This window comes from Rhipicephalus sanguineus, chromosome 9 (assembly GCF_013339695.2).
Source record: "Rhipicephalus sanguineus isolate Rsan-2018 chromosome 9, BIME_Rsan_1.4, whole genome shotgun sequence".
Classification (NCBI taxonomy): Eukaryota; Metazoa; Arthropoda; class Arachnida; order Ixodida; family Ixodidae; genus Rhipicephalus; species Rhipicephalus sanguineus.
The window spans coordinates 72,746,669-72,870,896 of NC_051184.2; the positions used below are offsets into that span (position 1 = coordinate 72,746,669).

The 124,228-nt window shown below is 47.3% G+C and overlaps 2 protein-coding genes across 2 annotated transcripts; both read right to left on the minus strand.

Moving 5' to 3' along the window:
* Positions 1-39,269: 39,269 nt before the first annotated feature.
* On the minus strand, positions 39,270-83,957 carry LOC119405315 (RNA exonuclease 1 homolog). The gene is made up of 16 exons (XM_037672145.2): positions 83,748-83,957; positions 74,175-74,301; positions 72,766-72,947; positions 69,603-71,176; positions 65,515-65,607; positions 64,277-64,378; positions 61,316-61,465; positions 60,394-60,528; positions 58,096-58,393; positions 56,201-56,344; positions 54,590-54,703; positions 49,261-49,334; positions 47,139-47,255; positions 45,395-45,510; positions 41,036-41,295; positions 39,270-40,486 (listed from the first exon to the last, which is right to left on the minus strand). The coding sequence occupies exons 1-16, from the start codon at positions 83,845-83,847 to the stop codon at positions 40,395-40,397; spliced, it is 3,678 nt and encodes a 1,225-aa protein (XP_037528073.1). The 5' UTR covers positions 83,848-83,957; the 3' UTR covers positions 39,270-40,394.
* A 2,707-nt stretch (positions 83,958-86,664) lies between these two features.
* On the minus strand, positions 86,665-121,108 carry LOC119405316 (probable ATP-dependent RNA helicase vasa-like; the record flags this gene model as incomplete). Its single annotated transcript, XM_037672147.2, is given in 12 exon segments — positions 86,665-86,946; positions 93,195-93,266; positions 99,692-100,372; positions 102,162-102,449; positions 107,213-107,514; positions 108,250-108,513; positions 110,515-110,592; positions 111,614-111,691; positions 114,315-114,401; positions 119,344-119,433; positions 120,111-120,194; positions 121,028-121,108. Coding segments are annotated over 12 exon segments (2,207 nt in total), but the record flags the coding sequence as incomplete, so codon positions are not given.
* Between the last annotated feature and the right edge of the window lie 3,120 nt (positions 121,109-124,228).

Genomic DNA, 124,228 nt, shown 5'->3' on the forward strand with positions numbered 1-124,228 from the left:
CACAGTACGAGGTGTAATATGGCAGTAATATTGCGTGGTACAAGCATACGTTGCCATCGGGCGTCACACCACGTCAATATCATAACGACTTGGTGGTTTAAAGACAACCACCCATTACAAAAGGCACACACATTACTGCGCGTATTATCTTAAGACCACGTAGTGGGTGCATCGCAGCTTCGAAAAAGGTTCTCGCGCATAATTGCTCCTGGTTTAAAGCATGCTACCCATTACATAAGGTACACACCTTATTGCGCGCATTCTGTTAAACACTCGTAGTGTTCGAAGTGCGCACTAGGGGCAGGATATTGCTATCGCGTTCAACTCTTAAAGGCGAAGCTTAAGCGTCCCCCAATTTTTTTTAGTTGTAATGCCTAATACTAAAGCTTTAGCGCAAAACGAGCACGGCGGACAAAGAAACGACGAAGACAGGCGCTAACTTCCAACTATTGTTTATTAAAGCAACACACACATATATACTTGTCACATGTGATTACACAGATATCAGTCAACGCAAAAAAGGGGACATTTTTATAAAAAGCAGCAAAACTACGCAGGACCTACACGTGCGGGTGAATTTAAGTAATCTAGTTCCTTTTTTGTTAGTGCGATGGATGGCTTGCTGATGCAACTTCCATTAGCAATCGCTGCCGCCTCAATGATGAGCCTGATGCTATCCTTAGGGTGAGATGCCAACACTGATGTACTGTCAAATAAAGGCACGCATTTACATTCTGCGCAATGGGCCGCCAAGAAACCATCACTGCCTTTTTTCATTTTCTGATTGTGCTCGAGCAATCTCACATTCAGGCATCTGCCTGTCTGTCCGACGTAACTTTGACCACAAGACAAAGGGATGTGGTACACTACGCCCTTCACACATTCGACAAATTTGTTTCGGTGCCTAATTTTGCAGCTATTGGAAGGCCTTCCTACCGGACTGGTTCTGGCACATAACTGCGACAACTTATTAGGCGCTGAAAACACAACTGATATCCCCGCTCTTTGACCAATCTTTTTCAGATTGTGGGATATACCATGCAGGTATGGAATGACAGCCACCTTCTTACGCACTGCTGCCTGCGAATTAGTGCACGGGTCACTGCTCTTCGAACACTTTCGGAGCTTCTCTGAAACAGATACCAGCAGGTGACGTGGATAACCAGCTGCCTTCAAGCGAGCAATCTGCCCGCAGAAGCTTTCTTGCATCGAATGGTAGCAGGACTTGGTCAAAGCGTTGTGTAGACAGGCACGAGCAATTCCGCGCTTGACAAGCTTGCTGTGTGCAGAGGCAAAAGGCAACAAGGGTTTTTTCGCACGAGGCTCATATCTCCAACATATGTGGTTACTCGAAAAGGAAAGCCTAAGGTCCAAGAATCTTAGGGATCCGTTCTCAGGAATCTCGTACGTGAGAGTTTGCGGCTTTAGGCAATCCTTGAACAGTGCCAATGCTTGCTGCAGGGAAGTATTAAAGGCTCTATCGTCACACTCAAACCAAATTAAATAGTCATCAACAAAACGGAATCATTTCCTAACATTAGTTTCCTGTAAGCGTTCTTGAACCTTTCTATCCATGTGCGCCAAGAACAGGTCACTAAGCACTGGGGCTATACAGGAACCAATGCAGACGCCACTTTTTTGCAAAAAGACACTTCCGTTCCAGTCGGCATAGGTAGAAGTGAGATAAAGTTTGAGCAAATCAAGGAAATCGGAAACTGCGACACCGCACTCATTCTGGAATGCTACCGCACCAAATTCAAATATCGCTTCTTCTATGACACCACAAAGAGCTTGATGAGGGATCGAGTAATATAAGTCTTTTATATCGATAGAGATAGCCTTGTGAGGAAGCCTGGAAAGTTCATTCAGGTGCGTGATAATCAGCGAAGAATTCTTGACTAAAAAGGGGTCATTGACGCATAGCAACTTTAAGTAACTTTGTAGCCATAAGGCAATTGACTTTTGCCACGTGCCTTTTTCGGAAATAATCACACGAAAAGGTGTCCCAACCTTGTGAGTCTTAGCGGAGAAAAACATCTCCAGGGCCATCTTATCTGTCTTGTCAAGAGACTGGGCAAGTGCACTGAGGCTCAGCTTTGTTAATAAGTCTTTTGCTTTGCGCTTGACATCCTTCAATTTGACATCCGGGCATCGGTTGAACACAGATTCAATGGCAGATTGAGCTTTACCTAAGAACGTCCCATGGTGTACAACACAGAACCCACCTTCTTTGTCAGAGTTCAAAACACAAAGGCCATTGCTCTTGAGGTAGGACGCCACTCGTCCAACTGGAACGACTCTTTCTTGGTGGGATTGTCGGCGAAGAACATCAACACCCTCAGAAATGCAGCGGTCACCTTCACTTTCGGGAGCGCGTTTGGAGACGTCATGCACCAACGACAGCAGTTCTGCCGGTGATTGCCTCCTTTCAACGGCGAACTTGGGACCAAGCGAGATGGTTCTACTGACGTGGTCTGGCAGGTGAACACCATCTTCAGTGTGAACTTGTCCCGAAAGCTGCCGCTCGCGGGGATGGCTGTGACACCGTAGAAGGAAAAGTTCCTGTTTCCATCTGCTTTCTCAACCAGAGCAGCAAACTGACGCCGCTTTTTCAATTTGACAGAGCGGCTCCCAGGACCACGATCCACTTGAACTTGAAGGGACTCTCGGTAAAGTCTTGCTTGCCGCAATGCCTCTGAGCGCAGGATCCTGCACACACGTTTTGCATGTCCAACTGACGGAGCAAAGCCACCGAAGGCGGCCAGGACATCCGTTGGCTGCTGGCCGACTCGAATGCAGTAAGCCAAGGTGCGTGCGCGACATACGGATAGCGCAATCAAGGTGACTAGTAGTAGAGGGGGAAGGTTAACACAATTAACAGAGCCCGATGAACTAGAAATATACTGAAGCAAGGTGATGGAGCGGGCTAGTTGATATTCCATAATACTAAAGCTTTAGCGCAAAACGAGCACGGCGGACAAAGAAACGACGAAGACAGGCGCTAACTTCCAACTATCGTTTATTAAAGCAACACACACATATATACTTGTCACATGTGATTACACAGATATCAGTCAACGCAAAAAAGGGGACATTTTTATAAAAAGCAGCAAAACTACGCAGGACCTACACGTGCAGGTGAATTTAAGTAATCTAGTTCCTTTTTTGTTAGTGCGATGGATGGCTTGCTGATGCAACTTCCATTAGCAATCGCTGCCGCCTCAATGATGAGTCTGATGCTATCCTACACCGTAGAAGGAACTGCTGCTACACCGTAGAAGGAACTTTTCCTTCTACGGTGTCACAGCCATCCCCGCGAGCGGCAGCCTTCGGGACAAGTTCACACTGAAGATGGTGTTCACCTGCCAGACCACGTCAGTAGAACCATCTCGCTTGGTCACAAGTTCGCCGTTGAAAGGAGGCAATCACCGGCAGAACTGCTGTCGTTGGTGCATGACGTCTCCAAACGCGCTCCCGAAAGTGAAGGTGACCGCTGCATTTCTGAGGGTGTTGATGTTCTTCGCCGACAATCCCACCAAGAAAGAGTCGTTCCAGTTGGACGAGTGGCGTCCTACCTCAAGAGCAATGGCCTTTGTGTTTTGAACTCTGACAAAGAAGGTGGGTTCTGTGTTGTACGCCATGGGACGTTCTTAGGTAAAGCTCAATCTGCCATTGAATCTGTGTTCAACCGATGCCCGGATGTCAAATTGAAGGATGTCAAGCGCAAAGCAAAAGACTTATTAACAAAGCTGAGCCTCAGTGCACTTGCCCAGTCTCTTGACAAGACAGATAAGATGGCCCTGGAGATGTTTTTCTCCGCTAAGACTCACAAGGTTGGAACACCTTTTCGTGTGATTATTTCCGAAAAAGGCACGTGGCAAAAGTCAATTGCCTTATGGCTACAAAGTTACTTAAAGTTGCTATGCGTCAATGACCCCTTTTTAGTCAAGAATTCTTCGCTGATTATCACGCACCTGAATGAACTTTCCAGGCTTCCTCACAAGGCTATCTCTATCGATATAAAAGACTTATATTACTCGATCCCTCATCAAGCTCTTTGTGGTGTCATAGAAGAAGCGATATTTGAATTTGGTGCGGTAGCATTCCAGAATGAGTGCGGTGTCGCAGTTTCCGATTTCCTTGATTTGCTCAAACTTTATCTCACTTCTACCTATGCCGACTGGAACGGAAGTGTCTTTTTGCAAAAAAGTGGCGTCTGCATTGGTTCCTGTATAGCCCCAGTGCTTAGTGACCTGTTCTTGGCGCACATGGATAGAAAGGTTCAAGAACGCTTACAGGAAACTAATGTTAGGAAATGATTCCGTTTTGTTGATGACTATTTAATTTGGTTTGAGTGTGACGATAGAGCCTTTAATACTTCCCTGCAGCAAGCATTGGCACTGTTCAAGGATTGCCTAAAGCCGCAAACTCTCACGTACGAGATTCCTGAGAACGGATCCCTAAGATTCTTGGACCTTAGGCTTTCCTTTTCGAGTAACCACATATGTTGGAGATATGAGCCTCGTGCGAAAAAACCCTTGTTGCCTTTTGCCTCTGCACACAGCAAGCTTGTCAAGCGCGGAATTGCTCGTGCCTGTCTACACAACGCTTTGACCAAGTCCTGCTACCATTCGATGCAAGAAAGCTTCTGCGGGCAGATTGCTCGCTTGAAGGCAGCTGGTTATCCACGTCACCTGCTGGTATCTGTTTCAGAGAAGCTCCGAAAGTGTTCGAAGAGCAGTGACCCGTGCACTAATTCGCAGGCAGCAGTGCGTAAGAAGGTGGCTGTCATTCCATACCTGCATGGTATATCCCACAATCTGAAAAAGATTGGTCAAAGAGCGGGGATATCAGTTGTGTTTTCAGCGCCTAATAAGTTGTCGCAGTTATGTGCCAGAACCAGTCCGGTAGGAAGGCCTTCCAATAGCTGCAAAATTAGGCACCGAAACAAATTTGTCGAATGTGTGAAGGGCGTAGTGTACCACATCCCTTTGTCTTGTGGTCAAAGTTACGTCGGACAGACAGGCAGATGCCTGAATGTGAGATTGCTCGAGCACAATCAGAAAATGAAAAAAGGCAGTGATGGTTTCTTGGCGGCCCATTGCGCAGAATGTAAATGCGTGCCTTTATTTGACAGTACATCAGTGTTGGCATCTCACCCTAAGGATAGCATCAGGCTCATCATTGAGGCGGCAGCGATTGCTAATGGAAGTTGCATCAGCAAGCCATCCATCGCACTAACAAAAAAGGAACTAGATTACTTAAATTCACCCGCACGTGTAGGTCCTGCGTAGTTTTGCTGCTTTTTATAAAAATGTCCCCTTTTTTGCGTTGACTGATATCTGTGTAATCACATGTGACAAGTATATATGTGTGTGTTGCTTTAATAAACAATAGTTGGAAGTTAGCGCCTGTCTTCGTCGTTTCTTTGTCCGCCGTGCTCGTTTTGCGCTAAAGCTTTAGTATTATGGAATACCAACTAGCCCGCTCTCACACCTTGCTTCTGTAATGCCTAGTTGCTATTTTACATAAAATTTTCAGAGCCTTGGAGCGCTCGAAAACGACCATTCGATGTACTCACAACTTCCAAAGGGGACAACTAGGCTTGTGTCTTCATGTTTTAAAGCGAAAGCTTTACTGGCCCAGTCGAGCGAGTTCCGCTGTGCATCTCCGCGTGGCCTTGGAGTGAAGAACGGATACCCCGTGACAAGACGCGCGATATTTAGTTGATGCGTTGCAGTTGTGCACGAGCCTAGAGCGAACGCTTTCGTTGGTGAGCAGGATAAAAAGGAGGAGGGGAATGCCATCAGCTGTGGTGTTTCGTCAGCTGGCCCACTTTTTAAACCTTCTTGGTGTGACACGCGTGTTCCGCACCGGTACTGCGGCGATGACCCTCCAAAGCACGGTCTAGACAAGGGGGGATGCATAAGTCCCGTTCGCTTCAACTCGCGGATGGGCCGAAGTTGGCTGCTTCTGCTCGCTAGGCCAGGGGTTCTTGTGCTGCTGTAGGGTTTCGAGAATTCCATTGCACAGTGTTTATATTAGAGCTGTGCACGGACCGTATTTCCGAGCCCGAGCCCGGCCCGGGCCCGCTGACTTTGTCGAAGGCCCGCCCGAGCCCGACGGCAAAGGGCTGCGAGCCCGCCCGGCCCGGCCCGACGTACGAAAACACAGTCCCGGGCCCGGCCCGGCCCGGCTTTTTGAAGGTTCGCTGTGAAAACAAAACATCGTTTTCCGGTAATCTGGGATTTTATTGAGCATATAAAATATGATCAAACGACACACGACTAACAGTCTCTATTGCACAGATTACAAATTGTCGTGCAAAAACAGCAAGCGGTCCACCGATTCCGGCTTCAACGATGTGCGGCGCTTTTCCATTATGTAGCCCGCCGAGCTGAAGTTACGTGCGCTGCTTGCACTCGTCGCCGGAATTGCTAATATCTTTTTTGCCAGCCTGGCAAGTTTGGCATATCTCTGCTGCTTGTTTTTTCCAGAAGACTAAAACTTCAGATGGACAGGAGGGCGATTTCATAGAGAGATAATCGGAGAGCTCATCTTTTGTAACTGCTACGTTCTCACCACTGTCGTTCCACTCGCTGAACAACTGCAGTGGAAAGGAAAAGCTGAAAAGGCGCTGTATGCGTGCTGGAATACAATTCCCGCTCATTCTCTATGTTTCGGGCTTGAGTCGGGCTTTGCGCCGGGCCCCAGCCCGGCCCGATAAAACTCCAAGTAGCCCGAGCCCGGCCCAGGCCCGAGGTGAAAATACGTCGGCCCGCCCGAGCCCGGCCCGCGGGCCGGGCCGGGCTCGGGCTTTTGGGCTACCCGGAGCCCGTGCACACCTCTAGTTTATATGTCGCTGCGTGGGCTCAGAGCTTCATTCCACATCGCTACGAATCCAAGATGAAAGCATCCCTCGCAAGTTTTTGCTGGAATTCATTAGCATCTCGAACGGCGCAGTTCGCTATACCTTGCCTCGATGTGCTGCGCAGTTAGGCTTAGAAAACGTCGATCACTGTGGCAGTGCCTCACTTGAACAATTACGTTCAGGCGCGTTGACAAAAACTCCGCTCACAAAGTGCGTGTAGCCGGTCGCTTGAAAATTGCACGAGCGAACGCTCACGAAAATTGAGAAGAGGCCAATTGTACCACACAAAGACTTGCTTGATAACAACCTTTGCACCTGCGTGTTCGTGAAGGAAGAGTGGCGCGCGTGGAAAACCGTCGCATGTTCACAGGAAGAGCAGTGTACTCAAGCTTCACCCGTCTTGTATTATTCGAGTCGAATGTGCCAAAGAAGACGCGGCACGCGTGTGCATTGTCCGTAGGCACCTTTGCGTCTGTTTTAAGCGCGTTAAGGCTTGTCGTCCATCTGTAAATCTTATGTGGCGTCATCACGCTCAAAATGAAGTGGTATATGAAAGCCTATATATATATATATATATATATATATATATATATATATATATATATATATATATATATATATATATATATATATATATATATATATATATATATATATATATAGCAGGAGTAACCAAGAAGTAATTGCGATAATTAACCTTAAATCACTAAAAACGCTTCGGAAACGTGCGGCTAACACCCGCACCACGGAAGAGAGGAATCCAGCGCCTCGCAATGCGCGCGATTGCTCCTCCCACCAGCGCTTCTCAAGCGCTAAATTTGGAGGGGGAAACAACCTGAAGGAACTTGCTGCAGACGACACGTATCTCAACTGCCGTAACAAGCAGGAAGTAGAGCACTGCACGGGCTCGGGCCTACCCGAAAACCCGGGCCCGGCCCGGCCCGTGGGCCGGGCCGGGCCGGGTAAAGTAGCTTTCACGGCGGGCCCGGGCCGGGCTCGGGCCTGAAGCTCCGGGCTTAGGGCCGGGCCCGGGTTTGAGGTGGCGGGCTTGGGTCGGGCCGAGCTTGGACTTTGCTCCGTTCTTAAACGGTCCCTAAAGTGAAACATTGAATCGGTTTAGACCGATAGAGAATCCGAACGTCATTAATTTCACCATCAATGAGTCTATTAATGAAGGAGAGAATCAAGGTCAAAGTTCCATATTGAAATTTCGCGCTGAAATCTCCGCACGTGACGTGATGGATTTTAAAATGTATTCGTCCTATTTTGGGGGACCTTGGCTCAACGAAATTTACAGAAACTTGGTATATCAATTCTGTTAAGGCCCCTCAGAGGTCAATGTACTTCATTTTTACCCACTATAAGCTACGTAGGGCCTAGTAGATGCCGTCAGAATCTATGACGTCGCGGCGCTTGGTGCGTAAATTTCAAGTTGGCGTCGTTACTTGCATTTTCCTGCGAGTTTTCTCTCTTACCAAGAGTCTTGTCGCGGCGAGCGTGGTGCTTTTGGATTGGTAAAAGAGTAATTTACTGACAATAGAAAAATCGTTTTGTGCTTACATATAAGCCCCACATTTTATCTCGAAAAAACGCTTTTTCTATGTGAGGTAACCTCTTTGAAGAAGTTTTATGAGGGATAACTACTGAACTACTTTTTCTTCTTGCATATGAGCTACTTGATTTATCTGAAACGGGCGAACTAAAAGTAAACAGACCAGCCGCTTATATGTAACATCTCGCTATTCCGTGCTTTATTTGCTTTCGTTATTATTTTATTTCCCAAATGTTACTCTGTAATCGCAGTAATAAATATAATATAATAAAATTATACTTATGGGATGTCATCGCAAGAGCGATCACAGAGCTACAAAACGGGGAAACGTTGTTGAAAGTTAGAGCCCCCCTCTAAAACGAAAGGGCTGCACGGAGTCTCTCTCCGTGCACATAGAATCCCTCTGCACATAGAATCCCTCTAAAGACACATTCTTTTTCTGTGACTCTGTGACGGCTCCCAGTGGTCATGTGGCGCGAGATGGACATGCACAACCTGCTTTTTGTGGCCACATTGTTCATGTCTGAGCTTTCGTCTTGTTCCGCCATATCAGGTGTCTCAAACTCACCTCAGCTAACGGGCCGCATTCACGAAAATTCACTCCCGCAAGGGCTAGGGCAATGACGACGGTAGGAGCGTGGGAGGGGGAACAGGTTTTAAAACTACCGTCATTTTACAGCAGACCTTTCCCGTATCTCACATACGGGATCATTTCCGAAGAGGATTTGGCGGCAGGAGTCCCACAACATAGCGATACCCATTGTTGCAAAATAGTGCGGAACGGAGCAGCTTGGAGCGTGCCAGACTCTATCGAAGAAGAGGAAACCGAGGGACATCGAGGGCACGTGCACGTGGTCGGCGCAGCAGTTCGCCTTTAGTACTGCCATTAAACGGACGTCTCTCTTTCACGTCTGGGGAACCAGTCGTGAAGAACCAGTCATTTCGTATCACCCATAATGACTAAAATCTGGACGCCGATTCTGAAATATAGCTCTTGTTTCACGGTTATGTATCAACACACGGTGACCGCAGGAGGCGCCTCACGAAAAATATCCTTTCGATCTGTGATGCCTGTGTATCTCAAGAACATACTTATAAAGAAAAAAAATGGGATCAAGGCAGTCATGTGCGGGCGGCGGGCCGTTAGCGATAGGTCCGCGAGCCGCGTGTTTGAGGCCCTATATAGTGCGCTATATTGTGCGAGAGCTACGAGATACTGCCGCAACAGCGTTGGAATGTGCAACAACAGAATAGGTCCATTAAACAAGGTGTGGGGTGAAGTATATTTGCTTGACAAAATATCTGGCTTGAAAAAGGACAATGACAGATTTCGTGCCGGATGATGTCCCTTTACCTCGAACCATATGCATCTAATGAGTTAGCTTCGAGAAGCTGAGTCGCGCCTTTATTATCAAACTCGAACGAACCCCGAAAATACATCGAAATCGCTTCGTCCACTTCCTGCCAGTCCTGCGTAGTCCAATGGCCACCTTCTACCGGTACAACATCGCTGGGAAGGCATAAGCCATTATAATATGAAGAAAAAAAACGAGCACGGTGCAAACCGTGCATAACATGCACTGCTGAAAATTGCAAGGAGAAGCCCTCAAAGAGGAGGTTTATGGATGACATTGAAGAGTGGCACGACGTTCGGGAACGAGAGAAGTGAAGGGATGAGCTACAAGCCATATTCATTCTACAGAGCTCCACAAAGACATCCTAGATTTGCTCCAGTGGTGGAAGTTAAGAACAACGACTGCCGACGCCTTCGCAATTGGCAAGGCAGATGTGGTGCGCCCGTGCGGCCAGCGCGAGCAGTGCAAGAAGCTTTAGCGCGGCAGGATATGTGATGCAACATGGCATGACGTGCTTAAAGCAGGAATATCTTGATACTTTGATTTTTCGCACAATGATATGTGAAGAAGTAAACTATAAAGTATGCCATAAGAAACTTATAGACTGTATATACTAGCAGTGGTGTGGTGTATGAAAATAATGCTATAAGAAAGTTTTTCTTTCTTCCTTTCGGCTGCTTATACGCATACACGTGGTGCACGCGGTTCCATACCTTTACCTAGATTAGTGTATTTGCAACAACGGTCACAAATTTGGTTTTTTCCTTCTCTTTCTCTTGCTGTGGCAAGGCGCTACAATGGTGAAAACAGGTGGTGCATATCGAGAAGGGTGCACGATTGGCTTTGTGGTTACAGCATGCTATAAATTTCAATAGGCTATAGTGCAATAAAAACAAAGTGAAGTGAGCGTTTTGTTCTCTGCCAGACTACTCTAGAACACATGCTCTGGCGGTGCTCCGTGTTACGTGGCGGCGAAGTCATCACGCGGTCCAAATAGGAGGCTTCTATTACCAGCTCCGCGCTAGAACAGCTATATGGGCTGTCCAACGGGCCTGCGACGCAGCAGAGAGACTCGGTCTTTCTGTTCCTATGTCGGAGCGGCCCGCAACGTGCTAGAGCACGTTCCGATGGACCACAAAAAGTTTATCCATCCATCAATCCATCCTTTGTTGTTATTGCGCTCCCTATCAAAAGTGAACTCGTGCTGCAAATCACTTTCGTTGCTACAATGTCTGCTACAAAACGCCCTTCATGATCCCCAGTGTATTTGCAGAAAAAATGGGTTCGGTATACCACTGCCGAACAAACAATCATTGTATCCAATATGTCCACTCAACTGTTTGCACCGTGAGCCCCTTTTTACCAGAAATTACCGTATGGTAAAGTATAATTGTTAGCGAAACTTACGCCAACAAAGCGTAGATATTTGCCACTTAAAACACCTTGCTGTCGATTCCATGTTCGGGCAACACCACCTAGATTACTGGGTCGGGCCTCAGTCGGGCCTGATCTGTGGTCGGGCCGGGCCGGGCCGGGTAGGCGAAATTTTTTCTCGGGTTCGGGCCGGGCCCGGGTATCATTTTGAGTCACCGGGCCGGGTTCGGGCGGGTAAATTTGAACGAGTTCCGGGCCCGGGCCGGGCCCGGGCCGAGAATTACGGCCCGTGCAGTGCTCTAGCAGGAAGTCGATAAAGCGCAGCGAAACGTAGCGCGCATGTCGCGCATTGAGTTTGCGAATCTCCCTAACAAGATTCTACTCGTGCTGGGGAAAGCATACATGCTTACCTCAAAGACAGACGTCATCGACGGTTCGGTAAACGGAGCAGTGGATACCCTACGAACGGGAACCGCTGGGTGCCCGCGCAACGCACTTCCTCGGGTTTCACAGCAGTGGAACTGCATTTAGCGCTGGATTTGTCACTACTCCAATCGCCACGCATTTGTTTAACACGAAAGTATCTTATGCCGGGGTACACCACGGCTCCACTGTCGCATTTCCGTCATGGATATGACGTTGTAAAATATAAAGCCTACCATATGCACAAGAAAAAACTAAAAGAAAAAGTTCCGCCACTGGGAGTCGAACTTACGAACCCTCGATCCCCAACGCGCAGCCCGAAGCGATTCCGCCAAAGACGGCACGTTATTCGTCATACTTACGGCGTGCTATTTATATACACCATTTGCCGGTGGCGGTACTCAGAGATCGGTGGTACATAAGCGTGTTTTCGTTATCACTAGCGAGATGGCGAGAAGGGCCCTAAGGACGCGCTTTAAAGGTTGTCGCCCTCAAGGAGGTTCTTGGTCGCCCCACGCGTTGAGATGAGCGTTCGCCGCTACTGGGCGTGGTCGCTCGAGCGCGCGGGCTCATCTGTGATGGCGGTGGTTTGTACGTCTTGCACTCTCACTGCAAGCTTGCGTTGAAGTTACAGAGAGCACCAAGGTCACTTCGCTCACTGCAGCGGCCGCTTTTGCGAAAGGAGCGCGCTGCTAACAAACAAATAAGGTACAACTGTCACAGTTCGCGCTCATCCTGTGTATACTTGTGCGTTCGTTTCGTGCGTCCTCCTTTGTATTTGACCAGCTCGCTTTAAAGGGCCCCTAAACGACCCAGAGGTCGAAATCTAGTTGTGGCGTTGCAGTTATACACAAGTCTATAGCGAACGCTGGCTGAGTTGCATGTGTTTTCTCGTTTCGCTCTTTCCTTCGCTAGGCTGCGTTCGTAGGCTCGTCTGTCCACCTATCCGAATGCCCTTCCTCGGCGTCCGAGGTGGAAACGCAAGAAGCGCGTGCGTCTGCTAGTAGAAAACAGGCTCGTGTAAAAAGCCCACTGACAGCGTCTGTTGCTTGCGACGTCACCTAACCCTACAGGTGACGTCATGACGGCTGTTCTCGATAGAGGGAAGGCACGGAGAGGTGCACTTGAGGGTCTGTTGGTGGTTTAGAGGTCCTTGAATTGTCGAGCTGTGACAGTTCGCGTTCGTTCCTTGCGTCCTTTCTGCATCTTGAATGAATAAAACGCGCAAAGAACGAGGATGAACAGAAGAATCAACAGACCACGGCGCCGTGGTCTGTTGTTTCTTCTCTTCGTCTTCGTTCTTTGCGCGTTTTATTCAAAATGTAATCACACCAACTTGCCCAAGTTAAACGTTCTAACGTCCTTTTGCTTGAGCAGCACGTGGCAAGTTTCGAGCTGGAACTACAATAGGAAGTTTGTAATTAATTATTTATTAGCACCTGAAAAGCCGCATCAATCATTTGTGCAAGTCTCAGGAAACATGGAATAACTAGGATGGACGGATGGATACCACTTTATTTAAAACAATCGCATAAATGAGGTTGGGCCCCTAGACGTCCGGGAGCCCCCTGGCCGACATCTCTAGGCAGGCCGGTGACTCCGATTGGACTTCGAATTGCACGTTGGTGAATTATTAGATGAAAGGAGATTAAATCCAGCGTACTGTGTGCAATTACATAACGGCATAGCGTTTGAAGTGTGCTTCTAGATATGTTTAGAAAAAGTTTATTTCACCACAGGACGCTACTAACAGTTGGGTACAGCGTCGTAATCAAAGACAGTAACATATACAAACGTCTAAGCGCTATATACATGAAACATTTTTACACAGAAGTCCAAGTCCACAGGACGTCTTCAACACATGCTACTGTGGGCTAACATACACTTACAACAATCTTATTTTCACATAATATACATGACTTCGTGAACATACAAGCACATATGTACAACAGATGTTATGGTGTAGGCAATGTACAGATTGAATAATGTTAGCATGAAATGTATATATACAAGAACCCACGCGGATACGGGAACATGCACACACAAAAATAATAAATAAATACATGTTATATACATTCATCAAGCTCTGTCTGATGACCTGGCTACAAGAACCAGGCTAGATTGAAAACCAGCCGCGCACGCCCATCAACCACCGACAGGAAACGGCATGACCACTGCCGTAGGAATTCCTCTTCCCCAAGGAAGAACAATTCCTCCGACAAAAAGGACATGAATTCGGAGTACAACCGTTCCAGAATTGGAAACAGAGTTCGGCGACGGTGACCCGCTGCAACAGCCTCACACCTGTTACGCCACAAACAAAAAGTCCCCGCAGCAATTAGAAGGCGTGCAAAGCGACTACGCGAGCAGCGGCCAGATGTGACGAAACGATTAACTCCTAGGCCACGGAAACCAGTGTTAACGGCTCGCCAAAATACCCTTGCAATTACACACTGCTGCAGCACATGCTGGTTGGACTCTTGTAGCAGACAGTTAGGACAAGTAGAAGATGGGACCATGCCCCACCTCTCCAGCCTGTCTCGTGTTGGGAGTACTCTCCATCCCAAACGCCACATGAAGTCACGGAGATGACCAGGTAGAAAGGATGCCGTTATCGCGCTCCACGAGACACGACTCGAACGTGCTAGACGGGCTGGAGGAACCAGAGGGAGCAGCAGGGCTGCCGTTGTATCTACAACCCGGTTTTCTAGAATGTCCACATCAGGGCAAACCTGCTGTGCATGCCGATAAAATGCTACTGCCGTGGAGTAAAATGCAGGCACGTTAAGTACTTGCGGCGCGGAGTTAAGCCGTGCTCCCGGTAACAAATAGCGTAACTTTGTGCCTAAGAAATAGCAGGCGAGATCACGCGCTGGACACTGGTCACCGTTTAGCAAGCGAAGCAAGAATCGCAGCGCAAGCAGCCGGCAGCGAACAGACACAGATGGGAACGCGAATCCACCTCTGTTGCGTGGTTGCCCAAGCGCAGCATGCACGGCAAACCAGCTCAGTTCCACCTGACCAGAAAAACGAGCCAAGAAGGGATTGCAACGACCTAGTTATTCGCAGGGGGGGTTGCACAACATGAGAAATGTACCATGCACGGCCGCAAAATACTGTCTGTGCTAAGTACCGTCTTTCCAACAGCGGTAAATCGTACTCTTGCGCTTCCCGGACGCGTCGTCTTACATCTTCGAGTACTGAAACCCACACAGAGGATGATATGCCGTAGTAGGTATAATCAAGCCCCAGAATACGCAGACAGCCGCTTTTTTGAAGGCGGAAGAAGGGACTCAGGCAGATGTCTGGGGAACCAATACACAAATATGTAATACACAATACACAAATATGTGCTTCTAGATATAAAATACAGGTAGCTGAAAGACAGTGCCGATAGAGCCAATGCTGCAGGAACTTCTCCACACTCTTCCTTTGTTTAAGCAGCAACTGTAGCCCCAGCTTCTTTCTCAACTTCTTGGGAAATATACGCTTTTAAGTGAAAGATATTTCCAACTATTACAAACAACCAGGCTTCTTTCACATGAAACATCAAACCTTATTACAAGCTCTTGACTATGGCAAGAAAACCCTGGTTTGGGTCAGTTGGTTCACCGCTGAAAACATTGACGAGTAGCGCTAAGAACGAGGACAGCTTATACACAAGAACACAGGGCAGGCGCACATAACAACCAGTCATAACACAAGGCTAATTGTGCCACGAGTGTGTGGTTTAATGCTTCCCACCCACTGCAAAGTGCTCAGGCATAATTCATCGATATCATCCACATGTAGCATCAACAATGTATACATATTACCTTACAGATGTGTAGCGTGCAGAGCACTGCACGGGCCGTGATTCTCAGCCCGGGCCCGGCCCTGGCCCGCCGTTCTTTCAAGTTTACCCGTCTGAACACGGCCTGGTGACTCAAAGCGAGACCCGGGCCCGGCCCGCCTAGAGTTACTGTATATGCTACCTTTAGGTAGCAGAGTTGCGCATCTGTCTTCCAACGCCGCTAGCAACCATGCATTGCGGAGAAGCTGCCGCCTGGGCCAATTTTTTTTATTTCTCGACGCCGCCGCTGCAGCGAACTGAATTAACACTAGCCATCGACAGCCAATGTTTATCGCCGGTCTTCGACACGCCAGACAGGTTAATCGGCGACATGGTAGGCATGTCGCCTGCAAAAACGAAGTGCGACTTCACCGCATAGCTGTGGTTGCTAGCCGGACCTATGCGCAACTCTGCTACCTAAAGGTAGCATATACAGTAACTCTAGGCCCGCCGGGCCCGGCTCACCTACCCGGGGACACCTACCCGGCCCGGCCCGGTCCGACCGCCGTCGGGCCCGAGCCAGTAATCTAGGTGGTGTTGCCCGAACATGCAATCGACAGCAAGGCGTTTTAAGTAGCAAATATATACGTTTTGCTGGTGCATGCTTCGTTAACCTGGGGCTTAAAGTCTGCCCTCACCGGAGGGAAAAGCCTTCATAAAGTGGTGAATCCATAACGTTGACAGTTATTGCGTGTAAAAAACTGCTTCATAACGAGAGGAAGGCACAAGTTTGTCATCGAGTCGCATGTAGGCCTGCCGTCGTTGAGAATGAAGCTTTGCTCTAGGTTGTAAGTTTTGTCTGTCTGTTTTCAGTGTAACGAATAAAGCGTTGTTAACTATCTGAATACCATGCGTGAAGTGTAGGATGGTTGGGAGGAGGCTTTAGCGCGCGACACGGCTAGGCACAGCGATGACTTTAAGAAAGTGCTGTTGACCCATTTCAAAGCGGACATGTGCTCGTAAATAGCATGAGACGCCAAGAATATTCGCTTTCACATTGTCGCTTTCGGGGCCTACTGGCGCCTTATGATTTCAACCCGTTTCCGCAAGGCAGTTTTGCGTCGCCGGCTGAACGCTTGCGAAACCATCTGAGCGCGTCACCAACGGTAGCGCACCCACGGTCGAGTGTCACATATTTGCCGGAACAGCATTTATTTTTTTTTTAATTTCGTACGAAAAGTACCACACACAAGCATCTCTTAACATTTCATAGCACACAGTAGTGGATGCAGGGTTTTTTCAAAGGGGGTGTTATGCCAGGGCTCCCAACCCAAACTTCCTTGCTTCGACAAGGCATTCAAGCTGGTAGAACGTCTGACGCAACCAGCGTCAACATGGATAGACTGTCTGATGCAACCAGCGTCAACACCAGCTGATGCAACGAGGCGGGAGTCTTACGCAATCCCCGGCAACTCCGGCGATGCGTCTGACGCAACCGACGGAAATTTCTCACGCAACGTGCGGCAAGCCCTCTCCCCCGCGGATCCTGTTCGAGCCAGCGACCAACGGCGGTTCCCGATTGGAAGCTTCGAACTACTGGCTGATGCAAGGGGTCGGCCAGGGCTATAAAAGAACCAAGCTGCGCGGAGAGAGACAGCGAGCGAAGAAATCCCGGCTCGTCGTCGCACCTCTGTGCGAGCCCGATAAGCTGTCGGCCCCAGCGCCGAATATGTAAGGCCTCTGTTTATATGTATATAAATTTGCCTTAACTCACCGTCGCCTTGATCGCTCCGTCTATCAGCTGTCTATCAGTTGTAATGCTTAGTTGCTATTTTACATAAAATTTTCAGAGCCTACGGAGCCCTCGAAATCGATCATTCGATGTACCATTATACACAGCTCCCAACGGAGAGAGAGAGAGAGGGAAAAACAGCTTTGTTTATCCCGTTTTAAGGGAAAGGAGCTGCTAGAAGGCAAGGGAGACTATTCGCGGGAGCGCTCCTCTACCACCTCAGCCCACCTCAGCACAGCCTCCTGAAGTGCGGAGTTGTAGCTGCGCATAGCAGCCACCCACAGCTCGTGACTACCTAATTGTCTACGAAGGCTCGGGACAGGGGAGTGATTTTTAAGGCGAAAGCCTTTAATGTCTCATACTCGCGGTGCCCGTCCGTCCGATAGAGCTCTGGCACGGTGCAAGCTGTGACCTCTCCCCCCTCACACTCTCTCAGCAACCATGTGATGGCACAGCGGCGCAAAGCAAGTTTCGCGTTGCTCATTCCAACACGCACGTTGCGCAACTGTCGCGCAACGCGGCTGCGGCGCCCAGCAGCGGCGTCCGTCGGCGGAGCCGAATGGCCACAGGCTTTCACCGAACACACTTTGGAATTTACAAAGTGCTCTTCAATTTTGTAGCTTTAGCTACCCTGACCTGGCCTAGCCTAGGCAGTTTCGCGTGGCTCCTCAAGAGCCGTGCTGCGCATGCGCGAGGATCAGTGATGTGACACAGCTGGCGCATCGGAGCCGGCACCTCCCGGGCACTCCGCCGCTGCCGAGCGCGACTCGCTGGATTCAGAGCCTGAATGTCCAACGAGACGGAATGTACAACGAGACGGAATGTCCAATGGGTCACGTGACCGGCGAGACTGAATGTCCAACGAGACGGAATGTCCAACCGAGACGGAATGTCCAACGAGACTAAATGTCCAACGAGTCTGAATGTCCAACCGAGACGGAATGTCCAACGAGACTGAATGTCCAACGAGTCTGAATGTCCAACCTAGACAAAATGTCCAACGAGACGGAATGTTCTATTTAGAAGAGAAGAACTTGTCCTAGTTCAAAATTTGCCAGAAAACTGATTCATTGCGTTAAGATAGCCGAACGGAAGATCGCATTTTCTTTGTGTTTTGTAAATGTTCACTGTGGCGCCGGGCATATCGTATTTTTCATTGTTTAAACAGCGCAAAAAGACGAAGATACGAGAAGGGGGACTACACAGGACAGGCGCTGACTGACAACTGTTGGGTTTATTGAGCAGGAAGGAATAAATACACGTAATCCGACTGCGCGCGCATCATCGCATTACAGATAATTGTCACATCTTTCAAGCAGGGAAAATTCGCAGTCATGCAGACAGATAGATGGGGTGGAAATGCAAACATCATTGTTGTACTTAATGTGAAAGGCTTCTGTGATTTCACGAGAGCTTTGGTCAACGTGCCTGAAGATGATATGCGTGCGATTAAACAACGGTTTACAGCCAAAAGAACGACAATGAGCAGACAAATGTGAAGTAGGCGTGCCTTTTAAAGTGTTATTGTGCTGGCGTAGTCCATCGTTAAGACAGGCACCCGTCTGTCCAATATATTTCTTTCCACAAGTTAGCGGGATGTCATAAGAAGTAACTCACGGCTTTGTGTTCAACGAGAATGCGTACTCGGCACCACAGCGGCAAATTCGTGCGAAAGACACTACACCACATGCACATGATACAAAACGGGTGCGATGATTGATGGAGCACAAATTTCTCCGTGACTGGCCATTCTTCTTCCTGTCTATCGCAGCACATGCTTTTCCAACCTTACCACGAGCAGAAAAAACAACATTTACGTCATAGCCCTTAGCAATCTTTTTGAGCCTATGCGAGAGCCCATGGACATATGGGATCACGGCAACATTCTTTGGCTTTTTGGTGGCGTTGGTGCGCTGACCCGTTCGAGAGGCGGACAGTTTTAATGATTTTAGCAACCTCAGCGAAATGGACGATAGGGTTGAGACAGGAAAGCCAGCATCGTATTCTTGTTCCCTTATTAATTTTCTTTACTGCATTTATCATAACTTCAACTTTTGTTTCATTTATTTTTCTTTCCTATATCTAGTTTTCAGATGTATATTTCATATGTTATTTTATTTCGTTTAAATAAACCACCACATGCTGCATCACGTCTGCCGGAACGAAGCCCTCGCTATGAAAGTGCGAAATAAGGGGAATTGTTCGAGGGGCTCCATTCTTTGTTAAAAAAAAAACAACAGCCAATAAGTCAAACAAAAGCGAAGCAGAGGAACATTATTTGTTGTCTGTAACTCTACTCTAATGATACTATAACCCAAATTGAAGGCAATAAAATGGACGAAAGAACACCCTTTCCGTCAGTGGGATCCAAACTCGCAGCCTTACAAATACGGCTACGAGTTGCGCTGGCTAACACTCCGAGGGATGAAACGCACATAAATACCCAACGGTGTGGACGAGGGAGCGTCCTCCGTCATAGCTCAATTTTTAGAGCGTCAGACGCGTAATTTGAAAGTGTGCGTTTGGATCCCACCGACGAAAAGGGTGGCACCACTAAATAAATGCTAGAATAGAGCGCTCAACAGAAGGCTGGTGTCGCAAAGTATGCAAACTCGTTGCCTACAATATTGTGGCTACTTTGCCGGCTTACATGTAATCTATTACGTACAATTTCGGTTCCTCCGAGTGGCGACTCATTTCGCTTGCGGCCTGAATGTCCAACGAGACGGAATGTCCAGCGAGACGAAATGTCCAACCGAGACGGAATGTCCAACGAGACGAAATGTCCAACGAGACTGAATGTCCACTATTGGACATTCCGCCTCGCTGGACATTCCGTCTCGTTGGACATTCAGGCCGCAAGCGAAATGAGTCGCCACTCGGAGGAACCGAAATTGTACGTAATAGATTACATGTAAGCCGGCAAAGTAGCCACAATATTGTAGGCAACGAGTTTGCATACTTTGCGACACCAGCCTTCTGTTGAGCGCTCTATTCTAGCATTTATTTAGTGGTGCCACCCTTTTCGTCGGTGGGATCCAAACGCACACTTTCAAATTACGCGTCTGACGCTCTAAAAATTGAGCTATGACGGAGGACGCTCCCTCGTCCACACCGTTGGGTATTTATGTGCGTTTCATCCCTCGGAGTGTTAGCCAGCGCAACTCGTAGCCGTATTTGTAAGGCTGCGAGTTTGGATCCCACTGACGGAAAGGGTGTTCTTTCGTCCATTTTATTGCCTTCAATTTGGGTTATAGTATCATTAGAGTAGAGTTACAGACAACAAATAATGTTCCTCTGCTTCGCTTTTGTTTGACTTATTGGCTGTTGTTTTTTTTTTAACAAAGAATGGAGCCCCTCGAACAATTCCCCTTATTTCGCACTTTCATAGCGAGGGCTTCGTTCCGGCAGACGTGATGCAGCATGTGGTGGTTTATTTAAACGAAATAAAATAACATATGAAATATACATCTGAAAACTAGATATAGGAAAGAAAAATAAATGAAACAAAAGTTGAAGTTATGATAAATGCAGTAAAGAAAATTAATAAGGGAACAAGAATACGATGCTGGCTTTCCTGTCTCAACCCTATCGTCCATTTCGCTGAGGTTGCTAAAATCATTAAAACTGTCCGCCTCTCGAACGGGTCAGCGCACCAACGCCACCAAAAAGCCGGCAGATCCCACGCATTGTGGGAATCGATGTAATGCGAAGCAGCCAGCAAAGAGCTGCATACATCGTCTTGTATGTCATTGAGGAAAATGCGTGTCATGGTTTTCATGTTAACTCCTATTATTTATGTTCGTCACACGGTCACGTCGCAAGATACCAATTTTGGTGTGTATCAATCTAGCGAAACGGCCGCCAGCGCCCCATGAGCGTGGCACGGAAGTCATGCTGTACATGACATGCGTATCATGATTTTCATGATAACTCGCGTTATTTATGTTCGTCACACGGTCACGTCGCAAGATACCAATTTTGGTGTATATGAAGCTAGCGAAACGGCCGCCAGCGCACCATGAGCGTGGCACGTAAGTCATGCTGTACATGACATGCGTGTCATGATTTTCATGATAACTCGTGTTATTTATGTTCGTCACACGGTCACGTCGCAAGATACCAATTTTGGTGTATATCAATCTAGCGAAAACGGCGGCCAGCGCCCCATGAGCGTGGCACGTAAGTCATGCTGTACATGACATGTGTGTCATGATTTTCATGATAACTCGTGCTATTTATGTTCGTCACACGGTCACGTCGTAAGAGACCAATATTGGTGTATATCAAGCTAGCGAAACGGCCGCCAGCGCCCCGTGAGCGTGGCACGTAAGTCATGCTGTACATGACATGCGTGTCATGATTTTCATGATAACTCGTGTTATTTATGTTCGTCACACAGTCACGTCGTAAGAGACCAATATTGGTGTATATCAAGCTAGCGAAACGGCCGCCAGCGCACCATGAGCGTGGCACGTAAGTCATGCTGTACATGACATGCGTGTCATGATTTTCATGATAACTCGTGTTATTTATGTTCGTCACACGGTCACGTCGGAAGAGACCAATATTGGTGTATATCAAGCTAGCGAAACGGCCGCCAGCGCCCCATGAGCGTGGCACGTAAGTCATGCTGTACATGACATGCGTGTCATGATTTTCATGATAACTCGTGGTATTTATGTTCGTCACATGGTCACGTCACAAGATACCAATTTCGGTGCATATCAATCTAGCGAAACGGCCGCCAGCGCCCCATGAGCGTGGCACGTAAGTCATGCTGTACATGACATGCGTGTCATGATTTTCATGATAACTCGTGTTATTTATGTTTTTCACACGGTCACGTCACAAGATACCAATTTCGGTGCATATCAATCTAGCGAAACGGCCGCCAGCGCCCCATGAGCGTGGCACGTAAGTCATGCTGTACATGACATGCGTGTCATGATTTTCATGATAACTCGTGTTATTTATGTTTTTCACATGGTCACGTCACAAGATACCAATTTCGGTGCATATCAATCTAGCGAAACGGCCGCCAGCGCCCCATGAGCGTGGCACGTAAGTCATGCTGTACATGACATGCGTGTCATGATTTTCATGATAACTCGCGTTATTTATGTTCGTCATACGGTCACGTCGCAAGATACCAATTTTGGTGTATATAAAGCTAGCGAAACGGCGGCCAGCGCACCATGAGCGTAGCATGTAAATCATGCTGTACATGACATTAGTGTCATGATTTTCATGTTATGACTTGTCATTTATGTTCGTCATACAGTCATGTTACGTCATACCAATTTTGGTGCACATTCGATTAACCAAGCGACCAGGAGAGCACAAAGTCGTAGGCGGCTAGATAGATAGATAGATAGATAGATAGATAGATAGATAGATAGATAGATAGATAGATAGATAGATAGACAGATAGACAGATAGATAGATAGATAGATAGATAGATAGATAGATAGATAGATAGATAGATAGATAGATAGATAGATAGATAGATAGATAGATAGATACGGTCAAAGTCGCAGAAGTTCGCTAAGAAATGCTTCGCATTTAAAAAGCCAAAGAATGTTGCCGTGATCCCATATGTCCATGGGCTCTCGCATAGGCTCAAAAAGATTGCTAAGGGCTATGACTAAATGTTGTTTTTTCTGCTCGTGGTAAGGTTGGAAAAGCATGTGCTGCGATAAACAGGAAGAAGAATGGCCAGTCACGGGGAAATTTGTGCTCCGTCAATCATCGCACCCGTTTTGCATCATGTGCATGTGGTGTACAGTGGCGGATCCAGAGGGGGGGCGGTAGGGGCGATCGCCCCCCCCAAAGCATGTGTCAGTCTTCCCCCCCCCGCCTGCCTGCAGTGCCTGTCTCTCCTCCTCCCTACCCTACCCCCCCCCCCCCGCTCAGATGAAGGAACCGCCCCCCCCCCCCAAATTTGGCACCTGGATCCGCCCCTGGTGGTGCAGTGTATGACATCCCGCTCACTTGTGGAAATAAATATATTGGACAGACGGGTGTCTGCCTTAACGATAGACTACGCCAGCACAATAACACTTTAAAAGGCACGCCTACTTCACATTTGTCTGCTCATTGTCGTTATTTTGGCTGTAAACCGTTGTTTAATCGCACGCATGTCATCTTCAGGCACGTTGACCAAAGCTCTCGTGAAATCACATAAGCTTTTCACGTTAGGTACAACCATGATGTTTGCATTTCCACCCCATCTATCTGCCTTCATGATTGCGAATTTAGCCTGCTTGAAAGAAGTGACAATTCTCTGTAATGCGATGATGCGCGCGCAGTCGGATTACGTGTATATATTCCTTCCTGCTCAATAAACCCAACAGTTGTCAGTCAGCGCCTGTCCTGTGTAGTCCCCCTTCTCGTATCTTCGTCTTTTTGCGCTGTTTAAACAATGAAGAATACGATGCCCGGCGCCACAGTGAACATTTACAAAACACAAAGAAAATGCGATCTTCCGTTCGGCTATCTTAACGCAATGAATCAGTTTTCTGGCAAATTTCGAACTAGGACAAGTTCTTCTCTTCTAAAATCGAACATTCCGTCTCGTTCGACATTCCGTCTCGGTTGGACATTCAGACTCGTTGGACATTCAGTCTCGTTGGACATTCCGTCTCGGTTGGACATTCAGACTCGTTGGACATTTAGTCTCGTTGGACATTCCGTCTCGGTTGGACATTCCGTCTCGTTGGACATTCAGTCTCGCCGGTCACGTGACCCATTGGACATTCCGTCTCGTTGGACATTCAGGCTCTGAATCGACTCATTTTAATTTTCCGACCGAGACCGAATGTCCAACGAGACGGAATGTCCAATCGAGACGAAATGTCCAACGAGACGGAATGTCCAACGAGACGAAATGTCCAACCGAGAGGGAATGTCCAACGAGACGACTTGTCCAACGAGCCTGAATGTCCACTATTGGACATTCCGTCTCGCTGGACATTCCGTCTCGTTGGACATTCAGGCCGCAAGCGGACTCGCTGCCGCCGGTCTGCGCTTTCCAGAGGAGTGACGACGTAGCCGAGGTAGACGCACTGGCGCCGGCGCGCGCTGCTATTCGCCTTCGCTGTGCAGTCGGCCTCTGACACTGCGCTGGAGCCGCTTGATAGCGCCTCTGACTGGCGTTCAGGGGCGTAGCCAGGGGGGTGGTTGGGGGGGTTCAGACCCCCCCCCCGAAATTTTTCAGTTTTGCTTGCGCATATATACACACACATAAAAACGCACGTAAAGTATGGTTGAACCCCCCCCCCCCCCCGAAAAAAATTTCTGGCTACGCCCCTGCTGGCGTTTGCCAGTGTGGTTTAGCCATGGAGAAGGGAGCACAAATGCTGCTCAACAGCGCAGAAGAGCGGAGAAGCTTAACTCTAGAAGGATTGAAAGCTAGGCTAGTTGGTGACCGTACTTGAAGATTCTTCAAACAGCGCACCGACGACGAAGACAAACAGACACGAATAGCGCTTTGGTTTGTGGTTCTTGTCTCTTTGTCTTCGTCGTCGTTGCACTGCTTGAAGAATGTTCAAGAAGCTTAACTCATCGGATCCCGAAGTAGTTGCCTGGCAAAATAAATATACATGTGCCACATAATAAGTATACCGTGTGTGTGTCATTGGAGCAGCAGTAAGCATGATAATCAAGCTAATCCTAGACATTCAGGAAAGCTAAGAACAGTTAGCTGAACCTTTCCTAACGCTACGTTATCCTCGCATAGCCGAGCTAAGCCGCTGCAACATTTTTTTACACTGCCACATAATGTGGTTTAGGTCCGCTCTCCAAACAGCACAAAACTTGCAGTCCGAATTAGGGTACCCTCCCGGGTAAACTTTGTGGCGTAAGGCAGGGGAGAGAAAAGCGTGGGCTTGTGGTTTATGCCATAAAACCTCGCGTCTGCTTGAGGACCGACGCAGTAAAGGTGCGAGGGTTTGGCGACCTAGGCGGTAATGCCCGCAAATATCGTGGTATGTAAGCAATCATTCCTTAGCGCTAAGTACTGGAGGGAGATTAAAGGGACACTCAAGAGCAAAACGATTTTTCTCATATTAGTAAAGTACTCTTTCACGATACCAAAAACACCACGCTTGCTGCGAGAAGACGCTTAGTAAGCGAGAAAACGCGCAAAAACAAAATGTGGGTGGCGACGCCACCTTGAAGTTTACGCACCATTCGTCGTGACGTCACATGTTTTGACGGTGTCTACTGAGGACTACGTAGTTCCTAATCGGTAAATATGAAGTAAATTGTCCTCTGTGGGGGCCATGGACTTAACATACCAAGTTTGGGGTAATTTTGTTGAGCCAATGGTGCCAAAATACGATACACATTCAAATCCATGACGTCACGCGGGGAGATTTCGGCGCGAAATTTACAAACGAAACTTTGAACTTTATTTTCTTCTATATTAATAAACCTATGATGGCGAAATTAACGACATTAGAGTTCTCAGAGCACAATTTATCGATCAAAACCGATTCGTTGTTCCTCTTTAGTGTCCCTTTAATAAATTTTGAAGCGTCCCCCAGTATAGCCTGCACTCAGATCGTGAAAGGTCGAGCACTTGCATGAGCCGTTTCATTAACAATTAGGCCCAGAGTAATGTAACAAGTTGGGTGGCGGATTATGGGAGTGAATGGCTAGGGCTGTCCTACAAACGCTACCCACTCCGAAATTGTATATGGCAGTTTTTGAGTCACTTACAATGACAAACGAATTATAGCCATTGTTGCGGCGAATGCCACCACCGCCTCCTCCGAAGACGAGGCTCGAATGGGCGCTGCCGTCGCAACACTTCCAGTGGAGTTAACAAATGATAAGGCGAATTTATGCCCACAGGAATACTCTGCGGCATCGACATAGACCACATCATTGCAGTTAAAGAAAATTATCTGAAGCCGATTTAGCTCGTTGTTGTCTTCACAGCTTATGGTGAACAGGATGCAAAGTTTTAGAGAGAGAAGGGATATCAAAGTTCTCATGAATCTGGTGGGGAATATTAAATTTCTCATTGGTCATCGGTGCTGGGATAATGATTTTGCGTGTTCTCTTTTTGTTTTGTTTTTTTACAACGGAGCTGATTAGGCTTGTGTTCCAGCCGTCGCCGGCGACCGCTCAAAACTCAGCGCAGCTGTGCAAAGCGCAGTGGAAGCATAGCATAGCCATGTATAGTATAGCAAGGGATGGGAAAGGGAAGTGAGCATGAGGAGAAGTGATGTGAGGGCGAGGAGGATGGAAGGGAGAGGGTATGGCATAGTCATTTGTAGTATAGTATCGTAAGGTATGAGCAAGAGAAGTGAGGCGGAGTGATGTGAGGATGAGAAGGATGAAAAGGAAAAGGGTACGTGAGAGGGTCTATTTTCCTTAATGTCCGTCTGTGGTTCATTACTGTGACTATATTCCGCGATGACAACGTGCAAGGACTTATGAGGGCGCAAAAGGAAGGTTGTAGTTAATTAACAGCTGCTGAAAGGCAGCATCAGTCATTTCTGCACTTCTGAAAAAACACACGCAAAAAATTGGCCGCCATCCTGCTCTGTGAACGTGAATGTCCAGGAAGCTGTATCAAACACCACAAATGCTGATGACAGAAGGGGGGGGGGGGGAAGTGTTAGGTTTTAGGATTACTTTAGAGTAATGGTAGTGATAATCCCTTTGTGGTCGTTGTGGTAGACCGTGATTGGTTCCACGACCATATTCAGCAAGTCGAATTTGTGCCGTTCGTCGAGCATTTGTATCCATACTGTTCTTCTGGTGTCTTTAATTCGCGTGGTCTACCCATGGCAGTCTTAGAATGAACTGAAATAGTGGCTTGACGGGTCTCCCTTTTATATATGAAAGCGGAAAACTAACGCGGGGAGAAGGAAGGGCCTTCTGACGTCATTCGAAGCCCTCGCGTGAAGTGCAAAGCAGCTGCAAACTAATTTTCACCGGGAACACGTGGTAGGGGATTCCCATTTCTCACAGCCTCCTTATCATCCATCATGCGGTTCTGATGCTTGTTTCGTGGTTTTCTTTATTGAAACGAATACTGATCTCTGTGCTGATAGCCAAGAAAAATACGATGTTTGCCTTCAATATTTTAAAGGGCCCCTAAACCACCCAGAAGTAGAAATTTAGTTTTGGCGTTGCAGTTGTGCACGAGCCTACAGCGAACGCGTTCGTCGGCTCGTCTGTCCACCTCTCTGAATTCCCTTCCTCGGCGTCTGAGGTGAAAACGCAAGAGGAGGTAGCAATAGCGCTTGCCGCCTCGGACACGAACTCGAGGGTGATCATCACAGATTCGCGCAGAGCCTGTGAAAACTACCTGGCGGGCGAGGTCTCACCTTTAGCCTACGAAATTCTAAAGCGAGCCGCGAGGGATTCGGACCCCTCACCTAAACGCATCATTTGGACTCCGGGCCACCAGGGCCTTCGAGGTAACGAGGCTGCGGACGCGGCCGCCCGCGCGCTTATCCCCCGGGCACCTCACCCAGGCTTTTCCGGCTCAGAGATGCAACCGCTTCTGCGATTCAAAGAAATTCTGGCTCACTATTGCGAACGCCATGGGCTTTTCCCGGTCCCTGCTAAGGGCCTGAGTAAAGCCGATGAACGAACCTTAAGGCGCCTGCAGACCATAGGTCGGCAAAAAATGTGGAGCTCACTCAGACTCACTCACGAAACATATCTTACCTTTAGGGCTCACGCGGACTCAGATTCACCAAACTTTTCCTCATCCGGACTCACTCGGACTCAGACTCACTATAATTTTTCTCAACCGGACTCACTCGGACTCAGACTCACCAAAATATAATTCACTCGAACTCACTCAGACTCAGACTCACGGCTCGATCTGAGTCTGAGTGAGTCTGAGTGAGTCGACTCATGAGTCCTTTAGCCTATAATTAGCCTTTTTCTACCGTGATGTCAATGCCCGTTAACGCCAATATCTCGCATAATCGGTGCGCTACTTAGCATCTTTTGATCTCGTACCTTCAAATAGGAGTTATCTGAGTTTGCAGTTCAGTAAGGACCTTTTTATTGAAAGAGATGACTCACATGATATATTTTTATCAGTAACTTCCCGTGAAAAAGTTTGCGGGGGGAGGTCAAGGCACTTCCTCCCCCTCTCCCTCCTCAACTCACGCCTCTGATCAATAAATATTGAGCTGACGTATGAACGGTAGCGCGTTGAAGTATGTGGGACTATACGTGAGTATAAACATGAGCCGACATAAGACTTATAGTAATGCTGAAGTAGAGTAGGTAGGACCATAGGTCGGCAAAAAATGTGGAGCTCACTCAGGCTCACTCATGCAACATATTTTGCCCTTAGGGCTCACTCGGACTCAGGCTCACCAAAATTTTCCTCAACCGGACTCACTCAGACTCAGACTCACCAAAATTTTTCCCAACCGAACTCACTCGGACTCAGACTCACAAAAGCTTCACTCACCCGGACTCACTCAGACTCAGACTCACGTCTCGATATGAGTCTGAGTGAGTCTGAGTGAGTCGACTCATGAGTGAGTTTGCCGACCTATGCTGCAGACCAACACCTTGTTGTGTCCTGCAATAGTAAAACATTTTGACCCGAAAGTTGATGGGCGGTGCCCTCACTGTGGGGAAGTCTCCGATAACTTTCACATGGTTTGGGCATGTCAGTTGAATCCTTCCATTCCCCCTAACCCTCCCCTACTAGAGAGGCATGGGAGGCAGCCCTACTCAATTGCTCAGGCCTGGAGTCTCAACGGGCTCTAGTCCAACGGGCGCGGGTAGCGGCGTTGTCCAGCGGAGTCCCGGAATAAGGACTCCCCCTATGTAAAGGGTCCTTTTGGGCCTGCAAACTCTCATTTTATTGAATAAAAGTTCTTCACACACACACACATCTTTTAGCAGTGGAGTACGCGAGCGTCTGTTGGTGGTTTAGCGCCCTGTAACCTGGCGTATTGTATTTACGCCACGAAATTTTCCGACCATCGAGAGATATACTGATTCACTGTATTAGTAAATCCGACTGGACCGCAATGGTTAGTCGAACAGGCCGAGCCGGGGGCTGACACCTTTGGGAACCAGGACGAAGAACTGCACGCTGGTGAATTAATAGATGAAAGGAGACTAAATTTATCGCACTGTATAGCGGAATAGCTTCTGAAATGTCCACAAAGGAAAGTTTATTGAACCGGTACACGCAAGCGCTAGAGGCGCTTATAAACTAAATACTTAAAAATTGCGTCAGTGTAACTTACACAAACGCTAGACGCAATTTTACGCAGACTGCTGTTATGTATTCTACGCTACCAAGCAACTATGCAAGAAAAAAGATGTGAACTAAAGCAGCTTACTCATAGGCTTACTTCTCAAGGAAATGGGGAAAAATGAAATCATCACGGATACACGATCGCTGCTGATGGAGCCGGTAAGACAGGAGCTCCACCTTATTGTTTCTTTGTTTAAGCCGCAACTGTAGCCCAAGCTTCTGCGAAAAACTTCTTGCAGAATATATGCGTTTAAATGAAAGATGTTTCCCCCTATTACAAGAAACGAGGTCTTTTTTCACATGAAACGCCGAACTTTATTTCAAGTTCTTGACTACGGCAACAAAAATCTGGTTTGGGTCAGTTGGTTCACCGCTGAAAACATTAAAGCGTAGCGCAAATAACGAGGACAGCGAAGACACGAGAACACAGGAAAGGCGCACACCACATACAAAAAACATACAGGGTCCCTTGCGCATTCACATAAGACTGCTCGAAGGTGAAAGCCACGTTCTTCGGCTTCTCAGTCCATGTATCGATCCTGCTATGATGTCATGTGATAACGCAATCATGTGGCGCTACGTCGCGTGACGCCACGCCAGATGTTGTGCCGTCATAATGACGTCACAAAATTTTGCTATCTGTAAGGTCATGATGACGTCATATAGTAACGTCATCACGTGATGTTTTTTTTTTGTTTTTTGCATAACTCGTGCTGTGCCCGACGCCGCGGGAAGCCGACGCCGAAGGTCAATTTTCGCGTTTTATGAGGCATCTAAAGTTTTCGTCTTAAATGTGAAATCGACTGGCCTGGAACGATTAGCCGACCTGGTCGAGGCGGGAGCTGGTACCTTTGGGAACAAGGAGTACAGGTTGCACGTTAGTGTTCTTGTGCTTACACTGTCCTTGTTCTCTGCGCTACTCGTCAGTGTTTTCATTGACTGCGACGGGAACCCGCCTGTATCATTATAAACAGCAATATCACTACAATCTAGAAAGGCCAACAGCATGCGCCCGTGCCATGTGGCCGCACAGGAGACAAGAGACCTGGGCCACGGAAACCGAAGGTGGGGTTTAGCTGCAGAATAATAAAGTGTCTTTGAGGCTTGCCCGCCTTGGGTTCTTTCTGGAAACCTCAGCCCTGCGACGGCTCTGAAGCGAAGTGCACTTAAAGGGGTCAAGCAACACTTTTCCAAGTAACCATCGAATTGCTTCGCAAAAGGAGTTTATTGCCTCGCGAATGGACCACCGCAAAAAGTTTTAGAATCCGTCAAGTACGAGCGGTGCTGCAGGGATTTGTCGCACGCTGTAATTTCTTTCTCTCTTCTCTCGTCCAGACGAGAGCGCTCGCAGAGAGGGATGGCACGGGGGAAAGATTTAAGTCACGCGCTCGCCATGACCTTGAGAACTTTTTCTTTTTTTCGACCGCGCGGTTTCCTTCCAGTGTGATCGCGAGCGCGGGAACGTGACGTTCAAATCAGCCAATGGCCTTGAATTTGGGTAAATGGCGCGGTCATTTGGGTATATGGCATCATTTGTAGAAAGAAGGCGGAACGATTTCTATCTGACTTTGAGAATTAATTGTAAATTCTAGTCCACGCGCTGCGCTATAATGTTTGGCTCGCGTGCTCTCAGAAGCCTGGGCTACCGATCGGCAGCGTTTTCTATCCATGCTGAAAAAGTGTTGCAGGACTCCTTTAAGGCGGGGCCAACAGGTGGTTTTCAGAGTTCGGCGCGAGAGGCTACTTTTTTCTAAGCACATTTTTCGTGCGATTCCGTGCAATTTGGCAGTGGACACTAGCGCTTCCTAGATGTTTCGACGTTAGGTTACCCTTCGCTTACGCTGCTGCTTGCGTACCATCGTTTGCCTGTCTTACTTTCCGGCTTCGCTATTACCGTTTTCCACAAAGATGCTTAGTTAGGAACCAAATACAATTTCGGAGTTTTGTGACGAATCGCGTTGCGGAGCTCACCCCGTGACGGAAGTCAGTGAGTGAATGGACGAGACCCGTGTTGTTTGTTTGTTTGTTTGTTTGTTTGTTTGTTTGTTTGTTTGTTTGTTTGTTTGTTTGTTTGTTTGTTTGTTTGTTTGTTTGTTTGTTTGTTTGTTTGTTTGTTTGTTTGTTTGTTTGTTTGTTTGTTTGTTTGTTTGTTTGTTTGTTTGTTTGTTTGTTGACATGATGTAAGGAGATGCTGGCGCACAAATACGGCACCGGCTATTCTTTAGTTCTTTGAGCTGTCGAACATAGAGCATATAGGGTCCAAATTTCCAAACATAAATCCGCAGCACGTACAATATACAACTTGGAGAACACCACGACACTATGACTCCTCATAAATACAAGGAATAATGTCCCCTCATATGAGGTTATGAAATCATACATCATGTAGATGAATTATCACGTAAAAACATAGCATAACAGTCAAGGCAACATAGTCAACAATCACACATATATTGTTTGCCCAGAGGATGGTGAAATGGTTTAGAGACTGGCTTTATACGCGAGATGTTGTGTAACATCTATAATGCCGCTGTCCTTTATGCAATGTTCGCTTTATGCTTGTAAATTCGGTCGCTCAGAATTTGCGTTTTTATCCTCACACGGGTTCCGCCCCACATGTTGGTACTGGCAACATGCAATGGATGTACACTTCTGACATGACACATAACAAAGAAACTCGAGAAGTTAAGAACGACGCTCCTGTCGACGAAACGGGAAATGATAGGCATAGCATTAATAGACAGGAAGAGATCAGTGTGGATTAGAGAACAAACAGGGGTAGGCGACATTTTAGCTAACATTAAGAAAAAATTACACCATCTCCCGCTAAAGGGAACCATGTGTGGATGCGAAGCAGCGGGGAGATGGTTCGCTTGAGCGAGAGATGGTGTAATTTTAGGGGCGAAGCTCCTTAAGGCGGCACCCGTTCGTCCCTCGTAGTCGTAGCGGTCGTAGTAGTGCGTAACCAGTCGTAACGCTAGTACCAGATCTTGACCTCCAAGGTGGTGCCGGTGGGAGATTTTTCCTGTGCATTGTTGAACAATAAAATATTCTCAGCGTGCGCGTTAACTAAAAGCCGAATTCTTCTGTCTCTCATTCCCCATTAGCAGCCATTGGCATGTTCCAGTAGGAAACGTTAGTAGAAGTAGAAGTGTAAGTGTTAGCTAAAAGCCGACTTCTTCTGTCTCTCATTCCCATTAGCAGCCATTGTTTACCTCCAAGGTAGTGCCTGGTGAGATTTCTCCTGTGCGTGATTAAACAATAAAAATTTTGTTTAAAACGCCGTTGATTGATGAAATAAACCAACGAAAGACGCCCGATGTTTTATAAAAGCAAAACGAAAGAACGCCAGATGTTTCTAAAGCAAAACGAAAAGACGCCAGCTGCTTAACGAAAGACGCCAGATGTTTTCTAAAGCAATGATTTTCTAAACAATGAAAATTCACAGCGTACATGTAAAATTAAAGTGAGCTGCAAGTCGTCATAACTCATCGAACCTTTAGTATAAACGCGCCCGATCTCACGTCGGCGATGATGTAGTGGGCAGAATTCACGGAAGATTCACGGTTTACCGATGAACCTCCGCAGCTTCGCCCACTCATCATCATTCACTCCGTGGACATGCTGTGATTTTGTAGGAGCTGGCTCGCCAGGTTCTTAAGCTGGGGAGAAGTCCCGCGCCGTAAGCTGCATCCATCCATTCAAAGCGTCGTGGAACGCGAAGAGGAACGCTACGCGCGTCGTGTCTTCCCTCTAGCCTGGCCGTTAATTTTCACAGGGGGGGGGGGGGGGGAGGTGATTCTTAAAAGGAAGAAGGAAATGAAAATGGAAATTGGGTGTGGAGTGCACGATAACTGTCTCTCAAGTGAGGACACCTCAACCGATACACTCACGGGGGATTAGGGATTAAAGGGACAGTGAGAGTGAAAAGAGTATGGTAAAAGAAGAAAAAGAAAGGTATGAATGGGAAAAAAAACAGTGAGGGGGTGGGGGGGGCAGGAGAACGGGCGTCCGAGTCACCGTGGTGAGCGGCTAGAAAATTCGTTCGACTAGGCCGGCATCCTCGAGAAAAGCGAGTAGGGCCGCAAGGGCTGATCGGCGACGGTGCACGTGGCCGGTGGGATGGAGCAAGTCCTGTAGGGTCGCACACGGCAGTCCGACGAGGCGGAACGCGGTCGACAGGCGCGCGAGAAGGGGGAGCGTAGGAGAGGAGAGAGAGGGGGAGGGGACGCGCATGCGCTGGCGCTCATCGCGGCGTTGCGCAGCAAGGAATGAGGCGCGAGAAATGGGGGGAGCGCATGAGGGCGCTCATCGCGGCGTTGCACTAGAGTCACTAGAAAAATTCCAGAGTAACGCATCTGTTTTCCGCGCGCCGCCGCTGACTCGATTGGCTTACTTGCATCACGTGACCTCTCGCCGCCATATCCCTTCCAAGCGCTTTGGGTGCAGGCGCGTTGAATGCAGAGCGCGGCGGGACATTTAGCAGTACCACGGTCCCTAGAAGTATTTCGTCGCTTTTTTAAACGCGTCATGCAGATGCCAGAGAGTAGTTCACCAGTGACCGAACGTTGCTGGTGAGCTACTCCGGGAATTTCGTATATTTTTGCATTCCGTGTGGAAAACATTAACGTCAAAGAGCGTCGTTGTACGTGGCTGCATAGTTGGCCGCGGAATGAATTCGCCCCCTCGAAGAACACTCCTTTCTACAGTGAACTACACAAACTTTGCTGGAAAAGCTCTCATGCAACAGGATACTTCACCTTTTCGGTTCGCTATGTTCAGCGATATTGAAAACTACATACTACATACATTTCTATTTGCTCGGCTGTTTATATCTCGATCTGTTGAACAGATTGTGCATGCATTTCGAGTTATAAGCGTGTCACGCACGAGAGCGAAATCGAAGACTTATTAAAATAATAACTGTTTACTGTATACCTTGAAGGCAATAGTCGCATGATCATTTGCCACTGCGCAAAGCTGAAGCGTGAAACTCTGTTGATAAACTTGGTATAAGGCAGTGTTATTAAGCGTATTTTATTTTTTTCAAAAAAAAAAAATCACGCCATATCCACGAAGTGAATGACGATGAGTGGGCGAAGCTCCGGAGGTAATCTGGTAAACCACCAATCCCCGTAAATTTTGCCCACTCGATCATCATACAAAGACCTGACACACAAACGCGGGGGTCCTCATATATGACGTTAAGCTCAGGGGAACGTTTATTGTCGATGTTGCCGTGTTGCTTTTCGAGGGCGAGAGCGCGTTCACGATTGTTTTCATCCATGGCAGAAAGAGAATGTGTGGTCTGCAACACGCTTATACTTCATGGTCATAAGCGTCCTCGTTATCACGTGTAGTGGGTACATTCCATTATACTGGAACGCGCTTATTCTTCATGTTCATCAGTCGTCATCGTCATGGAACGCGCTTATACTTCATGGTCATCAGCGTCATCGCCATCGTTATCACGTGTAGTGGGTGCATTCCACTATACTGGAACGCGCTTATTCTTCATGGTCATCAGTGGTCATCGTCATCTTTATCACATGGAGTGGATACATCCCACTATGCGTGACTACATACTACATACTACAAAGGAGGGACAGGCTCACACCCTGAGGAGCTTCGCCCCTAAAATGTTGCTAATGCTGCATTGCGCCGAGCGTACCCTTACAATACTGTTTAGTGGGGGAGAAATGGTCACAGCAAAAAAAAAAAAAAAATCGGCTTATCCTTTCACGCATTGAGGGAATCGATTTCATGCGAGCCCTAGATCTATATACATACTGTGTTGCAGTAGCATGCGCGTTAAAAATTTTCGGGATGTACTATTTCTGATCAAAATAACATAAATCACTGCGCCGAGGAAGTTTTAACAAGAGTGGATTACGAAAAAAAAAGTTGAAATTAAAAGCAGTGCAGAAAGCGAACCCCAGCTGTTTACGCGCTGGCAATGCCAAAAAAAAAAAAACTTTGTCGGAACACAGCAAAATATTTGCAAATGCACTGCAACGTTGGGAATACTAAGGAGACAAAAAATAGGAAATGAAACAACTGAGTAGTGACGTCAATCGTTTTTGATGGCCTATTTTCTACGTATCTGTTAGGAAATGACAACGTATTCGCAAAATAAGATGCACCTTACCTACCGCACGCCGATTCGCCTGTGCGTTCGGCTGCTGGCGTTCCGAACCGAGACAAATACTTCACGCACAACTTCTACTTATTGTACACACACCGCATCTATTACAGATAACACCCAGCTGAACAGCAAGCATGGCGCGCAAGTAAGGTATGCGTCAGCGATCAGTCGAAGGCTGCAATGCTGAATGCTCGATGTTCCATAATGTTCTCGAATGCGCTGTGAAGTGAACCTGAACACCGACTGCAAAGCTAGCGCAGACAGTCCACATTCGCCAAGTGTCGAAGTAAATGGCATCTCGCACGGTCATTACGCTAATGCAACTATAGAGCTCCGGACCTTGCGAACACACCCGGCCATGAAATGAAAAGAGACCGGTGAAGCCACGAAGAGAGTTCGCGAGCACATGGCAACATTCGCCGCACGTTTCATTAGCTACACCGCTTACCGCGCAGTCGATTCATGACTGTCGATGACTCGAAATCACTTCTGATATCCTTTTGAAGAAACACACACATATTGCAGTTACGCCGAGCGTAACACGGCATCGAGGCGAAAATATCGGTCACTTCTCAACACACGCTACCAACGCGCCGGACGGTCCGGAAGGGAAATGGCCGCCGCCGCCCAATGTTGCCCACTTGCAGCCTACCTTTGCGGTACTCTGAAATTTTCCAGTGACTCTACGTTGCACAGGAGAGAATGAGGCGCACAAGAGAGGGGGAGCGTAGGAGAGTAGAGAAGAGAGAGCAGGAGCATGCGCAGTGGAGTGCCGACGCCACCGCCGGACACAGCCCCGAGCAAGAGCTGCTTCGCATCTAAAAATCGATTAGGAGCTCTTCCCCTATCGGGAAAACGGGGGCAAGCGAAGCTTGGCGTGTGCTTTCTTTCTTTCTTTTCTTTCTTTCTGTCGCATTGCGCAATGCTCCATCCTAACTGTTTCCAACCTCCATGCCGGGAGTCGAACATTCACCCGCGTGCTTAGCAGCGCTATACACTTCACTTGCTACAGGCAACAACGGTGGTCATGCATTCATGTCCGGGTAACTATGAAATGTGGCAACGTGAAACGACAAGTGACCTCGATAGAAGGTCACGTTGCCGTATCAGATACAGCTGATCGCCGACAAGCCCGCGATTGAGACCGCATCAATTATTGGAAAACGTGTGTGACCGGCGCACCTTCCAGTGGGGGGGAGGTCTTGGGGCGGCGGGCCCCTAGCCCCCCCCCCCCTCCCCCTGGCTACGAGCCTGAGTGACATAAAGTGACAAAGAGTTGACAAAGCTCGGTCTTAAGTTCCATAATGTGTACGTTGAAGTCGCCGACTAGGGGTTCGTGCTTGTAGGTGTTTTATATTGTTCTGTCACAATTATGATTGATATTAGGCTATTGTTAAACCTTTTTTAGGGGATTTTACACGGTGCTGTGCCGTGAGCACGGACACCACACAACGGACAAGCCTAGACCCTAAGATGCTTCGCCCCTAAAAAGTCAGACTACCAGAAGTTTGGCCCAAAGGGGACCGTTTGTTCCTTTCTTGGAACGCCGTTTACGTTTGAGTCAGTGTAGAACATTGATCACGGCAACCTGTTTTATTTGTCTTAACCTTCGCTTAGGCAAGTCTTTTTAGTGACAGCGTCTATAAATTTTTGAACCAACAATGCGACTCTCCCAATCTTTAGATTTAATTACAGAAGGCAATGCAATCGCACCCTGGGAGAGGGTCGGCTTCGTGGCATTAGGCATGTCACCGCGGTGGTGCACTCTTTACAGGGTGACTTAGAGAGAAGCCTCTCAATGGGGGCACATTTCTTCGACAAAATACGTTATTCCTAAACAAGGAAGAAGAGGGGCAGGAGCTTTAATTAATTTTATTTGTTTTTGTAGCGTTAGCTACACTTGCCTAGCCGGAGCCGATTTCGCGTGGAGGGTCATGAGCCATGCTGCGCATGCGCGAGGATCAGTGATGTCACACAGCTAGGTCACCGGAGCTGGCATCTCAGGCGCTCTCCGACACCGCCGCGCGCGGCTCGCCGCTGCTAGTCTGCGCGTTCGGGAGGAGTGGCGTCGTAGGCGCGCAAGACATGCTGGCGCCGGCGCGCGCAGACCACGCGGTTTGTAGTGCGACGCTATAATTTTACCAGAATGTTCAAATAAGTCTCTGCTGTATAGAACCGGGTGTCCTTTTTGGTAACAAGCTTTTCCCGTCAGATATGATTTTTTTTCGCCTATTTCCCATTCAGTTAAAGCAGGCCACCACTGTCACCGACGAGAGATCCTGGTCATGGTTGCGGCCATCCTCCACTCCCTGTCCGCCAGGCTCAATTGTTGACTGTTGCGTCTCGTCTCACTCTGATTTATCGAGAGAAATGCTATAGCTCTGAGACTCGCAGTTATCAGCTTTTACTTCAGCAGCAAGAAGCGTTGCCAGCAAGTCCCAACCGTGAACAAATCTCTACCATATTACCACTTGTAACCAGCCAGAGAGCTGGAGCATTTCTTCGGGCGCAAATTACAACCAAATGACACGCGAATTTTAACAATACCGCCAAATGTGAAAGCATCCTTAATAGTACCACACAATGTCTTCAAACGTGCTGGCAGCAACGTTGTCATTACAGTAGCAAACATTTTTAGTGGCATGAGCACCCAGTGACACTCTTTGCTATCTTCCAGAACACCCCATGAAGCGCCGATGCGAGTTGTCCGAAAACCCTGATGAAAATAAAAATACCCATAAAAAGGATGGAATGGGTTCAGCTAATGATTGTATATGACAGAGTGGACATTAAGGTACGTCATAAATAAAATCGAAGTCATATTACTAGTATAATTAAGTATAAGCAGCAAATACACCTCAGAACCCCATAAAATGGGGCTCGCTACGCTAAAGGACTGCGAACATCTGGCGTACTGATGTGAAATCCTTACCCAAGTTTACCCATGAACCGCTGCAGTTAATTGCCGCTTAAGTGAACTTATGCTCCAATATCGCATGTATCCAACATAACTCTTGAACCAGACCACCAAGTTTTGCATTATGGATACTATTCTTTTTTTCTTAAGAGAGAACTCTACGACACGAATGTCGGTGACGTGTCATTCTCCGACCAAATCTTCTTAAATTAGAATACTTCAAGTGACAAAGGTAAGCCCTCCAAGCATTCCTCAGTGTGACAGAAGAAGGGGTGCCAAAAGACATGCTGGAAGAGCTTAGTACGAATGCACAGCAGCAGCTGACAAGTGTTACAGGAGAGAGGGATGTGAACGAAATGTACACAGCAGCATCTGCACATTCTCTGGCCACTTGGTCAAACAATTTATTGGCACCTCCAAAGGGCTAATGTGAACCAGAGTTCAGGCAGCATGGTAAGGAAGTTCTCAAGAGAAAAAAAAGTTGGAGGCAACCCTAATCCTTGGCTAGGGTGTCTGGTAGTCGCACTTGCACCTCAGCATTCGTGTGCCCTGGTGTATTCCTTGGGTTAACATTGCATTTTGTCACGCTGCCGAAGCAGATCTCAGAGGCCATGTAGAAAGTAACGTGTGGTTGAGATCTGCTCCGCCAGGTGCCTCCACCGTTTGTTCCTTGACCCACTCTGCTCTCTTCTTGTCCCTTAAGGTTACACACATCGTTTTACTTTCCATTGCTCGATGCATCATCCTCAATTTAAGTTGAACCCTCTTTGTAAGCATGTGAGTGATTTGGGCCAAACAGACGAGACAGGTAACTTCGAAACAACACGTTTATTGGATGTGGTTCACCTTGTATTGCTCATTAAGGAGAAGGGAAACAAGCGCAAGAACAGGCAACAGTGTATGGGCTATATATATATACATAAATATAGGTTACAGCTCCCCGTCATGGGCACGACCCTAGCCGTGCTAACAATGGGACGTGGGTGCTGCGGTCAGCGGCGTGCATTCCATAGGCGACCAGCACTGGCAATGCACGCCACCTAGGAGAAGCGGGGAGCATATCCAAGTATAATGAAGGTGCGCACCGCAGTACTTCGCATGCTCACAAAGTGAAGAAGCCGTGCTTGGCAAATGAGAGATGGGGTGATTTCTTTCCCTCGCGATATGGTTGAAACGGAACTCACTCTTTCCTTTTTTATATATCTCTAATTCTGTAGAAGATATAACTTTTTTTTTTATCATAACAATCTGAGACTGTGCCTTACTGAAATCCGAACACTTGGGACCTTTGAGAGCCCGGCAAGGAAGGCATTCAAACATGAGTTCTACATAACAAATACGAATCGAATTTAAAGCCACTGCGAATCTTTATTTTTTTGGCTTTGTGTGACAGCTTTCTTAAATATCTCAGGCAAAGCTAGAAGAGTACTCGCGCTTAGTTTTTCCTCACATCAAAATGCGTGTCGACGAACAATCTTTTTTTGGCAAACCCTTCTGGCAAGCTCCCATGTCACTAAAAACTAATGAATTTGTTCGAACAGTATCATTTCTCAATCAGTGCAGCGTTTTTAATGCAAGAGCAGCCACCTTAAGTGTTACACACCTGAAGCGTTGTTTAAACATAGCCAATACCCGTGGTCTCTTCGGGGTGTGCCTCAAGCTCGGCTGTAAGAGCTGCTAGCGAACCTTGAGGCAGGTTCCCAGATCACAATGAATCCAGGGCAATCCGAAGCCGCTACGGGCTTCGATTATCCTGGCACTCCTAAATTTGTTCTTTGTGAGCGGCACGTGAAAAGCCATCCCTGCCAAGTGTGCGGGCTTTCTGGAACTCCAGTGGACAAGGCAGATCCCTCTCTTCCCTGCCCGGGCAAAGCGGGCCAGGGTGCCTTTCTTTCTGGCGGCCATGTTTGGTATTGCTGGAGACGTCCAAGCTATCATCGCACACCTTTCTTGAGGTCGTCACGCACTTTCCACAGCATCAGCTCCATGCAGGCAGCTGCGTCTTCCTGGCTGTCATGACCGTCCACTGCGCACGATGAAAAGCATTGTGTCGCCACTTCACAGAGAAAATGCAGCCCTCCCTAAGCACGTGTTATGAAAGTAGCTAAAGAATTACTACAGTCGGTTACCACCTAAAAAGAAATGGCAGCTCTGCCTGCAGAAAGACGGTGCACCTGTCGTTCACGTGTGAGACAGTTGTGCTAGCTGGTTTCCGCTTGAACTATAAGTACTTTTTCGCAGCTACTGTAAATACTACGCATGCTAAGAATTAAAGGTTCATTGTTATAACCTAAAACGTTAAGTTTGGCTGAGCAGCAATGTCAGGATCCCAAACAAAACTTACAGGGATGTCCGAGTTTCCATGTAAAACCAGACACATAATGTGTGTCTGTATGGTAACGTCAACTATCTGAAACACTCGAGAAGTGCTTGAGGTCACCAAAATGAGTAAGGACTTCCGGATGGAGCATTTATGCAATTTCTCTGTGGGAGGGACTGCACTGGCTGTGGGCAGAGCTGACATTTTTTTCTGGGGTTGTAACCGAGTACATCAGCCTCAAAAGTTGTCACTCACCTCCGTTCTGGATGATCTTGCTCAGGTGTTCGGCCATGAGGGTGCGCAGGGCCCGTTTGTAAGGGAGTCCCCGGCGATGGGGGAACACGGCAGCCGTGTCGACGACGGTCCCGTGAATCAATCGAAGGGCTCGCAAGTCCGAGTCGAGGCTGTGCCCCATGAGGATGGTGTCGGCCGAAAAGCGAGCCAGCAGGGCGGCCTGGACGTCCCGCAGGTTCGTCTTCACGCCCACCATGTCCTCTTCCGACAGGCCGCTGAATCTGTGGCACACCCGAGTGACAGAGCAGCATAGTGCAATGCAGTCAGCATACCTACCAAACTGTGAACTCTCCAAGTTCATAAAAATCACTGCAGCAACAACAATGCAGGAAAAACAGAAGGTTGTGGGGTCTCGAAATGTGCCGCTCTCGGAACCAACGCACATGGCAGACGCTGTCGAGCAACAAACGAACGTGTGGACATTAATTAACTGCTTTTACAATGGCGAGCTCGCCAGCCGTATCTAAATAATTGGCAACATGACAAATAATCCGATATAATGACGATACAACACACAGAGGACATAACACGCACAAAACAACATAACACATCCAATGTACCATGAATGCGCCATCGCCGACGTCCGGCTCACCACGAGGGCCTGCGGGAACAAGCTTCAGTATCACACCCACAGACCCTCCCAGCAGCCGACCATCGCCAACCATGCCAAATCCCTGATGAGAGAAAGCGCCTTTCCTCAAGCGCCAGCGTAACCTTACTTCCCACCAAGCGGCATCCCTGCGCAACCACAGCACCATCTCTCGCTCGGCGGCGAAACTAACCACGCTAAGTACGACTAATCCGCTGGACGCACGTGCACCATGTGGTGAAAACAACTTTACTGCAGTGTTTTTTTACTGGACATTTCGAGACCCCACAACTTTTATGTCATGCATAAGCATTATTTTACAACACTTGGACCGCTTGAAATAGCATACGCGCACCAGCTAACTTGGAAAACAGAAACTTACAAGCAACATGCTGCTTATCGAAAAAGTATTACCAATTAGCGATACTTTTTCAAGAAGACTTTTTTTCATGAAGCATATGAAAACCCACATAACGAAATGGTAAACCTACAGGAATCTCTGGAGTGCTGGAAGGTTGACTAGAAGAAAAAAATGATTGCAGACTACTGTAAAGCTTTGTTCATTTGACCCTTGTTAATTCGGAAAATCGTATTGTTCAAGCTTGTCCTTTTGTTTCAGCAAGCATATGCAATACTTATTGGCATCAAATGCTCCCCAGTTCAGATATATTTGGCTACACCCCAGCTCATTCAGATGATCGTCAAAGCATGCCGACTGTAAACCACAGCAAACATGCAACACAGGTGAGGTAAAACAGAACTAGCACCAAACTGAAGCAAAGCAGCAACATCTGCATTGTCTTTTAGTCCGACATCAGAATGTTATGCTAGAAAAATGGGCTGCAGTGTACGTCACTGTCTTGGCAGTGCACGTGCTTTCAGAACTGTGTCGTCAGTATCCCATGATTGCAATCTCAGTAACCCCAGAGCGGTTGCAGTGAATGGAAGTTTTGTTTTGACACAGTGCATGTAGGCCACTCACATGCCTTCAGAACTGGGCGAATGCTATCTGTGAATCCATCAATAATAACCACTGTTTCACTCATCCGCAACAACTGTGGCAAACAGCAGTTTCATTTTGGCTCAGTGTGCGCCTTGAGAAATGTGCAGTCATCACCCATGATCGCGGCGCCCACAGAACTGCAGCAATCGGCAGTTTCAGTTTCATTCCGACTTGTTGCAAATCGCTTCTGAACTGTGCAAACGCTACGACCAAGTTGACAGCGACCATCGTTTCGTTTGCAAAGGATTCAGTGCACAGCAGTGTCAGTGCAACGAGTGCGCAATGTCACAAGCATGGCGGAAGCAGTTGAAAATGACGAGCAATTGTGCTACCGCTCGCACTTTGTCGTTATCAAAGACATCAGCAGCATCCCGATGGATGGTACATTTGTTGCCAGCCAACGCACCGGTTAAAAAATTAATTGTCGTTATGAGCACATGGTAGTAGTTATAGTGACAGAGGGTGAAAAATACATCTTGGAGGAGGGCATGGGTCCAAGAAACACAGCTACTTTGTGAGTAAAGTCACCAGATGACAAGAATGGCAGCTTTAACCCTTTGAGGGTCGAATTTTTTCGCGAAATCCAGTCCAAAAATGTGTAATTTTTTTATTGCTGAAATAAATTCTTCAGACGATTCTATTTAAGAAAAAAATTATCTAAAATTTTTTTCCTTGACCGTAAAGTGACAAAAAAATCAGTTTTGTTGTTACATACATATGGTTTATTCGTAGTAAAATCAAGCAGAATCCTAAAAAAAAAGCTTCACAGTTTTTTATGAATAAAAATTATGCATTGTATTACACATAGCTCACAGACATACAAAAATAAGCGCACCAGAGTTCTTTTCCGGTTAAAAATGTTCGTGTTGTAACACTAAAAACTTTTCAGCGTGTGATAAGTCTTTGAAGCATGGCTCACCGCGCACGCTTTTCAGATGTCGCGCCTCGATCGTCATCGGAGTCTGAACTCGTCAAAAAATCCTGGTCTAACAAACTGAAATCCAATGAATCAGATCCTGATTCGGCACTTGGGGAATAGTCCGCATTGGAAGAGAGAGAGAGATAATTTATTTGAAGGGCAAAGAGAATCGCTGCTCGACTCACCAGCAGCAGAGCAATCGGCGCGCGCTTCCATAGCGTAAGCGAACTGCGTCAGTGAGCGCACGGAAAAAGACTCTATGGTTGTGCACCCGTCCGGAAAGCAAAACGAGTGAAAAAGCTACAGTAATCCTTCGTCTTATCGCCAACAAGACGTAGTTAGTTTTTCCGAGACCCCAAAACAGGAAACGCAATCACGGCGGCGTCGTTTGTGTAATTTAGCGCCGCACGGAAACAGATGTAATCGCGCGCCGGGGTGCAATAAACGAGAGAGTAACAAGCGGTCACCCTTTAAGCGATTAGAAACCAAACAGCCATCAGCTTTGCGGGCGCAAGAAGCGAAAACCACCCGAAGGACGAAACCGAAACCAGCCGGACCGCGTGCGCGCGTTCTGATGCGAGACTACAAGCCGCCGCGCTTCTTTGGAAAGAAAAAAAAAAAGACAGAGAGACATTGGCGCATTAAAAAAATTACATGTATTCCCGAAGCGTGGCAGCACATTCCAAGCAAGAGAAATGGGAGAAGGCATGCGTTTGAAACCAAACCGCGTCGCGGGCGCTCTCGGTCGCGCAATCGATAGCCGGCGCGCGGCGCGCCATTTTGCGAAGCATAAGAAAAGCAACAACGGAGAGACATCGGCGCATGAAAAAAATTCCACGTATTCCCGAAGCGTGGCAGCACATGCCAAGCAAGAGAAATCATCGAAAAAGGCGCGCACTTTAAACCAGCTGCACCGCGAACGCGCTCGGATGGGCAAGCGATAGGCGGCGCGCCGTTTTGGGAAGCGAAAAAAAAAAATACAACGGAGAGACATCGGCGCATGAAAAAAATTCCACGTATTCCCGAAGTGTGGCAGCACAGGCCAAACGAGAAATGATCGAAAAAGGCGCGCGTTTTAAAAATAAACGCTATGCCGTACATGTACGACGAAAACCCTTTGGTACCAGGAAGCTTCTGCCGTACATGTACAGCGAAAACCCTGAAGGGGTTAATGCAGTTCCACAATAAGAACAGGAAGATTTGCCAATTCATTCAGTAGACAAGTGCATGTGTAGTAAGCACTCATTTGTTTTCTTGATGCCCTCAATAATAAGAAATTCCGTTCATTCAGACATCTTTTTCGAATCCTGTGAAAATCTACGTTACCAAGGTTTTATCGTATTGCCACGCGTGTTTTATTTTGATTTCACCCGCAAAGACTGTTAGCAACGCTCGGCGCAGACCGCACTACAATGTTTGAGAAGCTTCACAATTGTTCGAGATCATTCTGTTAAGATGACACGCAGGACACGTATTCGTATAATCTAGTTTATTTGGCTGCTTACGCGGCCACCAGCGATACGCCGGAATCTTCTACAGCACACGTATAACAGCCGACGCGCTTTACCGCTTGGCAGATTACTCAACAGTTTTCGCTGCTGTCAGTGTACAGCGTGAATTGCTTGTACCCCGACTTTTCATTTTCCGAGCACAAGTTCGCCCAAATAAACAGTTTCCTCTTCAATAGACAGAGTGCCGTCTTCTTCACCATCACGACGACGTGACAGTATGCACATCATGCACAACCAACAGGTCGAATGGGTGGCTCAGGTCACCAATAGTGAGCTCTGCTTACAACGACTCACTCACCGCGTGTTGTAGTCCAGAATCTGTCCCCGTGGCTTGACGAGCGTCTCGTACACGGGCCTCAGGTCCCAGCCAACCACCGTGACTCGTGTGAGCTCCACTCCTTCCGACGTGTAGCACTGCGCGGCACGAAAAAAAAATTTCCCAGATGCAATCTCATGCAGTGGCACTTTATGCCTCCAGGACTGTTAGGTGGTTGAATGTAATGCAGTAGAACATGGGTACAGTGGTATCTCGTTGATACGTTTTTCATGGGAACCGGAAAATCGTATTAACGCAAAAATCGTACTAACCAAAGAGGTTTAAAAAATGGAGGAAAATATGCATAATCCATCAGCAACTCATTTTTATTGCACAATGCTGAAGCAGCCGGTCAATTTGCGCTGCACTTTCTTCTTTTTGCGGCGAAAAGATCGCCTTGGCAGCAATCCTTTCGCCACAAAACCAACACTGCTGCAGCCTCAGCGGCTCTGAAAGTGCAGAGTGTGGCTTGTTTGAACGCAGTTTGAGCTAGTATACCGAAGAATAAACACGGGATTTCTGATATATCAGTCAAGGTCCACATTCTAGGTTGCATTATCCCATCTTGGCCAAAAATGTGATCGTAGTAAATGCATGAAAATTCATTACTTTCCAGGGATGTTACAGGACTTGATGCCACAATGACTGCATCACAAACACACAGTCCACGGCCATTGGCTGATTTGAGCATCATGAGCTGCGTAGTTATCGTGGCCGCCACGGGATGCCGCGACATGCCCGCGGGTTCATTCGCGATCACACTAAAATGAAGGCATGCATTCGGAAAAAAGAAAAAGTGCTGAAGGTTACGACGCGTGCTGACGAACGGACGCGTCTTCTTCGCCCCCTTGTCACCACCCCCCCCCTCCCTGCGTAGCTTTCAGCGCTCACAATCGTACAAAAGGAGAGAGAAAGCGCTTGAAGCGTGTGACAAATCCCTGTAACTTCGCTCGTACTCGGGGATTCTAAAAAGTCTCACGGCAATTGATTCATGAGGCAACAATAGTCTTCAATGAAATCATTCGATCTTTACATGGAAAAGTGTTGCAGAGCTCCTTTAAAATGTTTCACTGCTGTGTTGCTGTGGAGCTTGCTAAGCCAAATCTGAAGTTACAGAGGAAGAATAAGACCCTTGCTGCACGAGTTTTTCCTCCACATCATGAAATTGCCTTAAGATTCAACGCCTTGTATGACAACATTTGCCAATACAGGGCCACCTTAACAACAGTGGCTCTTTTCCGGTGCTCTTAGAGCCAGAACATTTCTGACGACAGATGTAGCTTCAAAACTGGAACGAGTAAGCCAGTGGTACAGAAGAACTTGAACCTCAATGCGATAAAAGGATGGTAATAAAGTACAGTTAATTCAAGCTCAAGGGCCTCTCCTGCCTCACTAGAGACATGATTGAGGGTAACATTTGAATACAGTTACTCTTGTAGACACAGGTGTCTTCAGTGCCGATTGTATTCTGTCAGCACATAATTCAGCGGCACACCCACATTTCTCCCAGCTTCATCTGCTGCCGTGGCACCGGAAATCGTCCACTGCACAACATCAGCACTGACGATCCCAACAGTGCAGAGAGTTCAGGAACTGTGCGTGAACTTTGCCTGCCGTTTTTTTTCTTCAAGATGAATGGCACCAGCAGAGGGTAATACACTAACACTACTGAAACAAACTTAAGTGCAGCAGTGCTTAAACTAACAAGTGAAGGTGAAGCCCTTACCATTTCACAGTCAAGTGCATATACTCCAGGGCAACCTCCTCCAGGCGGTGGACTCTTGGCCAGCGTTGACACGAAGCCTGTCAGCTGACTGGGCTCGGGGCCTTCGTGCACGTGACCCTGCAACAGGTCAACATAGGCAACATTGAGACAATCGTGCAATTTGGGCACTACTTCCTGCAAACTGATGGCATGTGTATCCCGCACACTCTCGTGCATGCCCACAAGCAAAAGCATGGCCTTCGAGATCTGTATTCGCAATGCAAAGATGGTACCTACGATACACGTAGTTAGCAAAAGTAAGGCTTTTGAGATGTGTGTCTGCTGCCCAGAGCTGTTGGGTTGGTTGGGCTCATCATTGGAGGTGCTTCCAATGCATGCTTCCCACTGTCTGACTGCAATGCTTTTGTGTTTCTTGGATTCGTGAATAGCCATTGTAATGTGCTACGTCACAAACGAGAGCCAAAAGACTTCTGAGAAAGTCAATGCGTGCTCTAATTTTTTTTCTGGCAGGAAAACTTTGCCCCCACCATCTTGAATTTTGGTGCCATACTGGAAAACCCCCCACCCTCCACTTTACCACTATAATTTCAAGTTGCTGAGGGGGGGTGCTCGCTTGAAATTTTACGGTAGCTTAATTAGTACATAAATAATGGGTGACATTGACATCAGCTCGCATGTGGTACCACTGCTATGTGAAATGAGTCAGCTCATACGCCGAATACTAATGTCCGTCTCCAGCACTATTGATTATTTCAGCAATACTGCAATTCCAGTAGCAGGGCTGCAGGATCAATTAGTTAGCGACTTTGCAAGATTTTGCTGACTTTTGGCCAAAGTTTGCTGCCATACCCAACGAGGTCAGTGACTCATCAATGTGAGAGCCGCCTTAGGATCATTCATGTCATTTCTTTTCATATTCCATTTCTCAAACATTTTGTTACAGGGCCACAGAAGGTTTCTTTCACAAGGAATAGAAGAATCCTCTGACGCAGACCAATACGAGAAACCTCATGCATGTCAACAGCAAATGCATGATGAACCACACAGCGCGAGTAAACAACGGGGACACAGGAAGGGAACACACACAGCGCGTATCAGCGCTGTGTGTGTTCCCTTCCTGTGTCCCCGTTGTTTACTCGCGCTGTGTGGTTCATCATGCTTAACCAACACGCCCAAGTTCACTCTATAGCAAATGCATCACACCTGGTACTTTCAAGTTACAGCCGGTACACCCGGTACTGTGCACCCGATACTTTCACGCTACAAATGGCATGCCCACTATCAGTGTGACAAGTAGGGATGGGCGAATAGCAAATTTGAGGTTCGGAGCGAATCCAAAGCGAATAGTGATTTGGTCGAATAATTTCGAATCGAATAGTTCGAATGGTATATAGCGCATATTATTATGAAAAATGAGCGTTTTTCTCATGACCCTTGCACAATATTTTTAAGAATTGGAACTAGGTATGAGCGAATGTCACTTTTTTGGTTTGAAATGAAGTGGAAGCAACCTTGAATAGTATCAAGATTTGAAAAGCAGTAGGGTGCAAGTTAGAAGTGGTACAATATGTTACAATTTAAAAATTACTATACTTAGCACATATAAGCCAATATAACACACTTTTAAACTTTAAAAAAATGTACACTTAACCTTGAAGTGTGGCTTCGCGGCAGTGCAGATTTCTCCTGTAAAGGTGGTTTCACGGTACAGCAACCCGACGCTGCAGTGAAACTACCTTTACAGGGGATTATGTGCGGTCAAACATGCATATATTCGTTCATTTCGAATACTTCGAAATTTCGAATAATATAAATTCGTATCGAAGCGAATTCGAATACTGTAGTATTCGTTCGAATGTTCGAAACACCCGAATATTCGCCCATACCTAGTGACAAGGCATTTTTGGTGGGAAAGTGGTGAGCACGAGCCTTCGAGACGGGAAACGCAACAGAGCAAGACAACGGTTATTGTTGTGAAGCAAAAAAAAGAAAAAAGACTCCTCAAAGGGTTAAAAATCGTTTTGGAGTGTCGCAGTCCTTCAGCAAAGTGCAACTTTGAGGTTGGTGAGGCTCTTTATTTGGGGGGGGGGGGGTGCACACTACTGCTCACACTACTGCTCACCTTGGCCACACAGCAGCCATCCGACTCTCCGTCACCCTCACAACAGCTGTAGCGACTCTCCAGGGCTCCCGCAACTGCGCGAAAAAGCCAGTGTCACGTGAAACTTCACCACATGAAAATGCAATAAACTGCACCACATGAAACAGTGTCGCGTGAAAATGTGTCACATAAAACTTAGCCACATGAAACTGTGCGAAAGAAGGCTAATTGTTCGAGGGGCTTGTTTTTTTTTTGTTTTTTTTTTGTTAGACACAGCGAATTAAACCAACCGACAATTAAGCCATGGAAAGCAGAGGGGATATTATGTGCTGTTGTTTTTAACCGAAGTGTAATGCTCTTGACCTAAATTGAAAGGAATGAAAGTGGACAAAAAATCACCTGTTCCGTCGTTGGGATCTGAATCCACACCTTTCGTATTATGCGTCCCATTCTCAGGCAACTGAGCTAAGACAGAGGGCGCTCCCTCGTCCACTTTGTAGGGTATTTATACGCATTTAATCCCTGGAAGTGTTAGCCATCGCCACTTGGAGCCAAGGTAGCAAGTGTGGAACACTTTCATTCCTTTCAATTTAGGTCAAAATCATTACACTTTAGCCAAAAAAACAGCAAATAATGCCCCCCCATGCTTTCCCTGACTTGTCTGTTTGTTTCATTAGTCACATGAAACTGTGCCACATAAAACTGTGCCACAAGTAACACGATGAGAACGGCACCTGGCAAAAGCAATGTTCCACATTCGCTGCCATGCTGGCTAACATTTCCAGTGCAAAAATACCCGGAGCACCACAGCAGCACAACTGGTAGTGCAAGCGTAATGCAAAGGTTGTCGGTTGACACCCACCAACGACAAGGTCTTTTTCCATTCGCTTTCACTTTCCTTCACCACATAATTACCATGGTTCAATTAAAAACCACGAACAACGGCCACTACGCTTTCCTTCGCTTCTGTTGGCTTCATTGGGTAGCGCCTAACAGAGGAACACGCACCTCGATACAGTCCCTTTCTTTTGTCTATGCACAGCATCAGGTCCTTTATCGACTGTTTACACTGATGTAAGCCTTAGGCAGCTCAGCTCGAACTACTGTAGAAGGGTACGCATTTGGGCTGGTTGGTTCATGATTACGGGTGAGAAACAGCGCTAAAAAGACGGGACAAGAAAGGACACGAGACGACGGCGCTGTCGTCTCGTGTCCTTTCTTGTCCCGTCTTTTTAGCGCTGTTTCTCACCCGTAATCGAACTACTGGTTGCAGTTTGTTCTGGACATTTTGCTCTGAGGCTAAGCAGACATTAGCAGGAAGGAAAAAAACGTAACAATCACTTCGCTAAATAACCTAACTATCTTAACTGCTCACTTTAGTCAATGTGCAAAATGTGAAATTAAAGCTGAAAAGTCGTCAAGTTATGTCTACCAAGTAGAAATCGCATGACTAGCACCACTTTCCAAGACACAATCCTTACCATTTTAAAACAGCTTCGGCGTTAAAGTCAAAATCCTTCAAGCTGTTCCAAGGCATGCTTTCAACAAACTAGTAACTGGATCATGAATGTATTTCACTTTAAGCACATTTGAAGGCACCGTACCTCGAAAGCGGTGCTAGTCTTGAAATTTCTGGTAAGTGGATGCGACTTCATTACTACTCAGCTAATTATGTGTGCCTGAAAGTGGGCCATTAACACTTCTTAGTTAATTAGGAAAATTAGCATTAACTTATTTTATTTCTGCAAGTATGCACAGCCAAATAGCCTATAAGAGAAAACAACGGGAACTAGATATGACTTTTTTTAAGAGTCATGCAATAAAAAAAAATGCTCGGTATACTAACAGACACTTCTACAATCCTTCGAATGTATTCTTTATTTTTTGGAGCTTCCAGAGGTTCACCCTACTGTCATGGTCATGGCACTTATACTCACGCAAACATGACACTGTGGAAGCATGATTTTGAACACTGACTAAAGACGTTACGGGCCATTTCCATCAAAAGGCGCCAACGGGTGATGTGTATGTGGGTGGGTTGTTTTGAACTGGTCCCTTTCTGTTGGCGACCTGCTTAGGGCTAGTTCACACAGCCGTCAAACGCTTCGTCACGTCAACGTCACGGCGCCAATTTCCGTCAGGGGAAAGGGTTTCTGAGACATTTTCTCCGGAAAAAACGGTTGACGGTGTCGTAGAGCAGTGCTCTACGTTTCCGTCGCCGGCACGGGGACGGAGCCCCGCCTCTAGAAAACGGACCAATCAGAAGTTTACGTTTGGAGTTCCGAGTTCTGAGAAGAGCCACGCGTATAGCATACGGCCCCCGGGTCCGTGGCCTTGAAACACTGAATGCGCGCCTGACTGAATGGGCCATAAAACGGGGGGACAAGTGGTTGCTTTTGTGTGTGTGTGTGTGTGTGTGTGTGTGTGTGTGTGTGTGTGTGTGTGTGTGTGTGTGTGTGTGTGTGTGTGTGTGTGTGTGCGCGCGCGTGCGTGCGTGCGTGTGTGTGCGTGCGTGCGTGTGTGTGTGTGTGTGTGTGCGCGCGCGCGTGTGTGTGTGTGTGTGTGTGTGTGGTACGAGGAGGAGCGCCCAGCGGAGTCGGGAGAGCGCCAGCGAAGCATTTGAGCTGCGTGGACAATTCCTATTTTGGTGCATCAGTCGGTCAACACTGCACAAAAACGTGCTGCTGTCGATGCTGCAACCGCCGACGTCTGTTCGTACACTGCTACGTCGCGTCTGCTGTACGTTTTTTTGACGTGACGGTGACGTGACGGAGCGTTTGACGCCTGTGTGAACGAGCCCTTAGTGTAAGCATGTAGCATGTATGCTACACTATGTTCACTACGCAGCACACTATGCAACACTATGTATGCTATGCACATATGCAGCGAGTTGAGCAAGGTCAGACCCATGAGGTGCAACATCACCAGAATAAAAATTCAGGGCCCTTCCGCTACAGCAAAGTTGAAAGCCATGAAGCTGTGACAATGGTGGTTCTGGTATAATGATTACTGATATAGTGAATTTATATATTATCCCTATGACTACACTGAGCGAATAAAGAGACACACACTCAAAGATCCCAGTGCTTCTCTTGCGCATGACGTGTATTATCTCATCAATGGCAGTTTCAAAATGAAATCCTGTGGTACGTAAGAAACCCCGTTGTTTCGAAAGTTACAAAAGTGGTGTGACGGTCGTTTCTTATGCAAGTGGTCTTGTCTTTGAGGCGAAACTGTTCGCGTCATTCTGCCATGTCAAAAAACCATACAGCTTTATTTTTACTCTTATGCCCTGTCCATTTTGTCGACGTGAAAATGCTGGATTATTCCAGTTCATTATTTTGCCGAAAATTGTTCTTCTACGCGTCTTTTGTCAACGGGCGCGATCCACCAATGCTTAACCATACACAGCTTCGATGGGAGAACTTAAAGGGACACTAAAGAAAAAACCGATTTTTCTCATATTAGTAAATTACTCTTTTGCAATACCAAAATCACCAAGCTTGCCGTGAGAAGGCGTGTGGTAAGCGAGAAAACATGAAAGAAAGAAAATGCGGGCGGCGCCGCCACCTCCAAATTCCTGCACCAATCGCCATGACGTCATAGATTTTGATGGCGTCTACCAAGGCCTACGTAGTTCCTAAACGGTAAAAATGAAGTACATTGTCCTCTGAGGTGATGAGTGACTTAATGTACCAAGTTTCAGGAAATTTCATTGAGCCATCACCAAAGTACGAATGATATACATTTCGAAATCTGTGACGTCACGCACAGAGCGTTAGGCGCGAAATTTAAAAATGATACTTTGTCCTTGATTTCCTCCTACAGTCGAATCCCGCTATAACGAATACCGCTACAACGAAATTTCCGCCACAACGAATAATTTTCGATTCCCCGTCAGCCACCCATAGAAAACAATGCGAAAAATGTCTCGTCACAACGAATACTTTTTCTGGATATTTCCGCTTGAACGAAGTTTTCGCAAGTGCCACCACATAAGGAAAAGGAGCTTGCCTAGGACTGCCGCGAAATTCCTCTAGAAACTCGACCATTTTTCGTTGCCAGAGCCGTGCGGCCGCATCGCAAGACCCGTGTCTTCATCGGAGACATGCTTTCTGCCACCTCACGCACATCCCGGTAAATTTTTCGCCATTGAGATGCTCGGCGACAGATCGTCCATCCGCCATGATGCTGACGGCGGGTTTGATGCGTGTGCGGGCCGCGGAAGAATCGCTGATGACTCCCGCCATTGTTTTGACGTAGCACTCAATACAAAACTGCTGCTCGTCGTCACAAGCCCTGCGATCGTGAATGACATTCATGGCGTTTTGAAAGCGCACGCGCCGCCAGCGCGCACCTAGTCCAAGCGTAACTGCATTCTGCCGCAACCGCTGTGAATACAAATGCGGTCGTGTCGACGCGATCACGGGCGACCACGAAAGTACGCGCGCATCCATCGAACGTACGCGCACCGACTCAATGCAATGCTGCGGCCAAAACCACGGTAGACGCGATCACAGATAGCAACGACGCAGTTCTGAAGGCACACGCACGGCCAGCGCGCACAGATTGAAAACGGAACTATCGTCGCTACCGTTTGCCGGAAGCGCTGCGCAGAAAACCGCGGCAGAGACCGCGGTCGCTATCGTCGCGATTATCGATAGCGAATATGCTGAAGTACGCAGCCAACACACCGGAAAAAAGATTAAAGGCAACAAAGTCGTAAAACGGCACGAAGCGTTTCGACTTTCCTTTCTCTTGCTTATGACTGTGGTAGTGCGGAGCTTCGGCACTTCGTTTTCACTTAGCCTCTACCGAACTTTGGCACGCTCCTTCGCGGCGCTACGCACTCGGCACGCTTCGTATAACCCACGTGTATAACTCGCCTATTGACGCAAAGCCGCCTTCATTGCGTTGCCGTGAAGCCAACTTGCGCAACGAAGTTCGCGTATAACCCGCACCCCAAGTTTAGCGCTAAATTTTCTGTATATTTTGTGCGTATTATACGCGAGAAAATACATTCACACGGTGTGCAGCCAAGTGCGTCCGAGTTAGCGACAGTTAAATGCAAAGGACAATGCATGCGCTTGCTGGGACCAAAGGACGAGTCATGATCATCAAATATTCCTAACTTTTGTGGTATATAGATGAAATTTCGCTGCAACGAAATTCCGCGACAACGAACTTTTTCGCGCGTCCCGTCAATTTCGTTGTAGCGGGATTTGACTGTATATTATTAAAGCTATGGTGGTGAAATCAACTACACTAGAGTTTTCAGAGTGAAATTTATCAATCTAAACCGATTCATTGTTTCACTTTTAGTGTCCCTTTACAGGGTGACGAAACTCACTCCGCTTCTTCCAGAGGCGACCCCAGTGGTGGACACACTCTTCAGGGCGCACATAGTCACCGTCTTCTGTCAGCGAGAAAGTGGCACCGCATCGGCTGCACCGCAATACCGTGCCTGCACACAGACAAACACGAGGAGCAGTTCAGAAAGGCATTTAAGAACTGCACTCGAGACACCGTTTAAGCAGTCAGGTCACTGGCGAGTGCACATTGCAAATGAGTCATCCACTGTGACAAATTAGTGATTAGTATCAAATGAACACCAACCACATGGGTGTGCACGGGGGTCCACATCAGGGGGGTGCACCAGCACCTGACAGCCACTTACTTCATCCTCACCCCCATTGGCATCCATCACAAAAAAACAAAAAAATGCTCACTAGGTACTCAAACTGAGATGAACGAAATGACAAAATAAAAGTAGCAAAGTCGAATGTTGACCCCTCCCCCCCTTCCCCACTGTCTCTCTTATTAAAGGCCAACTCCGGCGATTTTTCGAGGTCGATGGATCTCAATGAAATTCGCTGCGTACGTTCCTTTGCATGTTTCCGTCATTTATGCCAAATTACAGGCTTGAGACATGCGCAGATTGTTTGCAAATGAATTTTAAAGATTGTCTGCAAACGCCCTCCTGGCTTCCCACAATTATTGGCAACATTGCGTCTGTGACGTCAGTATTGGGAAGGCGGCGGAAGTGACTCAGCCGAGGGCACCGCTAACTTCGGCGCTTCGGCCGCTACAGCGAGCGTCTGCTGTGCACAAGGCGACAGACAGCATTGGTTTGGCCGGCGCTTCGCTGGTCGTCCCGGCTGTCACAGTTTTCATACTCCGCGCCGGAGTGACCGGCATGCCTTGCACGGCTTCCGGTTCGTTCTTAACAACGTCTACGTCATACGTAGACAGTACACTCGGTTGGGTTTCGGTTTCGGTGTTGCGCTTTTTTGCTTATTTAAAATTATTCTCCAATTTGCCGAGTATTTCTGCTATTGGGCCCGTAACAGGAGCGTCTCAGGAACATAAAAGCACCATTACTTTGACATTGCCGAAAAATCGCCGGAGTTGGCCTTTAAGGGGGGCCCCTCTGGACCCTCCAGTGTCCACATGTGTGGCAAATGTGACAGAATTTGAAGTGTTACTCGAAGAGCCTGAATTCACAGTGTCAATACAGGACAGCTCCCCCCTCCCCCCCTTCAAGATTTTAGATTTGAAATGCGAGCAGATAAGTCCCAAAGGGATCAGAGAGGTACAATTTATGACAATGAAAGTGGGCATTTTAAGGACAAGGATGGTGCTTAAAAGTAATCTTTGTTTGGCAGTTTTCACAAAAATATTCAGCATGTAATGGTAACAAATGGCTTCTTTTTTATGAGTTTTCAGCTGGACATGGTTGACCGAGTAATATTTACATGTTACGATTAATTTCAAGAGCTTATAATTAGCAATGACCCTGTACAGGTGATCAGATACAGGGCTTGTACTGCTCCAAAGCAACAATGCCCCTGCCCCAATTGTCACATTGTACTGTTTCTCAGAACAATAATGAAGGAGACGTAATTGAAGATCTCTCTAAACAGCATGCGCAAATAGACAAGGACACGTGCAACCAACTCACCATTTGATTTTGAGTACTGACGCCCGTCAGTTCCGGCAAACACCGCACGGCCTGGCTCCGCCGGATGTGGTCGCGGGTAGTTGTACTCTACAAGCTGCTCAGGGGTCATCCGGTACACCTCCAACAGCTCGTAGAAACGTTTCTCTGCATCCAACCCCGAGTACATGTAGTCATCAGTAGCTGGCATCACTGCAGTGCCCTTTCGTACCATCACAGTGCCCCTCTGAAGCATCACCAAAGTGCCTTATAGTAGCATCACCAACAAAGTGCCCTTTAGCAGCATAACTGAAGCGGCCTTTGGTAGCATCACCGAAGCAGTCCTCAGCAGTGTCCTTTAGTAGCGTCAGCAAATTTGCCCTTAGTAGTGTCACCGAAGTGCTCTTTAGTAGTGTCACCAAAGTGCTCTTCAGTAGTGTTATCAAAGTGCTCTTTAGTAGTGTCACCAAAGTGCTCTTCAGTAGTGTCACCAAAGTGCTCTTCAGTAGTGTCACCAAAGTGCTCTTCAGTAGTGTTACCAAAGTGCTCTTTAGTAGTATCACTGAAGTGCTCCTTAGTAGCATCACTAAAGTGCCCTTTGGTAATGCCACCAAAGTGCCCTTTAGTAGTGTCAGCAAATTTTCCCTTAGTAGTGTCAACGAAGTGCTCTTTAGTAGTGTCACCGATGTGCTCTCTAGCAGCATCACCAAAATGCCCTTTAGTAGCGTCACCGAAGAGCTCCTTAGTAGCAACAAAAGTGCACTTTAGTAGCATCACCGAAGTGCCCTTTGGCAGCAAAGTATTGTACATTTGCCAACCTATCATAGACTCAAGCTGAAAATGCTACAGAAGTAAAAAAATATGAAAAATGGCAAGCAGTACCAATTGCTTCTGAACCGAACACACCGAAATTTCAGACTTTCTTGCAAAAAGGTAATGCACAACAAGGCACCATAAGCTGTATTTGGAGCTTCAATTATCTGCAGCACAGGCAGACGGAAGTACAGTGTTTGTTGACGAAGCATTTATGTAACAGTGCTCCATCTTTCAGGTGCACCCATTGTACACTGTTGTTCTTTGGTGAGCCTCGAGGTGGCATGGCAGAATCATTAAGTTGTTCCTAAAAACAGGCTCCGAAAACTGACTTGATAACCGTATTGTAATCTTTAAAGGGGTACCGACACCAATTTTCGAAGCTGAGTTTAGTCTGCGATACAAATTTCCTGTTACAGAGGTGGCTCTGAGCAAGTGTGAAGTTCAGGAAATGCCGGTAAGATATTTTATTTTGACGTTGAAGCCAATTTTCGCATGGCGCACCTACTGACATTGATGACACTATCATGACTTTGGACTACAGTATCAATTCAGGTGACTTTACGCGCCATTATGGCTAGTTGTGATGACATCAGGTACCAATACAAACAAATGGCCACTTCTGCGTCTCCAACAGAACCACTGAGTGCTGCAGCCATAGAAACGGCACGATATCTTGCACGAGCACGTGATGAGAAGCTCATACCTTTTTGTGACATCAGGGCACAGTAGGAACAGAAACTAGCATTTAAAAACATGTTGTAATTCATTTTTTTTTCAGGCCGCACTCACGCTTACAGTACATTTTCTAGGCTCTTGAGGGCTTGGCCTTCCATTTGTCAGAAAAAAACAACTGAAAAAAGATGTTTGTGTCAGAACTCCCTATAAAAATAAGTTTTATGCTGAACTCTACTCAAAAAAACTTAAGATGTCAAATTTTTAGCATCAGTACGGCAATCGTAAACAGGCTAAAATGCCAGGCATTTCAAATCAATGTTTTAGAAGCTCGTAGGCACGATGTCGCCTTGTGGAGGCCTTCCCATCGAGTCCTCCTCTGGCCAGAGGAGGACTTAGTGGGGGAGGGTCTTGTGAAGTGTCGCGCTCACCCGTCAGTTCCGGAGGCGGCTTGCGGTAGCGGTTCTTCTCGATGCTGAAGCTCGTGCGTGCTGCCCGAGCACCCTGCAGCACCATCTCGTGCGAGACCACTCTGTTGGTGGGTTGGACCGGCGCTGCCGCGGGAGCAGCGGTGCCAGTGCCACATCCGGAAGAGCCAGAGCCAGCAGAGGACGCGCCCCCGTCTTGGGCCGCCTCTCGGCGCAGCCGCTTGAGCGTGTTCACGGCCACATTCAGGTAGACGGTCTTGCCTGAGCTCCGGTCGTAGGTCTGCTTCTCCTCGGACAACGCCTGCATTTGGAACAACCACGGGTCAGCAAAAAAATGTAAAGCTCACTCAGACTCACTCAAGAAATATATTTTGCACTTAGGGCTCATTCGGACTCTTGACTCGCTGAAATTTCTGTCAACCGGGCTCACTCAGACTCAAGTTTCACCAAAATTTTTCTCAACCGTACTCACTCGGACTCAAACTCCACAAAACATTACTCACCCGGACTCGCTAAGACTCAGACTCGCAGCTCGATCTGAGTCTGAGTGAGTTGACCAATGGGAACAACGCAGGTCAACTCACTGAGTGAGTTTGTCGACCTATGGGAACACATCGTCTGTAGACCCAGCAGGTCAAGGGGCTTGATTACTTTTGGGGAGAACACGTTTACTGCACATTCACTGGCAAGGATTCGTGGTGAAGAAAGGGAGGTGCAAAAACTAGGGGTGTGCGAATATTCGAAATTTCGAATATTTTTCGAATAGTGTTTGCTATTCGATTCGATTCGCACTGGAATTTTACTATTCGAACTATTCGAACTTCCCAAAGACAAATGCAGTCAACGTCCGATTGAACGTGACCCCTTCAGATTTTCAATATGCTTCACCTCATTACACTCTCGCATTGCGCAAAGCTGCCTTTCACGCTCCGTTACGGTCGAAATTAGCCAAGAGACGAAGTCCGGTTGAAAGTGGTCCCTAGATTTTCAATATGCTTCACCTCATCACACCCCCGTATTGCGGCAAAGCTGCCTTTCAAGCTCAGTTACGGTCGAACTTGGGCAAGAGACAGTCAACGTCTGACTGGAAGTGGTCCCTAGATTTTCAATATGCTTCACCTCATCACACTCCCGTATTGCGGCAAAGCTGCCTTTCAAGCTCCGCTACGGTCGCAAATGTATTAACTCAAGAAAACGCTGGTTCCAATATGGAGATGAAAGATGTGGCAGAGTTGGGGGCTCAATTAATGCTGTTTTGGACCTGAAATTTGGGCAGGAAGTCCGAAAAATTGGACGCTGAAGCTTTTTAGCATCCAAAATTTCAGATGTTCTTATATATCGATGTCTACGAGGCAGATTTGGAACTCCGGACTTGAAGAGAGCACACCCCTGTCCGCCACATCAGTTGGGCTTCCACAGAAGTTGAAAGAAAAGGAGAGGCTGAGGAAATGGCATCTCTGCCTATCACGTGTAAAGTGTTGTCGGCAACACTTTGGTTGCACCAAATCATGTACATAAATACAATTCGGCCTCTACATTGCCTCATTCTTGATAAGAAAGGCAACTTTGAAACATGACCCCACCAGCGCTTCATCAACCTAGCGAAAAGAAACACTTTCATGTCGCTATCTCACAAGAACATACTTAGGGATTCTCTGCAACTTTTTCTGTAAATTCACTTCGAATTATTCGAAAAATGTTTGAGAAATATTCGAAAATTATTCGAAATTATTCGATTCGATTCGCACTCAATCTTTATTATTCGAATTCGCTTCGCACCCAAAATTTTGCTATTCGCACAGCTCTAGCAAAAACACAAACTACCGCATTTTCTCACACATTACCTGCACAAAAAATACAGAATATTTGGAGCTAAAGTGGCCAGGGCGCAAGTTATTCTGCTATGCGTATTGCTTTATATATGTTATATTGTTCAAACTGCTGCTCATCCTTGCATTATTTATATGTAACCTACACCGAGGGTCCCGTTGCAGTCTAGTACTTTGGGACCTTCGTGTGTATATTTTATGCCTTGTAATTAACAGATGATGTAATAATAAAAGTGATTAATTGAATTCAATATATGAGAATTTCGGTGAGCAAGGTGGCTTCAAGGCAGCGCTTCACGGTGATACATAAAAATCAACGGCTCATGTCTTATTAATCACGTCAGACAGTAATCACGTCTTATACAATGAAAATCAGGGCATGACAATGCACCTTTAGACACAGTTTGACGGAAACTAAATTGCAATGAATGATGGGAAAGCATCCGAGGAAATGGCGCCAAAGATGGCACACCTTCTGGATGGCTTCGTCTTCGGTGCTGCAGCACTTGGCACACTCGTCCAGGAAAAGGTTGAGGTAGCGCTGACGCACAGCCGTCGGAACTCGGCTGCCGTACTCGGCCGGGATGGTGGGACGCTTGGACAGGACCTGCACAACCCACGTGGACAACACTGTCTTAATATCAATGTGACATTTTAAATGTGAAGCATTTTCTTAGCTTACCTAAGGTGCTTTGAGCATTTCTACCTGCCCGCCCGCCCGTCCGCCCGCCCGCTTGCCCATCTACCTACCTACCTACCTACCTACCTACCAAGTCACCTACATCTGTGTGCTCTTGTGATCGCCTCCTTAACTTGGTGTAAACCAAAATTGGCATGGGATGGTAAGAGGGCTTGACGAATATGACTGTCTGGTCATGACATGAATAACGTGAAAATCCTGTCGCGTACTTCATCAAACCCTTTCCCTCCAGACATTAACATTAAGTAAGGGGCATTAAGTAAGGCATTAGGTCTCAAGGCATTAAGTAAGGGGGGCAATGCAACACTAAACAAGTGAGAACAATCGAAACTAAGTCAACTCAAATACAATGAGTCTAATACAAAAATTAGAAAATGTCGTACAGCATTACCTAAAGAAATCATGCAAATCAAGTGAGGTGCACAGATAGACAATCACAGAATGTTTCACTATCAATTATCAAAGGAATTCCACCTAAATAAGACAGCAAGGGAGGAATAAAAGGGGACCTCCCTTTTCTGAGCAAAAATTGTGGAGTAGAATTCTTGTTATCTTGAACAAACTCATCAAAACTGCTTTCAAAAAGAACTTGTACAAACTACGGCATGAGGTTTTCCTTTCAGGCAATACTGCAAGTAACCTCAAGAGTACCAGAGAAGGAACACGAAGCACGACACGGAAAGGACGCACTCACCAAGGCTGGGACGTGGGCCACCCGTGGTTGTCCCTTGGGCTGGGTGGCCACCACGTGGGCTGCAGTGCGCGTTCCCTGGGGTAGCTGGGCTAGGGCAGAGCGGCGCGCCGCCGCCAGCAGCGGTGCATTCGCCACCGGTGCCACTCGGCCCTGTAAAACACATGGCAGGAACGTTTTACTGCACGTACTGGCGCGTTTCAGCCCATTGCAGATCATCAAATCGTCTTTCAGTAACGCTGTTATTATGCCGAAACATAAAGACAAAAGGGCACGTGAACTCGCCGAAGCGTTCTTTATCAAAAACGAGGGAAATGATTGTATATCTGAAACGCCTGTTTGTCTACTAGATAGCGAGGTACACAAGCTCAATCATTTCTTTGACGTCACCTAAATTTTCCTAAATTTTCGCACGCATGTGTTGGTTTTCGTGGTCTTCATTTTTTGTTTCATTAAACTTCAGCTGTTAGATAACGCTCGTACTGTGTCCTTCTATTCTTGTGTTCCGTCTTGTTTACACCGACTTTTTACAATATGTATTGGCACAGTACATCACTGAATGAGCAGCCACCTACCAATGAATTCAGAAATTAAAAAAAGACAAACAGTGCAAATGTGGGAGGCCTGTTTTAACAAAATGCCTTGCTGAGTGAGTTGTTTCATAGTCTTGAATAGATTTGAGTGCAAAAAAAAACCGGACACAGGTCGCCTTGTATTTTTGTGTCCCGTTTTTTCGCGCTCAAATCTATTGCAGGCCTGTTTTAAATGGAAAAATCCAGTACTCCCTCAGGGGGAGTGCTTTCCTTTCGTGTCCAATATGCACGCCCAGTCACATATTTTAACGCCCCCTCATACTTCACACCACACCAATCATGCCTCCAAAGTTAACCAGGGCGGAAACGGGACAAAAATTTACCTTTGAAGGGAAACTAAAGGGAAAAACGATTTTTCTCATATCAATAAATTACTCCTTCACAATTCCAAAGTCACCATGCTTGCCGTGGGAACACACTTGGTAAGCGAGAAAGCGCACAGAAAGAAAATGCGGGTGGCGACGCCACCTTCAAATTCCCGCACTAAACGTCATGACGTCATAAATTTTAATGGCACCTACTAGGTCCTATGCAGCTCCTAATAAATACAAATGAAGTACATTGTCCTCTGAGGGGTTCATGCCCTTAACATGCCAAGTCTCAGAAAATTTCGTTGAGCCAATGTCGCCAAAATACGGAAAATACACATTCAAATCCGTGACGTCACGTGCAGCAAATGCGGTGCAAAATTTAAAAATTCAACTTTGACCTTGGTTTTCTCCTCTATTATTAACCTATGGTGGTGAAATCAACAACATTGGAGTTCTCAGAGTACAATTCATCAACCGATTCATTGTTTCACTTTAGTGTCCATTTAACCTTACTGAAACGAAGAACGGCATGAGTTACCCTCCGGAACTGCCACAATAACAGTTTTCTTTATTTAGTTCATCCAGCATCGGTAACATATCTTGACTGCTACCACTTCAGTAATGAAATTTTTCTCTCCCTGAGCACTTACGTCCATCCACTACTTTGCGCTTTGGTAAGGATATTCAAACTGTTGCTATGTTTCACAACTTGTTGTAACGAAGTACTATATTAACCACCTGCAACGCTTGTGTAAATTCTCTTGCTTTATGAGCCCCAATGTAATGACCCTAGTGGGCCCTTAGGGTATATGAATATGCTCATGTGCACGTGCAACATAAGCGCACACGGCCGATAAATAGTAGGCCCACTAATGTGAATAGCATTTTAGTGTGTAAACATGTTACCCTTATTGGAATACAGGTCTAACAGAGACATTTACGTGGGTTGGGGGAAATCACACAGGACAGAGTGATTACTGTGGTGGCCCAAGCTGCTGGTCCAAGGTACCATCAACAACAGAATATGAATAACTCGTACTCAATTACGTCTCTAACGCGTTGCAGTTGTACAAATTGTTACTAGATGTAGCTACAAGCATCGTTACTGTCATCTTTGTCTCTGGTAGCCTGGTATTCGAGAAAGGGCACAACACTTTAGATAGACAGGCTAAAACTCTGCTGTTAATGGATGAGATTTCAAACCAAAGGGTGAAAATGTGACACCCAAAAGGGTGGTTTTCAAGGCGTTTTCAGGGACTATGTGCAAATTTGTGGATGCTGAGACAGTGAAAGCATTAATCAAGATTAAAATTTTTGAATAGTGTCACATATACATTTCAAAACACTTGTGCTTGTGCCATGTGGGAATTGCCACCGATAAACCTCTCGCCCCCAATGGCTACGACACGAGGCGTGATCCGACGGCACTGCACATGTTCCACGCGTCAGGAAGAACATATAAGGGACCGTGGGCAGCCATGGGGGAGTGGCCGCCAGAATGTCGCGAGAAGTGTTAGTGCACGTGGCATGCACCCCACCTGGGCCAAGGTTAGGGGCCAGAAGTTGTGGTCTCATTTTGCCTAACAGTTCCAAGTTTGTTTTAATTAATAAATGCAATTATAGTTCCCCAGCAGTCTTTGACGGCACTCCTCGGGGCAGACGGCCCGAACCCCTACAACCTGTAATGAAGCCTTCAACAATATGCATAAGGGGTCTTGGTAAAACAGGTACCCTAAGCAAAAAGGGCCTACTAAGAGCATCTTGCTGCCATACAGTAATTATCACCTGGCTTGCCTGTGTTTCCTTTCTCAAAAACTGCGCTCTCATCACCTTTTTTTTTTTATTAGGAAAGCTACGTCACGCAGATAGGCCCATGCCTTTCATGACCGGGAACGACTGGGTGCGCGGCAATAACGCAAGGAAAAACCTGTGAGACAGACGACGATTACTGTCGTGACGACCACCCCAGCTAATCTGACTTCAGTGACCATTGACGACAAACTTGTAGCATGACCTCCGGTGCGAGTCACCGGTGAGAATTATACCAAAAGGTCACTCACCTGTCCTGCTGCCTGGAAACGTTGGTGCAGCTGGGCGAAACGGTTGTGCATGGCTTGCGCAGCAGACACGTGCGCCAACAGGCCTTGCGGGGCTGATGGGCGCTGCACACGTGAGTAAACCCCGTGATCAGGCTCGGAAGACACGGTGTGTACAGCCTCAATCAATATAAAAGAGAACCACGAGATTTTCCTCAAGAGGCTGCAATGGTTAACCACGCGAGCACTGAAGCAAAAACTAAGCAAACCTAATTGCTCAGTAAGAGAGCTACTTATGTATTAAACCCTTTAAAAATGTGTACACCTTAATTAAATAGTGCAAATATGCTCCCCTATGGGTTCGTTATCTGTTGCTATATGGTTCGTTATATGGTAGCATACATCCAGGAATGTTTTTTCCTGTGCATTTCCTACAACCAAAAAAAAATAATAAATTAACAACTGAGCTTGGAAATGTAATCATCTGACATCCATACCCAATGCGCATGTTACGACATCAGATTTGAGTCCATGCATCACGAGTAATCAAGACCTAATAACAAATTCTGCATGCCCTCTCATGACGATCATAACTGCACCTGTATAATCACTGGCACATAGATTATATTTTTAGCGTAATGTACAGAAGAAGAAAGGGGCATGGGCAGGGCATGTAGCTGTCATTAAGGGCATGCAGTGGGCATGGCAAAATAACCGCTGGTCGTTAAAGGTAACTGACTGGATTCCAAGAGAAGGTAAACGCGCGAGGGGGACACAGAAAGTTAGATGGGCAGATGAGATTAAGAAGTTTGTAGGTATAACGTGGCAGCAGAAAGCACAGGACCGGGTTGATTGGCGGAACATGGGAGGGGCCTTTGCCCTACAGTGGGTGCAGTCAGGCTGATGATGACAATGGATGTATAGTTGAATGCCTTTCCTTACGTATTGCAAGCATGGTATGATTCCATCATAGTGGGTGACTCTGTCACCTGTAATATTTTTTGTTAACATATAAATAAGATGATCACCTTCTCTAGCATCCAAACAGCAGTGCCTTGTGGGAAAATGTCAGAACCTCAACAAACAGCCATCTCCCTTGGTAAGGGCAACAATGTAAACAACTGCAAGTGGAGTTATATTAGGTGGTTGTTTTAGGTTATGAAACATGCTAGTTTCTGCAACTTGTTAGAGAGCATGGCTCACCATCACAGGGGGAAAATACGCTATATATGGGCGTGCAATCCACTGATTGATGGTCTCACCCGAGCAAGGTCCGGGTTGTGCGCGACACGCTTTTTGGCCGGGACGGCAGGCTCCAGGGCCGGCTCCGCTGCCCGCTTGGTGTGCAGCCGCTCCTGAGGAAAAAAAAAAGCCGTGAATGTAGATCGAGAAAATCAGTCTCAGGCGACAAGCTGTTGCCGATAACACATCAATAACTTGTGGCGACACAGTGCGCACAAACCGGCACAGCCTCCGCCTCGTCACTATCTAGGCCGGCGTGACACGGCTGCACGCTACACCACGCCTCAGATAAGGGACAGCACCACCGCAGCGTCACCGGAGGCTTACGTCACCGACGGTGGCTTTAAAACCAAGCTGCCAAGCTCGGAAGAGATTCATTCCTTCGCTACCCGACTGAGCGCAGCGTCGGGATGCTCGCCCCGCTGCTGCTACTTCGCTAATAAACAGTTTACGTTTTATGTTGGGATGCGTCCTTCCATCGACACGGCATCCCACAAACTAATTACATGCTGCTTTCCATTTTTAATAACCTTTTCAACCCTTCACGTCCCTTAGACAAGCTTAAAGCGGCCACGCATTTGACACGCCTACTACAGTGGACTAGCTGAAGTCGTCCGCAACCAGATCTCTGTGTTTCTCTTGCCAAAGACAATCTAGTTCTCTGTTTCATGCACAGATGGTGCTACAATAACAAATACCGTTTCGCACTGCATCACCACAAAAAAAGTGCTGCATTTTGAGCCGGAAGATGGGCTAGTTGGTTCTGCATAAGTGCATTATAAGAATTTTGAGTGAAAAAAGAACACTAATGAAGGAACCAAACATGTCCAAGCAGTCATCTACTTGCTTCTCTCCTCAGTGTATTTATAACTCGAAATTCTTATAATGTGCCGCATGAAAGCCATGCAGAGGAGCCAAGATTCTTCTATACTTGACTAATTTTTTCCTCTGCGTTATGCAAGTAAAAACATTGTTTTCAACGCATGTGTTTATTTGATAAGCTTATTCTGCAGAGACAGTAAACAAACTGATAATCTGGCAATGTTTCCTCAAAAATTATTTGGGAGGCAAAGGGTTAACCATGGCACTAGTTACACAATGTTACACACTAAAACCAGAACTTCGCATTGCTATGTAAACCTCGAAGTTTCTTTCGGAAACAAGAAGCCCTACATCACTCAACCTGTGTCTAGAAAAAATGCCAGGCCTGCGCGGAAAGTGCAGCACAGTCACAGCGAAAGCTGGAAGAGCGGCACTTCTAGAGCCCCTTGTAAAATCTCTTGGGGCAACTAATGCAAGTAGACTTGCAAGGTGCATATTACGCCGTAAATCATAATTTTTGTGAAGTTGGGAAGCACCCACTACGCCATTATTCGTCATTCTGCGGAGAAGCCTGGGGCCTGCTATGCATCTGTAGGGCGTTACGTGTACTTTGTTGATGCGGCGGCTGATGACGATGAAAAATTATGGCTGAGCCCTTTGTAATGGCTTGGAAGCTTTAAACAGCCCACTAGTTACGCAATTCGCATTGTGTGACGCCCGGTTGTTAATTCACTCTCCCACCACGCTATATCCCTTTCCATCCCGAATTTTTCGTAGGGTAGAACAAAATTTTTCAATGTTCTTTTCTAGCTAAGAGGCTATTGAAAAGCATGCAAAAAAATAAAAGAGACTGTAGGTACAATGGTTTTCACGGGAGAATCATGTCCAGTATGCTGGACACTAGGATTCATTTGTTCCACTTATGGGTACACTAATCCTGCTTTCTTCCTTGAAAAAATGTTGCTGTTGTTCCTGTCAGAAAGTTAATTGTCTTTTAAAACACAAAAATGGTTTGTTTTGACCTGAGAAAAAGAAAAAAAACATTTCTATCGTTAACTGTCGCGCATAGCGTTCAGCACCACGAAGGGGTAAAAAGCTAGGAGGGAACGCGCTTAGCGTCCACAAGCCAACCTCCTCCGACGCCGCTCCCTCCTCGTGCTCCAGGCTCTTGGTAGAATTCCCAGCATGCTCCTGGTTCAATTTTTATGACTGGGTTTCAAGATTGTCACATGACATCCTTCCTACTTTCTTTTCTCTCCTCCGTGTTTAGCACAATGCGCACCAATTGCATCCCGGTGTCCAGTGCACTGGACATGAATACAATCTTGCATTGCGAGCAAACTTCCGATTACGGAAGCTACCTTTTTGCAACATTGTTTCAAGAGGGCATAAATCAGCTCGCACGATTTAAGTTATTTGAATTGCTCGAAGATAACTCCTCAAATAATTTTGTATGCTTGAGCACACCATGCGCGCACGTTTCCTCTTGAATGACGCTATTGCTCTGATGCGCCCCCATAAGAAAATGGGGCTGAAGGAGGAACTACATTGAAAAAGATATTTCTCGCCTATTACACAAGCTGTCAAAGTGGTTTCGGCTTCGATTGTGGCTTTGCTCGCTTTTCTGCTCCGCTTTTTTTTGTTATGTCCAGTACACTGGTCGCGGGGTCGGAAAGGGATGTTATATAACATAAGTTAACGTGAGAAAGAGAGAGATAAAGGGGAAGAACTTTATTGAGACCCTGACGAAATGGATCATGGGAGCCTTATGGCCTTCCAAGGCAACCAATACAAGTGCACTTGCGAGACACCCGCTACGCTACAAATGACTATAATTTTTGTCAAGTAAGGAAGCAGCCACTATGCCATTTTTCGTCATTCTGCGGATAACCGTGGTACTCACAAAACACCTGTAAGTCATTATGTGCACTTTTTTGATGCTGTGCCTGATGACGATGAAGAATTATGGCAGAGCCCTTTGTAATGGGTAGAAAGCATTCAACAACCCACTCGTTGCACAATTCGCATTGTGTGACGCCTGGTTATTTTACTCTCCTACAACGCTATATTACATATGTTAAAGTGATCCCTTACCAAGATGAAGCCTGTATAGGGCCTTTTAGCAAAGGAGTTTCAAGCACCAGCAGGGCTCTGTGGTAGAACACTGGGCTGCCACGCAGAGGGCCCACGTTCGAACGCCATTCTATCCCGGATCTTTTCTCTTATTTCGTTTTTTTCCTTGTTTCGTGCGATAGCGGTTACGGACATTGGCGGCGACGGACAACTACAGTGCCAAAAATGGCCGTTGTTGTGCTCTCATAACAGCTTTCACTGTAAAACTCCAAACAAAAATTTATGATTGCACGGAAGCAAAATTCATCCCCAGACTGGGCTAGCTTTGAAACGGCTTAACTGAGCAATAAAAATGATTTTTTTGCAGTGTAATTTTCAATCACGTAGTGTGCTAGCCCTTGAATAAATAGACAAGGACCATGAACAGAAGCCAATTGCCATTTTTGCACTCACAATGTCAAAAGAGCTCTTGGCAAATGAGTTTTCTTGGCAAACTAAGTTCTTCACAAACACCGAAAACATCAGACTTTTTGTTTTTGACTAACCTCGCTATGGCTCTGCAATGGGGACTCTGATTTAACCTTTTACAACACTGCGTCCTCACTTGGAGATGCGACTTACTTTTGCAATTTCTGTGCACTATTGGCAAGGAAGAGACCCCAAACACTGAGCTAGTGGTAAGCTAGCCATTCTTGCTGCCTAAAGGTCCTTTATGTCACTTCTGATTGAAATTTGTCGCTCCACACGACTTCCTTTGTGGGGAGCTTCAGCAGGAATTTCAAAATATTTTTTTTTTTTACCTTTTTATGAATGCTGCCAGCAGATAACTATCGCATGTCATTTGAGTGGGTCGTTGAATTCGGTTCATGAAGAAATGTAGCATGACCGTCTCTACAATAAATAAATTACTTGCACTGTAATTACAATTAGTTGCTGTAAAATACGCTGTAATTTATTCTAACGCTTCCGCTTGCTTTAAATTTAGCATTCAGAGCCTTGGCATCAAATTATGTAAATTTTACGCACTTATAGACAGTTGATCGTAATGTGTGTCGCAGACGCAGAGGGTTAAATGTAGAGGCAAGATGACACTGACGTCACATGGACTCACAGACTGCAAACTGACAGCACGCAAATGAGCTAGCCACTGACGCATTTCGGTCGGCGAGCACTGCACATACAGCTCACCCATGGCATTCGACGTTGCTGTTACCTGAGTTGCCGTCACAGGCGTGCTGCTGGGCTCGGAAGCCTCGTTGAATATGCGCAAGCACTCCTCTACCGGATCTTCCTCCTCTTCCGAATCCAGATCCCACTCCAGCTCAAACGAGGGTGCCTCCGTGGTCGCTTCCTCCTTCACCTTGTTTCTCGAAGCCTTCCCTCCGTCGGACCCCGTTTCCCGGCAGGACGAGGAGTCCGAAGAAGAGGCCTCCGACTCGCTGGACGCGGACTTCGCTTCTCGCTTGTCGGATTCTTTCGTGCCGGACTCCTTCTTCCGCGACGAGGAGCCACTGCTGCTGCCCTGCTTGTGGTTCGACGACCGCTTGGACGAACTGTGGTGACTAGACTTGGAATCGCCTTCCTTCTTCTTTTTGGATGGCGAGTGGTCCTTGGTGGATGTGGACGAAGGCCGCTTCGATGAGTGGTTCGACGATGAATGCTTGGACGACGACGAGTGTTTCGAAGATGTGTGATTGGAGGACGAGTGACGTGAAGAAGAAGACGAATGCTTCGAGGACGAGTGATGTGAAGAATGTTTTGAGGACGACTGTTTCGAGGATGAGTGCTTTGACGATGAATGGTGTGAAGACGAGCTCTTCGAAGATGAATGTTTCGACGAGTGCTTCGAAGAGGAGTGTTTTGACGATGAATGCTTCTCTGACGACTCTTTAGCAGGTGGCTTCGATGCTGCCTTAGATGAGGAATCCTCCTCGGAGGGACTTTTCGGTTGTGATTCTTTGCAAGACTTCTTGGATGGGGAATCGCTCGACGAAGCCTCTTCAGACAGGGATTCCTTGGAGGACACCTTGGACGAGGTTTCCTTAGGCGAGGTACCCTTGGATGAGGAGTCCTTGCTAGCGGAGTTCTTAGCCGAAGACTCCTTAGAAGATGAATGCTTGGACGACGACTCCTTGGATCCTCTGGATGAAGACTCCTTGGAACTCCCCTTCGATGAAGACTTTTTGCTTGATGATTCTTTCGATGAACTTTTTGTAGATGATTTTTCCTTGGATGATGGCTCTTTGGATGATGACTCTTTGGAGGACCGTTCCTTCGATGAGTCCTTTGACGATGAGTGTTTAGATGACGAATGCTTAGAGTGTGAAGTCTTGGAGGACGAGTGCTTGGTTGATGAATCATGCTTGGATGACGAATGCCCCTTGCTGGTGGATGATGATCCTGAGTGGTGCCCTTCCGGGCTGTCCTCCTTTTGAGCTTGTTCTGTGATGTCGCCGTTTGTGACATTGCCGTCTTCTTCTTTCACCCTGCTTGCTTCACACTTCTCCTCTTTTGCCTTTTCCTTCTCCTTGTCCGGTGGCTCGTCCTTAACCGTCGCCTTCAATGCCTTGTCTTTGTCCTTGGCAGCGTCTGTGGCTTTGGCTTGGGAGGAAGTCTTTGCCAAGGAGTCGTCCGGTCCTCCGAGACGCTTGTCCTTGAGCCGAACGATGGCATCCACTTCCTCCTGCACCATGTCCGCATCGTCATCGTCATTTGGGCCGCTGCCATTCACCTGGCTGCTCTCGTCACTGCTCAGTTCTGGGGACTTGGACTGCTTGATTGGCTCGGCTGAAAGAGAAACGCCCACAACAAATTAATTTAGATGGGAAGACATTCAGGTTATTCGCTAAATGCTCTGCCGAGGAATTTTGTACACCATGCTGTGGTGGACAATGTCGAGGAAGCAGCGGCCAGTGTGGTTGCTGCACCATCTAAATGTCGTGCAGTGGCGCTAGCAATCAAAATATGCACACCGTAAATGACCGAAAACTCGTGAAATTCGAAATAGCATCTTCCTTAAAGGGGCCCTCCAACACTATTCAACCCCCCATTTTTTACTTGCGGGTTGCGTAGACTGATGGCTGGGGATAATTTTAGCATAAGTTTAAGCACCGATATCAAATTATTTAGTATTTTAATCACGCGTTGAAGTCGCTACATCGCTGCTGACCGCATCAGCGCGTAGTGGCGCTTGCCAGAACTATTGCGGGCGGAAATGACGAAGATGGGCGCTGGCCTATGATTGGATAAATGTAACGTTAGAAGTAATAACGGCGTTGCATCAAAGTTGAGATTACTATTGTGTTTCGTTTTTCTTTTCTGTGCTTTTTCAATGAACTCCAAATAGCCGCCGTGGCAACAAAAAATATCACTACAACCACAAAGTACGACAGAGGTGCCGGTTGCCATTTCGCCTCTGGTTGCTCTGGCTTTCTTTTTTTTTTTTTGCCTGTGCCGGTCGGATGTCCATATGAAACGCTTGCCCCTCTTCCTTCTTTTTGCGTCTGTACGTTTGCGAGCTGCCTCTTTTGTTGAAACGGTGCAAGTAATCCTCTTCGTTGAATTGTTGTCGCTGCACACTTGTAACTCGTCGGGCTGCTCACCGAACAACCCGCGTAGGGGCGACCGTGTTTAACCGCCCATGCCGCTCCACAAATTCCCTTCTCAGAATGAGAAGAGGGAATGACATGGAATGTCGTTGTAAGGAACAGCAGACAAAGCCTCCCCAGCCTCGCTACGAAGCAGTAGCGCTAAGAACAAAAGGCCACTGCAGCGGGCACCGCTTCACACCTTGCATCTGTAGGATGCTTCACATTACCAGAAACTACGAGGAGGAAGCACCATGCCAGCGCTGGTGATGCCTGTGATGCTTTCAATTACTTGAGACTGCTCCCACCTCCGCATTACAAGAGCATGTGATACACTGACACCAGCACCATGAAACGCCCAGCCATGCAATATATTCCATACACCCCTCTCATGTTCACTTCTTTCGAGAGAGTAGGCAGTATGCTCTAAATTCTTGAACAGCACAATATAAACACAGACAAGCAAGGAGACAAATCCAGCGCTGTATTTTTTCACTATCAATATGTGCCAAATGGCTCGCATTCAGACGCGGTTAAATAACCTTGGGCGGGTACTGTTTTCTTCAACACCCTCATTAACCCTTCTGCGTGCACTTATCGACAGCACTGGTTCTACGTTCTTACTTCTCTGCCGTGTTTATGTTGCGTTGCTTTTTAACTCTAGATAAGTACCAAACGGCTCGCATTCAGACGCTACTGTCGGCAAAATGTTCACTTTGATATCTTGGCCAGACCCTGGCTACCCCCTACAAGATAAATGATGCTGAGTCATGCCTGTACAGCCCTTACCCGGTGCCACTGGAGCCGCACTCCTAATCTGGTTCGGCTGGGTTGGTGGGCGGGCAGTCAGGAGGCGACGCCTACGCAGCTCGGCCAGAGGCGTGGGCCGATACTGGGGCACGCTTTGAGCAGGGATGTAGCGCTTTGGCTTCGGTTCCGGTGGACGTGCCGCCACAGGCGTTGGCACGTACCTGCAAAATGAGGCACGGTTAAGTTAGCCAAAGTGTTCTGCAAAGCAATGTTGATTTCATTCACTCATCCATTTTATGCTGCATACCATGTGCAATTCCTAGCAGGGAGGGCAGTGCAAGAAGTCCAAGCAAAGAAACTTACTTGGCATGTTGAGAAGGATAGCAGTGCTTTTAGACACACAGGGTTAAAGAAGTCCTCTGAACTGTGGCTCTCTACAAAAACCAGTATTTGAGAGTGCGAGCGCAATTGAAGTACAGCGCTAACAAGTGCAGCCAATGGTGCCCAATGCTCCTAATTACTGAGAGTGGACAAGTATGCCAGGGACCAAACGCATCTTCTTCAATGCTGCAACCTTGAAGAAGACAAGTTGTCGAAACGTTCGCTCTGGTGAGTTGAGCAATTTTTCATCTCAACAATACACTCTAAGAAAAAATCGAGTATATCGGGAGTATTTCTGCCACACAATAATCGTCATCTGGCTTGCTCACATTTCCTTTCTCTAAAACCCGGCTCTGGACACTTTCCTATCGAGAAATGATATGTCGCGCTGATAACGCGCGTGCCGTTCGTGACCGGGAAGTGCCGGGACCGCGGTGATAACGCGAGGAAAGCACGCGAGGTGGACAACGCTTATTGTTGTGTGGCAGAAATACTCCCCAAATACTCGATTTTTTCTCAGAGTGTATAAGGCAAACGGGAGTATTTGGGGAATTTATCTGCCACAGTACAATTGTCATATGGATTCCTTGCATTTCCTTTCTCAAAAACTGTGCGCTCGCTCCATTTCTATCAAATGTGCTATGTCCCGCTGGTTACCGCACAGCATTAGTGACGAGGAACTACAAGGCGCACAGTGACGACACAGGGAAAGCGGCAAGGCAGATGACTAGAGTTGTGTGGCAGAAAAACACCCCGAATACACCATTTTTGTATTGGAGTATAAGATGCCGCAATCCGCCTTTTCCATTTTTTCTGTGCTGCCCTCTGCCGTTTTGGCAGGTTTTTGGTCGAGGACGAGACGAGCGGTATTGCCAGAAAGAAAGCCTCCGAGATAAAGAGGCATTTTGCGGCTTTTCCACCTGGGGAATGGCGCATGCACCATGGCATGAAAGAGGCGGGTTGAAACCGCAGAGAAAAAGGGAGCTCAAATCAGCAAAATCACGCAGGTTAAACCCCCATATGCTTGACAGTGTGATACTGACTGAAATGACCGGCAGTTAGCTCACCCAAGCGATGAGACTTGAGCCATGTCCTGCCTGACCCGGCGCAGGGCGTCGTTGACATACTGCAACAGCTGACTGGACTGGTCAGTCGGCTGGACGGGGCTAGAGTTGAGACCCAGCAGAGAACTTCCTAAAAGCCGAAGTGTGTACACAAATGAAACAACTCAGTGTAAGTTGAACGTAATGCACACAACTGTGCCCCACACAACACTGCACTGCATCAAACAAAGGCTTACAATGTAAAGAGGCACCCCATCCTGCGCTCTGAGTTGGGTGCAACATTACTAGATAGGACAACAGTAATGCAGATCAGAGAGCAAACAAGAGCTACCAACATCGTCATTAACCCCTTCCCCGTTTTGGATGAGCACAGCCCGTCCTCGCCGAACTGTCCCAAAATTGTTTTCGACGAGTGTAGTTCGTCCACTTGACGGAAAAGCTTTTCATCGTTGTCAGAATTATTAAAATTGTCAAACTGGTGAAACTATTCTCAGTTCTCAGAATGCAAAAAATTTCTGACAACATTCTTGCACTTCTTTTGTTCCTTATTGTTAATTATTGGCAGGAAGCTGGCCTTTTTCCCATGCGTAATTAGCAATAAAGCTTATTAAGCTAATTTGACTTCATATATGCTTCCATTCTTTTTTCAACAACGAGAACTTGCTTTTAAAAAAAAGAAAATATTCAATACCAACTTTTTAAAAATGAGTTATTTTAAAGAGTAAACATCAACATACTGAAACAGTTAAGGGGTTAAGAGAAAGAAATGAATTTGAGCATGCAGCATAATGCATAGGATTGGCAAGTGGCGGTCTATATGGAGTCACACAATGGATTCCAAGAGAAGGGAAACGCTTTCGATAAGCTGTGTGATGAAATTAGAAAATTTTCAGGAAGGACGGAGTTGGTTGATGCGAGGCAGGGGTGATTTGCAATTGCATGCCACTGAAGTTTAGGTGCATTGCTGATAGCGATTATGGCCTCCCGCACATTCACGAGAGCAGATCGTCTACATGACGTTGACCTTATGTGCACAAGCTTCCAATCTTCTTCATCCGACACCATATCCTTAAGAGGATCCTCCTTCTCGCATCACACACATCAGCTAATGCTGCTCCATACACACTGCCCCCATGGTGCAGGTTACAAAAGAATGCCTACTTGACCATTATCAGGACTGTGAACAATGTTAACCACTGGATTTTGCAATTGCACAGTTTGAGTGGCGAGTCCATGCAGTGGTATGCTACATGGAGCAATCAGCATGCGTTTCCGATACTGTCCCGTAGCAAAACATTGTGTTTTCTCTTACATTATGTCAATAAGCTTAAGTTCAGATTGGGAAATTTGAGTGCACAGTGTGATTATGGTTGACACAGCACAAAAAGCAACTAGTCATTTATGGGAAAGGCTTTTCTTTGGGTATGTCAAAGGAAGAGCCTTCCCCATGCAGTTGACTCATGCTAATAAGATTTTAAATTTTAAATGCATGATGTGGATCATGTCAAATAAGTTACTAAAGTCTGTCACAACACAATGCTCCGTTTCCTTACAAATATGGAAAGTGGAAAGACAGGATAATCCTCTTAAATTAAACACGGTGATGAACATTATGTGAAAGCCAGCGTGATCTTTTTATAAGGTACCCTGTAATTTTAAAATCCTTACTTTAGATCTAAATGCCTTTACACTGTAACAGGAAGTATGACACTATGCAACACACACCAGCATCGAGCATTGTGCCTGGTTGCCTGAGTTTGTATACATTATAATGAAGCAGAGAGAGATCTCGCACATGCCATGACATGCAATGGCCTGCCTCATACCCACCATCATCCTCTAGTGCATACTCATATGAAACTTCAATTAAAACACGAGCCTTTTTCATAGGGAACACCATTCCTCTGCAGTTCTTCCCTGAACACAAAGGCAAGGAAAACCAAAAGCAACATGCATGCAAGTGCTAGCGGTACAATCTCGTGAAGCTGACATGCACACAACTGCAATGAACACCCACGTTTTGCCTGTCTGCCGATTCAAGGGCCTTACGACAGTTATCATCACGAAAGTACTATACTGTCTACCTCTTTTTTTCCCCCATTATTTCGCTTGTACAATAACGCAAGACAAATGTAACACGTTGTGGTCAAAAGAGATGCCACGACAGGACACCACCAGAGTTGCTGAGCGACAAGACAGATTGACCTTGGTAGCAAAAGGAAAATGAACTCAGCTATAAAAATGGCAGCAGTAAGTGGGACCTGACAATAATAACTGACAACTGTATCTCCTTCGAGAATGGACTCACAAGAAATAACCAACTGTCCCGCGTAAGTTAACTTGTAAGCTAAATGACTGTCAACTTGTGATGGCATAAAGTTGAAAGCCTAGTTAGCTAGGTAAACAAGCCATTGCACAAGGGTTGTTCAATAAAGACTGTGGCTGATTCTCTTAAACATTTATGTCTCTACATTACTCATCAATGCTTTTGTTGCCTTCAAAATATACTCCAGTGAGCACAATGCACTTGTCCCGTCGTTTCTGCCATTCCTGGAAGAAAAAAACGGGCGAAGCCATTTTTCCTTAAACCACCAAAAACACGTCGCACGAGACATAACATCCTCACCGAATGCACGAGTTGAATCGGCATATGATTCCGTGGCTGTTTTGTTCAGCTGCACAAGAAACTTGATTGTGTAGTGTTGTTCCCATAAAGTTGCCGTCAGTCACGCAGGCTATGACATGCAAGCTCATGTTTGAACACATGTTGCTGCTGCCACATCCCGTACAAAAATGCATGTAGATAGTCTATAGACTGTCTAAACATGGGTTTAGACAGTCTATAGACTGTCTAAACCCGTTTTTGTAAGGGATTAGAGCAAGAATGATAGGACATCTGGTGGAAATTAATGGTGTCACAAAGTTTACGAATTGTGTCAAGAGATTACACAGCGAGCGCATGGCGAAGAGCACCATACCCAGTTTAAGCCTTTATTGAAGAACCCTCGTGTTCATCAGCAATGGCATAAAGGGTTTTCAAACAGAGGATCACCTCATAGTCTTTCGTTGCAGTGTCATGATTACAAATGCGCATCGAAATTCTACGAATGAGCTGTTGTACACAGATGCAAGAATGAGGATGCACATGGCTAAGGTTTGGCATATTGATACCAGTGAAAGCGCATGCATGAGCCAGCCTTCGATTAATTACCTTGCATGAAAAGAAATGACGCACCTAAAACAGTTATCTCTCACGTGTCAGTCGGGCACAAGTGTGCCCGACTGACATGTAGCGAGAGATTGACATCGACAGGTGGCGCCACCATACTTCAGCATGCGTAGATAGGTTATCTGTCCACCTTCTCTTTCACCACAGTGCAACCTTTCAGTTGACACAGTGTCTGTGCTGTGAAGTTCTCTGCTCCTGTCACCATGTTTGCATGTCTTCCTTTCATACTAATGGTGAACTGCTAACAAGTAGTTCTTTATTAATTTTTTTTATTCTTGACAACTATTTCACTTTTTCTGACTGACTGATCACCATCACTGACAGGTGAGCGTTCCCAACAGCTTTCGACCTCAGCACTTCCTTGACCGTGCCCATTCCATCCGGAAATTTGAAAATGGCCCTAGAGCAGGTCACGGAATAGAAGGGACAAGACAGTGTCCCATCCTAGTGCTGTTTTCAACTTTCAGTATGTATTAACAAGCCCCACATTAATACGTTTTTGCAATTCCCTCCAGTACTGGTAAGGCTTCTTCCCAATTCTTCTGTTAGAATCTGCAAAGTCGCCTCCAGTTCTTTTTTTTTTAACAGCAGTCACAGGTCTCTGCTCATTGTTTACACTTGCTTTCATATGTTTTTGTATGCAGGCAGTCCGGCATGAAAAAAAATTGGCGAAGCTTGCCCTAAACCGCGCAAGGCTTGACACAGCGAAACTGGACGATTTTGAAGATTTAGCTGGTTGCTTCTAGGTTGTTTCTATAGGCCTTAGCTAGGTGATGCCGTTTGTTTCTACGTTGATTCTCAGCGCAGAGAAGTTCGATTTAAACCACGCACAGTCACATACACGACGCTGATGTCCAAACTCCAGAGACAGAAACTCGCGCTGAAACCAAGCATTCGCATCTCTCATAGATCTACAGGCAGGTCATCGTTGGCGTAGGCCTTCTATTGCTTCGGGGTCTTCTCGCAGCCGCCGTTGCCCTTCCCGTTGCCTAGTGTTTGGCTAACTGTTGCCTTCTTCCTTTTTAGTGGAGCAGTGGCAAGTAGTGGAATCTACCTAATTTCTGTGGCACATACCTGTTTATGATGATGATAGTTTCGCAATACGAGATACAAGGAACGATTTGCTAAACAGCTTCGCTGTTAAAAATCAAAACCCTACCATCTACAGCGCCACAGAAATGATCTGATACGAGACTCCAAAGACCTTTTTTTCTATCACTTTACCCCTCGTACCCTAACATACGATAATGATGATAATGTATTTGAGACAACGCACTAGCATGTTCTGTAGCACTACAGCATGTACTACAAGATCATATGTAATTTCACTATATTACATTTGCGCTAACTGCAGCTTGCTGATGTTTGTAACTAATCCACAATTACATCAACCTAAGACCGCAAAACCTTCATTCAACGTCACTGTCGTTCTCTTCCACTTATGTGTCAGAAAAATTTTTTTAAAAAGTATGAGAGACTTCAACTCAGAGACAACAGAAGTGCCGCCTGCAGCTAGTAATTCTGGCAATCCTGGCCAAAAGCATGGATTCGTGATTTTTTAAAATCCCACGTCTTTCTGTGCAACTTCAGCAAAATCCACCATAATCCTACAGCCTGAACTTCTTAAAGTATGGAATATTTTTTATCTGCTACTCTTTAACAGACCTGTACTTTATGGCCAGCAAGTAGCATGGAGAGTCCACTGGTTTCGCCATGAATGTGTGCGACATGATATGGCACTCGTATCTAAACAAATGCCACTGCGTACTGTTTCTTGAGCAGCAGTGGATTTTTCTGCCAACGAAGATTTGATAACCTCCGTCTTTCATATTAAGCTCAGCTGAGCTGAACGTAACCTAGATCGTAACATTATCGGAAAATCTAAACACAGGGTGGCATGTCTGTGTGCCTCCTAGCATAGAGTTTCCTACAATACTTACTAGAGGGAACTCTGGCTCTAGTGTCTATGGGAGCTGCAATGCATCGCGCTTCAGCCAGCATGGGAATCATGGGTAGTACACGGATTTGTCTAAACTTCGTTCTTTCGGCTCCGTTTGGCTCCGCGTCGCCTGCATCTGCTTTGTCGCAAAACGAAGTTCAGCAAAAATCAGCAGTTTCACTTCACCACTTTAACTTCTTTAGGCTCACCGATTCAAATCTGGTCCGAAGTTCACAACGATCCATTCTTTTATCCTAAAGAAAACCAAAACATAGCAATAAACAAAGCCACAAGTGCGTTCGAAGCCCACAAGCACGAAGACTAGGCAAATCCGTGTACTACCCATCATTCCCATGGTGGCTGAACGATCGCAGCGCCAGAGTTCCCTCTAGGTCATTTTAGGAAACTCTATGCCTCCTAGGACACTGGAAACACGTAAATCAACACCTGAGAACCAGTTCTACTTTTGCTCAACTGACTTAAGCCAAACTGAAGCATTTCCGTTTCCGTGCAACAGATCGCCGGTTACTGTAGACCGACTAGCTAGTTCGCGGCACTGTCTGTAAAAGCCAAGTAGTGCGACCTCGGCTCTGTTAAATGAACCTGACAGACCTCGTGTCACAGACCCCAATGTTACAATATTATTCGCACAAAACACACAGCACTCAAGCAACCTGCAGCAGTGAAAGTTGGTGAAGTTACGTTTCACCGACGTTTAATGACTGAATGACACAGCTTAACATCCGAAAAGCGCTACAGGGCCCTGGAAAAGATGCCCTGGCAAAGTGCTGGAAATTATGTGACTGCTCAGTAGTTTATTAGTTACGTTAACAGCTCGTTAAATTAGTATTTTCTTTTAGAGTGCTGTCATTGCGTCAGGGAGTCATACCACTTACACTCAGCCATAGGTTGGCAAAGTCACTAATGAGTCGACTCACTCAGACTCAGATCGAGCCGTGAGACTGAGTCTGAGTGAGTCAGGCCGAGTCATATTTACGTGAGTCTGAGTCCGAGTGAGTCCGGTTGAGAAATATTTTGGTGAGTCTGAGTCCGAGTGAGCCCTAACGGCAAAATATATTCCATGAGTGAACCTGAGTGAGCCCCAAATTTTTTTGCTGACCTATGGTCCTATCTACTCAACTTCGGCATTACTATCAGCATTACGATGACTCACATTTATACTCATGTCTGCTCACACACACTTCAAAGCACTGGCGTTCATATGCCACCTCAATATTTCTTGATCAGAGATGCGAGTCGCGGAGGGGGGCGAGGGGAAGGGGTTTGACCTCCCTATACAAAAATCTTTCACGGGAAGTTCTTGATAAAATATCTCGTGTGAGTCATCTCTCTCGATAAAAATGTCCTTACTGGATTGTAACCATTGATAACTCGTATTTGAAAGTATGAGATCAAAACGAGCCGAGTAGAACACCAGTTATATGGAATATTGATGTTAAAGAGCATTGATACTATGGTCAAAAAAGTTAATTATACGCTAATGGACTCGTGAGTCGTCTCTCAGACTCACTCAAACTCAGAGCCATGAGTCTGAGTGAGTCCCAATGAACAATATTTTGGCGAGTCTGAATCCGAGCGAGTCTGAATGAGGAAAATTTTGGTGAGTCTGAATGAGCCCTAAAGGCAAAATATATATCATGACCGAGTCTGAGTAAGCCCCACATTTTTTGCCGACCTATGCGCTCAGCAGACAGTGGCATCACTGCTTCAGTAGACAGGATGTAGTGCAAGTGCTTGGAAATTGGAATATGGTGTTGAGCAGGACTGTTATTGTACAAACACGCTAAGCAGTTACATCGTTCTACCCAGAGAACACTGTGACTGATTTTTTTTTTTATCCTCGAAAGAAAAAGACAGGAGGAATAAATGGAGGCAGGTGACACAGTGGCAGCTGTATAGTCAGACGCAACTGGAAGGGGACCTGCAATACTTTTTCCAAGTAATCATCGAATCACCTCAGTGTTGGAGTTTATTGCCTCACGAATCAACTGCCGCACAATGTTTTAGAATCCATCAAGTATGAGTGGAGTTAAAGGGATTTGTCGCACACTCTGAGCCCTTTCTCTCTCCTTTCGTCCCAGCCAGCGAGCGCTGAAAGCGACACGGGGGGGATGACAAGGGGGCAAGAGGCTACGTGCATCTGTCAGTGCACGTCATGACCTTGAGCGCTTTATATTTACACACGGCTCAATTTCACTGTGATTGTGAGCAAGCTTGCAACGCATGGCGCAGCCACCTCGCAGCGACTGCAGTAACCATGCAGCTCACAATGCTCAGATCAGCCAATGGTTGTGTCCATGTGCTTCTGGTTGTACGACGCAGTTGATTTTAACACGATAGCATTAAAAAGCTCGTTTCCCAGAAATTCCGGTGTTGGTGTCGGCAGCGTCTTTGGTTGTGAGCGAAAAATCAGCGTTGTCCGTGAGCGAAAATTCAAGGTAGATGCAAAGAAAGATGGGAGCCGGATGGCGTCAACACTTTGGATTTTCTTGCGGCACGGTTTAGGTCTCCACTTAGAAGCGAAGGCAGGCTAGCGATTGGGAAGGCGATACGAACACAGTGCAATTACGCTATCGCGTTCTATTACAGAGGTACTAGCTTCTGGGCTGTCAAACTTTTTTTTTAGTACATGGCATATTTGCCGAGGGAAGAGCGAACGATTTCTAGTTGACTTTGAAACTGAATTGTAAATTCCATGCCCCTGGCTGTGCTGTAATATTTGGCTCACATGTTCGCAGGAGCCTAGACAACGAATCGGCAGCATTTTTGGACAACGTTCAAAAGGGGTTGCAGGGCCCCTTTAATAAGGCAAGAGAGGCCCCACCCAGATGACCAAAGCGCACCAGCCAATTGCCTTCGCGTCAAAATGAATGGTCCCGCTCATGTACTCGTTGATGCTCTCAAACAGCGGGGTCACCGACTGTACAGTTTATAACGTCAGTCAAGAGCACAGGTTCATCGGTGCAGGCTTGTGTGCATCCGCCTTTCAGATGTAAGTGCCACTGCCTTCTAAAGTTGTACTCAACTACAGTGTGCGTGCCATAACCCATTATTCAGACCCCACTATTCAGAACGTTTTATTGGTGACATTAGGCTTGCACTATGGCAGTACAAACGAGTCAAGTCATTTTTAACCGACGTGGCATTCCCTCTGTACTTGTATACATGTGAACCACACACACTGGGTGTTTGTAAACAAACACTTGGCATGTAAAACACATGTCAGATTGGATAACACAGGTTATCTAGTGGGTCCTTTTGTGAGAAAATATGTGAGAATGCTGTGTTTATTGCAGTGTAATTTCCTCGTTAGAGCCAAAGAAGGCATCCTTTGTGCAAGCCATACAATGAGGTGGCACAGTGATTCAACTTTGGAGTTTGAAAAGCTTCAGAAAAGGTTGGAAAGTAGGGAACGATTTAGCGCTTTTGTTTTAACACACTGTACGCATCAGTGTGACCACATTGCAGTGTGTACACATCTTAAAAGTGTATGGATTATGATGTACGATCAGTGAGAGTTCCCCAGCCTAACATGCTTGGAGGAGGAGGGGGGACTTAAGAGAAAGCCTTAGGGGCCACTGACAGGGACTTAATGTATGGTCTTCACTAGGCGGCGTGCAAGTTCGGGCATGTTCGGACATGTCCAGAGTGCCCACACCTCACAATGAACATTTTTTCACGTGCGAACTGCGAAGAGCGGTTCCCACGTGCTAGTGTTTGTAAACGGCCCGTCTATCTACAATCGGCTGTTTCTTAAGACCACACGTACGAATGGGCCCTGTGTCGATATGCGGACTCCGGAACAAACACAACGTGCGCTTACAGTGGGAGAACGTGTGACGACACGCCCATACATTGAATGGGTCGCATCGGCGTCTCTAGCTTGCGTTATACTCGAACTGTTAGGAGTGGCCTAGCGGATTTCCGCCTTGCAAATCCTTCATCGCGTGCCAATTGTTATTCGTACCCCGACTTGAACCCTTTCGCAACCTCGAAACGGCTCGTGAGATGCGAGTGATGTATCGTGTTGTTTAGGTTCGTTTCTGGTTCGAGACAGCGCAGCTCATCTATCACATTCACTTACAAAGTGAGCAAGAACACATTCTGAGTGTTTGTGGATCGTGAATTCGCCCGCCACGATGCCTGTGAGCTCGTGTCTTTCAATTGCACGCCGTCTCTAAACCGCTTGCCTTTTGTACGCTGAACTGAGAAACGATTGACGAATACGCGGCTGAGTGTGATCGGTACACGAACTGGGTGTAGTGGTAAACGCGTCGGTGACTCGTTTGGAGGACATCTCGGGTCCTCGGTGAGGGTTTTCGAGCCGTAGAGAAAAGTTGTCGCGCGCGCACACAGGGGTTCGCCCCAGCGCCCAAGGGATGCTCACCCTTTTTCTCATGGCTGAAGTGGCAGTGAGGCCGCTCGCAGAGTCCCGACGCGAAGAAAGGACACGGCAGTTTATTAAAGAAGCCGTTCGATGGAAGCATTGTCGCCGCTTGGCCCAAACACAAACATAAACATCTCCACCTTCGAGAAACGACGCTGTAACAACCGCACGCATGAGAAGAAAAAAAGAAACTATCGTCCGTAAAAGACGGTAAGCGTTGCCAGACGGATTTTGCGCGAGCGCGCGTAATGTAGCGCGCAGAGCTCTGACCAAACAATAAACGCCAGGCGTTATTTCTGGTTACAGTCGTTTGACTAAGACCACAAAATTGTTTTGCCTTTTTAGCGCAAGCAAAAGTTTTGAATTTGAGCAACTGCGCAACAGCGGTGCGCGAGACGTTTGTCGTCTGCTTGGAGATACTGGTATATGCAGTTCTACTACCCTACGACTGGACTCGAAACCATGATTTGCGTCATAACTTCGCGAATTTCAGAATATATGATGCGCTTCATCAGGGCGAACCCCGATTAGAATGAAATATTTGCAGCATCAAGCAGAAAAGGCTTAGTTCTTGCTCTCTGTAGTTGTTTGAACTGCAGTTTCAACTTTGTGAACTGTAGGTCTTTGAACTGCGGGTTCACTCTAGCCGGGTGCTCTGCCATCCCGCCACTCCGAAGGCGGAGAGCGCATCGAGGTGCGCGCTTTCCCTTAGTGTGCCTAGATGTGTGCGCCAAACGCGCATCAAGGCACCTTACTGGCGGCGTTCCCCTTCTCCAAACCCTCAATATCACTCCTCCTCATCCTCGCTTACCTTTCCCACCCCCTTGCTATACGATACCGCCAACACCCTCTATCGGTGGAGCGGGAAGCGGACCAATGAGTTGTCCACGCTTTAGTCTCTCCCCTCCTCACTTCCCCACTCCTGTCCTGTGCTATACTATACAAGGCTATACTGTCTCTTTCCTTTCCCACCAGCAACGCTTTCACATGGGTCCCACAAGCGCGCTTACCTAATTCCTGTGGCGCATACCCGCCAAATGGTCATTCCAATCCACGGATCGCATCTTGCGACCGGCTTCCGCTGTTATCGATGGCTCGAGTTCTGTTAAAACTGAAGCCAGCGTTTTACCGAGGCTTCCGTTCCCTTCAATGCATTAATGGCGCGTTCACACTGAGACATTCGGCGGCGAGAGCGCGCGGAATCCGCTTCGGCGGCAGCGAGATCCGCCGGAAAAGCCCATTCCGCGCCGATCGGTCCTGGACCGATTTTTGCGGCAGCTGCCGCCGGATTCCCTCACCGCGAACCAATCGGAACGCGAGTCGAACATACGAAAAATGGCGGCGCGCTTGTGATATCGCAGTCGTCGAAGCCCGCAGCAACAGCGAAGTCTTTCGTAATCATCCTGTAGCTCTCGACAACTGCCAAGTGTTGTCGCGATTAGCATCATCGCGATATCGCAAAACGGGTGGCATTATCTCGGCTCGACCAAGCTTCTCGCGTCTGGCAAATCAGGACGAACCAACCACAACTGCGTGCGTCGTTTCTTTTGTTTGGCGAATGCATGTTTATCCTCGTCAGACATCGCCAGAAAGTAGCTTTGCAGCAGGCCCAGCAGTTCGACGACCCTGCTCCTGTTTATGCGCTTTGCCATAACGAAACGCGTACACAACGCAGAGCGCGTCAAAGCCAGCGTTCCTTCGCGCGAAGGGACGATCACAACTAGACGCCCTAGTTTCGGCGGTGCGGTTGCTAAGTGGTGTGAACAATGTGGAATTTCGGCGGCGCGCGAATTCCGGTCGCTGTGGCGGGCGGATTCCCCAGTGTGAATGAGCCATAACAGCGGATTGTCCACAATGGGAGCACACATTCCCCGAGGTTTCCCTCCCCGAATGAATGAATGAAACTTTATTAGTGCAAAGGAATTCTCCCGGGGGCGCCCTCAGTCCAGGGCCCCTGTGGCCTTGGCCATCTTGCGAGCTCTGTCGATCAACTTGATCTGTTCTTCAGGCTTCGAGCAGGACAGCGCAGCCTACCACTGCTCCGGTGTTGGTGTGTTTATTGGCACAGCCTTTGAGTGTTGGCAGGCCCATGTGACGCGATAGAGTGTTGCGAGATCCCCCCCCCCCCCCGGTACCCATACTATAATCCTCGAGAATTCCCGCTCGGTAGACACCCAATTCATGCAACGGTAACTGTGGTGCAAACTACGGAAGCCATTCAATATGCACTGACCACACACACATTCCAAATGCTTTGCCCCACACATCGGAGACTGACCGAGCCTTTTCAGAACACATACAATTCTACTTCAGTTTCACAAATAGAAGCGCCACGTTGTCTCGGCAAAGATGAAAATTCATGAGTTGCTCAACCCTGGAGAAATACGCTAACTAAAGTTTCGTACGATATTCAATCATCGCACCGTAGCGTGCACTTCGTTTTGATCTTTAACATGAATGCTGATGCTACGACTGACCATTTAAAGTGTAGTCGATATGCCTGGTAAGCCCACGATGTGCGCACAACTCAGTTTAGCCAAGCGTTAAGAGGTGAATCGACGTTTTGGTAAAAGCCAAAAAAAATGCAGCATAGAACCACTGGCTGCCTACTTCGCATGAAATCGATTCCCAAGACGTGGGATCTGCCGAATATTTATTGGCTCAGTTTCGGTGCAGTGCACATTAGCATTATTTCACATTTTCTGCATACTTCGCATGAAATCGATTCCCAAGACGTGGGATCTGCCGAATATTTATTGGCTCAGTTTCGGTGCAGTGCACATTAGCATTATTTCACATTTTCTGCACCTTGAACTGATGTTTCAATTAGACAAGCAGGATCCCACTGCGTCCACTGTGGTACCTCGAGGCACACATGTTAACCCTAGAGAAGTATACAAGGACAATGTGGAAAAAACTTTTTATTTGAACTGAACAAGTGGTAAAATCTCTTTCAACACCTAACTGCGGTGAAGTATGTACAAAAGAAACCTGCCCTACTCGGGCAGGGGTCATGTCCACAAACAAACGGAAAAAAAAGACACGCACACACACACAAACACACGGAGGCTGGCCCCCTTGGAGGCTTGTCGAATGCTCAGTTCCATTCCTCCTCTTCAGCTGGCTGGGATGCAAAGGCCGATCCACCACCACCGCCGCCACCCCACGACTCACCACCGCCGCCTCCTCCTCCGTAGCTCTGCAAAGTTCGGGAAATCAACCATGTAAGCAACGAGCACAGAACAATGAATGTCATGCAATGCACATCTGCACCACTCAAAGCCACAAAACGACAAATTGGGAACTATCAGGGGTGGGACAGTGCAGATAGCTTTTGTAGCAGTTCTTGGAGCAGAAAGAGTTTTGGAGCAGCTGATTAACATAAGGCAAGTCAACCTTAAGTACTGTTAAACTATTTTGACAGGTCAGGCAAATGTTCGTCAGTTATAATATGATAAAGTTGCAAGATGAAAAATATTAACAAAAAGTGGAACAGAGGAAGTGGAACCGAGGCCACCTAAACAGGTGTCCAAATACGCAGTAAGTTTCGTTGGCACGACAGGCACGTTGCCCGATCAAGCAGACACCTTCAGGGACGCAGTCTTCAGGGAATCGGCGCGCTGTGCGTAGCTATGAAAAAACTCGTCCGAGGCTATTTTCAATGTTCCTGGCGTCGCCGGTGCAGCATATCTGCATGGAGTCTGCAGCTACCTGGCAAGCTGACAACACGGGACTATATAGCGCCATGAAAGCCAACGCGTCTTAGTGCAATGTTTGGTATACTTTTCCTTGTTGCAGTTTCATACAGAGCATTACATTCAATATCACGGACTAAGCAGAGTCAGTTGTTTACACGATTGCCATGTTCTGCTAAAACTGGACAGAAAACGAAATTGCGGTTGTCGGTTTCAGCATTTCGGAGCAGCGTGGCGCAAATTTCAGGAAATATTGCGGTTTTGGTGCAACTTGGTGCAGCTGTACCAGCCCCAACTCCTACACTGCAGTGAAACCACCTATACAGGCAATTTGCATGTGCTCTTATACACGCCTATTCGTTCATTTCAAATACCTGTAATATTTGAATATTCCAAGTGCTCGAATATTCACACATGCCTACTCTATAGATGCAAGTAGATACTCCTAAGCTTTCAATTGCAGCAATGATAATCAAAACATAGCCTGGGCAACAAACAGTACAGCATACAGGAGAAAAGGTGCCTCCTTTGTGAGGGTGTTTGCGAGCGAGAACTGTCCTAAAGCTGACTTTAGGGCACAGTAACAAAAATAAGATTAATCTCTTGGAGAAGATTCAGGAAACATGTTTTGGCGACATTGGGTCCAGAAGACCAATGTCTCCCTTAAGGGGGGATGCGGCTTTCGTATTGCGAAAAATGGCCAAAAAAATCGATTTTCTGAAAATCAAATTTTCAGTTTCTGGAACCCTTTTTCTATCTGATTCCAAAATATCTACACTGAAAACCACCCAGAAGTGCTTCGAAAAATTTGTTTTGCCCTCCGAAGTGGCGAAAATTATTGTGGAAATCGCAAAAAAACCCGCGATTTTCAAAAAATTGTAGCTCCGCGATGACGCGACCGCGAACCAACTTTTTGGGCTTGTCGGAAAGGGCATTTCTCAGTGTTCAAATTCCCCGCTTCAGCGGGCTCCTCCATTCAGAAAGAAGCGCACAAAAAGCAAACACTTGAGAGTCGTTCCGAGGCCTCCGATTGGCCGCGTCCGCAATTATGCCCCAGCTCGCCTCGCCATTGGTCCGATGCTCGCTCAGGGAGATCGTCGTCTGCGCGTCGCGAGTTCACGGCTGTCGAGAATCGCGCTACTTCTTGACACGTTCGCTATAGTTCTGTGTTCACGGCTCGACGATCACTTAAGGGGGGACGCGGCTTTCGTATCGCGCAAAATGGCAAAAAAATCGATTTTTTGAAAATCACATTTTCAGTTTCTGTAGCCCTTTTTCTATCTGATTCCAAAATATCTTCACTGAAAACCACCTAGAAGTGCTTTAAAAAATTTGTTGCACGTGCTGAGTTGGCGAAAATTATTGTGGAGATCGCAAAAAAAACGGTGGTTTTCAAAAAAGTCTTGCTCCGCAACGGCACAACCGGGCGCCGCCATTTTGAGCTCGCCGTAAAGAGCATTTCTTCGTTTTCAAATTCCCCGCCTCAGCTGGCTCCTCCCTTTGAAAACAAGCGCACAAAAAGCAAATCTCTGAAGGTCGTTTCGAGGCCTCCGATTGGCCGCGTCCGCCATGTTGCTCCAGCACGCCTCGTCATTGGTCCGATGCTCGCTCCGAAAGGACAGCCGTCTGCTGCTTACGCGTCGCGATGTTACCTGATGTTACGACTGTCGAAAATCGCGCTACTTAGTGACGCGTTCACTCGTCCTGTGTGCACGGGTCGACGATAATTTAGAATATGATTACCCTGTAGTTTGACAGCTGCAAGCGGAAGCGCAGTCATCAGTGTACGATAGCGTGCCGCGCTCGTCGCGAACATCGCAGATGCGCGTCTCGGGTAGAAGTTCAGCTTGTCAGCACTTCGTACTCCGAGACGAATAACTTCGCGCTACTACTCTTTGTACTCGCGATCGAACATGACTTGCTTTGAAACATCGGGCACCGCGGCCACGCACACCGCGACCGAGCTTACTGCTCGGAGTCGTGGCTAGGCCTAACTCCGCTCACGGCGCTGGTTTGCGAGACGAATCCGAACTTTGCGGGCAAGGACATCGCGCTAGCGGACAAGCCGCACTGTGCTTCGTCACAAGCAGCAAATCGCATCGTCCGCTGGCTCCTCGAAAGTGCGGATGGACATTTTACGAATCGGCAGCGGACCTCCCGGCCAAGCTCGTCGCGCATTGACCGCTCGGAACAGCGGCTAGCAATTTCGCGCGTCGGCGCCGCAAAATGCGAGACCAAGCACGTTATGTGCGCCGATGTTTCGTCGCCGCGGCTAGGAGCATTGTGTATTGTCACCGAATGCCGCCAGCCAGCATACCGTGCGCCGACATCCCGGACCCCGCGGCCGAGTACATCGGCTTGAAAGAAAGCGCTGGTGACGCAATTTAGGCACGTTTGGATTCGTGCTTGGTATCGCCGCTAGCTCTGATGAATCTTTGAAAATAACGAATGCCTCGCAAATTACAGTTTCCGCGACCGAGTGGATGATGAAACGCATCACAGGCGGGGTTTGCAAATGAGCGTGGCGTGTGTGAAGCAGGGAGTTGAATTTATATCTGACCAACTCGCGTTATTGAATAAACTGCTCAGATATTTGATCCCAGAAATGTTTGCAATAACTGTGCCAATTTTCATCAAAACCTGCGAAGGAAAATGCCACGTCCCCCACCTTAATTTTATTCAGAAGGTCACTGGAAAGAATGACCTCCGGTACGCATGCATTGTTTGTGATGAAGACAGTGATACTTCCCTCACTCTGAAGAAAGAACATACAGATTTATTCCACTGGCTAAAGAAGACTGTATAAATCATGTCAAAGAGAGGATGGGTACAGCTCTCCAACACATGTGTCAAGAAGCAAGAAGGATAGACTAGGAGGATGGGGCAGCCTGACTGAAGACCTGATTAAAAGACTGACTAGTTGTTATGGCATGGCTATCCGTGACAACATTGGCCTGACGCAGGACTTGATCAAAAGGCTCACCAGCTATTATGGCCTAGCACTGCGAAGCAACACGGACGTCGAAGATATGAAGAAAGCAGTGATGGCCACCTTTCATAATGTTTCATCGACAGATGCAGAACCTCATCAAGAGCTCTGTCCTTCCGGTGCCCGCAGCTGGTGCAGGCACCGTGCAGCAGAGGCAGAGGGGAAGCCACAACTTCCACACACATATAACCTGCCCGACAAAGTTGTTGAAGCGTTGCAGCCAGTGTACCAACGCCTGTCTGACCCTCAACTGCAGGCTCGTTGCAGTGGCAACAAGACACAAAATGCCGCTGAAAGCCTTCACTCGGTGATTTGGTCACTAATTTCTAAGCAGCAGCATGCCTCCCACTTCACTGTGGAAGTAGCAGTCCATGAGGCAGTTGCGAGGTACAATGCAGGCAACTTTCAAGCTTACACCAAGATTTGTGCTGCAATGGGTGTGCAACCTGGGGCCCTTACCCTCCACAGGGCTGCTAAAAAGATGCTCAGCGAGCAAGGAAGTCATCGCACATGCATGAAGTGAAAGGGCAGAGACGAAAAAGGTTGCCTCTACACAAGAACACCAAGGACTACAGTGCTGGTGCCTTCTAACAAATGTAAACAACTTCGAAAACTTTGATAGGCTTTTTCTCACAAGTGTGTTTTGGACATTGTGCATTGCTCGTGGAAAGAGTAGCACGGGAATGACTGGACCGATTTTGATTCTGTTTCTTTTTCCTGAATCCCTGAACACTGCTTGTGGGTATGACATTCTTCAATTTCTTGTTTATGGCCCAGTTATTTTTCTAGATGATGATTTGTCCATGACACTGTTTCTGACAATGTGTGTCAGCAGCCATGATGATCTCTAAAAAAAAAAAGAGAATTTACTAAACAATTCTGAGAGTGTCATACCCTGTAGTCTTCTTTTGAGTAAAGATCAACACTATTTGCAGCTTCCTGGCATGTTTTGTTACAGCGCTAGGCTTTCCACGAGCAGACCATATAATTGGACCATGTAGCATGATGTAACTTGAGAACTACTCGAGGTATCATGATGAAACTGCATATTTCCCTATACAAGACACTTATTAGTATGCATGCCAAGTTTCATTGCTCTAGGTCAACAAACAAAAAAGTTTTTTTTCAATGCCACCTCCCCCCTTAAATATAATTACGCTTTAGTTTGCAGCTGCAAGAGGAAGTTCGATCTGATTACGATGGTGCGCCGCGCTCCTAGCGAACATCGCAAACGCGCGTCTCGGACCGACTCTAGCGTTGACTTCAGCGTCGGATTCGCCGTTAGATGTTCTGTTTATCAGCACCTCTGACATCGTGACGAAGGCGATCGCGGGACGACTCTTTGTACTCACGACCACGCATTACGCACTTTGAAGCAACGGGCACCACGGCCTGCGCACCTACTGCTCGGAGTCGTCACTAGGCCGAACTCCGCTCACGGCGCCGTTTGGCAAGACGAACCTCAAACCTTGCGAGCAAGAACAACGCGCTAGCGTACCCGCGGCGACTGAGTGAGATGCGAGCGCTTCGCGACGCCGACACCAACGCGGCGGATGTGTAAACAAACCTACGTCACGAGTTTGTGGTGGCTGGTTGTGCCCTTGCGCTTGTGCCGTGCTACCTGCCATTTCTTCCTCCGTGCCTGCGGCTTTGCGTGTGCTAGTTGTGTTCTCTTCCGCTGTTCGCTCGTCGTGCCCGTTGGCAGATGTTATGGCCTGCTCACGCTAGCGGCAAGCCTGCCGCAATGGCGCGGTGCCGCAGAACGTCGGCCGTCGCCGCACGCGCGAGAGCTGTCCAATTTGCACGGCAAGCTTTGCCGGCGAGGCATTCACGCCTCCGAAAAACATGGCAGCACTGCCAAAAGCGGTTGTCGTTCACTTCGAATCTATCAAGTGGCCGCCGTGCGCTCTGTAACGTGTAAGTTCCGAACTGATGCTTCCATTTGCTTTAGATTCATGTCCTTAAGTTTCGACAGCAATGTATTCGTCCCGATTCGACGCCGTTTTTGAGAGCCATAGTCAAATAATCTATGCTGTAAGCTTAGCGAGTCGAGATGGGCGCTTCCGAAGCTCGGAGGACATAGATTACGCGTTTGTTAGTTGTTTCTAATCCTCCATAGCTGGCGCCACTTGACCTGGTACGGCGCCCACCGCACCCATGCTCGCGTGCCGCCTACGTCAATTTTGCGTGTTCACGTGGCCAGCTGTGGTTACCCGTCCTCCGTGATAAGTGGATCATAAGCTATCTATTGCAACAAAAAAAAAACAAGGTGTAAAATTTTTGTGTCAGTGCTCCTTTAATACATAATGCAGCCAAATGAGATATGAGTGCTGAGGTATGAAATTAATTTAATTACTGTTAAGTAACACAGGTGAACCCCTTTATAAGAGGCACAATGCAACAGACAATTGGGTATATACTCAAACCTTATAAAGTCTCAACTGACACAAATAAGTTTGTTATATCCAAAAATTCGTTATAAGCGTAAAATTTGTAACACTATATAAGACAAGACTACTCTTAATTTACTTCGTTATAACCAACAATTCGTTATATTGAGGTTTGAGTAGGCACACCAGTGTACCTACACCAAAACAGGGGTTAATTGGAAAATGAGAACCTGGTAATACAAAAGCCCTACGGGATGCAGCAAGCCTCAACTTGCTCAGAGGAAGAGTTGATTACTGAAAAGCAGAACTCTACCACTACGTTCAGAGATGAACCCCGATGAACCCTGCTAGAACATCAAATCAATACACTCACCGGAGCGCCTCCGCCACCTCCGCCACCAAACTTCGCTTCGTTCTGGAGCCAGTCCGGCACCTCTTGTTGACTCTGCACACAGATACCAAAAACATTATGCACAAGGCTCATTCAAGGAAATCTGTGCAAATTGACGCCTTGCAAATCAATGAAAAGTGATACGTTCCAGACCATTAAGAAAGCAACTGCAATGTACACTATTGCACGATTGCACACTTTTCACTTGCACAAGCAGGAAAAAAAGATTGAGGAGCCATTCCACTCTGTTCAAGGCTGTTTAGGACATGGTGGCAGCCACCTTGGTATCAAAGGCCAGGTTGTGAACATGCCTACCAACATTCAAACCACTCACTCTGCAGAGTCTACCGCAACACATCGACGATGATGTGACCGTCTAGGCAATGATCAGTAGGCTTCACTGCCACTCACTATCAGGGAAAGTCAGCTTATTAAGAACAAGCTTACACAAATTTCCCCTTAAGGAGGGACGCGCCTTTCGTATCGCGAAAAATGGCATAAAATTGATTTTTTTGAAAATCGCATTTTCAGTTTCTGTGGACCCTTTTCTATCAGATTCCAAAATATCTTCACCAAAAACCACGTAGAAGTGCTTTAAAAAATTTGTTACGCCTGCCACGGTGGCGAAAGTTATTGCGGAAATCGCAACAAAACACCGATTTTCAAAAAATAATAGCTCCGCAACGGCGCCACCGTTCGCAGATATTTTGGTCTCGTCGGAACGAGCATTTTTCCGTCTGCGAATTCCCCGCCTCAGCTGGCTCCTCCCTTTGAAAACAAGCGCACAAAAAAGCAAATGTCTGAAGGTCGTTTCGAGGCCTCCGATTGGCCGCGTCCGCCATGTTGCCCCAGCGCGCCTCGCCATTGGTCCGATGCTCGCTTCGGGGGATCGTCGGCTGCTGCTTGCGCTTCGCGAGGTCACGGCTGTCGAAAGTCGCGGTCTTTATGACGCGTTCGCACTCGTTATGTGTTCACGGCTCGAAGTCGACGATCACGTTGAACTTAACTACGTTTTAGTTAGGAGCTGCAAGCGGAAGCCCGATCAGATTACGATGGCACACCGCGCTCGTAGTGAACATTGTAAGCGCGCATCTCGGATCAGCGGTTGGAGGTACTGCTATCAACACTTCGTACGTAGTGACGCAGATAATCGCAGGACGACTCCTTGTACTCGCGACCACGCATTACGTACTTTGAAACAAACATCGGGCACCGCGGCCGGCGCGTCTACTGCTCGGAGTCGTCGCTAGGCCTAACTCCGCTCACGGCGCCAGCGTGCGAGACGAACCTCGAACTTTGCGGGCAAGAACAACGCGTTAGAGGAACCGCGGCAGTGTGCTTCTTCGTAAGCAACGCAGCGCATCGCCCGCCGGCTCCCCGGAAGCGCGGATGGTAATTTTGCGCATCGGCAGCGGACCCTACAGCCAAGCTCGTTGCGCAGCGGCCGCGCGTCGGCGTCCCGAAATGAGAGACCAAACACGTTGCGCGCCGATTTTTCGTCGCCGCACCTAGAGATATTCCGCATCGTCACTGAATGCCGCTACCCAGAACATCGCGTGCAGATTTTCCGGACTCCGCGGTCGAGCACTTCGAGGTGAAATAAAGCATTGTTGATGCAATTTAGGTGCGCTTGGAGCCGTGCGTGGTATCGCCGCAAGCTCTCATGAATCTGAAAAAAATAAAAGCCTAGCAGATAACCGTGTTCCCCGCAACCGGGTGAATTGTGAAGCGCATCAAAGTCTAGGTTTACAAGTGAGCTTGAGTGAAGCAGGGAGATGAATTTACATCTGCCCTATTCGAGTCTTGAATAAACAGCTAAGGAATTTCTATTCCCCCAATGTCTTGGCCGTAATTGCCTATTATTTAGGAGGAAGGGATAGGCTGTCATGATGAGAGCCACTCTTAGTATCCTATAAAAATCACTCAATGATAAATTGCAATAAAGACTTAGTGATAGCATGAATACAAGAAAGCTGGCAAAGCACCACAGCATATGGCCTAATCGCATTACAATATAACGGGCAGCCGAGAAAGAATCTCTGCACTTGAAAAAGGCTAAGAATCGATCACTAGAGAAGATGGAAAGGTGGCAAAGAAAGAGTGCCAAAGGACACCTCCAGTTATGCTGCAGGATCATTTTAGAACTACATATGTGCTCAAAACTTTCAAACGTCGTTTTCTCAAAATGACTTTTTTGGCTAGTGAGGCTGCTTATCCCAGCCATATCTCTGGAACCACTCATCGAATTTCCATCAGTCTTTTTTTATTATGTACTTGAATAAATTTCTGAGGGGGTGACAAGCCCCTTTTTTCAATATATTGTGTGTTATTTATTATAGTTAATCAAAATTTGATTGATAATATCCTAATCACCAACGCTAAATTCGATGGTCTGCTAAAATTTTTCAGCAAGGAAATTCAAAAAAAGGGCTCTGTTAGCCCCTGAAGTATCAATCTGGGAATCATCATAGTTAATTTCACAGTTCCAGCACCTTTTGAAAGTTCTCCAGGCCTGGGATAAGAGAACCATGTGCACTATTCTGACATACTGCTATAACTTGAGAACCAGTGAACATAACTTCATGAAATTTTGTAATTCTTCTAATGCTTTTGCTATGAGTCTATCCTGAAAATTTCATTAAGATATCTCAATAAACAAAATAGTTGGTATCCGAAGGTAGCCTCCCCCCTTCTAAACACGAATGCACTGCTGGGAAGACTGTTCCAAGGGGGCAATATAGCAGTCCTAAATCAAAATACAGACGAATCCCGCTATAACAAATACCGCCACAACGAAATTTCTGCCATAATGAATACAGTAAAAGCTCGTTAATTCGACTCTCGTTAATTCGGAAAATCGGTTAATTCGGACACGTCATCTGGTCCCTGTAAATATATGCATCACTCTACGAGACTGGGCGCTCGTTATTTCGGACAGATTTGACTGCAAATCGGATAATTCGGCGACTTTCGGGCCACTGTCGAGGCTCAAAAACAAAAAAAGAACCATTCTGAACAAAAGTGAAGCTCAAACGCAGCATCGCCATGGACATCAATTATCGGCTTGGCTTGACTTGAGACTGGTTAAACGCCTTTTCTTCGCGCGTGATAGCATGTGGGTTTGGCGCGGTGTCATTTTTATTGTTTTGTTCCCGTTGGTGTGCTGCATCGTTGAACGCCGTTTTATCGAGGAACAATTCAGTACGGCTCCTTTAGCTAGATCGTTGCTGGTGCTTTTGTGCTGACTTCTCGTGTGAACGCACTCTCCGCCGATGGCAACGCCGGCGAAGCGTCCCAAGTACGAGGCCAAGGACTTCACCACCAAAGTAGAAATTTTGCGTGCCCTGAAAAATGGGCTCTCCCGGCAAGTAGTAGCTCCCGTGCCATGACTTCGGCAAACAATACGACGCGAGTCTCCTGAGCGCAGTTAGCATTCTTCGCGTATGTGTGGCAGAGCACGCCTGCGTACGCCATTGCCAACTGTTTCAGGCACAGTGGCTTTGTTGTATCCGACTCCAGCGATGCCGAAGTGTCGCCGAACGACGGTGCCGATGATTGGCAGGATTTCGGAAGTGTTATGCCTGATGCAGTGACACTCGACGATTATATCGGCATTGATGGCGTTGCCACTGCCGGCTCTCTGACTGATGAGCAAATCGTCAAGGAAGTGATGCATGGCGACGAATCGTCCTTAAAGAATTTTGTTTTGGCACTGCAGACAGCATGCGAGCTGCTGAGCACCTTGAAGGGCTCAGAAAAATTGTGTCCGCGCGAATTTCTGCTCGAAAACAGAGACGCATCCGCGGTTACCTTGTAAAGTAAAGGTATGTTGAAAAAACTCTTGCATTTATTGTGTTTAATTCGACCATTCGATAATTCGGACATTCGGTTAATTCGGACATTTTTTCCGGTCCCTAAAAATCCGAATTAACGAGCTTTTACTGTAATTTGATTCCCCGTCAACCGCCCAGAGAAAGCAATGCGAAAAATGTCTTGTCACAACGAATACTTTTTCTGGGTATTTCAGCTTGAACGAAGTTTTCGCGAGTGCCACCACACAAGGAAAAGGAGCTTGCCTAGGATTGCCGCGAAATTCCGTTAGAAACTTGACCATTTCTCGTTGCCAGAGCCGTGCGGCCGCATAGCAAGACCCGCGTCTTCATGGGAGACATGCTTTCGGCCACCACACGCACATCCCGGTAAATTTTTCGCCATTGAGATGCTTGGCGACAGATCATCCATCCGTCATGATGCTGCCGGCGGGTTTGATGCGCGTGCAGGCCGCGGAAGAATCGTTCAAGAACTCCCGCCACGTGTTTGACGGAGCACTCAAAACGGAACTACTGCTCGTCGTCACAAGCCCTGCGATCATGAATGACATCCATGGCGTTTTGAAGGCAGAGGCGCAGCGAGCGCACCTAGTCCAAGCGTAACTACATTCTGCCGCAACCGCTGCAAACACAAATGCGGTCGTGTCGACGCAATGATGGGAGACCACGAGAGTACGCGCACGGACTCGAAGCAACGCTGCGGTCAAAACTGCGGTAGACGTGATCACAGATAGCAACGACGCAGTTCTGAAGGCACGCGCACGGCCAGCGCGCACACATTGAAAACGGGACTACCGTTTGCCGCAACTGCTGTGCAGAAAACCGCGGTCGCTATCGTCGCGATCATCGATAGCGCATACACTCAGTAGGCAGCTAACACACCGGAAGAAAAATTGAAGGCAATCAAGTCGTAAAACGGCACGAAGCGTTTAGGCTTTCCTTTCGCTCGCTTATGACTGTGGTAGTGCGGAGCTTCGGCACTTCGTTTTCAATTAGCCTCTAGCGAACTTTGGTGCGTTCCTTCGTCGCGCTACGTGCTCGGCACGCTTCGAGGGTAGCCTGTATATCGTATTTACTTGTGTATATATTCATGTGTATAACTCTCGTATTGACGCAAAGCTGCCTTCCTTGCACTGCCTTGAAGCCAACTTGTGCACTGAAATTCGCGTATAACTCGCACCCCGAGTTTAGCGCTATATCTTGTATATTTTGTGCGTGTTATACGTGAGAAAATACATTCACAGTGTGTGCGGACAAGTACGTCCGAGTGAGTGAGAATTCAGTGCATAAGACAATGCATGCGCTTGCCGGGACCAAAGGACGAGTCAATCAGATCTTAACTTTTGTGGTCTATGATGAAATTTCGCTGCAACGAAATTCTGCGACAACAAACTTTTTCGCACGTCCCGTCAATTTCGTTGTAGCGGGATTTGACTGTATGAAGGTCCTAGGTCAAGGCCTATATGGCCAATATATATTCACATTTTGTAATGTTTTAAAAACCAGGAGTCAAACCAGTAAAAGTTTTTTTTTCAATTCTTCCTCTGTTCCCTAGAGGGCACTAAGGGTTTTATGTGCACAGATATACAGCTTTGCTGTAAAGACAGTTACAGAAAGACACCTTTACTGCATAGCACAGATTCAGTGACACAGGAGATTGAAGAGGCCAACTGGGTTGCCCATGTGCCGCACAACTGAAAACTGCAACCGGGTAAGCATTTCACAAAAAATTGGAAGTGCTTCAGGCACCCAGAAGGTTCTATTGCTGCATGTACAGTCAGCAACAAGCGTTTTCAGGACCCCAACATGCAAGCAAAAGCTGAATATTCCCACTGCTTCGGCAGGCAGCCTTCAATTTTGATTTCTGGTCTGTTCTCAAATGCACTAACACGTGCAGTACAGTTACTAAATGCAGTCACATATTGGTGAAATTCCATGTTTTCTAAGACCTAGTGGTCTACTTTTGACGCCAACTGTACAGTAGGCAGCACTGATGAACGGACAGGTTTCTTTGGGGGCACCTTCACTAAGTGGTGGATGGCACAAACAAAAATTACACATCTCCCCTACGGGCAACCATGGTGGGATGCAAAAGCATCGTGGGGGGTGCGCATCGAGTTTCCGTTTCTCTTATGTGACTTATGAGACTGTGGTTGTGGAGGAGTTTGAATTACCGCTTGCAGACACTGACGTTTACGTTCAGCTTCCAGAGCCTTCCTCTGCTCCGTGGTGGTGGCACTGCCGCTGCAAGTAGCACCGACGTTCATGGCGTTTCGCACACCGTTGCACACAGAGAGAATGATGGAAGCACAGCAAATGCGCCCTTTCGCAGCCTCGCAGCTTCGAGATTTGCTTGCCGGCGTTGCCGTTTATGTTCAGCTTCGCGAGCATCCATAGCGCCGTTGCGAAGGAGAATGCAACAGGAGCGAGCGCGCGTCGCATAATATATGAGCGCACAGCTGCGGCGGAGAGAGAAACGGGAGAGGAGAAACGAAGCGGAGGCAGCGCTCACGCCACCTCCTCCCAATCCTCGCACTCACGCGAGGAGAGTTGGCACATGCGCAGTATGGGTGTGGACGCCGCAGAACGGACACTGCCCCGAACATAAGATGCTTTCGCATCTAAAACAAAGACCAAAGATGCACACACCTCTGACAAGATCTTCACAAGTGCGGATGCAAGCGCACTGTTGGCGTCACCGTCGTAGAAGCTCGTTGCTTTGCCCAGGTTTCCTACACGGCCAGTACGTCCCACGCGGTGCACATACTCGTCAATAGATTGCGGGAGGTCGTAGTTGATGACGTGGCGCACGTCCTTGATGTCCAAGCCTCGGGCAGCCACAGCCGTGGCCACAATGACCGGGCAGGTGCCGCGGCGGAAATCCAGCAGGGCCTCCTCGCGCTGCCGCTGGTACCGGTCCCCGTGGATGCTGGTTGTCTTCACCCCCTTCTGGGACAGGAAGGCGGCCAAAAAGTCTGCAGTCTTCTTTTTCTCCACAAACACCATGACCCGGTCGCTGCCCTCCTCGGCGAGAATGTCCAGAAGCTTTTGGCGCTTCTCGAACTGGGTCACCTGGTAGATCTGCTGCTGGACGTCCGAGTTGGCCCCGCCCAGAATGCCCACCGAGAGCATGACCGAGTTGTCGAGGAACTCTCGTGCCAGCATCTGGATAGACTCCGGGAAGGTGGCAGAGAACATGAGTGTGCGGCGCTGGCCTCGCTGGGGCATGCTGGAGTGGCCCACGAGAGCGCGCACGTCCGGCTCGAAACCCATGTCCAACATCCGGTCGGCCTCGTCTAGAACCAGGAAGCGCAGCTTCTCGAAGGAAATCTGCAACCATGGCAACCATAGGGGCAGGGAAACAAGGGAAATATATGAGACTATTCTCAACGGTACACTGCTTTACGGAACCAACAGAGAATCCTGGTGCATGTTGTGATGCATGACAATTGTGCACATTTGCAGATCAGTCCCGAAGGAGTCGAGCCTTCATTGGCCTACAGGCATGTCTTTCTATACTTTAGTTCAGGGGTCTCTAGATGCATGGCCTGCGGACCTTTCGCTAGCGGTCTGAGCCACACACACCTATTGTCTTCGTCCCTCGTGTCTGGATTTCAGCCAATCTGTAGATCAATATTGATGTTTCTCGAAACCAGACAGTAATTTCTGTAACTTCGATACTGTGGCCGGTAGCAGAGGAGAATTCTAGACCCCCACTTTAGACCACACTAAATGAACGCATTGGTGGCAAGAAAGTTATGTACAAATATTCATTGTCTGCGTCTATTCATGCTCACTGTAGTCGGAACTAGCATGCCTACATCACGTTAGTACACGACCATTACAGTAATACCTCGTTAACTCAAAGTAGTAAAAACCAGAAAAAATTTCGAGATAAGCAGATTTTCGAGATAAGCAAAGTTGGGCAAATTCCATTGAGAAGTTCAGTTCTATCTAGAAACGTTATTCCTACTGACCAGTTTCTTAACAAGAGCGCCAAACTGGCTCTTTGTAAAGGTTTTGAAGAAAAATAATGACATACCAGCGCTATTAACCAGCTGTGTTTTTCGGCACTGCCTTTTTATTTAGTGCGGAGAGACCGACTAAGGCTGGTCTGCCTCTCAGTAACACTTGCACCTAGCAAAGCTTTCTCGAGCTGCTTAACACATCGCATGTGCCGATCATCCGCGCCGCTGCACTCAAATTTATTTCGCATCAAGCGAAGCATGTTTCTTGTTTCGGCGGATGTCGTCGCCCCTCGAGTAGCTGCGTCAACGCTGCCGCGATCACTGTGCGTGACGCCACGTTGTTTGGTTTAAGAAAATGGTCAAACCAGCCGATGTTGCCGGCTAGGTCAGTTTAGCCCACCGCTAAGTCCAGAGAATTGGCCTTATCTGTCGATGTGACTGGAAGGGGCTCCTCTCGCACGATGCCACACATTCAGTGCTGTTTTGACGTCCGGAAACTTCGAGCCTCGAATCCGTTTCTTTGATTAGGGCTACCTTTCTTTGCAGCATCAGTGACTTGCTTTGCTTTGGTGGCGTTATCCTCACCACATCGCACGGCCGACGAAAAAATCCGCGCGACGTGCCTTGCGTAAATGAAATGCTGAAATCGCATCTCTGACGGTAAACAAAACATGTACGACCCGAGCTATTTTGCAGGGCCTGCTTATGCGCACGTCTATAGCGTCACATGACGTGACACAGGGTTGCTCGACAAAGTTGGTATGCCGCTAGGTTCCGACATTACTTTCGGGAACAGTGTCCACTGCGTTGTAAACGCGGCAGCCTTGCGCGAACCTTGTGAAACGTATGACATTTTGCCGCTAGTATTTTGTGAAACGGTTCTGCGGCGAAGTTTCGGTTTCATTATCAGTCGAGATTTCGAGATAACCGAAAGTGGGCACGGAAATACTTCGAGATAAAGGGCAATAAATACATTGCACCTATGGGAAATTGTTCGGTACCGCGGAAAACTTCGACTTAGCCGATTGTTCGAGATATGCGAGTTCGAGTTAACGAGGTATTACTGTATTTTCGGTCCGAATGCAAAGAGAGGCAAGTTACATTCCATCGTTGCCTACTGTTTGCCAAACACGCCTGCACACTGAACCCACCTTGCCCTTCTCCACAAAGTCCTTGAGACGACCCGTGGTGGCCACCAGGATGTGGCAGCCTCGAGACAGCTGGGCCAGCTGGTGCTGCACAGACGTCCCTCCGTACACGAGCACAGTCTTGAGGATGGAGTCGTAGGCGTACTTGTGCGCGTCCTGGGCTATCTGGATGGCCAACTCGCGGGTTGGCGACAGGATGACCGCCATCGGAGTCTGTACCGGCTGGTACGACGGGTTCTCAAGGCCAGTGTCACTCAGCAGGGAGTGCAGAATGGGCAGCATGAACGCTGCCTGCACACAAGGACAAAACCCACCTCTTCAACAAAGCTCTGCTATCTGAACTTGTTGATTCACTGGTTAGTGCAGTGAAGCATACACAACTTGGGACACTGTACGTGAAACTAAGCAAGAAACATTTAGGAGTTGAAACTCTGGCCTATTTGCAGGGACCATAGAATTTAAGGGGGGAGGTGGCGATCGAAAAAAACTTTTTTGTTTGTTGATCTAGAGTAATGAAATTTGGCAGGCACACTGAAGAGTGTCTCGAATAGCTATATATGAAGTTTCATTGCGATATCTTGAGTAGTTTTCAAATTACATTGTGTTACATAATCTGATGACATACTCTGCTGGTGAAAAGCCTAGCATTGTAACAAAACATGCCAGGAAGGTCCAAGTGGTTTTGATCTTTACTCAAAAGAACACTACACAGGATGACATTATTAAAAATTGTCTATTCCTTTTAGTTTTTTTACAAATAACATTCCTATCAGCTTCATGTATTGCATCAGAACTTCTCATGCACTAATTATCACATGCAAAAGAAACTAGGCCCTAAGCAAGGTAAAGAATAATGTCATCCTGTCAACAAGACTTCAAGGATTAAAAAAGAAAAAACAGAATCAAAATCTGTGTAGTAGTTGCCAAGATATTTGCTCCACGTGCTGAGCAAGATGCCAAAAAAACAGTATCGAGAAAACTGCGTTTAAAGTTTGGCCTTCTCTAAAACACCTAAAGATTGTGATCTTTGGTTTTTTTTTTATGATGTTTGACTTCTTGGACATGTGGCCTTTCTCCAGTGTGCCTTTGTTCTTTTTTCATAACCTTTTTTTGATCTACAAAAAAACAGTGAATTTCAAACCAATTTCTCTGTATGAAGGAGTGGTGTGATAGACATGACAGAAAAGAAGATATTGCAATCTAATAAGGCCATATACTGAAATAATTACACATATTTCTTGTGTTTATGCTGTCATTAGCATAATTAAGTCTTGCTTATTGATTACAATTAATCATTGAATATTTTTCATAAAGAGAGGTTTGTTGTGACAGAAAATGGCTCACACCATGATAGCCGATGCCTTCGTTCCAAATAACAAACAGTTATGGCCAAGACGTTAGTGGCACAGGGATTTTTTAGCAGTTTATTCAATGACGCGAGTCGGGCACACAAAAATTCGTCGCCCTGCTTCATGCACGTTCTTTTGCCACTCTCGCGTATGAAACGTATTATCATTCAGCCGATCGCGGCAACGCTAGTCTACGAGGCTTTCACTGTTTTAGAACATTCATAAACGCCTGCGGCGATATCAAGCACGGTTCCAAGCACGTCTAAATTACATCACTAGTGCTTATTGACAGCACTCTGACCGCGAAGTGCTCGGCCGCGGGGTCCGTGGAGCTGGCGCGTGATGTGCTTGGTGGCGGCGTTCGGTGACGATTCGCGAATGCGAAGCTACGATGACGAAAAATCTGCGCGCAGTATAGTTGGTCTCGCATTTTCGGGTGCCAACGCGTGAAATTGCTACCGCTGCTCCAAGCAGTTCGTGGCCGTGGGGTCAGACGAGCTTGGCTGTGGAGTTCACAGCCGATGCGTAAAATGCCCATCTGCGGTTCCGAAATGCCGGCGAGCAATGTGCTTCTTCGCTTGCGAAGAAGCACATAGCCGCGGGTACGCTAGCGCGTTGTTCTTGCTCGCAAGGTTCGAGGTTCGTCTCGCTAAACGGCGCCGTGAGCGAAGTTAGGCCTAGTGACGACTCCGAGCAGTAGGTGCGCAGGCCGTAGTGCCCGTTGCTTCGAAGTGCGTTATGCGTGGTCGTGAGTACAAAGAGTCGTCCCGCAATGGCCTTCGTCGCGATGTCAGAAGTGCTGATAAGCAGAAATCAAAACATCTAACCGCGAATCCGACGCTGAAGTCAACGCTAAAGTCGGTCCGAGGCGCGCTTTGAGATGTTCGCTAGGAGCGCGGCGCACCATCGTAATCAGATCGAACATCCTCCTGCAGCTCCAAACTAAAGCGTAATTATATTCTAAGTGATCATCGAGCCGTGAACACAGAACAATTGCGAACGTGTCACGGAGTAGCGCGATTCTCGACAGCCGTGAACTCGCGACGTGCAATCGGCAGACGACGATCTCCCGGAGCGAGCATCGGACCAATGGCGAGGCGAGCTGGGGCAACATGGCGGACGCGGCCAATCGGAGGCCTCGGAACGACTCTCCAGTGTTTGCTTTTTGTGCGCTTCTTTCTGAATGGAGGAGCCCGCTGAAGCGGGGAATTTGAACACGGAGAAATCCCCTTTCGAACAAGCCCAAGAAATTGGTTCGCGGTCACGCCATCGCGGAGCTACAATTTTTTGAAAATCGCTCTTTTTTTGAGATTTCCACAATAATTTTCGCCACCTCATAGGGCAAAACAATCTTTTCGAAGCACTTCTGGGTGGTTTTCAGTGTAGATATTTTGGAATCGGATAGAAAAAGGGTTCCAGAAACTGAAAATTTGATTTTCAGAAAATCGATTTTTTTGCCATTTTTCGAGATACGAAAGCCGCGTCCCCCCTTAATGTTCCTCCGGAGCACATACAGTAAAACCTCGTTAATTCGACACCCGGTAATTCGGAAATTCGAATAATTCGGACGGCTCTATTGGTCCCGGCCGAAGTGCATGTTAATCTATGGGACCAAACCTTCGTTAATTCGTCAGAATTGGGCTCCGCACCGCTTAATGCGGACAAATTCTGACGGCTGCCGCTACACAAATGTGTGGTAAAGCAGCACTGGCACCACTGGGGCGAAACCGAAACTTGAGTGACATCGCCATCGTCATCAACTAGTGGGGGCGATCGCAGCGTCACCGAACATCGGCGTCTTCTTCGCTCCACTGCGCCTCCGACGCCATTTTCCCTTGTGTTGTGTCGGCACCGTCTCTTCGTGCGGAGTTCTTGTTTTTTCCCGTTGTGACCGTGTTTACATGTGAGGCCCGAGCATGCGGCAGTAGCCGACGGTGGCATCGACGAGGTGTCCGCCGAGTCCACCGACGGTGACTGCCCGACCTTCGATGCTGTCCTTCCCACAGATATGACCCTTCAGGACTACATCGCGATTGATGATTGTGTCGCCACGACTGGTCTCCTGCCCGATCAAGAAATTATTAATGATGTCGCGACCTCATCGCACCTCACGGGAAGTCTCGGAGGCGCTTTTGATATTAGAGGGCGTTTGCCTGAGCACTTCCGACAGTTTGCGTGCTGTTGGCCATTTGGAAAAGTTAAGAAAAATTGTAATGTAAGCCGGAATCTGCGTGAAAACGCAGACGACCATTACAAAATACTTCAGCAAATAAAGGTATGCTTCTCCAACTTGATTTTAATGTTGTTTTTCCTGTTCATTCGTTAATTCGGCATTTGGTTAATTCGGACATTTTTTTCGGTCCCGTGAAATCCGAATTAACGAGCTTTTACTGTATCAAGCAGCAGCATTTGGTGGCTAACAAGGACAATAAAGTTGTTTCAGTTGCCATGGATTGGTTTCACGCGTTGCTCCTGTATGGCTATAAGCCATGACAGGATCTGAATGTCATATTTTCATTTTGAGGGGGATGGGGGGGGGGGGGGCTGCAGCGGTCACAAGGCAGTCGCCACTGCATACTATATCTTTCTAACGTTATCTGGTCCCCCGCATGGATCGAGTCATTTCCTGCATATCCTTACTCAGTGACCACAATAAAGCCTGCAATCTTAACACTACAGCCATGTAGGTGCAAAAAAAAAAAAAAAAAAAGCAAAACAGCTCTATGGCTTTTTGTCTGGGTTAGGGCTATGGCACCACATAGGACATCTACTTTGAGGACAATGTGGCTGTAGGACAGGACTGACAAAACCCAGGCTATTTATCAAGCTACCACTTTTACCTTGAAAGCTGTGTGAACACCCACGCTTTGTGGTCAAGCTCAGCATATTGCAGCTTATGCCTGGCGACAACTTCCTCTGGCAGCACAGCCAAAGCTACTACGTGGGCGGAGCTTCTGCACATGTGTTACTATGCTAAGTAGTCCACTTGGAGGCGACTTTACAGGTGCAGGAAAACGTGAAATCGACACCAGAAAGCCAGAAAACCAGAAACGGCAAAAAAAAATTCACAGCATATCCACGGGTGAATGATGAAGAGCTTGGGCGAAGCTCCTGAAGCAATCATGGTTACACCGTGAAATCTTCAGTGGTTTCGCCCAGCAGTAATCAAAGCGATAGCCCAGTACATCATCCAAGACTTGACAAACACTGTATATATTTATACAAGAAATTTTACTAATTGCAAGTGGTAGCTAGACGTGGCTTCCGTTCCCCCTTCATTATAACGGCTTTATGGTCGGTGAAGTAATGGATTGGTAATGGATCGTAGTGGGATGTTTGCAAAGACGAAGTTGTGGGCAGTTTGCAAAGGATCGGTGATGGGCCGGTTACGCCTTACGCCGGTCGCGTGACAAGGTTAGACTATGAGGAGCTTCGCCCTTAAAATGAAAATCCTTCACGGGATAAGCTTTCTTACTTACAATGCAGCAAGTCTTGAACATACCTATTTTGTTTCTTTTTATATTTTCTTTTATACTACGTAGTCTACAAAGGTTTGCGTTCATGGAACTACATACATGCAGCGTAGTAAAAAAGTGTGCTTTGGTTCCGTGGCCTTGGCTGTGCTGCTACAGAAAGTTGTCGCCAGGTGTAGGGCTGACAACCTTACCACCGACTAAGGAAAACAAAACATAAGCAGAGTCTCACCGTCTTTCCAGATCCAGTCTGTGCGCAGGCCATCATGTCCCTGCCAGCCAGGGCAATCTTGACTGCATATTTCTGTACGGGCGTTGGCTTGACGTACTTTGCACGCCGCAAGTTTTGCAGCAGGAGGTCACAGAGGCCCATCTCTTCGAAGCTGGTGAACGGCGTTCTGAACTGCGGGTCGCTCACCTCCACGGGAATGGTGTCGTACTTGTCGAAGTTGATGCCGGTAGAGATGGTCGAGAAGAGGGTGTCCTCATCCGTGGGAAGAGAAGGTGGCACGTAGGGTGCCTCCATGGGCTTGCCTGCACACAACAGTTCACAACACTGAGATGGTGAACACAGTTTCTAGGCTTGCATATTTGAAGAGCAAGCATAGCTAGAAACAGGTTGAATGAGGCTGCAGACCGCACAACTTATTGACAAGCTGTTGCGATCAAATTGGCGTGGCACTTTAGTTTAACCATTCTTGGCCGGGGAGAAATAAAAGGCACCCATTTTAATTTTACGCTGCATGTTGGGTTAATTTATGACCCCTCCCTCACTTTTCTAACTGCAAGGGGTCCCTCATCACTTCCACCGGTCCACAAAGGGCCCTCGAAAACATCCACGGCCGAGAACCACTGGCCTAGTTTGTGGGAAATTTCAGTGAGATTTTTGCAGCAGAATGACTCCCACAGGGAAGTGTCGCGAAGTTCCAGAGTACTACACTACGAAGGTGCAGAATGAAGTTAACCCTTTCGCTACTGTAAAGAAACGTACCAAATTTATCAAAATAATTTTTTCGCTCAATTTGTAAGCTTTTTAAAAATAAAACTGATTCATTCTTTTAATTCAATGGGGTTCCTTTATTTCACTAATTGCTGGACAATGACTTCACTGCGTGGCAATGCAATGAAAGAAGACTATAAAATGAAAGCCAAGACACAAATGGCACAACATGGACAAGTGTAGCCATTTAACGTCGAGAAACAAATATGAAACGCTCCGATGACGACTACACTTCTCAGTGGGAGCGAAAAGGTCAAGTCTCGGCTCACCATCGGGGCCCATGCGGGGTACGGGCTCGTTGGTGCAGTCCTTGGCCATGTGGCCCTCCTGCTGGCACTTGAAGCACCCGCGGGGCCGGTCGCCACCATCTCCAGAGGAGTCGCCCCCTCGTCCACCGCCAGCATCCGGGTTGGGACAGTCTCGACTCATGTGTCCCTCCTCCCCACACTTGAAACATCCCTTGGAGCGCCGCTCCTGCTGGGGGTTCGGGCAGTCCCGACTCATGTGTCCGTCCTCCCCACAGTTGAAGCAGCCTGTGAAAACGGGCAACGTGCCATGTAAGTCAACAAGATCTACGTTAACTCAAATTGCTGTGTGAATCGCCAACATGCGTCGAACTGGGGGGTTCGACGCTGTGGTTCATCCACCACTGCAGTCTAGTGCCAACCCGAATGTCAGGGGATTGAATCCCCAAGCACAGTGGCCACATTTTGACGCTGGCGAAATACTGGAGGCCCGTATACTTAAATTTAGTTAATGAATGCCAGATGGTGAAAACTTTTTAACTGGAGCGTCTCTCAATCTGATCGTGATTTCGGGACACAAACAAGACCTTAAGAGTTATTTCCCCCACCACACTCTCTCTGGGATTGGCCCAATTTGTTACGGCTGTCTCTCGGATTCTACTGGAGTAGATAAATCTTTGCCTAGCCCTGGCAAACGCAACAGCATCACAACATACGATGCCAGAGAGAATTCAAAAAGTACCTTTCACTCCCCCCAAATGCTCTGCGATATACATAGAAAATCAAAAACACTGCTCACTCATAGCTACAAGCGCAGTTACTATACACAATGGAGACAATGGAGCGGTTCAGAGAACAAGAGAAAACTTACACGCAGAGCAGGAGAGAAGAGAAGGACGAACAAGAAGTCTGGTTAGCGATGAATGTTCTACAATGGTGTATTAAAAGGAAGGTTACTTACATTTTGGCACAGTCAAATAGGTTAGGACAATGTGGGTGCTGTTTACAATCGCCGAAGAAGAAGACTGCCATCTGCTCATTAGGAAATGTCAGGAAGACAGATGTTGTCATAAACCTCCCAGAAAAGGTCAGCACACCGGACTTCTAACCTTTCTGAGTCTATCTACAAACAGCTGAGCTCACACAGTGGGTCGATGGACCAATTGAGCACAACGCAACAGTTGATCATCCCGATGTCAACAGAACTCTTCAATGCATGCACCACAAGATATCATGTCCCGACTGTTGACGATACAATGATGAGACAGTCATGTGGACACAAGAGTGCGAGAAAACTTATCGGGAGCATGTCAAGACAATTTTATCAGATCCTGTATTAACAATTCCGGATTTTACTAAGACGTCTGAACACAGATGCTTTGCATTATGGGACAGGCACAGTGTTATACCAAAGACACGAGAGTGAGTCCACCAAAAGACAACTCAAAGTGATTGGGTACTACTCATATGATCACCAAGGGCGAAACCAATTACCCGACAACTGGGCAGGAAGCACTAGCTGTTGCCATGGCTCTTGGGCATTTCAGAACCTACCTAGACTGAAGACACCTCTAGCTATTCACGGACAACCAAGCCCTGACCCTATATACTCAGCCTATCAGAACCCAAAGGAAGGCTCGCTAAGGTGGATCAGCGAGACAGCAATTTACATTCGATGTGGCTCACAGGCCAGGAACCAAGCTACCACAATCGCTGCGATGTCGAGGCTGCTTGTATCTGCAAAATCTTGAGAAAATAACCAGCTTCCCTGGGATGGTACAGAAGAAATGACTTTGAAGAATGGTAGGATGTAGGTACCCAAGACGAGTGTCGCAAGAAGATTACAGCTTTATCATGACTCTCCAGGCTCTGGCGGCCACGATGGTTTCTGGAGGACATAATGGAAGATCGAGCAAAGGTTTTATTGGAACACAATGAAGCAAGGTATCTCAGAATATGTCGGGTCTTTCCACCGGTGCCAAATAAGCAAAGCAAATATCTGTCACAGATATGTTAGTACTTCACGAACACAAGTTCATATAAGAAAATGAAAAGTACAAGGTGGCCATGAAAAGGAACTACGACTGTTCACTCCACAGGGCCTGTGTAACGGTCAGAGGAAAAAGAGAACTTCACGCAGAGCAGAAGAGAAGGACGAAGTCTGGTCAGCAAGGAACGGTTTACGATGGTGAATTAAAGGGAACGTCAGACACCAGACAAAAGCAAAAGCGGCCAGGAGAGCCAACCTTCACACTTTTGCCCACCCACGATCCAAAGGAACACACTCACCCCTCTTGGGTCTGTCATCGCTGGAGGCTGTCGGGCAATCCCGACTCATGTGGCCCTCCTCGCCACATTTGAAGCATCCTGAAAGATGCAGCACAGAACCAACATTGTTGGCAAGTTATTGCATACACGTTGCCTCCAAGGTAGTGCTAGTTTCTGGGGTTTTAAGTGCCAAAACCACAATACAATTGCGAGGCCCGCTGTTAGCGCAGGGCTCTGAAAATTTGGCCGCCAATATAGATGAATGTACATGGATGGTGGCATGCATGACAGGAAAAGAAGACAGAAATGTTCAGAGACATCGAAGTTATTGTTGTCAGCAATGGCCCCACTTTCAGAAGCAGACGTTTGAAGGAATGGGCAGGACAGCTAAATATAAAGAACCACGTTCCGCAGCTCCAGAAGCTAACGGTATGGCCGAAAGAACCATAAGCCACATCAAGCAGTTCTCACTTCATTCAGACTTCCCCGGGGGTTCAAAATGTGCTCGTGAAGCTGCTGTTAGTCACCACAATAATTCTCATAAGCTGCTTTGGGATGTAGTCCGTACTACACTTACCATGGGAAGTCCGACTGGCTTCCAGCCGATCATCTCAGCCTCAGATCCGTTAGTACTTCACAAACACAAGGAGTCCGTCCAAGAGAATGAAAAGTACAAGGTGGTCATGAAAAGGAACCACAACCACGTTTACCGCACAAGGACACCTAGCATAAACACAGGAGATTTTGTCCTGGTCCTAAGAGGATTGCAAGGCTCAAAATCTCCATTCACCGGACTGCATGTTGAAGAAAGCTTACAAACGGAGTTTTGAAGTCCATTTGGTACCGCGGAAACTACAACACAACTGAAATGGCATCTGTCAACTATAAGGTGGCTGTGGAACCCAGAAGGGTTGACGATAAAGGAAGGGCCTGTGTAATGGTAGAAGGAAGAAGAGAGAACTTCACGCACAGCAGAAGAGAAGGACGCAGAAAGTCTGGTTAGCAACGAGCGGTTTACGATGAATTAAAAGGAACATTAGACACCAGGAGAAAGCAAAAGTGGCCAGGAGAGCGAACCTTCAGAATTTCGCCCACCCACGATCCAAAGGAACACACTCACCCCTCTTGGATCTGTCATCACTGGAGGCTTTCGGGCAATCCCGACTCATGTGGCCCTCCTCGCCACATTTGAAGCATGCTGAAAGATGCAGCACAGAACCAACTTTGTTGGACGATTATTGCATACACGTTGCCTCCAAGCTAGTGTTAGTTTCTGGGGTTTTGAGTGCCAAAACCTCGATACAATTGCGAGGCCCGCTGTTAGTGCAGGGCTCCAGAAATTTCAACCGCCTGGAGTTCTTTAACCCACAGCTAAAACTAAGTAGATGGGCCTCTAGCATTTTTGCCTCCATCGGAAATGCAACCACCGGAGCTGAGATTGAAACCTTTGGGTCAGCAGCTAAGCTTGGTGAACACTGTTCTGCTGCAGGGGCTTGTTGCGTACATTTCATCTCGAAGGTGTGTTACACAGAAAACACTCAAGTATTTACAAAGCTAGACGTTCACAGATTAGTGAAACGTTAAAAACTTTCGGAAAAGTTTCCCCCTGTAACATACGTTATACAGTCGACTCTCGTTAATACGAAGTTCACGGGGACCGCGAAAAACTTCGAATTAAGCGGAATTCCAATTAACCACAACGAACGAAAAATACATTTATTTCAAAGCAGTTCATGAGAAAAAATCTGTGATTGCCGTTTGCTTCTGTTTGCTGAATCTTGCAGCAGAAAGCAAGTCCTGCAGGCTGTATATGTGCCTGAGTGCTTCCTCGGCGTTGCTCTCAGCAGTGAAAAACCGCTGCGCGAGGGCAAGGCCTGCGGCTACATCAGCAGCCCGCGGTAGTGGCTCACTTGCGGCGTCGTCGTCGTCGTCAACCTCAGTTTCGTGACTAGGCTCGCTGGGCCGAACCATCTCCACGATCTCAGCATCCGACAGTGCACCGCACGTTTGTACCGAACTGTCAGTGGCAACGTACTCCTCGAAAGGGACGTCGCCGAGAGCTGGCAGGAGACCGTCGACGTCAAGTTCACTTGTGTCTTCTTCCCCCACTGTACAAGACGCGTCATCATCTGCACCACTTGGAATGAAGCCGCACGCCCTAAAGCAGTTTGCAATGGTTTCATCCTTTACGCGACCCCACGCTCGCGCCAGCATATGGATAGCACTGCGAAGGCTCACCTCATACTGACTTGCATTGTCCATACACAACAGCATCCGCTCAAGAAGATGCTTCCTGTACAGTACTTTCACGTTTTTGATGATCCCCTGGTCCAGTGGTTGTAACACCGATGTAGTGTTCGCTGGCAGGTAGGCGACACGTATTGCACTCAAGGGCGGCACATTCATGTGTGCACTGCATTGGTCCACAAGGAGCAATACATTGCGTTTAGATAACGCGAACTTGCGATCCACTTTTGTCAGCCAATCCTTGAATAGGTCTGCGGTCATCCACGCTTTCCTGTTAGACGCGTAGTCGACAGGCAGCGTTTTCACGCCCTTGAAACATCTAGGCTTAGCAGCTTTGCCTATCACGAGCAGGCGACATCGCTCAGTGCCCGTCATGTTCGCCGCTATCAGCACCGACACTCTTTCTTTGCTACGCTTCCCTCCAGCACAGTCATCGTCCTTAAAGGTCAGCGTCTTCTCGGGCAACATTCTGTAAAAAAGTGCTGTCTCGTTGGCATTGAAGATATCTTCTGACCGATATTCTCCCAAGTATTTGCGATGCTGATTTTCCCTCCACGTAGCACATGTTGCAGCGTTGACGGCAGCCCTTTCCCCGTTCACGCTTTTAAACACCATGTCGTGGCGTTGCTTGAAGCGTGTGAGCCACCCATCGGACGAAGCAAAGTTCTCGATGCCTAGCATAATCGCAAGCGATGACGCTTTCGCTGCAACGATATCGCCGCTGACAGGAAGTCCTCCCGAATCCAAATGAGCAGCGCTTGCTCTAACTCCGGGTGGGCGCCGGTGCGCATTCTCTTGCGAGACATCTTGAACTGGTCATTTTCGAATGCGTCCAGTACCGAGCGCTTGTTCTTCAGGATGTTAGACAGGGTATTAGGCTTGATGCCGTATTTCCGCGCAATATCTTGCTTGGCGGTGCCTCCTTGTTCAACTTCTTTCAAAATTTTTACTTTCGTCGCCAAGTCAAGCGCCCGATAAGGCCCGCGAGTTGCCATAGTCGCGACTGCACCTAAAATGCGCGTGGAGCTTCGTCGCACGTAGAAACGCTGAGTCCGCACACGACCGTAACGAGATCAACAATGAGGCCCGGAACCGGAACCGCCGGAGCAGCCGCTTCGTGATCTGGGGCGCTGCATGCAACTGCGATGCCATCAGCTGACGCTTTGAGCTGCGGCGCTGTGGTCAACTGCGATGCCCTTGGGTGCCGGTCGCACATGCATTGTTGTTTAGCACTTCAAAAATAGGAAATTTAACAAGCATTACGATTTCCTCCGGGAATTCGATTGAAAAATTCGAATTAAACGAAATTTCAGACCTCTAGCTTCCAATTACCGAGAATTTCTTTCTGTTGAACTGCATGCAAAAACTGACGGGACCCCCACGCCACTTCCAATTAACCGACAATTCCAATTAAGCGACTTCGAATTATCGGGAGTCGACTGTATCGAAGTTCAAACCTACACAAATGAACACCGGGAGACAAACAATCCATTGTACATTCGCTTACGAGCCGACTGCGTCAATTCTGTGGTGTCCTACACATGGCAGGCGACTTTTTGTTCAAGAACGCTCACCTCTTCCACCGCCTCCACCACCACCTGAGGAATCGGAGTTGGGGCAATCTCTGCTCATATGGCCCTCCTGGCCACACTTGAAACAGCCTGCACACCCAGAAAAGGCCCACACATAATGAGACACGGGTTAGGATGAAATAGTAGGTTTGTAAAGCACCAGAAAGGGTGCTAAGTAGAATCTCGGCGATACAAATAGCGATACCAGCGCTTGTGTGTTTGTGTCTCGTGTGTGTGTGTTCGCGCTGTTACTCCCTGGGTCTACTACAGTCGCCGACCGTTTATTCGGACTCGGCGGGAACCGCTGAAAAGTCCGAATAATCGGGAGTCCGAAAAAAAGGATTCACCAGAAAAAAGCACTTTTATTGGCCCAGTGGCCGGCAAAAGCTTGTTAGCGCGCCTCTGTACACATGTACACTTACGCGCAAGCAAGTCTGCCTGTATTTCAGCCAATGTTTGGCCACCCCTGATGGTCGGCAATAGCACTGCAACGGCCTACGCTAAATCCGCATTTGATGGCTGTGGTGTGGGAGGTGCGTCGTCAGGCAGTCACTGTCCACATGCGCTGGTTCGAGTAACTGACGGATGATCTCATCGCCCAACTCGGCGAAAACTCCCAAGCAACTTCCATCTGGTGAATAATAGCCGCTTTTTTGGCCATCGTCAGGGCCTTGTAGTTGCCGCGTTTCTTTAGTTCCGACGGCGCACATGGAACGGGCAGCGTCGGAGCAATTTCAACAGATCAGGCCTCGCACGAGCAGGACACAAAGCTCGGGATGCAGATCAGGCCTAGCCACAGAAACATCTGAGAACGCAAACCCTCACACGCCAAAAGGAAACGACGGTCTAGTTGATGTTGCAGCGCTTCTGTAATCTGTTGTCGTACTCTAGCGTCGTACTCGTACGCGCTGTCATTCACCTCAAACGCCGCACAGAGCTGATTCCAAGCTTGGCTTGGCTTGGCCTGCTGTTTGGCCGTGGTAGCCGTTCAATGGATACGTGACTGGCTAAATCCAAAAGGCAACAGTTATGTGTAGCCAACAAACATAGCCTTCGAGATCGGTAACTTCTGCGTGGATTTTTGACACTGGCGATCTCCAGTTATAGCCAGTGCAACATTTCAGTGCTGGCAACCTAGTAAAAATATTGTAAACATTGCTGACAGCTTGTTATGGCGTTCAACGTCGCACTCTATCAGCCAGCCGGAGTCCGAAAAATCGAGCGGCGGGGCTGTGGGGCGGCCGAATTTTCGGTCGTGAGTTTACATTACTTCAATGGGACGAGTGGCGGTGCTGCGAAGGTGTCCGAATAAACGAGCATGTCCGAATTTTCAGCGTCCCAATAAACGGTCGGCGAAAATATTCTCATCACCCGCAATTTCTTGATTGCCAAAAAACTAGTGAAATCAGCTTTCAAACCACGATATACGTACAAAACATCTATTTCCATAGGAAGAACTCGCATACACATTTTAAAGACAAGCAAACTACTACAGTAGAACCCCGCTGATACGTTTTTGAAGGGACCGTAGGAAATAAACGTAAGACGGGAAACGTAAGAGCCGAAAAACAGGAAAAACGGCAAAATATTTAGTGGTACAGAATTTTATTTCAATTCTTACGAGCAGCACGAAAATTGGCGCGCTCAGCCGCGATCTAGTCGATGGATAGAAACGCGGAGCTTACGACGGCCTCATCCACAGAAATGTAATCAACGTATGTGATTTTTTTAAAACCAACAGCTGCAGGCATGAAAGAACTAAGCACACGCAATCACGACCGGCGCGGCGAGTCCGACCACGAACCGCACGCACGACCATGCAAGCTCCAACCAGCTCTAACTCCTCCCGTTCTCCGACAAATAACGATGATGATGAGTCTACGCCAATGCGATGGCAGAAGTGAATGCCAATCTCGAAGGCCTTGCTTTTGCAAGCAGTTACGTCATACACGCCATGTTTGTGCAATGCAAATCTCAAAGGCTATGCTTTTGTCAATAGTAAATGCCAATCTCGAAGGCCTTGCTTTCGCGAGCAGTTACGTCATAGACGCCATCTTTGCAATTTGAATCTCGAAGGCCATGCTTTTGTTTGCATCAATTGAAAGATTCTGTCACTTGCGTCTCTCATGCGGCTAATATTACGGTCAAACGAGGCCAGGCTGCGTGAAAATGCACCATGGCGGCTCTCTTTGGTAGTCACTTGGTCGGCTCCGAGCGCACTTCGTGACGTATCATACGGGAACGGTCCGACAGTTACGACGTAACAGCGGGGTTCCCAATACATTGTATCCTATGGGAGCTATGCCGGGACCGGCGGAAAACGACGTAACAGCCGGGAAAACGCAGCAGAGAGGAACGTAACAGCGGGGTTCTACTGTACTAAGGGCCGGCGGCTACCAGGAATGCGTGAGTCACGCTTCACTTGAGGCCACTCTACTACAGGCAGAAGCTAATGACACTAACGCTGAAATGTTTCATCCACTTTCACGACTATTGCCTCAATCTACTGCTGCATTAGCCTTGTACCTTGAGCTGTGTAGTCGTCATCGATGAGAGTGTCAATAGTGACCGCGGTTTTGTGCGCAGCAGTTGCAGAAAATAGTTCCGTTTTCAATCCTTGTGCCCTGGCCGTGTGTGCACTTCCAGAGCACGCTGCCGTCATCCGTCACTCAATGATTTCGGCACCAAAGTTCAAATCATCCATCACGACACAGAAGATATTCGGCCGATGAATTTGAATTCATATCCGAGCTAAATTCGTATCAGGTGGATTCGTATCTCACCAAGATTCTACTGTATTGCAGAACAAGCCTTCCAGAAGACTGCAACATTGTGTTATCTCTAGGCTCGTGCAAATAGTAAATTTTAGGTTCGAAGCGAATAGTTATTTGGTCGAATAATTTCGAATTGAATTCAAATAGTATATATACACATAAGAAAAATGAGCATATTTGTCATGACCCAACTAAACTGCACAATCAAGGCATATGCCAACGTCATTCTTTTTTGTTCAAAGGGAAGGGGAAGGATTTCACTTTCGGTAGAATGCAAGTGATAACCTGTAAAATACGTTACATTTTAAAATTTACAATACTTCAAGCATATAAGCCGGTATAACAAGCTTTTAAACTTAAAAAATGATAAATTGATGCGAGGGTAATATGTTCACTTAACCTTGAAGTGGGGCTTCACGGCAGTGTGGATTTCCCCTGGAAAGGTGTATTCACGGCATAGCACCCCTGCACTGCAGTGAAACTACCTTTACAGGGGAATTTTCGGGTTTATGCAAGCATTTTGTCTCCATTACACACTGGCATCAAGGCCAGGCAGTGAAGAAGAAGACTGTACACGTTATTAACAGGACCAGTTGGCCCCAACAGTGGACGGCAAGGCTTGCACAGAATCGAGCATAACTGGTCTCTATAACAAAGCACTGGCCCAGTTTCTGGCTCACTGAGAGTCAAGCCCCAATACAAAGTACAGATCAGACCACTTGTAATGTAATGCCTCTTAGTGTAGGACAGGGGGAAGTCATTCTTACAATAAAATAGGAAGTGAAGAGAAAACTGAATGCCGCAACTGTCTCAAGCAAAGCAGGACACCTCAGCAGTGGTTCACTAGTGAGGGATAAGGAGGGCATAAAAGAATAATAGGAAAGATGGGGGAGCGGTTAAAGGGGTCATGAAGCACCCCTTGGGCTTGTTGAAAAAACACACCCTGTGGTAAGCTGACACGGCTATGAACTGCTCTGCACAATATTACAGTCGTGAGTGCCGCGTAAAGGCCACAAGCGGAGCGCGAAGTTGCCGTTTCCCCAGGCACCCTCTTTTCAAACAGAGGCCGGTTCTCACTCTCGTCGGTGGGCGGGGCGTCTGCACGTTGACGTCGTGGATCTACCAGTTTACGTCGCAAAAGAGACATAGCATGCTTACTGGCCGATAGCAGACGTAAATCGAGAGCGGCGTTCGGATCAATGTGCTTCTTGCCACAGGGTGCCACCACTTGCCAGCGCCGCACTCCTCAGTACATGGTAGCCGCACTTTCGCACGCGAATCGCAGCGGGAGAGCGATCGCGTTTAGACGCGCACTGACGTAACTTCTTTCCCCCGTGTCATCCCTCCCTGTCTAGCTTTGAGTGCGCTCGTCGGCACGAGAAAAGAGAAAGCGCTGGGAGCATGCGCCAAACCCCCGTAACTCCGCTGAATCTTGACGGATTCGAGAAATTTTTGCGGCAATCGATTCGGGAGGCAGTAAACTCCAATACCGAGGTCATTAGATCATTACTTGGAAAAGCAGTTCATGACCCCTTTAAAGGAGATTGCGGACAAGGCCCCGATCTGAGAGCAGTCTTGGTGAGAAGACATCGCGGACAAGACAACCGTTGAGCGTGAAATCCTCAGAGCGACTCCAGTGCGAGACAGACTACAAGAGTCCCAATAAAACTCCAGATATTCGCACACCACTGCTGTGCAACAGTGGGGAAACATTTTTCATGTTTTAGTTGTTCACCTAGATACATGCAGGGAAGCACGCCCCTTCCTGTAACCCCCCCGAAGAGGTGGTTTTACGGCAGTGTGGGGCCACCATGCCATGAAACCGCTTCTTCAGGGCACACTAAGGTTAAATGCACGCGGCTGGCCAAAAGTTCCCAGGCCGCACTGTCCTAAGATTAGATGGGATAGCAGCCTGGGAAAATCTGACCACCCTGTTACATACTACTTGCACCCGGATTCCTTTATTTTTTTTTACACGTACAGCAAATCTAGAAAAAACATTTTACTGCTTCTAATTTACACCCCACTACAACTCTAAAAAGCCAGCTTGTATTAGTGTGCTCACTTCAAACCATAAGGGCATTCGCGCAAGCCTAGTTCTAGTCCTTAAAAATATTGAGCAAGTTAGTTGGATCACAACAAAAATGCTCATTTTTCATATTAACAGGTAACGAACGAATATTCACACGGAACCACAAATGCACTATTTGTCCATCCGTGGTTTCATGGCCCAAAAGACTAATGAAGACAGTTCTCACCTCTCCCACCAGAGCGGCCACCACCAGAAGACGAGTCGGCATTGGGACAATCTCGACTCATGTGACCCTCTTCCCCGCACTTGAAACAACCTGCACAAGCACCAAGCAGGCACAAACACCTTGAGAAAGCCCATTAAAGGCCAGTAAAACAGGTGTTTAATGAACCCTATCGAAAGAGAAACGCTTCGTACAGCAGTCAAGAAGACATCTGCATCCATTCTGTGCCAGATTTTTTCTTTTGCTGGCCAAAGATTTGGGTAGATAAAATGCAAGGCACACAGCTTTCAAGCAGTTGACAAAATGATTTGTAAAAAAAATTGACAAGCATTTCCCGGCTTCCACAAACATCCGGGGCAGCTATTCTGGAACTGTCAAGCTAGTGGACATGTCCCACTCTAGCTTGACATCATCAGAGTGCGTTCAGTTGCTGCAAAAAGCAGCAAATGCCACAACATAATTGCACAGTTAAACAAAAGTGAACCCAATTCAAGGGCTAACAATTTCGGTATTCGAGATTCGCATGGCCAAGAGCAGACCTCTGGAGGCTGCGTCCACCCCACTGAAGCGCATTCCGTGCCTCACTTTGTAGTTAGTCGTGGGAGTTCTGTCACGACTAGACGACATTGCAGTAGAAGCTGAGGGTAGTCAAAAGCGAACGAAATGGGCAGTCCGCTACACACACAGTTCGAGCAGAGCTCACCAGGAGTTGATGCCATGAATAGGCAAAACAAGTTTAAACATCACCACCACTATCTCTAACCACTCACCTCTTCCACGGCCTCCTCCACCTCCCGAGTCTGCGTTGGGGCAATCCCTGCTCATGTGCCCCTCTTGATTGCATTTGAAGCAGGCTGCAAAAGAACAGTTGGTGAGGACAACTACCACATCCTGTCCTGCCTGCTGCCCTCTTTACTTTCAGGTGCATCAGTGCCAGACATTCAAAGCTTGTAAACTTTTACTTCCTAGATTCTGAAGTGCAGACTTCATTGAGACTAGACTCGCAAGTCAATTTTCGTTTCAAAGCAAAGTGAAAGTGAACAGTAATTGGTAACGAATAAATATGAATGAAAGAGTTCTTACAACGTGATTTGCATAAAAACTTTCCCATGAGTGAGACGCTGGCTAACCTAAACTTCAAATGAAAATCATCCTTTTCAAAGTGCTAGGCCAAAACGTTCCGAGAATCCCTACCCTAGCTTAAACAATCCCAAGCACTGATGCAAACAGACAGACAAGAGGACAGCAGATGACTGTATGCCATTTAAAGCCCATGCAGGCAAATCGCAAGCACAGAAGCCAGCAATAAGGTCAGGATCAAAGTAATGCTGAAGCAAGACTAGATGGTTCACCAAAGCAGAGGATCCAGTGCAGAAAAAAAAAAACACTAAGAACCTGGTGCCAACAAAACTAAGGATCCGGTGCAAACAAAATGGGAACACTAGGTCTGCACCACTCTATGGGTTTGCAGTGGATCCCTAGTCTCAAGAACCAGGTGCAGCACACGAGGAGGTCAAGGACGCAGGCAGGAAATGTGCACAACCTTGCGACACAGGGACAGACCACTCCACCAACAACCAAGCAGCTCACACAGCTCAGATCGGCTCGCCCCCTAAAGCAAGCAAGGCAAGCAACCACAAAGAGGGGTTTGTTTGCAAAAGCCCGGGCGGCGTTTACCGCTTCACACCTCTGCCACCTGTAGGACGTCCGTCGTTACGACGACCTCCGCCGCCGCCACCTCCGCCTCGATTGTCCCAGCCAGAGCGCGCTGTGGTACACACACAAGCTTGTCAGGCACTGCTGCCATGGACCAACAAGCGAGCAGCGCAGTTCTTGCATGGCATGGCACAGTACCACTGTCTACTACAGGAGTTGCAATGCAACTCCCAATATCAGTCAGTGCTGGAGAGTTGCTTATCAATAATGTTGAATCTCAATCTAGAGTCATTAACCCTTTGAGAGTCGAATTTTTTCGCAAAATCCAGTCCAAAAATGTGTAATTTTTTATTGTTGAAATAAATTCTTCAGACGATTTTATTTCAGAAAAAAATTGTCTAAATTTTTTTCGTGACCGTATAAAGTGACAAAAAAATTATTTTTGTTGTTACATACACATGCTTTATTTGTAGTAAAATCAAGCAAAATCCTGAAAAAAAAAAAAAAAAGCTCAACAGTTTTTTATAAATAAAAATTATGCATTGTATTAAACGTAGCTCACAGACATAAGAGCACCAGAGTACTTTTCCGGTTAAAAATGTTCGTGCTCTAACACAAAACTTTTCAGCGCGTGATAGACATTGAAGCATGGCTCGCCGCGTACGCTTTTCAGATGTCACTCCGTGATAGTCATCGGAGTCTAAACTCGTCAAAAAATCCTCGTCTGACTAACTGAAATCCAATTAATCAGATTCTGATTCGGCACTTGGGGCACAGTCCGCATCGGAACAATCGCTGCTCGACTCACCGGCAGCAGAGCAACCGGCGCACGCTTACATAGCTTAAGGGGGGACGCGGGTCTTAGAGTAGTAAAAAATGGACAGAAAATCAGTTTTGAGAAAAACGCATTTTAGGCATGTTTGCACCCCTAAGCAGCTGCCCTCAAAATATTATCGCCGATTTCGCCCGGGAAATGGGTTAAAACTTATTTTTAAGACGCCACGGGAGCCGCAAAATGCATCTCAACAGGCAAAATTTGTTCAAACTTCCCGCGCGCGCCGCGGGCGCAGCAGCTGGCTGATCGCCGCCATCTTTGGCTTGTTTTGAAGCTGTTTTCTTTGTGTACATTTTGCGGCGTTTCAAAATGGCGTCACTGCAACAGAACGGCCGCTATCGGCGCTTTTCCGAAGGGTGGTTGTAGAACGCTCATTGGCCAGAGCGCGCACGCGCGAGGCGAGCCCCTTCTCTCGCGCCTCCCATTGGCTGGCGCAACCCGAGGCGCCATTTTGTTTTTGTATTTTTGTTCTGCGCTCACGGCTTGCCGGTGTCGGTGTCGTGTGCTCGTGTGTTGTTACAAGTGTCATCTTCCTCTGCTTACGCTCGCGTTCATGCACATACCGAGATTGTGCACATACCGAGATTCTCGTGTAAAGAAGACGCGCCAAGCGTATGAGGGCGCGATGCCGAAACTACTTGTCGCTACCGGAGCGTGAGTCTACGAGAACCGCCCGGTTCCCCTTGGTCAAGCTGCAGCGATCGGATCATTAGGCAACGCTTCAGTGGCATTCGAAACCGCGTTCGTATGGCATACTATGCGGGACTGCCGAGTGCGCGGGAAATACGGCGACGGGAGGAGTGCTTGGCATCGCAGCGCGCAACGAAGCAGCGGAAGTTCAAGCCGTTGGATGTTGGTGAGGCGGCAAGGAAAATGGCACAGAATTTATCTGCGTGGACTTATCCGTGATAAAATGTTCTTTGGGCTTGTGCTTCGTTCCGAGTTCGGCTCAAGCAGTGACCTTTTTCAAGGCAGAGGGTATAGGCTGCTTTCAAAGCCTGTGCTTCATTATCATAGGTGCGACTCGCGCGAGAAGCGTTTCTCGTAGGACGTAGCTGGTGATAGTGGTGCTAAGATAATGTAATTTGAAGTGAAATGAATTAAATTAGGGCCACAAATACTGTCGACAAGGGTGCAACGGTAGTCGCTTCAACCACGACCTGACAGAGCAATACCGGAATTGCAGAGACGCCGTGTTACACTTTGGGAAATTGATTTGTGCTCCACAGCCTTGAGAAGGTTAAAAACTGACATTGGAAGTTGCAAAAGGAGCACTTATACAGTAGTGACACAGAGCACAGACTCAAAATTACACAAACCAGCAGGGGACCCCGAGTACAGCCCTTGCCTGCTGTTGAGCCAAGTGCTATTGCTGGACAATAATAACTGATTTTTGGTTTAATAAATAACCCACGTGCTTTTTAGACTTAATCTCTCTGTCTATTTTATTTGCCTGTTGCAAAGCCACATTCATAGACAAATTTTTTATTTCTTTAGCTTGCAAGGAATTGGTACAGGCCTATGAATTGCTAAAGGTGGAGTTTATCACTCTGGTACTGGGTGCACTATGTGGCTTTATAAGAAGATTTTGCCAGTACACTGGCAGGTCATGGTCACATATTTGGTATGGCTGTTCTCGTGAAGAAGAAACCTATCAAATGATATAACCACTAGTGCTGTGGCTGCACTTCCACAAAAGTTACAGTTGTCTGAAACTTCAAATGAGTTTTTCTCAGTTTGATATTTTTGCTCAACGCACTCAGCCTTACGGGCTTTTTTTCCATGTTGTTGCCGAGTAAAAATCACAAATTTGGTATCATTTTACTCGTATTGAAACGATCTGGGGGGTGATGCTATTTGCATTACTCTAGCACCATTTTACAAATTTTAATTAAAGATACTAATGAGAGTGAATCAGAAAAAACCACCAGTGAATGTTCATCTGTTTTCTGACCTTCACAGTGCTCTCAAGGGAATAAAAATAGCATCACCCCCTACAGCATGATCTGGGCATTGGGCCCATGCACTTACATATTGGTTTTAGTAGGTCGAAATTGCCTAAAAGCCCCGTAAGAAGCAGGGACTAATTATTTTTTCGAACCTCGAGATCTTTTGAACTAGTGCAGCTATTAAAAAACTAATTACAGATTTGAAATCAGCATAAAAACTGGTCAAGACAGTGAAGTTTGGTTCATATTGACTCAAAAATAAAGAAAAAATTTTAGGACCCACGTCCCCCCTTAAGCGAACTGCGTCGGTGAGCGCACATAAGAAAACTATAAGGTTGTGCGCCCGTCCGGAAAGCAAATGCTTTCTGCAGTTGTAATTTCTTTCCACTGCAACAGTAATTACCATTCAAGCAAAAACCAGCTGTGTATGTCACTTTTTTTTTTTAGT

Bases quoted from the DNA above. Each gene is read 5' to 3' on its own strand.
- LOC119405315 (XM_037672145.2), bottom strand. From the start codon at position 83,847: ATGCTTCCATCGAACGGCTTCTTTAATAAACTGCCGTGTCCTTTCTTC. The intron at 74,302-83,747 runs GTGAGCATCCCT...TTCGGCTTTTAG, and splicing joins CTTCAGCCATGAGAAAAAGG to GAAGTTCTCTGCTGGGTCTC. The intron at 56,345-58,095 runs GTGAGCGCGACA...GGTTGGATGCAG, and splicing joins GCCGCCTCCGGAACTGACGG to AGAAACGTTTCTACGAGCTG.